Here is a 142596-nt window from a genome sequence, read left to right as displayed (position 1 = left end):
GTTCAATGCGAAGGTGATGTTCTCACCCTCGGGGCTGTCGAGTGAAGTATGATTGGCTCTAATGGAGAGAGGGTTGGTGGAGAGAAGCTGGAACAGATAACAAAATGTCATTACACACACATTAGAGATTCACATTAACAGGGGAGCAGTTCCTACCCTGTACTGAGGGCTGAAGGCTTGAATCTGTGCAACTACTTTGGTGTTGATTTCATTACAAGGTACTGCAAATAGCCTGGAAAAGAGAAATGAAACAAAGTTAATTTGAAATCATGTTTTTGACATCCAGACTAAAGCGATCTTGGCTTAACTCGCATTAGAATAAAAAGCAGCAATCCTAACTCACCACAGTGTTTTGCAGAAGGCATGGTAAGGAACAGGGATAGGGACGGCAGCCAGAGAGACGAGTCCTGCAAAGAGAGCAGAGGCCAGCAGCAGAGTCTTCATGTTGATACAGAGCAGGTTTCTTTCTCCTGGACAGCAGTGATTTGTCTGAGAGAGCTGGATGCTGACTGGTCCACTTGCCAGCTAATTTATACTAAAAATCAGGCTTGTCATGAGATGCGGAAAATTGTGCGCTGATAATGTCTATAATTCCTGTAATAAAATGCCTCTGATTTTAAATTCAAACACTCAAACACGTAACTTTTTTTATCACCCATAGTGCCTCTGAAATTACATATTAATAAGAACGCAGGATTCCAGTGGAGTGTGGGAAACAGACAAACAACTATGTAAAAGTGCGCTTACTTTCAGAAAAAGCACGAGGTCAGCTCAATTAAGATACAAAAAACACCATGTTTTTTTTTACTAATCAGCTATGTAGACATGTAAACAATGTTTATTTGTTTGCAGGTGGTTACATGTCTCATTCATACGGAGCCCCCTAGGGGACATGGAGAAGAAAAAAATAAAATAAAATGTTTTGCGACATCTCGCAAAACCCCTTTGCGAGATCTCGCAAAACCCCGTTGCAGTTTGTAGACGGTCCCTAAGCACTCCTCTCCCTCCTCCAGCTGCAGATTGTGACCAATTCTTGATGTTTAGCTCGGATGACAGCGCGTATCGAACTGTTCTGATAAAAACGACTCTGTAGCTCGTTGTCTACCTTGCTATGATTGTAAAGTCATGTTGTTTGTATTTTTACAACGTTATTTTCATGAGTTATTGATCCGCGAAATTCGAATCTGTCAATAACTCAGCTCAGAGGGACGTGTATGTCCCCTCGCTCTGAGTGTTCTCTTGAGGTGTCTTCACTTATGTGAAACCCTTTATATATACAGTCTATGTGTGAAACCCGTGCCTATTGCCAAGCACTGATGTTATATCTTTATATTTAAGGCCAAGCTCAAAGTAAAATCGATGAACCACTCCATTGTTGTGGTTTCTGTGTTGCCGTAGCAGCCGAACTGACCAGGAAGTACTAAATGAAAAGTATTGCGATATCTCGCAAAGGTTTTGCGAGATCTAGCAAAACATCTTTTTTTTTTCTTTTTTCAAATTATTATTATTTTTCTTCTCCATGTCCCCTAGGGGGCTCCGTACATTCACTCATACATTCAACTCGTAGATCTATTCCTGGTAAAACTAACAATTTAAGTTCATCTCATCTTTTACATTTTGCAACCTGTTAACCGGGGTACTGCCGTAACATCTTGTAGGAAACAGTGTCTGAGGTCATGTTCATTTAATAAACTATGAATGTTTTATATCCATGTAATGGGAAGAAACTCATCTAACTGATCCTTTTTTTTCTCTTTTTTTTTTAAACCCCACAATGCTAACGCTGAGCCTCTGAATTAGCAACGAGCGAAAAATGCTAACAGATGACTGCACCGAAATGCACTCACAAAACCTTATTATTTATATTTGCACATCCAACAAGATTGTTTCACATCGTGAGGAGACACAGAATCGAGGGGTACCCTTCATTATCACTCAATTATACGAACTTGCGGAGATAATAACAAGAACAGACATCAAAACATATGCGCTAGGTAGCTAAAACCGCTAACATGGCTCACCTGTGTCGTAGTCTTGTCAAAAGTCGTCTTCAATGGCATTAAAACGATACAAACGCTGCTGAAATTAATCCATAGGTTAATCCAATGTGTCTGTGTCCCCTTGACATGATTTCTGATAATCCATGAGCAATAAACCTGCTTTTCGGTTTCCAGATGTCAGAGCTAGAGCTCCATAGCTAGCTTCACTCTCATGCAAAACTGCGTCCGCGAAGCCCCCACCTTTTTGTTTTACCATGTGTGTGAGTGGGAAGATTCCCCTTCGATTATATTGCCTCTAACGGTCAGAAAGAGATGTCAATCACCAAAATCGACCAATGGGTTCCAGAGAAACGGTAAAACCCCCATTTCCACCCAAATCACCTCAGAGGTGGAGTTTTTTTTGCTAAACCTCTCTAAAAAGGTCAAATGTCACTTGTTTTGCATCAATCTTGATACAGGGTACTTATTATATGTTGTACTTTGGATTCCTAAAGCTTTTAGTCTACCTTACCATCATCCAAGGGTAGTTTTCACTATAAGTAAAAAAAGAATTGTTGGACGGACACTATAATTTACAGTTTTTTACTATGTTCAATCTGAATTTTCTTTAAAATAAAAAACATTTATATTGATTCTGACTTTTATACATCCAACTCACAGGTTTATCATTACTTTGAGAAAAAAGATTATTAATTTAACCCTTTTAGAAGGGAAGATATGGTCATTTGTTCTGGGAATGTCATTTTCGACCCTGAGACCTGAAAAACAGGCTTAGGGCAGACATTTCAACTGAAACACCTCTGTCCAAAAACTGGGCCTTTTGTTGTGGACAATCCAGATTACGCTGTTCACAATTTTCATCTGTTTGTTAGAAAATAAATCCAAAATAAATGGTAAATGGACTGTAATTATATAGCGCTTTATCCAGTCTTTACGACCCATTCATACAGAGCAGTGTAGCTGGAACTAACATTCATACACATTCACACACCGTTGGCCATGCCATCGGGAGCAATTTAGGGTTAAGTATCTTGCCCAAGGATACATCGAGATGTTGGCTGCATGGGATCGAACCCACATCGAACAACCCTCTGGTTGAAAGACGACCGCACTTCCTCGCAGCCACAGTCTCCATAATCTGGTCCAAAGAGTAAAGCAAGATACTGTGTTCACGGAAAGAAATATGGCTTTGACATTTTTGAGTGTCAATGCTTTTTTCCTTTGAGCACAACTTATAAATACCTGTTTGGCTTGATATCACTAGAGGTAAAGGTGACGTTTAAAAAAATGTGATTTCCTGTCTCCTGTTTTATAAATGACTATCAGACATGCTATAATATTAAGTAATAAAGATAATTTATGTATTTATAATTTATAATTACTTCATGCACATCATGTTATTCATGTGGTCGCTGTGACCAAAACGTATACAAAAGTCTTCTGATCTGTGAATCACTATGATGACATTGTGTGCATACTGCATCCATTTTATAGAACAATCTTGTGATCTAAAGGGTGAAATAAGTGATGCAGTTAATCCAATTTAAAATATAAAAATAGTTACAGGGATGGTGCACAATGTTCTGCAATTAACAACATCTTGATAAATAGAAGGGTCTAACATTTTCACATCTGCTACACCAACAACAGTTAAAAAAATGTTACAGAGTAGCTGAATTTAATTTAGTCCTATACTTAATTTGAACAATGCTAACATGCACACACTATCAGTATTAGTATACTGTATTTTAGAGGAAGTTCTCTTGCTCACTACTTCAGCTTTACTGCTGCAGCTGCTGCCGGCTGCCGACTCAGAAATAGACCCATCAATATGCAGAGCAATATGGTCAAGTATTATAAAGATATTTAGTTGCCTTTAATGTTGTTTTAGTAATATAAAAGAGAGAGTTGCAATATCTGTTCTGAACCGTTCAATGCTGTGGTGAGCCAGGTTAAAACTTGGAGCAAAAAGAAGTGTGATGACAGCCAAGAGAAGTGCATGTATGAGGTGGGAACAATTTGGCTTTTCTCTGTGACCAGCTAAAATTATATATGATTCATTTTACATACATAATGTTGGGATCGGGCAGGCCTGGTTAATAACAAGTATTTGTGATAACTAATATATTTGATTGAGTATTCATGAAATCATAAATAGGGGTTGATAATAATGTGGTGCTTATTTCGTGCAGTAGCTCAAAAGGCATTAAAATGTAAATCTGAAAAACTGTGTTTTTTTAAGATAATTATTGGTTAAGGTATTCTCAGAAAATAAACCATACTATCAATTTGGAACTCTGATTAATAATTGAAATAATAAACATAACCCATTTAAATATTAAGTGAATACTGATTACTGTCACGATTCTTATGTCATGTCACGGTTTTAGTTTTGTGTCTGGTAATGGGTTTTGTTTTGCTGTGTTTTCCTCCCTGTCGTTAGTTTTCCTAATGTGTCTGTTTGTCGTTGACTGTATTCACGAGGTAGTGTTCTGTGTATTCCTGAAATCCTTGAAATAAAGGTATTTTTCTGTTTATTCTGCATTTGGGTCCTGCCTGCTTCACTCACCCTGACAGAATGAACCGACCAGTAATGGACTCAGCAGTTTCTTTTTCGTTGGCTCAACAGGCGGATAACCTCAAGTACGCCCTAGAGTACATTTTTTATACTTGGTTGGCAGCTTCATCCAGACAGGATAAAGAGGCTGCTTTGAAGGAGGCACACCAGGAGGTTGCTCGCAAGCCCTGGCTCAGGAGCTCGTTGCCTGAGTGGCTTAAAACGTTTACAAGCAGCCCTGAAAGCTTGTCTCGAGCCTCTGACCCTTTCTTGGGGTCTGGCCTGGTGTTTGGAGGTCCACGGAGCCTCCAAAGGACCTGTAAAAAACGCAAGGTCATGAAGCCAGCTCGTACTCCAGTACCGGCCCACACAGCCATGGATCCATGCACCAGTACCGGCCCACACAGCCATGTTTCCGTGCTCCATTATCTGGCTCACACAGCCATGGTACCGTGCTCCAGTACCATCCCACACAGCCATGGTCCCGGCTCCAGTGCCGGCCCCAGCAGCCATGGTCCCTGCTCCAGAACCGGACCTTACAGCCATGTTTCCGGCTCCAGAACCGGCCCCTGTAGCCATGGTCCTGACTCTAGTTTCGGCTCCAGTACTGGCTCTCCGGCCGACGCCAGCTCCCCGTGTCCTGTCGGCGTACCGGCCGACTCCAGCCCCTCGTCTCCTGTTGGCTATCCGGCCGACGCCAGCTCCCCGTGTCCTGACGGCGTACCGGTCGACGCCAGCTCCCCGTGTCCTGTCGACGTACCGGCCGACTCCAGCACCTCGTCTCCTGTCGGCGTTCCGGCCGACTCCAGCCCCCCGTGTTCTGTCGGCGTACCGACCGTCTCGAGTCCTCTCTCGAGTTTCCTCTCGAGTCCCCTCTCAAGTCACCTCTCCAGTCCACTCTCGAGTCCCCTCTCGAGTCCCCTCTCGAGTTCCTTCTCAGGTCCCCTCTCGAGTCTCTTCTTGAGTTACCTCTCAAGTTTCCTCTCGAGTCCCCTCTCAAGTTTCCTCTCAAGTCCCCTCTCGAGTCACCTCTCAAGTCCCCTCTCAAGTCACCTCTCAAGTTCCCTCTCGAGTTTCTTCTCAAGTTCCCTCTCGAGTTCCTTCTCTGGTCCCCTCTCGAGTCACCTCTCAAGTCCCCTCTCAAGTCACCTCTCAAGTCCCCTCTCAAGTTCCTTCTCAAGTTCCCTCTCAAGTTCCTTCTCAAGTTCCCTCTCGAGTCTCTTCTCGAGTCCCCTCTCGAGTCTCTTCTCGAGTCCCCTCTCGAGTCCCCTCTCGAGTCTCCTCTCGAGTCCCCTCTCAAGTCCCCTCTCAAGTTCCTTCTCAGGTCCCCTCTCGAGTCTCCTCTCGAGTTCCCTCTCAAGTTCCCTCTGGAATCATCTCTCGAGTTCCCTCTCAAGTCACCTCTCAAGTCTCCCCTCGAGTTCCCTCTCGAGTCTCCTCTCGAGTTCCCTCTCAAGTCCCCTTTCAAGTCACCTCTCGAGTCCCCTCTCAAGTCCCTACCCAATGTCCTGGTCCGTTGGAGGTTCCGCTGGGGGTCCTGCCAACTCCGTGTCCTGTGCCGTTGGAGGCCCCGCCGACTACTCTTCTGCCGGGGGTCCTGCCAACCCTATGTCCTGTGCCGTTGGAGGCCCCGCCGACTACTCTTCTGCCGGGGGTCCTGCCAACCCTATGTCAAGTGCCGTTGGAGGCCCCGCCGATTACTCTTCTGCCGGGGGTCCTGCCAACCCTATGTCCTGTGCCGTTGGAGGCCCCGCCGACTACTCTTCTGCCGGGGGTCCTGCCAACCCTATGTCCTGTGCCGTTGGAGGCCCCGCCGACTACTCTTCTGCCGGGGGTCCTGCCAACCCTATGTCAAGTGCCGTTGGAGGCCCCGCCGACTACTCTTCTGCCGGGGGTCCTGCCAACCCTATGTCCGGTGCCGATGGAGGTTCCACTGGGGGTCCTGCCGGCTCCATGTCCTGTCCCGTTGGGGGTCCCGCCTACTACTCTTCTGCCGGGGGTCCTGCCAACCCTATGTCCTGTGCCGTTGGAGGCCCCGCCGACTACTCTCCTGCCGGGGGTCCTGCCAACCCTATGTCTTGTGCCGTTGGAGGTCCCACCGACTACTCTTCTGCCGGGGGTCCTGCCAACCCTATGTCCTGTGCCGTTGGAGGCCCCGCCGACTACTCTTCTGCCGGGGGTCCTGCCAACTCCATGTCCTGTCCCGTTGGGGGTCCCGCCGACTACTCTTCTGCCGGGGGTCCTGCCAACCCTATGTCCTGTGCCGTTGGGGATCCCGCCGACACCTGCTCAGCCGGGTTTCCTGCCAACACCATGCCCTGTCCTGTTGGGGGTCCCGCCGACACCTGCTCCGCCGGGTTTTCTGCCAACACCATGTCCTGTCCTGTTTCGGGTCCCATCGACACCAGCCCTTGCTCCATCGTGGGTCCCACTGACACAAGCCCATGTTCCGTCCAGGGTCCCGTCTACGCCTGACCCGCCAGGGGTTCCACCAGCTCCTGCCCGTCCTTGTGCCCGGCATGCCCGGTCCCCTGAGTTCGCCCGCAGTGGCCTTCGCCCCTTTATGAACTCTGCCTTGCCCCCGGGCCGTCCGCCCGAGACCCGTCCTCCGCACCCCCTCCACCCACCCTTTTCGAAGTTTGGACTTTGTTTGTGTGTTTAGGGACGTCTAGAATCCGTCCCTTGAGGGGGGGTTCTGTCACGATTCTTATGTCATGTCACGGTTTTAGTTTTGTGTCTGGTAATGGGTTTTGTTTTGCTGTTCTTTTCTCCCTGTGTTTTCCTCCCTGTCGTTAGTTTCCCTGGTGTGTCTGTTTGTCGTTGACTGTGTTCACGAGGTAGTGTTCTGTTTATTCCTGAAATCCTTGAAATAAAGGTATTTTTCTGTTTATTCTGCATTTGGGTCCTGCCTGCTTCACTCACCTTAACAGATTACCACCTACATTATAAGGGATATTCAGGGAAAAATAACTGTTAAGCTAATTAAATTGAATAAAAGCAGAAGTTATTTTATTGATGTACCATAACTACTAACAGCACTGTTTCAGACAGAATTATGTCATGTTGCCTTATGGGTGTTCAAAACTATTTTCTGTCTGTTTTTACTCGAAAAAGGAGGTGGAATGACTCAATCACCAGGCCACAGGGAGCTCTGCAAAGAGGCGATGTGCCCCTCGAAGCAATCACAAGCATGCAACAAATGAATGATGGCTCCTGCAACAACATCAGGAATTCATCTACGGTTTCCCTCGGATAAAAGCTTCAGCATCATGGATGTGATGTCAAAAAATGAATGTCAGGAGTTGAAAAGAGATTAACAACATCTTCCAATCACCTTTGTTTTGATAATTTGGCTGATACCTTGGAACAAATGTGTAAATACATTTGTAAGTTAATCAAATTATCTGCATTGGTAAATACATTTAGAGGTATTTTTTACTTTGTTTCCTATTTTACCTTTGTAATTTGGTTAAACCAACCCTTTAATAGATATTTTCTGCTTTTATCTAACAAACACATGCACATTTTTGTGAGAGCATGATACAAGGAGACACTCTTTATGCACTTGTTTTATTTACAACACACAGCATTTTCTTTATCCATGTAATGAATGACTTTAAAAACAAAATCCTCCCAAGCAGACAATATACACTCTTTATGTACATATTATGCAATGTTTACTTCTCATACACTATGCGGTATACAGTATATACTTCATGTAGACAAGATTGTGACGGCAATGATTGCAAAATGTCCCCTGTCTCGTCCGTACCCTTGTCTCTCTGATGTATCGACTGCTGTCTAATCAGTCTCATCTACTTCCTTTAACAACACTTTAAATTAGTTGAATGCTATGCAGTGTGTCAAGGCAGACAAAAAAAAATTGGAGGCGTCTGAAGATAAACAGGGACAGGTCAGAGCATTGACACTTCCACCTTGCACTTAATTCACATCTAAAATGTCAAGTTATTCAAGTGATTCAGGTGTTAAAAAGAGCATTTCGTATATGTAACCTTTTCAAGTTTGTGATTTACCTTTCAAAGATTGGAAAAACCTACGCTGCAGATCATTTGTTGCTTAGGCAGTAACAGAAGGTGGACAATTACATGGGAGTGGTAGAAAAAAACGTGTCATTTCAAACCCACTTTATTGACAGCTTCTTGTCCTCAGTACAATGCAATGCAAGATCTGTGGTGCTGAGCACAGAGGAATAAATACGGAAATAAATACAGTACCGACTCGCATCGGTGGCCGTCTTTAATTCACTCTCGCTGGAGCCATCAGAGCCTCACCACAAACACACAAAACTGATAAGACATCACACACAACACTGAGCCGAGGGTTTTTCTTCCGCCTTAAATTACCGTGGGTCGTAGATCAACATGGTGTGATTCGTGCTGCAATTCAGCACTGCTTTAGGAAAGATGTTCCTGCCTGCGTACATTTTCTTTCATCAGTTTGACAATCGACTGAAGATTGGAACAGGGAGGACCGGTTGGAAGCTAGTAATTTCACATTTTGTTTTTTATAAAAGATGACAGTTTGGATGTGTCAACGCATCCAACAGAAACCTGCAGTGCTGCTCAGTCACAATGGGAGAGACTGAACAGAAGAAGAGTGTCTGAATGATCCATGAAAGAATGACATCTTAGTTTTACAACGGCATGCATTGCCCATAGGTTTTAAAGTTTTTATCCCTTACCAACGATGACAAGATAAAACCACATCTAATAAAGGTTCAACCCATCAATCAAGATCCAACCCCTTAACCCTTCTTTAGATAATTCATTGATTATAGACATGTTAAAATCTCTTAATTTCTTCTGAGATATGGCATTAAAATAGCTTTGCCTTGATATTAAAGATGATGTCAGATATCCTGTACAGTTGATGTTGATGACCATTTCAAGTAAAAGAGTAACAAAGCACGAATATTTATAGGAAAACAAAATCACATCATGGATGCTCACTGACATCCGGCAAACTCTGAGAAACGCTACACCACACAACCACATCGTTACATGTATGGCAACAATCAAAGGCAATTGCAGGACAATGTATTTCATTAGGATCCAGGCTGTGTATTGCATTCATCATACAATACATGGGGACGGGGAAAAATCCTTTGCTCCAACTCACGTCAAAGAGAGTCTGCTTTTTAATGTTATATTATTGGTTCTCATAATCAGCTGATTAAACAGTTTGAAACATATGTCATTTAAAGGCATATTCATAGATCACGATATATATGTAACATATTTGTCATCAGACTTAGTTTTGCTAGTTCTGTTTTTGTTAATTCCAATGTTAGAGTAGTTCTATAAGCATTTATTAGTAATTTGTTAATAGTTATAATAGTAAATGTGTTTACAGTGCATTGAACAACCTGATTCTATTATTGAACTCGACAATCGAGACAATAATTTGCCTAAGTGTCTTTATTTATGCAGATTATATCCTGTTATTGTTTTAGATGTGTGTTTCCTTCTTAATGTTTTGTTTACTTTGCATTTTCACAGAAACTATTCGCAATAACTTAGTGAGAAGATGGAGCAATCTGGGCAAAAGCACTGACCATAGATGCAGTGATTAATGAAACGTACTGTGTGTATACGTTCTCTTTCCTCCACTAACTCTCTGCGTGCTCTGTGAAATATAATGTAAACCTTGTACAAAAGTTGAAAAGAAAAGCTCTTTAAAATGCATGGCCTAACACCGTATGGAGTATTAGTGTCCAAACTTGCCAGGAAAAAGGGAAGCAGGATGGTAACTCTACAGTACATTTATAGTGTGGGTACTGTCTGTTTCACACTCACACAACTAGCCTTCGCTTTCTCTCTCATACCCTCAGGTGGGGCAGTAAATGAAAGCTGATGGCCTGCTAGCCATCAGGTATTTAGCACTGCTTAGCACATTTTCAAGAGTAATGAACCCGGTGTGGATCGAAACTGTCCTATACTACTAGTTTTGCAGTTGCATTATGGGCAGCAATGAATGCCTTTATACACTGTTTGTGTTCCTACTGTGTCACTTATTATTCAGCTTCCACACCAGAGAAACAGAGAGAAAGGGAAGGGAGTTTAAGCATTCTGTGATTAAGGCAGTCTCATAAATATTGCAGAGAGGTTTTCGGCCCCCGTTTGGAGATACACTGCCACAACAGTCTTGAGTTCCAAGCTCTTACTAACTGCTGCTTCCCATCGACACAGATTACAGAGCAGACGAGTGGATGTGAATGCCGATGGCTAAAAGAAAATCTGAGTATGATGCAACAATGTTCGATCCATGGAGGAAAAAACATCCCATCAAAAACAACATCGAGCAGTAATCCTCTTTGGAAGAAAAGGTCATATTTGGTTTGTGTATCAGTCCTCCACACAATGAATAATATTTTATGGGGACGGTAAATGAAAGAAAAAAAAAAGCACAGCTCAGAGCGCTTTAATTAAGATTTGAAAGTAAAGTAGAAGCCATATTTCTAATTTGTCCACTGAAGTTAGTGCTAGGGGCTTTTTAAGCGGCGTGCAGAGACGAGGATAGACAAAGGTCCCACTTACAGTAGCTTAACTCTGTCTCACTTAATTTAGTTCATTCCAAGATACAGAAAAAAAGTCAAAGCAGATACATACATATTAGTTGGAAACAGGAGATGAGGCTCCTTTAATGTCTTCAGTTGAGTTCTGCTGATCGCTTTACTTCCTTGCAGCTTGTTATGAGTTCAAGCTGCTTTCAAATCTGCCAACATGGCAATCCTTAAGAACTGTACCCTTTACAGTGCTTCCAATTACTGTACTTAGGGCTTCAAGTAATAGCTAGACCTCTATCAGAGCTTCACACGCCCTCTCTATACAGAGTGATAACAGCCCCTCAGACCCACTCCTGCATAGAGCGCTTGCAGTACAGTATGTGGCGCTGTGTGCTCTTCCTCCTGAACTGGAAAACGGTGTAGAGGAGGACCATCATGCACAGCGCCAGGACACAGGGGATGGCGATGGCCACGGCTTTCTCCGTGCCCCCAGCGCTGTCCAATTTGATGACAACGTCCACGTCACCGTTGTCGTAGTGGCGTTCCTCGGCCACCGGGGGGTTCCAGTCCCAGTCGGGGTCTGCAGGTAGCCCGTCGCAGCCCATAAAGTCCCTCAGGATGGACCTCGGGTAGCCGGGCTCCACACGAAGCAGCTGGTTGTTGAACTTCCAGTAGTCCTTGCCCTTGTAAAAGTAGGTAAAACCTGCAGGGAGGTATTGTGGGACAAAACAAATTCACTTTTATACATATACTGTGCAATTGCATGTACCACTTTGTCATGCAATAGAGAAGCCAAATCAGTGACTATGTGTTATTGTCCTTTTTTTTTTTTAGCTGAATTTCTATATAGATAGCAACAATGAACAACATGGAGTCAAATTCACAGTACTCATACCTGGCCAATTAAGCTGATTCTTATTCTGATGTCTCTCAACAGAATCTTTATGTGAAAGAAAGAGATGAATTACTCGCTGCATGCTTTAGGTTGCTTAAAAATAAGGCTAATCATTTTGGGTTTCTACAGAGTTGTATTGAAAGTAATGAAAAGTACAGTAACATTGTATTTGTAACAAACAAGATTGGAGAAAAAATTGAGAAGAGTCAAAGTTCCTAAAGGAGAAATACTTGGATATGCTGATCTGAATTGCCTGAACTTTTTATTTATGTTCTTTCATTACTATTAACCGTATAGTCTATGAGATAACAAAACAATATAAAAATGACTATCATCCATTACGAAAGCAAGCAGCAAATCATCATGTAGAACCTCATCAAGTAAACCATTGATACATTGATATTGAAAATGCATTTTCTATGGATCCACTATTTGTTGCGACTGGTGTTGTGCAGTTGCAGTGTCTGCATTGTGTTCCTTTTTGTTTATCACTCCCTTATGAAAAGTTTATATGTGCAGATTCTCCCAATTCTGATAAGTGTTTTAAAGCAGAGATTTTACACCGGTTTAAATATATTCACGGAAAATGTATTCAGAAAAAAGACGCTGTTCAGTCAACTTCCTGTTTTCCTTCTGTCATGTTGTTGCATTCAGGACTAAAACGATAAAAGCAAATACCAGACAAACTGGATCTTTGTACAAAAGTTAAGTGTTGCTCTTCATGTTTGATAAATGTCACTCTGTCTTAGAAACAACAGTGCTGCACTGCCAGTGTGTAAATACTCTCAATCCAATCTCACTGACTAGTACACGGTCATTAAAGCTGACATACCATTGCCCCTATCCACAAAGGCCCCCTGTGGAGAGTCGGGAATGCCCTTCCAGATGGTGATGGGTTTGGGATAACCTGGATCCATGGTCCTCATGTCCTCATTGTACCTCCAGTACCTACAAAAGGACAGACAGAAATAGCGTCAGTGAGTGACATGGGCCTGTTAAACACCTGACCCCCTGATCTGGGTCGTTCGGAGAAAATTACACATTCTTGTAACTATGCACAAATCCACACACTGAAACACAAATCAGCTCAGTGATGAGAGTTTAATTAATCCGACAGCTGGACACAGTTGCTAAATTCATCAACGCTAAGCAGACACGGCTATTTGTAAATCTCTGGAGTATACAAATATAAGTACTTATTATTATTATTATAATATACTAACTTCCTCAGTCTATTCCTGTCCACTATCAAATCATGCCAAGACCCTTGCACAGGAACTCAAACAAGGGCTGAGTTGCCAAAACAGACATGTCAAGCAAATGAGAAAGGCTTTTGGTCTCCCAAATGTAGGCTTTTCAGGTGTCTACGCAGTGAAGAAAAAACAGTCACATTTCATAGAAGAAATATACATAACAAAAGAGTAGAAGAAGCTGATTGGATGCACAAATAATCTATTTGTTAAATAAGAGTAGATGGCTTTGTTACTCCAACGATTTAATTATGCTATTACACAAAATCAAAACTAAATATCAATTATTGATGCTCCAATGCTTGTTATGATTTTCTGTGATTATACCGGTGCTTTTAACAGTACATACCCTTTGAGTACGGATTTTTAGCAAGTTGGTTATAAAATCCAGGTGAGGGCAGTTATTTTTCATATTGCTCAGATAGAAAAGCCTTCTAAGTTAAGAAGATGTTATTCTCGAACTATATACAGCTTTAAGAAACGGAAGAATACCAATATCAAGGTTGTACCATGGCACTGAACATCTGCACACTGTGTTCACAGCCATATTGTATCTGTAGCTTGCAGCGAGATTTAAAAAAGAACCTAATCTGAACATTTAAAAGATCTGCAACTGGCTTGATTCACATGACCAGAGAAAGTGGTCAATCCATCATCCACACTGTGTTTATCTGCCTGGCAAATGTGTTTCAGGGGTTGTTTTGATTGATCTGCTTCGCATACACTGATGCTCACACACATAAATCTTGCTACGCAGTGACATTTATTTGAATTAGAACAAACAGCACCCTGTCGCAGAGGGAGGGAGAGAGAGGCACTCGTGTTTGAGACGATGGACAAAACCTCCTGTTTGTCATGATGTGCAGCAGCAGGTTGAGGGATGACAGTATCATGACAAAGCATTTTGACAGCTTTCACCATACATCCACTGACCTCCTAGGATATGATTTATCATGACAGCTGAACAAACATGTGAGTCACACTGCCATCTCTCAAAAGTTAACATCATTGCCACGCACACGGGTAAACAACACATCCTCTGCTGTTTCGGGGAAAACTCTCAGTAAAAAAACTCTCAAGTATTGCAATCCCCATCACATGTGTTGCTCTTACATTGGGTCTTATTGGGTTGAATGCCAATTAGCAGCATTTTTTTAGCTGTTAAATAGGCAATCAGCATTTTCAGAGCAAAATGTGACAGCTTGCATTGCTTCAAAGATGACAGCTACGGTATCTATGCCAACGTGCACCGGATTAAAAACCTGCTAAATAATTAAATATTCCATGGGAAACTGTCCCCAAAATCTTTAAATGTACCAAACACTGACACAATGTGTTTATAAGGAGCCAAAAAGGGCTGACAAATAAAACACATCTGTAATATCTACTCCTTAACTTACTGTTTGTATACAATTTGGTCACACAGAATCAGTTTATCGGCTTAATCAAAAAGATTTTAATCAAGATTTCCGCCTTGATTGATCCTCACAGCACTTTGTCTGCTCTCAGAGACTCCAGAGAGCAAAACATCTTAACTTCACATCAGTGCTGATAACCGTTCGTCACAGACCTGTCTCCTTTGAAGAAGTAGGTCTTGGCGACGTCCTCCCACCAGACGGCTGTCTCGATGCTCTGAGTGGGCATGCCGCTCCCGAACAGCGAGATGTCCTGAGGGTACGAAGGCTGGAGAGTCGTGTCCTTGAAGACCCAGAAACGGTTTCCTAAAATAAACACAACGAATTATGATGCTCTGGGACGAAGACATTATGATGAAGATGACATGACACACAAAACACTCTCAGCTCAGTCAAGTGTGTGTTCCTGTTCACAAGATTTTAAAGGTCAGATGTAACACCTCGTTGACAAAATATCTGCTCAACACAACATGTATGCGGTTTTATCCATAATACAATAAACAGGAGGATGATGCTATGAACGCCACGCTGCAGAGACTTGTTGTTTTGAGTTTTATTGAAGCTATTGTTGCTTTTAATTGATACAATAATAAATGCATCAGGCAGGGTGAGGAGAGCTGCTGGGGCGGTGAGCTTGCAGTAAGTAGCTCGACACTCACATACACACACATGCAGTTAAGTCCCCTTGAGAGAATTAATAAAGCATGAGGCACTCTGATCCCACTGGGTGACAGATGTCATGTTAATCTGCTGATGGTCCGATGGCTGTAATGGACCTGCAAACATTGTGTTTACCGTACAGAATGCAAAGCAACGTCAAAGTCACCCGCTCAGACGCTTTATGATAAAAGATGACTGGATGTTTGAAGAGCAAAAATATCCACATGGACTTGTAGAGGGGGAAACAACAGTGTTCTTGTTTGTCAAACAACATGTTTTAAAATATCATGGATATTTATTTGTAACTAAGGATAAAGGGTTCTTTGTGTAATGTGTTTTTATTTATTTTGTCAGAACCCTTTTCCTATTTGTGAGGATTACCTTGATTATTTTTATTTTTGTATTTATTTTATGAATGTAAATGAAATCTGGGAAGAAAACGAATAAAGGTGCCAATTTTATTGTACACAGACAAATAATATGTAAACAAAATCAGTGGTTTCAACAAGTCATTGTGTGTCTGATATATAAATCGATAGGGACTTGGCTTGGCAACTGGAAGGTCACCAGTTCAAGTCCCGGCAAGACCAAGTGCTACCGAGGTGTCCTAACACTAGGATGGGTCAAATGCAGAGAAACGATTTCCCCACGAGGGATTAATAAAAGTCCATCTTAATCTTAATCTTAATATATGTCTTCCACGTATAAAAGCGGTTTGAACATTTTTAAATAATCCTGTTTTGTTACCATCCATGTTTGCTTGCTTGCTTTGTAGCAAGCAGTTAGCATCTTCCTTGCCTTTCTTGTATTGGCACTAGTTAGCACTAGTTGAACCTTGTGACAGAAACGCACATCACGTCCCTCTTGTGCTCTCACGTGTTCATGTGCATTTTAGTGCATTTGCACAATACTGAAAATAGGGTCCCACTTGTAAAAACTTTGCTCCATAGCACTACTTGTTCCCAAAAAACTGTATTACCTTTGAAGAAGACGAATTTCCCTTCGCTATTTTCATACACGGCATCAATTTTGGGAGGCAAGCCTTTCCAGAAGTAGTTGATCTGCATGGGGTAACCAGGGACCACCGAGTTGTCCCGTACCCTCCAAAACCACTGGTCCTGTAGAAACACATAAGGTATAATCATCATCATCATCATCATCTTCATTGTTGTAGCCATGTTTACTCAGGCTGATGATCTCCTCTACCTTGAACACAAAGAGCTCCTGCCGCAGGATGGCCAGGGTGTTGAAGCCTCCGTCACAGATGTTGGGTTTGGAGTTGGGGTTAGAGGGCTTGGCCCCCTGTGGAGGGCGATGGGGTCTGGCATGGCGTTCATTCTTACGGGGGTCTGAAGGAGGGTGGAAGCGAGGAGGAGGGACTGTGGGCGGGGGTCTGGTGGGCTGCGGGGCTCTATCTGGTGGACCTAAAACGATAAAAAAAGGTCTATACACTTTTTTGTGTAAGGTTGATACATTAAGATGCTAAATATGTTTACTTTCTTTTTTTTACCAATGCACCTTTAATGTTGGCACAGATGATGCGTTTGTTGACTCATGTTGGCTGTCCTCTTTAACAGCTGACAAATGTTGCTTACTGGCAAATTACCCAAAATGACTGAATGTTTCAGCAGCTTCTGTAATAGTGACTAAGTCAGTGCAGGGCCTCTGTTTTTATATTATATATATATTTTGTGATATGGCTTCAGGAAAGTAAATGTAACATTGCTCTTAATCTGCTGTCAAACTATTAGAATTTAAAGAAAAAGAAAATAATTCTGTAAGAAATGTAGCAGAGGGTTACCATAGATTTTCTGGATGCCCTGTAGGTCATCGTGAGGTAGTTTGAAGTTCTCTGTGTCCATGTACTGGTAGAAAGGAGCCATGATAGCGGTCGGGTCATTCGAATGTTCCAGACCGAGGGCGTGGCCCAGCTCGTGCACCGCAACCAAGAACAGGTCGTTACCTGGAGGGGAAAAGAGGGGAAATTATGTTAATGCCAAAAAAAACTCAATCATATACAGACAGTACTTATATGAGGTGGAGACAAATGCATGTGACTATGTTTGCTGTGATGAAACAGTAGAAAACATGCAGAGACACACTTAATTAACACAAGAGATAGGTGGTGATAAGCACAGAAAAACATAATTAATAATAATGTGGACCTTTACGTTTCATCACCTGTATCTTCCTTGAGATAAATTGACTACCTTAGGGTTTTGGATTATTGGTTGGACACAACTGAGCAATTATTTTACTTATTATAGGAAACCCATTAAACACATAATTGACAAATAACAGGTTGATTAATCAACAATGAATGTAATCATTATTTCCAGTGCTCTGATGCACACCGACTTCCATTGAGCTAATGCGGTGCAATGTAGTGCAGGTAAAGATTTTTGTAGGTAAATTGATTTTTTTGTTGTTGCTCTAGATATAAATATGCCCCATGTGAGCAGAGGGACACACTTATGTTATGTTCAAGTTACCAGAAAACAGTGTAAATACAAACATTCATGCAATGCACCTGAACACATTGGCATAGCACAAGGAAAGATTATACACCTATTCCATATCACATTAAAACACACACAGACAAATGAAAGAACAAAAATGCCATGGTCAGTGTCTCTGGTCAGTGCTCAGCTCATGGTGTCAACTTGATTTAGAAAGAACAACACCATTTACGTACAGCTTCCGACTGAAGCTGTCCCCAGGAGATGGTTGCCCTTTAAAACATGATATCCACTCCTGCCAGCAGCGCTGCACAGACCCACCACTGACCCTCAGCCAGCAGCTAAAAGGTTACACCTCCCCTTCCCCCATTTATCTTACACAAGCAGCCTCTTCCACCAAACCAAAAAAGACCATAAAGACTTAAGAGACAGGTCAGAGCTACCATTAGCACACATGTCAACATGCAACATTCACAATTACATCGCTGTGAAAGCCCATTAAAGGTTGCACAGCTTCCCAGACCCATAAGCAGAGAAAGGAGCTTCAGCACTCCACATGGATAACCATGGGACACTGCGCAAGGGTGAACATGAATTTGACTTGGGAGTCTGAGACAATTACCATTGGAGAAGGAGAACAAAAGAGAGGGAGACAAGGAGAGGAGCTGATGGGTGTGAACACAGTGTGAATTGTTACCCTCCTCTTCCACTAATGGAAGGATAAAATGTAAGTGTACAGCACGAGGGTATTAGCAGGAGCAGCAGCCTGGTGGTGCTCTGACAAGCCTGGCGCCCCGTAGGTAGGGTAATTAAAGCCTGTGTGGATACACGGCTGAGGAAGGCCTCTTCTCTCCTGCACCCTGCCAGCATCCACACAGGCAGGGTGGCTTTCATTACAGGATATGTGGGCCACTGTTACAGTATATCTTAATTTTTAATTTGAGCATAATCAATAATAACCTATCCTAACTTGATCCATCATAACATTATCCAAAACACCATGACATAACAAGATAACAAAGTTAAACCAAACATTACACATAACATAACAATATAAGCCATGCTAACTAATCAATCCATAGTAGCATACCATAGCAAATAATGATTACATCATTAGCACAACATAATGTAACATCACATCACATGAGATAAGATAATGTCAGAACTTAAAATAACCAAACCTAATCTAACTTGTATATTAACATTTTACACTGTAACATAAAATAACATAATAATTTAACCAACAATACCCTAATTTTACTTATAACACCATATAACCCATTATAATCTAACCTCAGTTAATATACCAATAATCACATAATGTTATATAGCATAACACAGCACAACACAGTATAAAATCACATACGATTAAGCAATATGACATAATCTTACATGATAACCTAATTTATATACCTATAATATCCATAGCTCAACATAACTTATAATTACTTATTACACGGCTAGGTCAATTTGGACATTTCAGAGGTTGTTAATACTCGTTAACACACCACTGCTAATACAATATACCGATAATAACATAATGGTGTATAACATAACAAAGTAAAGCACAACATGATTGAACCTAATTATAAACTCACCTAACTTTACCTGATATTCCCATTATAGAATAACACAACATAACATCACAATATTTTTTGACAGATTGTAATGGTATTCATTTATATATCTCTATTTCTTTATATCACTCTCTTCAAGCACACCACTGAGCAAATTCACTAAAAACAGAATGGCCATAATCATTTACCAGCAAGCAATGTCTTAAAATAGCCGAGCTTTCTATCCTGTCATCTAAAGAGCTTATTATGCAGGGGAAAAAACATCAAAATCCTGACAGATGGGGTGATGCATCTTAACAGAGCACAGCCGATCAAAGACATCTCTGCATTCTTTGTTTTTGGTTAAGCATCCCTCATACCGTGCCCTGTGATACCATCTCTGTTATTTTGCGCTCTCTCAAGCCATCTGCATTTTCATCTTTTGCTTCCCATCAGCCCTTATCTGTGTCTCCTGATGACTCTCCTTTCTTCTTTTTCTCAATGTTCCTCACATCTTCAAAACCACTTTACCTGTTTACATACCTGCCAACAATGCATTTAAAAAACCTTACTTACTTCCTTTCCTATGCTTGCTAATACTCTCCAATGAACTTCTCTGCTGTAGTTTCTCCTTACTTTTTCTTTTTCAATCCCTTATTTGTGTATTCTTGCGAAACCCCCTGACCATCACCACTTAATCTGTCTCTAAAGGTTTAAACACACCTTTTCTTTCACTTACCATCATGGTTTGGGTTCCCTAGGGTCCATGGCTCATCTGAATCAAAGTGTGTGTCCCCTCCTATGCCTGGGCCCGGAAAATAGGCGTGGGCGAGAAATCCCCCTTCCCCATCGAAGGGAGAGCTGTCACCATGAAAACCCGAAGCGAAGATGATGGTGATGTCCACGTCACGCCTGCCAGTCTCCAGAGCGCTGTACGGAACGGCCTCAAAGCGTAGGGGAGTCACACCCTGCCACACGTCAAATGCTCGCCGGATGGCATCGTGAGTCTCCCTGGCGCCCACCTTAGGTGTGACATTTTTTATGCTGTGGGAAGAAAGAAAGCAAACTAAATAAAGTATCTGCAACAAGGGAGATGATACAAAGCTGACAAATATAAAAGCTTTTTGGCATCGTTATTACATTGCCAATGTTAATTAAGTTTGATTGAAAATGAGAATAAACCTCAGTAAATTGCATTCCACATGGAAAATGTTGAGCAGGTTTATATGGTGCATTCACAGTGAAAGACATAGATGTACAGGAATCGTACAGTATTATGGCGACTATGGGGAACAAAGCAATCAGCAAAAGCCAAAATAAAGTATAAACTGCATCAACCCTGCGCCTTGTTATTCCCTTCAATTCAAAGGAAAATGTTTTACTGTTATATGGGGAGAAAAGTTGCACTTGACACAAGTATTTCAAGCCCGGCAGCTTTTACTGAACTTTTAACACTGCAGTCGTTATCAGTCCCTAGCAGGCAGGGAGGAATGGGAAATCTTCTCCCTCTCTCTCCTCTCATTTTGGTGAATAAAGTGCAGTCAGCAGCAGCGTTGGCTCAGCACTGATTGACATTCCATTAGGAGAGGGGGCTCATCAATTCAAATGTGTGCAGGAAGGAAGGATTTGAATAAATTGACAGTGTTATCGTCCATTACTGCTGTAACCTGTCAATTTGCAGTTGTGCCAGAGAACTGTTTATCAGGACCACTCAGAACCTATTAAAAAGCTGCAGCTTATTTAGGCGAGATAAGATGAGAGTTTTAATATTTCCGCTGAGTTTACGTCCAATTTACACTCAGGATTTTAAACAGTTTTTCTATGAGGGAGAGGAAAGCCTCAATCTTCATGCTCCTCACCTACAACTGTTTTGTTTTGTTAAAAGAATACATAGAGAAGGATTAAAAAAAACCCTGCCTGATTTCATTTTGCATTTTGCCAGCAAGCTATATATAAACCGGAAAGTAAACATAATCATAGCACACAAGGGCGCATCTATTTGTGAATCTGAACGTGTGATGATATATTGGTGTGTGTGTGTCTGCCACCAGCATGTGTGACGTATTTGCACTGTCTCTATGACAACTCAGAGCGTGAGATCCCAGGTGGTTAAAGAAGAGGAAGTGAGAGACAGAGAAAAATTAACACTGGCAAATCTGAAACCTGCATGACAGGCTAAGCTCAATGGTCACCATGACAACTGTCTGTACTATCTCTCACCTGTAGGTGATGTGTGTACGCTGCCACTTCTGTCCTGTCAGTGCGTATCTCCGCTTCCGTGACCTCGCAGCAATCTTAAACTTGTCCGGTACTCCACAGCGAGGCTTTTGCATCCAACTTAGAGAAGAGAAGAGAGGCGAAGAGAAGGTGATATAAGTTTGCAAAATATAAATTAGGAGGCATCACAAGAAAAATAAAAGTGTACTTAGCAGTTCTCTTGGTGAACATTGAAACAGCAACAAAACATAAAGGAAGTGGTGTGCAAAATATATCACTAAAACTACTGCAAACTACAGTCATCAATACAAGTGCAGGATTTCATTCTCAATGAGTGCTGAGAGGAAATCAACTGTCATGTTTTCTCATTCATAACACATGAGATTATCACAAGTACAGAACACACATACTTTGACACATAGGCAAAACATTAATTCTCACCTCAGTGTGATATCACTGCATCATCATGCAAAATGAGAAGAAGGAAAAGTGTTAAAACCTTCGCCTGGGGTTGTGATGGAGGGTGAAATGATCAGCTCTATTTCTGGCCTTCACTAATTCATTAAAATATTGATTCCTTTTGCATGTTTAAATGAATGAGTGGAGCATTTGCATCAATGTGTCATCAATGGCCTGCCCCTCACAGTTTGAACAAGCACGTGTGCATACTCACTCCTTGGTTTTCTCATCCAGTGTCCCTGTGACATTGAGACCATAGACGCGCTGCATGGCAGCGATGGCTGAGTGCAAGGTTTGGGCCGAGCGCAGGACAGACATTCCCGGTTCTGTGCGGGGCAGGTAGCCATACCTCTGTAGCCATCCCTGCAAAAGGTGAGAAGTCAAAAATATTTGGGTCTTCATGTAATGCTTATTTCAAGACTTACTTTATACCCTTTATAAGATATCTTGGATACAGCAGGAATAATGACATGAACATAGAGTAGTATGTGATAAGCAATAAAATGTGTATTATAAAATAGCATCCTGGATATTATGCATTTGTGTTTTGCAAGTTTATTCAGATAATTAATTAGTTATCAACTACAATGTACATGTATCAACAGAGCTGTCAAAAGTGAAAGGATATCAAATAAGCTGCAGCAACTTTGAGTCCCAGATGTAACTTCTTCAATATATGCTCTTTTTCAGAATTCATATTTCACTTGACACTCGAAGGCATTCTGGTTCAAATACAAACCACATATATTCATTGGGGTAGCTAACTCGAGGGCACAGTAGCTGTTTAATGAGGGCAAAGTACTATTTGTTTAGTTACCCTACAGAGTATTTCCCAGTAAGAGGCCAGTCCCATAATAGAAATCAATAAGAAAATAACTGCAGGGCAATTATTCTACATTTCACAAATGGCTGTGAGAGGACTAACCATTAGTACTTTATTATCGCAAGAAAGCCAACTGCAGTGAGAAGGAGCTTCTGTGGTTAGACTTAATGTCACAGAAGCTTCAACAAGGTGCTTCATATAATTGGCAGGTTCATAATCTATTGTATGTCTTTCCAGCCATGGTTTTAATGTGTCTGTGTATACTTGCTCAGAGGCTCCTTGCACATCATTGCAACTGTTTGCATTTGAATCTCTTTTAGTGACCTCAGTGTTTCTGTCCTGAGGCTGCTCTCTTTTGCCCTGTACTTGATACAGAGAGTTGGAGCCCGGGCGTCATGCAGGGGTCATTTCTAGATTCAATCCTGATGCTGGGAGGCCACGAGGTGGCCACGCCATGCACAGCTGTCCGCACGCCACCCAGCTGCCTCCACATCACTACAGCGATGAGATATGCTCCAGCTGGCTAATCTGACTAGCTGTCTCCTCTGTCCATCCCTCCCCCTTCTGCCTCTATCCCTCTTTCTGCTGAGCTAAACGCCTTGTTTATCCTTTTTTCCCTCTCTCCTGTGGGCGTGTTTCCTGTGTGTGTTGTGTTTGTTCCAAAGGCACAGATCTCAAATAGATATTGGGCAGATTTCAGTCATCCATACAATTGAATAATGATGTGTTTGTGTGACTGTTAGCCTCAGCATTTTTTTTTCAGAGTAGTGAAAGGGAGTCAGAGGTGAGGAGGAAAATTACATCAATTAATTAGGTACAACAAATCCTATTATGCAGCTTGTGTGTACATATTTGAATACCCTTTTAGCACTGTGATGCTGCTAAAGAATGTCTGACTGAAAGCTGGCCTATACCAATATCCAGCAGTGAAAGCATCACCTCTATTAAAATAGACTCTTCTCTGGGTGACACATTTAGGATCAGTGGGCTGAATCAGCTCAGCTCACGGACCGCAGTGTAATAAAATGAGCATCCTTCTGTTTCATTGCACTCTACAAATGAGGAATGCGCGCTATGTTCGCCGTTCAGTGCGTGAGCTGTGCTGATAGGCTTACAATGTATCCATGTTATGCATTATGGTAATTGTTCCCACGGATAGCATTGGGAGTCGATGCATAAACACATATATGTTTTTCCCGCTGAGGCACATTATGTGGAGGAGAGAGCACGGTCATTTATGATAACCGGGGAGGGAAGGCCATTCATCTTACCTCAACGCTGAACTGATGATGATCCTCCTCTCCGGACACAGCACACGAAATCCAAAGCAAAAAATGCAAGCAGAATGCTGCCGCGTAAAAGCAATCCGATGGTTTTCTTTTACTGGAGGATACTAAGGTCATAATGACCTGTTTTTCCCGAGTGTCTATTAGAAGAAGCCGCCCGTCTGCTTTGGCTCCTGTGTCAAATAAAAGGCATCAGGCGAGCTGTCAAGGCAGATTCACATGAAAACGAGAAAAGGCCCCAGCGTTTTGTAAAATCCCGATGGTGGCTTCAAATGTTCCGATGTCAAGCAGAGATAACGAGACATATTATGTCCGCTGCCCTCGCCATTCCTATTTACATCAGGGCTACATCTATCCAGCAGCATCAATGGCCATGTACAGTACCCAGTCTGCGCAAGATAGGCTCCCTCCCGACTCCACGCCTGCGCTTTGATTTCTCACACAGCGCAGCGCCGCTTGGCAGCATCATGAGAGCTGCCCTACAGAGTGCAGGAGATGAATTGCATTCCTCAGAACTGCCTGTACGTTTGACTTGCTCATTGCCACGACCATGTCTCTGTGCACTTTGAAGCACACATGTGCAGTCAGATGGTTTTATTTTAAATTCCTGATAGTAAACAAAGGGCCGCTGCATCCAGATTATGGACTGATTCATATGCTTGTGTCAGTGCACAAAACGATTATTTAGCGGTTTAAAAAAGTATATTTCTGTGCACTGAGAGATGTAGGTAGCAAGTCTATAATTAACAACATGTTGTATGCACCTTGCCTGTAATTGATAATAATCAATTATCTGATTTTAGTCAGCAGCTTGTATGTGCAAATTTTCGACATCAATATAGAAGCTCATTTATCTTGAAACATCTGCCCTACCCCTGTGTTGCGCTCTGGCCTGCAGACACAGAACAGACAACCTAACAGCTTCCTAAGACATTTATAGCTCCTACATCTCTTTATAGCCCAGATATACAACAACGTGCCGGAAGCAAACGAACCACGAGATGGCGATGTTTCCTTGATGAATATGGCCGTCAGCTGTTGAGGGCACACACCACAACCTGAATGAACCCCACATGAACCAATGAGCCGAGAATTTGACATTGATTTGATGTGATTTACGGTGGAAAGGAGTGAAGAACAAACTATAGACATAATTACACAACAAGTACGTTTTTAACTTACAATAATAACATCCTTCCAAAAACAAGAAGCTGTCATGAGCGATGACTTTAAATCTGGAGTTGCCATAGAAAGAGGTTGTCTACCTGCAGATAAATCAACATTTCACCTGATTACATCCATGATCTCATTCCATCAATCACTTGTACAACAGAGTGTTGGAATGAACATCATCTGCCAAGCGGACACATTTGTGGTTTGGCAGGTTTCTTTTGTGTCAAATGCAAATTTGCACTTCTGAAGCCAGTCTGCTACCGGACAATCTTTGTGACTCAGAGTTTCCTGTAGCTATGGACACTTTCTCAACTCAGACTTGAATGGGTTTAAAGGACTGTCTGTGCCAACCTTTACCGGAAAAGTATGGCATCAATCCACACACCCTAAACCAGAATGTGCACCAGACCGCTTCAGTGGATTGTAGTCAGGGCCGCCCCTGGCCAACTTGGGGCCCCAAGCAACATTGTGAGATGAGGCCCCCCCCCCCCCCCAACCGACAGGAGCGAAACAATTTTTTTGGAAACAAAGTAGGCTACTTTGCAAATATAATTCCTGTTTATTATTATTATCAACACAGTTACTTTTTTAAGCAGTGAGGTAAATGGTAAATGTGCATGTATGTCGTTCAGTATGCGTTTACAGGTGAATACGTCTGCATTTCCTGTCAAATACTAGCCTCAAAAAGATTAAAATATAATTAATGCAAATAAACTACTTCTACTAATAATAATAATCATAATCATACTCAATTCAATAATATAAATACTATATTATTTCATTATAATATAGTTGTAATCAAGACAAAACTTGCTTATGACATGCTCAAAAACTGATATTTCTTAAATCTGTATTCAAATGTAGTTCCCTCTGTCAGCAATGTATCAACAACTACACACACATTTCTATCAGTGTTTCTCTGTGTTGTGGTTGACATGATGATGACTGTTAGGAGTTAAGGGGAGAGGCTGAGCATCACCATGAAATGTGAAAATTGACATAAAAATGAATAAAAGGGGAAAAAATGCTCCATGTTTTTTAGGCTGTAAACTTTAACTGTTATGTAAGCCAACTAGACAGACAGTTTATCACTCTTCCTCCTGTACATTAGCAGATAAAAGGCATAACATACTTGAATGAATGTTAAATAAAGAATGCTGGAAATAACTGCATCTCCATTAGCCTATATGCTATGCAGAGACTGCCTTCTTCATGTCGTGAATTGCAGCTGATGTTTTAATATGGCAATTGGCAATTTGACTTATACAACATTCGCAAGTTGTACATTTGACTCATACAATAACCCACCTTCGAGTGATGCTCTAGTTTCTTCATGTTTTATTTTTTTTCCCTCTTGCTTGCGCCGGACTGAAACTGTCTATTCACCGACATCTCTTCACCTGCACTAGTGGCCGTATCAAAGCCGTGATTGGTCAGATGTCGACTCGATTCATTGCAACGGTGTCGGGTTACTGACGTGCTCCCCTTGTCACCTCTCACTCTCGCGTGTCAGCGGGGGGTGCGCGGAGAACTGCGCACAGCAGCTGAGGCCCTCTGGACGGGGCCCCCTGCGCAAGGCGGGGCCCCATGCAGCCTGCGTGATTAGCCTGTAGCTGTAGGGAGGGGCGGCCCTGATTCTAGTCATTCAAGGCCTATCAACCATTGCTCGTAGCCTGCATTCATTCATTCCTCATTGTGCGCCACTGGACGGTTGCAGACTTGCAGATTTTCACGCAGATCTATTTATTACGCCATTTTTGCTTCGTTTTACTTTTACGAATTATATTCATGCTGCATGAGTTGAGTAAAGTTGGAACGATATTGGCAGATTTCCTGTGCGCACACGATTCACAAAGGTTGGCCCTTGACGTAATTTGCGTCACCATGACCTAGCACCGGACATAATTAATAAAGTGGCAAAGTCCTTCAAGTTCCGGGGGAGCTCCATGGGACCTTATTTCGGAAAAATTATGTATTGAAGTCAATGGAGAGAGAAAGATTATCTTTCGATCCCGTTTGAATTGTGCCACGAATTACACATATGATGTTTGTCAATTTACAAGATAATTTTGCAAGTCAAACAAATAAAAATGTGTCGTAAAACTGTGAAGTAACACATTTCTTTGTGTGAAACGCTTAATGAACTACATCTCTGGTCTCGCAGACTCTCACAACAACACACGTCACCAAGATGGCCGTCACTATTGTCTTGTCAAAAAAGTGATTGACTAGTACTACCCTCACTATCAACACGCAGTGGCGCCTCCAGAAATGTATCATAGGGGTGGCCAAATGGGGCTACTGAAAATCTTGGGGTGGCCCACCAAAACCAAGAATTTAATTGTTGTAAAAGTATAGACTAGATGAAAGAGAGATCACCTACTGATATACTTTGGTTTCTTATTTTACATTTTCTGATATTATTCATCTGAAGTGAATATAATACGGATAGTTAACATTTTACTTCAAACAACATTTAAAAGAACTTTGTTTTGTGTTATGTATACATGTGTTGGTGATTTATTGTTTTGTTTTTTTATATGCTTGTTGTTCTTTCCTTTTAAAAAGACAAATACAGCTTAATTGAAATAAGTTCCTTTATTGTAAGGCACACAATGTTCAGCATTCTCAACACATACAATACACAACAGCAACACAACATGTTCTTCAGTTATATTATGTCTCTAGGTTATAAATTGTTTTAGACTGAACAAAGCTGTTTGTGTCACACTGGGATCAAAGATGATTGACATGACTTTATTAAATCAAGTTTTAAAACATGACTATTTTATTTCAACAGGACCCAAAAACACAAGGGGTATAAAATGGTAAATACATACTGTGATTGAACACAAAAACACCATCTATTGTTGACCTTTATAGCAAATTCAAAACATTATAAATGATACAAAACACCACCTTTTAGTATTAGACAGAAAATTCTATTTTTTTTAGATTAGTTCACTGTGGTGAGAGTAATAGCCTACATATAGCTTGCTTGTATTCCATTTGTTTTGAAAATGTATATTTATACTTTATAAACAAACTGGTTACCCTTTTTTAAATTAGCATAGGCCTACAGAACATTATGAAAACAAACTTGACTAATGGTCGGCTCATAACCTCAGAACACAGAAGAGGAAAAACTGCATAGATTCTCGTTTCATTTTGAAGGAGCTACAGACCTAAAGTGTGTAGAAGACTTAAATGATTAAAAAGGTCACAATCACATTAATAAAACTGTATTTAGGTTTTAGTTTCACTTTTACAAAACAGAGTTCCACATGTACTTTCTAGCATGTATGGCCATCTCCTCACTAGCCCTATGCTGCTGCTCCCCTGCCAGCTCTGTATCTCCTTTACTCATCTTATTCTTAAAATAAGAAGAGATGTCTGTTGACTTTCTCTTCATTTTCTGCAAATTGACATTACACACAGCAGTGATTAATAGTAGAGTACGCTACGCATTACACCAGCCCAGCATACCGACATCAGCTAACGTTAGCTTCGCAAGCTAAACTAACGCTAACTAGGATAGCCGCCAAATTGTGTTTACAGACGAATTATACCTGAAGTCAAGCCAGCCTTTACTGAGCCCCAAGCCTGTTTTCCAGGTCTTGCTGCGTTTTTTTCGTTTTAATGCCATTGAACACACATTTTGATCAGAATAACAGCTAAACTAAGGTAAGCATATCTCCGTTTTTTGCTACCTAAAGCTAACACACTAAAGCCTAAAGTGTTGTGGGGCTGAGCTAACACACTAAAGCCTAAAGTGTTGTGGGGCTTATCAAAGCTGTCACTGTTGTCCTGCAAACATATCATTTAAAAAAGGACATTTATAACTGTATATGACTGTTATAATGATTGGTGCATACATTGGTACGTCCTATTGTTTATTTTGGTTGGATTTTGTAAACATGTTAAAGGGTGTTTAATCTTTATTTTTAGACATGGCATGCCACCAAAATGCCTTTTATATAAATATTGCTGAAAGATCTTTGAAACATAAACACACAAACCTTCAGGGAATCATTCACATTACTCATAACTGAACAAGGTGTTCAATGTTATGAAACAGTATGTGACTGGTTGAAAAGTTGAGAAAGGGATTCCTATTGGATTAAAACAGGTTCAGTCATTTACTCTGAGGTGTTTACTGTGTAACCCAATGGGCTGTCATGGAGACCACATGCTCTGGCAAGTGGAGATGGCTCTGAGCCAGAGACCAGGGGCCTTCGCAGGAAACGGTGAAACAGAGCAAAAATATATGCACATGTTTTATCGTTCTTACAAGGAAGATAGATCAAAGTGTACACTTGCTCACTATCACATAACAACAATCCACTCATCCATTTATATATTTACCTTCACTATAAGTTTAGATGAAAGAGCATTTCCTTTAGGGGTGCAGATGGTGGGATACTCTTACTGGCTCCTCTAATTAAACCTAATTAATTGGTACTGGACAGTTTGTTCTAATCCCCTCAGGGTTTTCTGCAATATTGGTAAAACACAATACAGAAAGCTATTATTAAAGCTTTCATGGACTCAGTCACATCTAATCCACATTTTACCTCACATGTCAGAGATTAAGCAGCCATGATACCTTTTTCCATTTCATTTCATTATATTTGGCAGCAGTATCACTCATCTTAACCTACAGTTTGGTAGATTTGCATTAATGGTCTGTCGTTTTTCCAGGTGTTTTTACATTTTGTATTATTTGGGCAATAATTAAACACTTTTTTAAATGCAATGCATAAACAAAACAAACAGATACAAAAATAAAGCACAATCTTTATATTAACATGAGGTATTTGTAGTCTGGTTCATTTTATTACAAAGTTATATTATAGTTTTCTCCTGTGCTTTCTCCTTTGTCTTGTTTCGTCCGGACTGTAAAACATTTATGATCAATTGTTGCGGGAAAAGAGCCGTATAAATATAGATTGTATTGTTAAAACATTTAGTAGAAAAAAACACAAAAAGTATCCACACGGCTTTTAGCTCACAACCATGTTCCTTTTAAAAAACAAATATCTAACAATGTCCAAGCGTATTGTCTTGTCTGACATTAATTTTGCATATTTTATAATTATCTCCTGAAACCCATCTATAGTGTGATGTCTGCTTGGGTTGATGCAGCAGATGGTATGCCTCTGAGTGACGGTAAATCCTATATGATCCCATATGTTTCCAGCTTTTGCAGCTCATCTTTACTGTACAAGACAATCATAAATGAGCATGTTGTTAGTGGGGGTTGGTGCTTCTCCGTGAATGTTTTCCCCAAAAATGTACTTAGATGTTGCTGGTCCATCTGGGCCCTTTCATGCAGATCAGACTTTAGACCTTTAGGACAAGGAGTTGCCCCCCCCACATCACAGTCCCATAACCTTTCTGCCTCACCGCACCACTTAATAAGACTCCTCGTGTAAACATTATCCTCCTATTGTTAAGCATTACCTGTACCTCAAATATGAACTGCATTGATTCACATGTATTTAAAATGTCCCTTCAGGTACATAATACCAGTATATTATGCACATAAGAGATGAAAAATGTGAAGATATTGCAAGGTGGGACATGTATTTACTTTGCCAGCCAGTAGCTGCATCTCTCCTCTCGTTCTTTCACACACTTTCTTCTTCTCTCACTTCTGTTCATCTTACTCTCTCTCTTTTGAATCCCCAGCGATCTGGCTATTATTCTGTGTTTGTTTAGTGTTTCTGCAAGGATGACAGACATCTGTGGTGTAAGGCTCTGGATGGATGGTGACATGAAACATCGGATGTCTTTCTTTATAAGTGTGGAACATTTCATAATTGAGACGTTGAACAGCGGTGTAGAAATCCACCGTTATAGAGAAGCCACGGTGATTTCTTAACCTTTTTTTTTCCGTTTAACAAGTCTCCATTGTGGCTCAGTACGAGGTGAACCTTGGCTCCAAAACATTTAAAACCAACCCATTTATTAGATTCAAATATATGAATCTAAAGTAAAGCACACATTTGATTTTCAATAACAGTAAAATTGCAATATTTGACCTCTTTTGATCCTCTTTATGAGACTTGGAAAAAGCATAACCCTGTGAAGGGAATAACTTTGTAATTCTATGGAGCTCCTTCAGTTATCATTTCCCCCTGACTTACCAAAATGACAAAGGCCATGGATTTATTTTTCTGTTTTCCAATGACAGTGCTTGGACCATTTAAACTAGCAGTTGCATCACATCCACATCTCACTGAAAATAGCTTTATGCACCGTCTCCTGTGAAACGTTAGCCTCACATTAAGTAATTTCTCCTCGAGGAAAATGGTCATAATTTCACCCAACACAATAACCCCTTCCTCCAACAGTACAACCAAAGACGATTTACTGAGCCATTAGGCCGCGGTAATGAAATAAACACCAGTGTGAGAAATGATTTCTATCACTCCTGTCCCCATAGAGTCTGATCTGTGTACAACAACAAACACATTTAAGCAGCTTCACATCCAATTAGACTCGACTCTCATCAGACGGACACTCTGTCAACGGTCTAGACATTTGGTCCATTCAACTCCATGACATTAATACTGAGGGCTGTCTTTCATATATGCACATTAACAAATAAAGAAACGTTAAAGGGTTATTTTTAGCGTCTTGAGCTTTGCCTTTATGGGTCAGATTTAATGAAACATCCAGAAGTCAGCTTTGACGTCCAAGATGAGTCATCCTTTTTTAAAATAACTTTCTATAATAAGGTTTTCACCTAAAATAGATCGATTAACACTTACATTAGATTCATTTGTGTATGTACAAATCCAACAAATAGTAAATATGTGTCTGCAAAATGTACTTACATCTCCAGGTCTGTGGATACACTCTTTGATAACACTCAGCATCTGTGTCATTCCTAGTGCTTCATCTCACATCCTTAGTGGTAATTTTAGATGTGTTGTTGTTTCTTCAGGCCTTATGGTACATAGACTCGACCATCTTTCATTGTTTGAGAAAGATCAAATAGGTATGCTATGTGATATGTCAACATCACATAGCAGGAAAAGTGGAATTACAATATTAAAAATGACTCCACTCTATTTGCTTCTTCCAGTATCCTGATATTGTACATTCCCACTCACAGGCTTAATGACTTTCTGGGACACTTACTGAGCCACCATTAATGTTATTAGTTAAACTCGTGCTTTTCCTGTTATAACAAATCAAATTGTCTGCTGCGAAGGAGGCCTACTGAATTTGTAGTTAGTGCAACATTTCATACATATATGTATGAAATGTTGCACTATTTGTCATAATTCGACATATGCTAAAGAGGCCAAGTCGAATTAAAATATGATTCCCTAAACAAATTGCATGATAGCCTATAGGGCATTTTCTTGTTCTTAAAGCTAGTATTCACTGACTCTGGGTACAATAAGTAGTGTCAAAGTCATAGTACTGTTCAATATGTAAGTATATATGGACGGATAAGTAATAGGAAGTTCCTAACACAGAAATATGATCTCTCCATACATGGTTTGTCCGCTAGAGAGATTTTTTATAATTATCATGCATTTATTTAATTTTAATCGCTCAGTACTTGTCTTGGTCATAATTGTAATGTTTGTGTTTTTATATAAAATAATATATTAAAATCTGATAATCAGAATTGAAAAAAGAACATAAACAGTGAGAGGTCAGAACAAAAAAATATATAGGTGTATGGTTTTTCTTTGGGCTAAAAAGTTGGATAAAGTGTGTTTTTTTTACTGTATGTAAGTTGAATATTTTCAAGGAAGCAGACCATTGTATTCACTATACACTCCACAGAATTTGGAAATGACAGCATAATGATACCTGTAATTTTTGGCATGTTTGGTCCTCACTTTACCTTTTAATTATGTGTACTTTTATGTACAGCAGACTATTCACGAAAGTAGTGATTACACCATATCAGTGTTCACATTTCTAGTTTCTGAAATCATCCACTGTGCCTCTACCTGAGGCGCATCTATCCTCCCTCTTGCTGACGTCAGAGCTGCCAGTAGTTTGTCCTCGCTGCACGAGCCCGGACTGCTGGAGATAATCTGCGAGGAGGAGGAGCTGTCAAAGTTTCCCAGGGAAGGAAAAGTCTTTAATTTAAGGATAAAAAACACCTAAAGATTTTTCAGTTTTGATAAAGCGGAATATCGCCTGCTGTTGGCATGGAATGACACCTTGTGACCGGGAGCTTCAGAAACACGATGGCAAGCCGTTTGGTGAAGTGGATCATTCTCACCTCTGTCTGCTTAGGCTGCTGTGCTCTGGCGGAAAGGAAAGGTATGTCGGGGAGCTGTTACAACATTTACGTGGCTGGGTTGTAACGCTAAGCTTTCGTTTTTGTCTTAGCTTTCCATAAATCTCAGCGAAGTCTGCTCCAAAAGCCGCAGACAAACTTGATCCAGCGTGGTAGGAAAAGTTTCTGACCGTCTCGCTGTTCAGCCTGTGACCTGGTAAAAGTTACATGGAGACTCTAAAAAGTGTTCAGTGTCAACGTGGGATGGTTGTTATTGATAAGGAATCAGTCATAGTGGTTTCCAGGAAAGTTGTGTTTTTGTTGGCGAATTAGTGCAAAAGTGCGCAAATACGCATCCCGTGTGAAATGAAGAGATCCAAGTGCGCAAATGTTCACCACAACCATGATGATGATGCTCCAGGGAGGGGATGTGCAATGTAAAATATACTGGTGTACTTAATGTTCTAATCCCTTTGTTTCCTCTTTTTTTGTAATATCTTTGATATCACGGTGAGCAGTGGAGTGTGAGCACTTTATAATGACTTTGGCCTACTTACGGGCAAAAATAGAATACAAATAGAACAATTCTGTCACCTTGAAAAACACACTGATATAACTGATTCCTCCTTTATTACATACACAACATCCATATATGTTATATATATACATATCATATGCTTTCCCCTCTGTAGCCTCATTGGTTCTCAAATGTGTTTTTAATTCCTACATTTTGAGCATGCTCTTAATAAATAACAAATCAAACTGGGGCATGTGCCCAGTTTGCATCTGGTCCTAGAAGGAAATTAGATCAAAATGTGAAGACAGCCACTGTGTCCTAGTTGCAAAGATGATATAAAGCAGAGAGAGTCTGGGCAGTGTGGAGTGAGGCTGCTGAAAGTATGAAAACAAGTGCTGAAGTAGCAGGAACAGGTTCTTGCTACGCTTATATAAGTGCTCTATTTTGGCCTTGAAGTAAAGGTCATACAAATCTTATTATTTTGAATGACATGCCATTGTTTTGACTGCTACTCCAATGCTTTCTTCCTACATTGTCTTTTAGAGCTTACGTTTCAGTTGTGAAATGAACACCTCACTTTAGACCGTGGCGAGATTTGTCTGGAAAATTAGAAAAAGAATCCTGCATCTCTCAGTGGTCAAATGGAATGTTAAAGTGAGATTCACGACCTAATTTAAGTAAATATATGTATATTCCAGATGTAGTTTGAGCCACTCAGACCCCATGAAGGCCAGATGTCAGTGGAGAAAGTGAGCAGAAGTATCACTTTACCCCCTAATGACTCTAACTTCCTATTCTCATGAATCATCATTGTCCACACTCATTGCACCGTTCCTCCTCCTTATACGCAGATAAGCTCAGAGTGTTTGTTGCCAGCAGCACACATGCAAGTTGCATCTTTCCTGTCCGCTCCAACAAGTCACAGCCAGCGCTGGTTTTCAGACAACCATAACAAATCAAAAGTGTTTGTGAGCCAAAAAGACAGAGTCCCTAAATATTTCTGGGCCTCTAAACAAACTAAACGGAGCACATTTCACGCTGCAGCAAGTCTCTCACAGTAAATAAGGACTTAAAATCTTTGTTAGACCTGAGAAGATCAGAAATGAGCAGCTGTGGTGATAGTTATGGTATGCAGTACAATTTGGTTTAATTACTTTTCATTTTCATTTCCAGGAAAATGTGAGGTCCGCCATATGGTCTGACAGTTTTAGCTGTTGTTATTGTTGTTGGTTTTTGTTTTTGGCCACGGGCTAACACAGATGTTCTATGTGGCACACGGTGTATTCAGTGTCTATAATAGTCAAAACTTAATGGGAACAAGATGTCAAACTCCTTCTTACCTTATTTATGCCAAATGCTTTGATATGTGGAGTTTTTCACATCTTGATAAACACAAGTGACACATGTTTTAATATTTTTATTAATTAAAGAAAGAGCAGCTGGAGGCTTGCACAATGGGTTCATGTTGTTGTGCCTTCCAGTTTGCAGTTGGCTTAGCCGTTAACTCAAAATTAAACCCAGTATGTCAGAGTTTCTTTGTGAGAAAGTCTCTTTTCAAAGGATAGATATTTAGATATTAGCTTTTTTTTTACCAAATGTCAATTATATTTCGAAAGAGCTTTTCTTACAGAACCTGGAAATTCAGATTTAATTTAGTCTCTGTCCATTTAACTGGGGGGCTGACCATATCTGTTTGAGATTTGTATGCATATCTGTAAAAACACAGTAATATGTGTTAATGAATAACTACTCGATGTGAAGAAATGTTGCCCTAATGGAGATAAGGCAACTTATACTTTGAAAATCAGATATATTATGTTCCTGTCTGGGATTATAATAAAGGATTACTCATGCTGAATAAACCTGTCTGTGTGTCAGCTGTAAATCCACCTAGATTAAAAATATAAACAACATTTATTTTGTTTTCTTGAAATGTAAAGCAATTAAAATGGTACAGTACATGAGGTGCCATAATATACCATTGCCTTTCAGTCTCCAAAATGTCAAATCTTAAGAAAGAAAAACAGAATTGCTCAAAGCTAAGTGACTGAGATAATCTAAAGTGGTATGAAAGATTTTTTTACTAAGCCTTAAGAAGAAGGATACTTTTCTCAGCCCACAAAGGAGTATGTAATCCATCGACTTATCCTAAAATCACCAAACTGGGAGATACATGGTTTTCAGGGATGGACGACTGTTGTCCTGGATCTTTATTAGAAGAGTCTGCTTGACTTAAGAAGTGTTTGTGTTGCTAGGAAGCCAAGAACATCTGGTCAGCTGTTTACACCGAGAAATGGCAAAAGATTGTCAAGTCTAGAAAAACTCAAAATGGATCATGAGTAAAAAAACAAACCCTTGGTGCATTTTGTTCTGCAGATGTTCTCTTGTGTATCTTGAAATCTGTTGTTGTGTTATCATTGTAGACTGCATGTAAACAGTGTGAGGATGGAAAACTAGACAAGTGTCGCAAGAGTTAGGGGAGGTTTTTGCAGTAATTTATGACAGTTGACTAAGTATTAAAAAGCAGCTGTATCCAATGATATCACATATATCAAAGATGCCCAAAGGTATTGAATGATAGATGTAAACGATAAAAATGGACAGATTGACCTAACGCAAGGTCATTTAGCCCACCCCTTTTCTCAGTTGTGGGTTAGGGGAGGACATTAAGGCCTTTTGGAAATTGAATTAGAGACTTGCTAATGCACCTGACAGTTGTTCCCACAGGAAGCGCACCTGACCGCCCTCTGCTCAGCGAACCTGTCATGGCCTTGTGGCTTCTGTGGGAGTCAGATAGGACCTGCTGAATAAAAGAAAAGCTGCTCGTCCCGCGCTCAGTTTATTAACTGTCATCTGTGGGGAGGTTGTAAATAATGTCCACGGTTTCACCCTGCAGCCAACCACAAGCAATAACTGCGGTGATTTATTTCCTAGATGAAATGTTAAACGCTCTCGGAATCAATCAAACTCCCCCTGTTTGTGATTGTAGTTGTACTGAAGAGGGGATGATTACATTTTTTACCTCCAATCTACCTTTCAGTTTTGATTGTTTATTTTCTAAGCTGCCAAAGTAGAGCCACAGATATGAGGTAAACCTGCCGAGAGCCGCTCTAACTGGGCTATGAGTGAACCTGTGAAATATCAAACTAATCTCAGGGGCATGTTGACGGCTAAGTCCTTAATCCTTAGTGCGAGGCTCCCGGATCGCTTTGGGTACAGGATAAACCTGATTAAATATCAATATGCCTTTTTCTGAGTTAATGGGTTATTCAAGTTCTCCACAAAATGAGATTGAAAGATAATACATGTAGGAAACGTGAAGTCCAGCTCCATCAGTTCTGCATTTCAATGTGCTTGCACACCTGCAAAAGTGGAGCTGAATCATGATAAAATATCACTGCTGCAGTGCATTTCAGCATCCTCCTGAGTAAGTGCTTTTCCCTCTGTGTTGTGTAGGGATCTAACAAGCCAGCTTTTCTCATCAGTCATCATTTCTTTTCCATCACTTTCCAAAACACATACCTTTCCTTTTCATTACAGCCCACTCTCTGGGATTAGATGGATGTCGTGAAATATATGTTATGATCCTGTGTAATCCTAGAATCTCTACTCTGCGTTTTAGGGTCCTATTGCTGCTGCGTCTTTGTTATATTCGTCTGATGACCTTCCCAGACTTCCCTCTGCTGCTCCCATTGTTGGAAATATTGCTTTTTGGTGTCGACCATAGGAGCTGGAGGATCATTTTTTGTCTCCCTCACTCCTAGCTTTGATAAACTCCACCATGTCTGAGTAGTAGAGATTTAAGGGAACTTCTTAGTGAGGCGTAGTATTCTGGTTTCACTCTGGGACAATAGTGCCTCTGTACAGGCAGGTTATCTGGCAGAACTGATACTTTTGTAGAGCAGGTGAGATCTGTGGCTAGACATGCATGTCATTGAGAGGAAACAGAAGTGAAGCAGCTTTTGTTCTTCTTCTTACTTTTAACCGTAAAGACACATCTGAATACAGTGAATCTATTGTGTCTCATTAAAAACAAGCAGTTACTGCACCTGTGTAGGCATTAATTATGTGTCTGGTTTCACTTTTGTTCAGTCTAAAGTTTAACAAACCACAGACAGTACCGTTTTATGTTTTATTCTAATGTCTGCTACTGTATGAATGTTTAATAAGTTAGGAAATGCTGCCTGCTACATCACTGATTTTAATTATTGAAACATAAAAGTAAACAGGGGTTATTATGTTGTAGCTTTTAAAATCCATTCTGTAGTTTGTATACATCCACTGAGAACTAGCATGGAATAAGTAAGTGAATGTGGTTACTCATTGAACAGATTTTGCGTCCTTTGTTTGTACACGGCAACAAAGAGATCCGCTGCATTTATGGCCTTTCCATGATCCACTGGCTGTGCATGGAGTCGGCAGTGGAAAGAGACCCAGGAATTCACATTGGAAAAAAAGGCCTTCTGCTATCTTCCCATCTCATCTGATGAAGTGTCGTGTTAAAAGGAAAATGAGGCCACAGCTCCAAATGAGTTATTATGCCGGTCTATGTATGTCTGAGTGCTACAGGTTTTATAAGTTAGGTGGTGTTGACGAGTATTGAAAGTTCTGTATGATTTCATTATTTTGGAAAGCAAGGAGCGTCTCTAAATGTTACTGTCAAATCGGAAAATAATGAAACAACATAAGCTCACAGTGAATTGATAACCACCGAAACATAGTGTTGGAACAAATGCATACATGGCTTTTCGCGCAATATAGTTTAAATGTATGTATATAATGTATTTCTGTTTGGTAGATGTTTATTTATGTTGTAAATTACTTTATTTTCATGTGTTTGACAAGGCAGTTTTTAAATGTGTCCTGTCAGGCTGCAGCTGCTGAACTAGTGGAGGTAAAGATGGAAAGTGGGCACCAAACATGTTTCCATCCCAGATCCTTTCAGCTTGAATGAAAACCTTCGCTTTAACTTGCTCATGAGAAATGTGCAGCTCAGTGCAGTTTAGACTGTGAACAGGCCCTTTTCCATTAAAGATAAATAAGGCTTTTAACAGTATTCATATTCAGCACTGAGCTCTATGGGCCTTTGTGTCACAATGCAAATGTGAGAGATGTCAATGAGATGGACAGGGGTGGTGCACAGATTAAAGGAAGAATCACAGCGAGGGGAGAAACAACAGGAAATTCGAGGATACACAAACAAACACCAGAAGGACGGGGTGATATCTTTGACTTTTATATTCGTGCCCTCCCTAAATCACTCATCAAACAGGCCTCAGTCTGGTCTTTCTAGTCGGTGTTGCTTCGCTTTAGCAGTTAAATCGGAGATCAGAGTCTCTCAACATTATCCCAAAGAGCTTCTGTAGGTGTGGCATCTTCTCTAATGACCTGAGGGCCATTCTGGGGAGCAGTGTTTCAAACAGTGCGCGCCTAAAAGAGGAATCCCCTACAGGGAAAGGAACAATAGCTTCACAAACAAATCTCCATCGCAGAATATTTCAGAAGAAAGCATTGGTTTAAGGGTGGGGGCTGAACTCTGAAACGTGCTTCCCTTTAGTATTTAGCCTCTTCCTGTGTGGTCCATTAGCTTAGTAAAGTAAATGGAGCATTTTAAACTGTGACTCACTGTTTGTGGCTTGGACTTCTGGCACATTATGGTTAATTTATGCCTTTTTTTTGTAAATGAATACCTGCGTTTTTTAAAAGCTTTTGGGATGGAGATACAGGATGTTTAATTTGTAATCCCTTTTGCAGTGTAAAGAGAGAGGGGGGCTTCCTGCCTCACATCCTGGATGTTGGAGGTCTTTAACTTGAGGGATTATTTTCCATTAGTTTGTATTGGCTGTGGTCTAGTATATTGCTTTAAGGTTTACCTTTTTTTCACACTCATACCTGTAAAGAATGGAAAACACAGGACTGATTTAAAGATGTTCTGCTTCACTTGACTTTGACTGAGCATTTAGCTCAGGGTTAAGGGTAATTATGTTAAAATAAATGAATTTATAGAATACATATTTATGTATGCCTTTCGGTAACCCTAATTAGTCTTCTCTGACAGTTTTCATAGCTCGACTAAAAGTATGTTTTCTTTGCCAATGTTATTAAAGGCATTACATGCTTCATTACAAAAGTGTGGTTGAATGTGAATCAAGACGTACAGTATGTGCATTTCCTGTACTGAAAATATATTATTTGTGGTCCTCATATGCTTTATCCTCTGCAAGTAATATAAAAAACGACCTCAGGAATTCTCTAACTTTGTATCTTGCTTCTATCTTGCTTAATGCTAGCCCTTAGATGCTTAGCTTCCGGATTTGATTTGCACACAAATCACAGAAAATACTTTCTCACAAGCAAAGTAAACATCTACAGACATGTTGAATCACTTGTTACCTGATTCCTGTGTTGCCTCCAGGTTTCTTCCAGTCTAGACCCTCTGTCACATTTTTGAATGGGCCTGGTATTGACAAGTTGCAGAGTGAAAAGCTAATACTCAACTTACAGTTTGCCTATTGTCGTATATCTTCCCTAGTTTTCCCAACAAGAGTGTCTTATACAGAATAAAAGTTAATAAAGTTAAACTTAGACAAAGTGCATGGTGGGTAGGTGGCCAAATTGGTTGAAAAGACAACAGGCATGACTGACAAACTGAACAACTTTTCCTAAAGAAAAAGGAAAGTGAGTGAGACTAATTAATTCTCATACAGCTCCTGTGGCTCACATTTAGACCAAACTTGAATGGATGTCTCTTTCTTAGCAAAAACCCAAAGTCTATGGACAAAAGGTTCTTTATTCGGGTCTTTGTTGTCTCCTTTGACAGAGGCTTATCTGTCTTCCATGACCTTAACTTGCCGTGTAGACATGACTTTACAGCCCTGTGTCAACAATGAGGAGAAAGGCATCCCTGTATGCTAAGCAATATGAAGGCTGCTAGCGTAGGATAATCTGTTTAGCTGTTTAGGAGCGTTACATTGGATCAAGGCATATAATCCTAGACACAAAAAAACAAACATTGAAATGATATTATGACTAAGACATCTGCAGCCATGCGTATGGCTGCACTTAGACAACCTAATTCTTTAAAATAAAAACATCAACAATCTCGATGATAATACCAACATGCTAGCAGGAATAATGTTTACCATGCTAATCTTAGTTTAGCATTTTAGCACATACACATTTGATTATAGACACAACACACATACAGCTGAGGCTGATGGGACTTTTGTTATTTTGTAGGCATTTGGTCACAAAAAGTATTTGACATATGGCCTGAATTTAAAACATATAGATTCCCAAAGGTATTACAAGTCATCATTCAGGGAAACATGAATATCACCATAACATGTAATAGTTTTTGAGAAATTTCAGTCGGGATCAACATTTTGGACAAACTGACCAAATGACATTACCATCTTCACAGCTATGCTCCTCTAAAAAGGCTTAATCAGGTATTTTGATATGCCCACATGTTTGTCTCAAAGCTACAAGAAGTCATTAACAAAGGGGACTCAAACAAGTTATCACATAGACCAGTTGAGTACACCAACAAGCAAATACCAGACGTCCCTCCTTGTGACATAGCTGTCTGTATTACGACGATGATGATGATAGGGCTGCTGGCAGACATTGTGGTGGGGTGTGTTAGAAAAACAAAAGAAGATGTCAGCCCTTCTCTCACCATGGTTCCAGCATTTTACAAGCCGACATCACCTCTCAGGGATTTCATCAGCATTTCATCTTAGCCATTTAACGATGAGATGATAGGGTAATACTTTAGTGGTGGCAAGGCTCAGCTACAGAGTCGAAGTGATGTGTTTAACTCCCGGAGCTCTAAAACATAATATGCTTTAGTCACAACACAGCATCTTCTGTACCACCTTTTCTAATTGCCTACGTTTCAACAACACCAACTTCATTGAGCTCAGAATTCATTTCCTGATGGGACTTTGAGCGGAACATCTTCATTACCACATGTTTTCATAATTGAAGCCAGAGGCCTGTAAAAAGGAGGAACTCGGCTTGCTTCACTTGCAATGTTTCCCTCCATAAAAAAAGGTGGAACTGACCTTGTTATTGCAAGATTAACCACTAAACAATTATTGAAGGCCATATATTATAAGTATATTCCCATGCACTGCATCATATTTCAGCCCCATGACACTTAAAGCACCGCTGATAAATGATCAATATCTGCTACTCTTCTTTCATTTACATAACAAACCACTTCAGCCTGATAGCCGTGTAGCATGGTGGAGAATGGGTTCCCTGGTAGAAATACCCTGGAGTGTATAGTTGGACTCATGCCAGGCAATAAGGATTAGCCCCCGCCCCCCCTCAGCCCTGCAGTGTGTCCACTACATCAACAACCTCTTCCTGAGCTGATTAGAAAGCTGTCTGAGATATTTTTAAAATGAATGCACTTGTTTAGATTTGATCCGACTATTATTTTGATAATCAGGCACCCATATGATTTACAAGAGATTAAAAATACTCAAAATGTAATTGGGTTTTTGGATCAAAGGCCATGTAAACAACCCAATGAACTGGATTGTGTTAAGCAGTCAAGAAGGCAGTATTTGAAATATGCACGTTTGACTGGCAGGTGATATTCTCTATTTTATTCTGAACAGTATTCTGGCTTGGTAAATGAGCATTTTGTATACTTTTTGTGTTCTGATATCTTGTGCTTCCCAGTAATAAAGTCATCTGAACTGCCCGAGATTTATTCTAGGTTATAAATACTTGGCACCTGATGGTGAAAACCATCAGAAATGAAATCCGGGATTTGTGACTGGAAACACCGTTACATCTGTTTAGCTCTTTGTACGTGATAAAAAAAACATCCCAGCACATGGTCCATTTAGGAGCTTTTCTGGAGCGTTTGATCGTCTTCCTCAGCACAAATAGTTTTCCCAGTTAACATGGAATACATCCTTAAAGTTCCCAGGAAAAGGGAAATGTAAACCCATATCCCTTTTGCTGGGAACTTTGGGACTTTTTTGTTGATGTTGGCTTTAGAGTAGAGATGGAGATTTCAATCGTATAACATAACCTCTTTAGGCGATGGAGTGTGCCAAATGGCAGTTAGAAGACTCAGGACTTTTAGCTTAAAAGTTTTGAAAGTATATTTTTGACATTGGAAACTGTAGTTGACAAAGCAATCTTACAGCAGTGATAGGGAGATTGTGTGAAATGATCTGAAGTGCCAGAACAGCTCAATGGATCTTGTGATGGCATTTTTGCCAACATAATTGTTTAGGTTGCACATGTGTATACAAACAGGTTTCACCAAATATAGGATATATATCGCATTAAAGAAGGAAGTATTTGATGATACTATTTACTTGGAAGCTGACCGATTCTCAAATCCTTCTCTAGGTTGGACATTGGATCACTGTAATGCTGGAAAGGTTTTGTATCTTGGCCCAAACACTGATTGTCCACTCTCTGGAGTAGCCATTAGAGTTCAAACACAGTGATTCTGGGCCAGGGTTCTTGTGTTTAACAGTGTAGCTGATAGCGAGAAAAGAGTCTGCCAAGTCTGATGCCTTTGATGACTGATGCAAAGCAGTCAGGCCTTACATTGTGCAAAAGACCCTCTGTGTCTCTGCAGTGAGGGGGCGGCCTTGAAACAACCGCCCTCCTCAGTCATAATCATCTTAAACAAGCTAACGCATTGTTTCTGGGCTTTGTTAACCCTGTGCGATGTGCTATTTTTTTGTCAGGAACAGGATAACGCCCCGCACGTTGACAATGGATGAAATGTGAGCCGTGGGCTTGTGGGAGAGGTGTTTGATGAAAAGCTGCGACCGTTTTCTGTCAGTTGTTGCTGCTCACACTATTTCAGTGAAGATTTTGGAAATGCTGTGAAGATTTTATCGGAGCACTGTTGGGCCCCAAGCACTTGGCAGAAGCACCACATTGCATTTCAAGCATTGTAGTTTGATGTGTCACCAGGAATATGCAGCTTAATTCTTAGGAGCTTTCCTGGGCAAATTCAATTGGTCATGCTTTTGGCGAGTACAACGCAACATGTAACAAAATACCCTTTCAGAGTGTTGAAAATCATGAGCGCTCCTCTGCTGTCCAAAGCAATTCCCCAAGCTCTGTTTGTCCCTGACTCTTGCCCTCTGAGGAATAAACTACTCATCAGTGGATTTAGGGGCCTGCTGATGTGTAAACCAGAGGTTGAAATGGTGAGTAAGGCCTGAGCAACAGAGTTACGCTTACTAATGCAAACCCCAGGGCTTTTGTAGAATATTCCTTTTATGGCTTCTCTCTCTGTGAACACTCCAGCGGGGCAGAGTTGCTGGAGACGTGACTAAGGCAGTAACAGAGTTGTTGGCAGGCAACGCTGCGAAACAGCGGTTAGATCCACACAGAAATGAGCCTGTCAGCAATGGGGCTAAAATAAGAAACCCTTAAGAAGAAAGGGTGTTTCAAGGAGTCTCTATCTCTTTCTGTTTAGACGGATGAGGAGACCAGTGAGTGAGAGTTATCTGTCCACTCTGTCGATGAGCTCCAATGCAGATCTGCTGCTATGAACTGGGGATGATTAAACTAACAGGGGATTCCCGAATCACAGCTGCTTTCTCCTGCTGGAATGATGTGTGAAATGTGTGGGTTCTTTAGCTTGTGGTTGTTGTTTTTCTTTCTCTCATCCTGCGCTCTTCTTTTCCAGGCATGGCTTAGTGCCGGTCGGTCGTCGGGGAGGGGGAGGGGGGGGGGCATTGAGCAGTGAGTTAGCAGCAGTGTGCTGGACGCCCACTCCTTCTCCAGTCTTCCTCCCGTGCTTCCTGTGGGATTGAAGAGGAGTATGGTTTTAACAGGGAAGGAGAAAGAGGAAAGAAATGTGTGGAGGGGGGTTGTCTTGGCTAGAATGGGTTTCAATAGGGAGAATGTCTGGATTTTAAAAGAGGAAGTGGGTTGAATGTTGGAGCATTTCAGGAGAATGGTGGGTTCATTATTGGAATTTAAATGGGGCTAGGAGAGGTTGTGTGAGTTTCGGGTAACAGGAGTGGGCTTGTTTGGTGCCTTTATGGAGACTAATGGACTTTCCAACAGGGCATGTGGGAGAATTGCCTTACTAATGATTTGTATTGCTTAATTATTTGGGCCATCATATTGGGCCCCTCCTCTGTCTGTAACAGCTGGGGAGTAAAAGGAATGCAGCTGTGTATAACTAACTCCAATAAATCAACTTGGTGCCCAGTAGTTTATGCCCTTTTCAATGCATCTAAGATCATTTAAGGTTTATGTATCTCTTCGGTCATGGATATGACTAATGGGTAGTGAATGCATCAGCTCTTGAGATGAATGTGCTGCGTGTTGATTATTCACAGCATAGCTCAAATGATCACCAGCATGAATACAAGGAAATACCGTCTGGTAAATCAGTTACTTCTTAATAAATGAATGTTTTTCTAAATTAAAGGGTTGGCTCATTGAAATGACAAAAACATGTCCCTGCTGGTGTGTAGCCATGCAAGCAGTGTTGCTTTTAGGTTTTCAGATATTTGTTTCTGAGATCTGATCTGCCTTCAACCAAATACAATTTAAGGTGAATGGAATAATAGTGTGAGGCTGCCAATTTAAAAAAGAAAAGCTGCAAACACGAAATTGATATATAATTATCATATTATTTATTACATCAATTTTTATATGACGTTGTGTTTCAGGAAAACTGTCTCTTTTCAACTGTTTATTATTACCTTTATGTGTTGTGGGAAGCTACTAAATGCTATTTCCACTATTTCCACCAGCTATAGCTGTAAGCTTTTTCTGTCTTTGTTAGCGTATATGCAGGTAGCATAATTGGTTTGTCAGAGCTTCTATGCTAAAAACAACTGCCTCCTGCAGGTAGAAAAAACCCAGATGAGCATTGATAGTGACCCAAAGCAGAAAACGTGTTGGCCAGAAAACCAACATAGTGGGCTGAAAGACACAAAAGGGCTTTGAAACAATCTGAAAGATAGTAAAAAGTGCTATAAATTACCCTAAGAGGACTGTTTTGTGTTTTTTCTATGTTGGTGTGTAACCTCAAACTACCTTTTCTCCTTACGCATACGCATCTGACTTTAATTTTTGTAATTCTTTTCTTTTTTTCTTTTTACGGAATACTTTTTTCCAATGAAATGGTTTGCCTTTAACAGAAAGGTCTGTTTATTTTTCAAAGTAACAGGGACACACATTCAAAAACACGGTTTAGTTGTCCTTTTAATGCTGTAAGCAGCACACACTCTATATTATCAGCCTCCTTTGTACTGGGGCTGCACTTATTATTTGAGTGACCTGTGGACTTTTAATCCCATGTCGACCATGCTCTATATTAATATAAAACTAAGAATTTAAGAGAAAAACTGATATAAAAGTAAACACTGGATCTGGCTCTTAAAAGAGGCATTATAATGGACTGATTTGTGTTCCTTATGGTCTAAGAAATGCTGATCGCAGTTTGCAGGAGTGTGAGTATACATGGATGTATTCCTGTGTTTGTGCAGAACCTAAATCCACAGTTTCCTCATGCTGAGGCGGAGTAAACATTGTGATGGGCCCAGCCACAGGTATCTGGAGTGTCTCACTGACTGTCGGAAAGTGCTCTTCAGGAGCAGAGAGTAAACGTTAGCCTTTTTGGTCTTTATTTGGTCACTTTGTTGAGGTTTTAACAGACCTAACTTCAGTGACTGTGCTCAGACTCAGGCAGGCCCAGTGAGCATCGTCGCAGAAGCTGAACTGTTTACAGGACATGTGGCATATTCTCTGGGATGCTTCGTTTGCTTGTGTTCTACAGCTGGCCGCCCCGGTGTTTTGTCCCCTTTGTGAGGGAAAAGGTCAGTGACGTTCATACATCAAGTGTGAAGCTTTAACACCCCCCTTACCACAGTTTGACCAACAGACGGACCCTGTGTCCCACATCTACATCTCATTTAGTAAAACCACAAACCACTCCATACTCTCCTTTTCCCTTTCCTCCTAACACTTCCTTTTTATCAGTTATTCTTCTTAAATTGTACATGAAGTTGGATTTAGACTGTCCTCCTCCCGTGGAGACGACAATCAGCTGCCATCTGGTTCAGCATCGCGGGGTAGCCGTCTGAAACTGACCCTTTGCAAAGACCAACTTCCTGTGAGGTCAAAGGGACTTGTGTTGATGCATTCACTGAGGATAGGGAGGGAAATGGGGAGGGGGGGTATCCTCTGTTTCTTACTGGCCCCTTTTTTCTTTTTTCTGAGGCCCCAAGATGTTTTCTCTAAGGGATTGATGCATCTCCCACGCAAAGGAAGATAGCGTTTCCCTTGTACAGAGAGCAGGATATCAGGGAATTTGATGTCAAACTACAAAGTGTGTTTATAAGAATATAAGTACATACCAGCAAATACTGCACATACTATCTACTCCTGCTGCTGGTTTTCCCTTTATATGACATTTGATTCCTCATCTCCTCCTGAGCCGTTGCCAGAAAATCTAAGAGTTCGAGCTGAATGCACAGCAAGAATCCAGGGAGTGGATTTTGTTCCCTCTTCATTCCCAGATAGTGAGCTTTGAGAGATGTATGCCTCCCTGAAATCTGGAGTTCTGGAAATTTGAGCAACCCCAAGAGCACCCCAAATTCAAACTGAGGCCAATAACAGCAGAATTTGTATACCCCCCCTCTTATCAGCACCCTCTAACCATAAATACAGAGAGGATATGAGGGGGTTAACCATAAATTACCTTCTAAATAAGGGAATTAATCTTGGCATCAATTTGTTATCAGCGGAGGAACACTGCAGATTGAGTTACATAAGAGACTTTGCCGTAATGCTGTTGGCTTGGAGAGAGAAAGAAACAAGTCATGTCAGTTAGCATTGTAACTTCCCTTTAATTATGTATACGTTTCCAGATAATGTAATTATCAGACTCTGGACACAGCGTAACTGAATTGCAGGTAGTAAATGAGAGGAAGCGAACGCGGCAGAACCATCTCTGCTGTCTGTAAAAGGTTATAAAGCATGATGGTTTACAAGTATAGTCTCAGTGTACGAAAGGAAACCATTAGATGTGTTAGAGAAGTTTTTGCCGTATCCCTAGAAAGTTTGGTTTGCATTTGTGGCCGATCAGTATTTCCAGAAAACTACAAAGCATCATCCAAACATGTATGAGACTCCACATTTTGTATTAATATTTATATTACCATAGGTTGGTTTTCGTATTGATATCGTACATCTGATCTTACCATATTTAGTTAACGTGTCTCAAATATTTACTTTTGACGTCTGTTGTGACTTTGGTTTATTACCTTGCTTCACTTGCTTTCCCCTTTTCTCTGTCTTATATGTTTTTTATAGCATCAAAGTCGAAAGACAATATGTTTTTACATTTAAAGATTGGTGCCAACATTGCCTACATGATTAATACAATGGTTATAATAATACTGTTACTATTATGTTCAACAAAAGTAAAGGTTAACAGCATTAAAAATTATTTTGTAAGATTCGAGTAGGATAATTACTCCTTAGCTTCCAGCTCCTGGAAAAAAAAACTGATTTTACTTGCAATCAGTAGCATGTGAATTCTCAATTTCAGTGTGGTATTTGAGTGTAAACCTAAATAATTAGCACATTTTCTCACATTAATGGCTTAGCAAGTCTCTTTTTCTGTAGTTGTGCAGATCATATAGCCTCAAGAAACAAATATCTACCCACACACCCTTGACTTCCAACACTAGTCCCCATGTAAACATGAAAATAGTGATATGCAATCGCACATTTCAACAAGCTTAGATGACTAATCATCTGGTTTATCGAGTCTTTTGTTTAGCTCTGACTGGTGGCTGATCAGCGCAGTGTAATCCAGAGAATATTTTGTTCTCCTCAGAGAGTTGCACACATGCCTTTATACACAATCATGCCTACAGCACTAAAGAAGAGATATAACAGACCTGCCACTCCTTGCTCCTATAGTAACCTCCTGGACATTTTGTGGCGAAAATACAGCTGGAGGAAGTGAAGCAATCCCTAATTAGTCTTTGTCACAGTATCAGTTACGTCACTGCAGGCCCTACCCTTTGCATTTAAGCACATTAGCAACAGTAAGCTCAGCTGTGTTTCTGTAAATTTCATGAGTCAACATTGAATCAGGTGTTATGGAAAAAACATTTACAGTAACTTCCATTCAGCACATCATTTTAATCACAGGTGTCTCTTTGCGAAAGGTGCTTTGCAAGTTATGCAACCTTTTATGACACATATATCTCCGATACTGTATATGAGAGTCGATTAAAGGAAGTGTTATTAAAAGAAAATTAAAGTCCATCTAGAACCATGAAGCCATCTTTAGGTAATAACTTCCATGTAGCTTCTCCCTGACCTTGTTTCGTTCTCATGGGTTTGCAGTAGGGCTGCTCGATTATGGCAAAAATCATAATCTCGATTATTTGGGTCAATAATTGATATCACGATTATTAAAAACGATTATCCATTTACTTTGAAAACATCCATTTATTGTAAGAAAACAATTTGAACAGTATATTTTATTTAGATTATGTTGTTTTCATAATCATTGCAAGCCAAAATCGTAATTGCGATTTAAAATACGATTAATTGAGCAGCCCTAGTTTGCAGCCTGATGAGGAAGTAAGTTTGTGGTCATTTACCACCTGCAACCAAGTCATGAAATCAGAGTGGACAGAGGCGAATGTTTACTGTGGCTTTATACTGCGCCTTGCATGAGCAATCAACTGTTCTTTTTTCTTCCTTGTGCACCACACAAGTCTGAACCTCTGCTGGAGGAAGTTTGTTGAACCTTTACTCACCTGCAGCTTTTATGGCTGTTCATAAATATTAACAGAACAGACAGGAAGCAGCTTGGAAGATGTCCATAGATACTGATATGTACATGTACAGTATATGGTGATACAACGCACTTATTTACCATTATCAGCATCCCTATTAGCAGACTGTCATTCAGAATGTCCAAATCAGGTTGATTCATATTCACAGCTTCACACTCATGACAACCTTTTTGTTTATTACAGTATGTTTTCTCGGTCTGTGTAATAATTAGGGTGCTAATTACATTCCACATTGCTCCTCTAATTAAAACGGTCAGCTTGCCTTTGCTAGTATGCCTCGGTTGCCGTGGCATTCGGCTGCTGGACTGCAGAGTTCCTGCCAGGGAGATCCCTCAGGGACAAGCTAATGAGGAGGAGGAAGAAGAGGCAGGGCGGGAGACAGATGTTTGTTTTTTCATTTTCACTGATTAAGTGCAACATTGATGTTGTTTTGTGTGAATTCAAAACAACAACATGAGAAAAATGCACCTTGGAAGAGGAGAAGCCAAGAAATAGTCTTCAGATACTAGTTTGACTGAGCTAAAAGATGATGTTATGTAGTTTTTTTTCAATTGGCAAATCAGAAAACACATCTAAGCTAACTGTTATGTACAGTTTGGTAAGGTGCGTTTCACAGTTTGGAGCACATGTTTACCTTTCTTTGCAGTCAAGAGCAGACACGTTGTGGAATGTGACCCGAGAGAAATTACTCCAGCACCACTATTTCTAATAAACAGAAGGACAAATATTTTCCTATTTCCCACCTATTGCTTAACCCATAATACTTAAAAAATAAAAAAAGCAATTATATGCCTATTATTTGTGTGTTTGCATGTATGAGTGCATGTGTTTATGGAAGGGGCGTCACCCAGCTGACTCTTTGTTTTACACCAGTCAGAACCTGTCTGACCAGCTCAGACTACTGAACAGAGGAAGACGAGTTTCTGTCTTAATACATGCATTTATCATTCTAAAGACTGCATGAGGAAAAGAAGCCTCTTGTGTGTGTCCTGCACTTATCAGATATACTGTCTTCCTTATCCAAATACTTTATTGCATAAGGCCAGATAGGCCGCATTATCAGCCTACAATTATTGTAGTCCTGTGAATATCTGTATGGCTTTGTTGTTATTGGCACTGAAAGTTTAAGAAGGTGCATGGATCTGCCTTTGTTTTAAGCCTTAAATTGTTATAGAGTCATGTATGGGACTTGCCCTAAAATCAGATGTGCAAAAAACACGGCTGAAGTTATAGAGGCCGTTATCAATTATAGGATTTAGAGAGCTAGAATTCCCCCAACTCACATCTCATGGAATCTGTGACACACCAAATAATTTCTCCGAAATGACACAATAGGCCTGGAGATGCTGGTCGCAGTGGTTGTTTTAACTAGCCACATAGAAGTGGAAATATCCCGTCCTTTGCCAGTATAAATACAGCCAACTCACTTTGACTCATGAGCCAGAACTGGCTTTGTTAGTGAGATTTGATTCCTATTGTAGATGAAACCCAGAACGGTTATTTTCACATGAAAGTTGGCCAAGTTCTGACTGTGCAGACCAAACACACAAACAGAGACACACGAGACAGTCATACATTGAGCCAGGTTGTTACATAAGCAGTGAATGTTACCGACACTGTGGGCTTTGTGGATGATTTACAACCATTTTGTATCTGTTTCAAGAATAATTTGAATAAATCTAACAAATTCCCACTTGTTTTTGTCTTTTCCTGCAGTATGCCAAGGCATCACAAATCGTTTAAACCTCCTGGGTTCCAAAGAGGACCACTACCTGAACATGGTGAAGACTTACAGCAACTGCACTGTCGTCTTGGAAAACCTGGAGGTCACCCACATGGAGGGTCACCGTAACCTGTCCTTTCTCACGGTAAAGCCTGTACTCTGTTAGCAGTGGAGGCCAAACAGGCACATAACAGATGGGAGAAGTTTCCTATCATCTCTTTGGTGGTCTTAATCCAGTTTGCCAGACAATTTATCCTGTATCTTTGCAGGCTGCTCACTGCTCTCATCGCTTCAGTACAGATAATTAAAATCAGTGGAGAGTAAGTCCGCAGTGACAGATGATTCAGTTTGTTCATGACGCTGTGAACACTGTACCGGCAAGGGACAAGCATACTCACATGCAAGCTTACACACACAAAGCTTACAGTCAACAGATATCATGCAGTAGTCCCAATGGTCCCTAGTAGGGAAGGGGCTTCCTGCTCACTTTTTAAAATCCTATTTTTGTCCACCCAATTTTGTTTTTGATACATTTCTCAGATCAGAGAAGCTTTGAATCAATAAAATGCTGATTTGCTGATAGTCACATCAATTTCCTTTACACTCACTGCAATAAGTGTTAGTAAAATGGACTTATTTCCTGGCACTCTTTACCCTAGGTTTTGACTATTAAGCTACATACTGCTCTAAACTGCACATCGATTCAATACAACTAAATGTAGTTGCATGCGTACACTTGTAATAAATAATCAGAAATTGACATGCATTTCAACATGTATTTCTCCATTATTTTTGGATGACCAATTGTTCCATATTCTTTTGTAAGGTTGATAAGAATACAGGAAATAGCATTCACCAAGGTTCAGTTTTTTACTTTTATTTTCATTCTATGCTTGGGGAATCCTTGACTTTGCAATTGAGCTACTTCAGTTTTCAACAAGGTTCCCATTTGTATTTCTCCACAGTCAATTGAAGAAGTGGGCGGCTATGTGCTGATAGCCCTCAACACAGCGGAGGAGATTCCTCTGCAGAATCTGCGCATCATTCGAGGTCATTCGCTCTTCGACGGATCGTTTGGCCTCGCTGTTCTGTCCAATTATGACAAGAAAACCGGTAATGCCACCCAGACACTTCTTCTCACCAGCCTCACAGGTCAGTACACCTCTCCATTGCTTTAATAATAATAATAATTCCTTACATTTATTATAGCGCTTTTCCAGATGCTCAAAGCGCTTTTACAAATACACATTACACATATCATACATGCAATGGTCACCACTGTGGACAATACCCACAGGGACGGGTGGCGCAGTGGTCTGTGCATCTGATCATCAGATCAAGGGGGGTGCTGGGGAACTCCAGTTCGAAACCCGCTCCTTCCGCCACTGCGTCAGGCCGTTGTGTCCTTGGGCAAGACACTTCACCCGGATTTGCTCCTGTGGGTAATGTCCACAGTACATGTATGATACTAATGTGTACTTGTAAAAGCGCCTCGATGATTTCGAGGCGTGAAGATGGACGGTGTTCACCCCATCATCAGATCAAGGGGTGGAACCCTTTAGTCCTCTTAAACAGAATTACTGTAAAAATATCAATCAAATCAATTCTGTATTTTTATCAAATTAACGTGGCATTTTCTTTTGCAGAAATTCTTAAAGGAGGTGTAACGTTTGTGAATAACCAGCCCTGCAATGTGGAAACGATACAGTGGTATGACATTGTCAACGGTGATAACAAACCCAAAATGGTGCTGCCATCGGACATCAGCCCTTCGCATTGTAGTAAGTAAAACATTAACAGCGCAGGGCAAAAGACTGCACAGATGTTATATAAAATGATTTGTATATTGTTAAACAAGTTGAAGGATGTGAGGTTCACATTTTAAACACTTTCTTGTGGTTTGCTTTTATAAAGGCAAAAAAAGATGCGACTCAAGCTGCTTTAACGGCTCATGCTGGGCACCCGGTGATCAAAACTGTCAGACGTGTGAGTATCATTTTGTGATTTATTTACCCTGGAAAAACATGTTTGGTGAAGTGAAACACTACAAACTGTTTTGCATGTCTACTTTTGAGAAACACTGAGTCTTAATGATTTATATTACTTGGTCATTTATTAAACTGTTTCCTGCAAACCAACAACACCAAGTAAGAACAAGTTAGCTAACATTCTCTATTGTTTTAGCCATAACTTGTACATGCAGAATGTCAACATCAAACATAAATAGAAGAACACTTGCTACAGGTCATTCCAATGACTGTGTCCTGTTTTATTTCCAGTCACAAAGCTGCACTGTGCAGAGCAGTGCTCTAAGAGATGCAAAGGCCCTTCCCCCGGAGACTGCTGTAATGAGCATTGTGCTGCGGGCTGCACAGGACCGCGGCCCAACGACTGTCTGGTGAGAGAAAGACACCTTCACATGGGGCACAAGCGTAATGATATCATAAAGGACATTGGGAAGATACAAACTTAAACAACAAAATAGTGTCTTTAATACCTCTGCAATTAATCTGGAAGAGAGACGTTCAACCAAACAAAGCCCTCACTCATCTGTTTTTATGATCACACATATTGTTATTGGTTCCAATAACAATGAGACACATAACTGCTGAATAAATCTTTCATTTGGCAGTGCCTCGAGTCTGCTCTCTCTCTGTGTGCAGCCCTGAGGATTAAGCTGTGGCTGTGGAGGAATGCAGTGTTATCATTAGAGAGAGGCTCTGTTATGGTCCCTGTGTACTGGATGACTCTTGTTTGTGCTGCAGGCCTGTCGGGACTTCCAGGACGATGGGGTGTGTAAAGACTCCTGCCCAGGCCTCATGCGCTACGACCCCAACCTGCACCAGCTGGTACCCAACCCACATGGGAAGTACAACTTTGGGGCCACCTGCGTCAAGAGCTGCCCACGTAAGATTGGATAAACAGAGAAAATGCATTACATCAATGCACAACAACAATATTTTGTATTACTGCCGATTTTTATTCCATATTTTATTCCTTCTTCATAGGGTTCATAGAGAGAAAAATGTATAAAACGAGGCCACGTTTTATTAATTTGTGCGCACGAGATATACTTTCTTATAGTAAAACACATCGAACTGCGTGTGTGTGTGTGTGTGTGTGTGTGTGTGTGTGTGTGTGTGTGTGTGTGTGTGTGTGTGTGTGTGTGTGTGTGTGTGTGTGTGTGTGTGTGTGTGTGTGTGTGTGTGTGTGTGTGTGTGTGTGTTGTGTGTGTGTGTGTGTGTCGTTCATTTGTTCGGGTGCACTCCGGCAGGACTATAGCACTACATCGAGATGAAGATTAAACTAATTTCTTTCACTTGGGAATACACATATAACGATGGAGAACCAGATGTGTGTAAATTACTGTTCATGGTCATTTGAAAACAAATGCCGGTGTCGAACAAACACACAAAACACACACACACAGAGCGGAGCTGAGCACAAACACACACACATCATGCGCCCTGGTGACTGGACATCTCCTTCATAAAACGAGTAATAGGGGGAATAATCGGGCAGTTCGATGTGTGTGTGGTTAAACGTAGCAGCCTCGATCTCTATTCAGTGGTTCTAATGAAGGGAAACGCTGTCAAGTAAACAGTAAAAGGCACAGCTCTTTGCAGCTGGTGCTGCTCTTCTCAGATTCTGCTGAGTTACACGTTACTGCCTCCAGTGCCCTGTATGACAAAACCAGTTCAACAGACCCTGGATATGTTTGAGTTACCCGGCTTAACTAACCCTAACAAACGCGAGGTCGCTAAGCGGTCCTACGAAGCTGGTTATCAACTCAGTAAATCAACCAGGGTTTCTCTGTCCGGCTGAGAGCGCGTTCATGTGAAAGGGACGGGGTTAGCAACATTTGACCAATCACAAACATGGAGAAGCGTGCTGACAGCGCAGCGTCATACTTCATGAATGAATAGTAAATAGCAAATCCTGCTTCGTAGTACAGGCCACTGGTGCCGCAGATATTTCATAAAGTGAAGGAGGTTTTCCTTCTATAAAACAGCTGTGGGCAGCAGATACTGTGAGAGTCACGGACATGAATTCATAGATCAAAGCAGACTGGTTTACAGACTTTTCTGTTTTGCTAATCCGGTGCTTAAACAAATAGCTCTAAACCCCTGGCCAAAATGTCCCTAAATGAAGTCCGAGTTTGAAATATATCTCAAATAATGTATGCACTGCCATTTCTCCACATAAACATAACAGTCTGCAATGAAACGGTTGTCTCCTCTGTGCTCCACTTCCTACTTGGTGCATCGGTAACAAAATACTTTCTCGTGCGCACAAGATACTTTTTTTTCTCTCCATGAACCTTTTGGGGCTCTGTATGATTATGAAACTTATTATTTTTGTTTTTTATTTTTAGCCACGATTGCTAATACATTACTTAAACATACTATACAGTGATATAACATCATTGCTATAGATGTTTGCTTGACAGTCATTCAATCCAAGTAAAACTAGTAGACTTCACTAGGCAGTATGAAACACATCATGCATGATTATGAGCTCTTCCACATTGAGGTATGCTGAACAAGGGCCCAGGTTGTCCTTCAGGGTTACACTTTGTCCAAGTTTAATTATAAACTTTAGAAACACGAAAAAGAAAATGATTAAGTTGCAGGGCGTGTTAATGCAACAACTGTTCTTTCTCAGTTTAACTTACACAGGTCTGTTCTAGTGTTACTCAGTGTTTACTGTAAGGCCCAGCATTATTATGTACCTATAGTTGTGCTTTTGATACAAACTTGTGCGAGAGAGGATTGGTTTTGATGTCATTCATACTATAAACATTAAACATAAAATGATTATGAAGTCAACAGCTTGTGTTTTGGAATGATTCCAGATAACTATGTTGTAACGGATCATGGATCGTGTGTCCGGACGTGCAGTGCTAACACATACGAGGTGGACGAGGGAGGAATCAGGAGTTGCGCCAAATGTGTTGGACTGTGCCCAAAAGGTGGGGCCTCAAACTATCACTCTGCAACCTGGGGACATTTTTGAGGCACCAACTACAATATGATAATGAAACTTTCATATTACTGAAACACTAGCTATGATCCAATACATACTTATATAAACACACTGCTGCTATAATGAATGGACTTTTAGTTGTTATACTTTACAATTTGCTTTCAATAATTGGTACTTTTACTTTATAATATCATTATATTGATTCTTGTAGTGAAGTTAAGGTTCTGAAATCTACTAGTTTTTCCAACACAGTTTGTCTAAAATGCCATGCTCAGTTTGGTTTAACCTAATACCAAAATGAGAGTAAAGTCAAGAACTCTTAAAAAGTTTCTTAACTGATGTTGTTTTGTTATTGTTTACAGTGTGTAATGGACTTGGAATAGGAGACCTGACTCACATCATTTCTATCAATGCCACCAACATTGACTCATTTAAAAACTGCACGAAAATCAATGGCAACATTGCTATCATCCACACATCAATTCATGGGTAAGTTAAGGACAGTAAACAGTGTTACAGCCTGTATGCCTGTGTATGCCAACTATATCAACTGCAATAAATTACCTTTTACCTTTAACAATGATGTAAAACATTTACATTATCATTATTTGTAGGGATCCATTTACCAAAACACCAAAGATGGAGCATTCCCAGCTTGAAGTGTTTAAGACGGTTAAGGAAATAACTGGTAAGACTACATAAGGAATGAGTAATGCATCACAACTTAAATACACATGAAACAGTTTAACAATTAACGATCCATGTGTTGCTTCAGGATACTTGTTGATCCAAACGTGGCCAGATAGCATGAGCTCACTCAGTCCTTTTGAGAATTTGGAGATCGTTCGAGGAAGAACTAAACGGTATGTTCCTTGTAAAGATCCCCCATGTAGATTCACATCCTTTAGATCACCAGAAATGAATCAAGCGTTGAGGATTATTCAAGGCTGTCATAAAATCTTTCCTTTTTTTCCCTCCTCTTCCTGCTCCACTATTTTATCCTTGGTAGTGGTAGCCGTAGTTTGATGATAGCTCAGCTCACTATCAACCACTTGGGCCTTCGTTCCCTAAAAGAAATCAGCGATGGAGACGTGGTCATCTTTAAGAACAAAAACCTGTGCTACACCAACAAAAGCCACTGGAAGAGGCTCTTCAAATCAGAAAGCCAGACTGCCACCATAGAGGAAGATGCTGATGCTGCCACATGTGGTACATTGAAATTGGTTTCCCACAACAAATTCAGCCAGATCCTCTTCGTTGATGTGTAACTTCTGATTACGCAATGCACCAACCAGATTCAATTAATGAAGTCTAATCACAAAATTGGGTAATCATACGGGAAAGATCCTTGAGATTGTTTGTTTGTTTTCAGCCCTGTTAAACAACACTTGCGACAGGAAGTGTACCGCGGACGGCTGCTGGGGTCCCGGCCCTGACATGTGTTTTGCCTGTCGAGATTACAACCGAGCTGGGCGCTGTGTTGACTCCTGCAACATCCTGGAGGGGTAAGGGAGTTTAATGCCTTTTAAGCTCTGAAATGCAGAGTTTCTTACGTTAGATAAACAAACCGTCTGAACATCAGATCCGTGCACTTTACAGTTAACTCCTTCAAAGTCCATTTTCATACCACAAGCATTTCCAGACTAGACACTGGGGATTTGTTATTGAATCAATTTCAAAGAGCAAATACGATCCAAGGTATTTTAAATTAAACCTCCAGAAGACAGAAGACAAACACTGTAGCTGAAATGGCACATTTACTCAAATCTGTTGATTTTTGCAGATCTCTGTCAAACATTTAATCTTGACATGCTTACAATTGAACTAGTGCCCTCAAAAAAGGGATTACATGTAACTTAAAACTAGGCGTGCCAGTGGTGAGAGTGTGTCAGCTTTGTTTTTGTTTTTGCAGAGAGCTGCGAGAGACTGCGGTGAATACAACCTGCATCGAGTGTCACCCTGAGTGTCATCCCATGAATGGGAGCGCGACCTGCAGTACTCCGGTACGTTTGACACAACTGAACACAAACATTATGCAGAAACTTTACTGTAGAAAAGTTTGGTGAACATTATCTATTCATCTCAAATGTCCTCAGTAAATGTCAGTCGTCCAGATTCAAAGAGAACCACAAATGAACAATTACGTAGCATGAATTCCATGGCTGGATGTTTCTCCATCAACAGCAGCTTTATTAGACCTTATTACATGGCTTAGTTGAATACTCGATTCTGATTGGTCAATTCAGAACACGTGACACGTTGTTAATACCGAACAGACAGACCGCTGTCAAGGACTTATTGACCGTTGTTAAGGACGCTCACATCTTCAGAAAGAAGTCCGGTCGATTTAACTGTATACCGTTGGGCCATGAAAAACAGCGCAGAAGTAACGGGCAGAAACCCTCCTTTTTACGCAGCGGTCCAGACATAGACATCAAACGGCAACACATATTCAGTGTGCAGTTACTTTGGCATTAGGGCAGGGATATCTAGATACTTTCCAAGGTTTGACATAATTAATTGTGCTACTTTTAAAGCAAGCAGCGATGTTTTCAAATCTGTAATCAAAAAGCTCCTCAAAAACGCAAGCAGTTCCTGCCGTTGGCTTTTCAAACTGACAAGAGACGCTCTAACTGTTTTTCAAATGTAACAGTTTGAAAAGCAAGCTGTCTGATTGTCTTTAGTTTTCCGCTGTCGTGTGATAGCAACATGGAGGATTTTAACATTAATTTTAATATATTTGGAGAGCACAGTAATTTGGAGTAATGGTTAGTGGCTGATGAGTCCCCAGTGAAGAAAAGAAAAAGACAAGAGGGACAAGAAAACAGCGGAGAAGTAACGGGCAGAAACCCTCCTTTTTACGCAGCGGTCCAGACATAGACATCAAACGGCGACACATATTCAGTGTGCAGTTCCTTTGGCATTAGGGCAGAGATATCTAGATATTTTCCAAGGTTTGACATCATGAATTGTGCTACTTTTAAAGCAAGCAGCGATGTTTTCAAATCTGTAATCAAAAAGCTCCTCAAAAACGCTATCGAAACAGTTCCTGCCGTTGCTACGTTAGTTCAAACGGTAACAACGGACTATTTTTCTTAGCGGATGCATGTCAATTTAAATCAATACAACTATTTTTTAAATCAATAAAATAATTTTCTAAATCCATAAAAGCATTTCAATTAATATTGGGATTCATAATGTTACTTTGTTGAGAATGTGGCCATGTAATAAGCGGGATAATGTGCAGCAACTTGGTCATTATGGGGAAAAGAACACATTCATGCCGATCTAGATCCCTCCGCTTCGCGTCGGGCTCCTGATCAGCCTGTCGGTGTTCTTTTCCCCATAATGACCGCGTTGCTGCACATTATCCCTTACATAATGCAGTGCAGCCACAAGACGTGTTGTGTTTGGGATGAGGGGTGTGGCTGTTTGATCTAGCTGGAGCACAGTCTACTTCTGAATGCCCATAATCTCTTCTTTGAATGAAAACAAGTTCCAACCCCTTTTTGGGTTGGTTGAAAATAACTGTAGGGAATGTAGGGTTTTATTATTGACAAGAGAAGTAGACCGTTTGAAAGAAAAGTATTGCTTTGTTGCAACAATGTTGTGCTTGCATAAAGTAAGTCCACAAATTCTGGGTGGGTTTTTATTGTCAAACATTTGCATTTTTATGAGGAAGATGTGCGCATCTAGCTTTGAGAAATTATTATTATGAGACAGGGCAGTTTACATAATATTTACTCCTCTCCTCAAGGGAGTTGTAAACATCTCAAGGTTTCTCTTTGTCTTTCAGGGATCTGGAAACTGTACTAAGTGTGCCAACTACCAGGATGGCCTGTTCTGTGTTCCTCGGTGTCCACAAGGCGTGCCAGGGGAGGACGACATGCTGGTGTGGAAATACGCAGACGAGATGAAAGTGTGCAAGCTCTGCCACAAAAACTGCACTCAGGGGTAACGACTTCCTGCAGCCCAGATGAGAACTGGCACTGCATTTATCTGTGTTGCAAACATTTGTCTGTCGTAATGTTGATGCAGTAACTTAATCCGATCCAGAAGGGTCAGCTGTGGTGCTGCTGGCACAAATTGTAGAGAAATTGGCTCCTAATATCAAGACATTTTTGCTGAGATTAGTGATGAAATTGACAATTTAGGAGGGGAAGTTAATGAAGCTTATAGTACATTTTCTAGTTTTCCCATTTACTTAACATTTTACACATCATTACATGTATTACTTAAGCTCTTTTTCTAAAGCATATCATAATTGTATAGCTTTCTAGATGCTCGTTGGTTTCCATTTGTTTGCAATGGATAGAGGTCTGCACTGCATCATATAACCGAACAAAACTAACTTTTACAGAACTGAAAGCAGATGTTATGTTCACTGACTATCAACTTTCAGCCATGGTGGTGTGTGGTTAATGGTTATCTTGGATATTGTTTCAACCAAACCTGTGTTGATTGGCTTATGTAACCATATTGTACAACCTTTTATCAAGTAAAATATGACGAAGATTTCCACAACTTGTGTTTTGACTAGTGTAGTGTTTTATAAATACAAAATTGCACTACATGTAACTCTTAGATGCACGAGTGACTGGACCCTACTAGGGTTGCAAAGGGGCGAAACATTTCCGGTACATTTCCGGAAAGTTTCCATGGGAAGTTAAGCTGGGGAATTTTGGAGATATTCGATGCAAAATTAAACAAAAAACATGACATTTCAACAGATTATTATTTATTTTTTAAAAGTAGAACAGAAGAAGTTTTAATTATTTGATTGAGCAATTATTTGTTTCATTGAAGAACGAAGACAGGAATGTTGAGTTAAATATTACTCATCCCCCCCAACCCCACTCATTAAAAAATTAACAAAAATGCACCCCCCATCCAAAAATCCCCACAAAGTCCCATTCAAAATGTTAAATGAAAAGAGCCCTCTCCCTCCACAAAGTTCCATAAAACAAAAGCAAATCTTCCTTCAAGCGATCCTCTGCATTTTGGCTAAACCCTTTCAGTCAACGGGCTCTTCCTGGGCCTCATCAACATCACACTCTGAGTCTTCCTCTGCAGTGTCACTGTCCAGCCTTGTTGAGAAAATTCCCATAAATTCCCGTTTATTCCCGTTAATTCCCGTGGAAAGTTTCCATCTTTTAAAATTCCCGGAATTTTGCAACCCTACACTCTTCCATAAGTGGGTCTAAAAGGACCCGTATTAGAATAATATGTGTTTTTATGCCATTTTTGTCATTTTGGTTAAGAGAAATGACTTGTATAATATTTAGTATTATATTTTGGTTCACATTAGAAATATCTTATATTACATTTTTCACAATTTATAATTTTAGACATTTTTTTACATTTTCAAAAAAACGTTTTGAACATATTGTCCCAAAGATCTCCACTATTCTGAGACCCTCACAGTATTCTGACAGGTATCAGATCTTGCTGTGTAAAATAATCTTCCTGAGAGGTGTCACTTGTGATGTAGTCTGTGTGGTCTACAGTGAATGTATTCCTGACATACACAGGTGATAAGAATCAAAGGTTCCCATAGGATTCCATAGAAAATGCATTTTTGACCCACTTATGGAAGCTTGGGGTAGTAATACAAAAACTACAATTTCTTAAAATGTACATTTAAAATGTGAATGGCATGATATCCAAAACATGTTTTTTGAGGAATAGCTGGAATATGAAATGATAACATTTTTTAATTACAAAGATACTTCAAGAAAACCACCTCACCCCTAAGGGTTGGGAACTGACCTCAATGGACCCCAGTTATTGATGCATTCTTGGTATTTAGTCTTGTAGGAAATTGCAGAGAGCTTGGAGGCTTTTCCTGGCAGAAGTCGTCTTTTTTGCACACAATCGATTAAATGTGTTAGGAACAGTGTTGGGTGTAACGCGTTACAAAAGTAAGGGAGTTACAGTAATATATTACTTTTTGCTGTAACGAAGTAATGTAACGCATTACTAATGAAATTTGGGCAATATATTACCCGTTACAATGCTCAGTAACGCAGTTACAACACATTTTAACCCGAAATTAAATGGTGTTTTGTTTTTTAAGAATGTACTAACATAGCGAGACATTCCGACACCAGAGACAAATTGTGTGGGTAGATTAGTAAACCTGGTGTGTTTACCCTTCAGGCTTCGCATCGGGATATTCGGGGGTGCATTGGCATGCATTGCACCCCCAGTTAAATGTTATGCACCCTCTATTCAAAAAACAGAGCGGAGCGAAAAATACAAACAACAAATTGTGTCAGGTGCGCGTGACCTGCTCCGCTGCGTGTGCATCATTTCCAAAGTGCTTCCACAGCAATGACACACATCTGTGGATAATTATTTATACGAAAATGGTTAAAGCAACCATCACTAAACGCCAGCAACACTGCATCTACTGCAGACAGTAGAAACAGGTCGGATGGGGACATCACGTTACCCTCCGTTGTGGACACTAGCTTACTCCCGCCTGACTCGCCCCCGGAGCAGCAGTCTTCGTCGCCCGAAACTACGCCGCCCCTCTGCGGCCCGCAGGTGCCAGGAGACCACGAGACCACGGCAAAACAGAGCCTGCCCAGGTATATCTAAACAAGTACCCGCCTGTACAGTGGGGTAAGGCGGTCATTTTGCAGCTCGTGGTATAAAAATAGACAATGGCTAGAATATTCATGTGAACATAGAGCCATATTCTGCCATGCCTGTAGAAATGTTGGGTCAAAAATAATGCATACAATAGCACAGATGCCTTCACCACGAATGGCTACAAAAAGATCTCATATCCCAAGCTTATCAACGAGCTAATGTTGCAGCTGAAATGTTCTCCAGGTCACAAAGTCAACCTCACATGATGATGTGATGCCAGTTTTCAAGCACAGTAAATATTCTCTTCCCAGAGTATATGATGGGACCAAGGTGATGATTTAGTACATGGTTTTAATAATACTTTTGCTTTTCAATGTTTGCCATTTCAAACCATGAGCTGGTTCAAATAATATTTGCCTTGCTTTACAATATGTTCTCATTTGTTTTATCAGCACAGTTTTTAAGCTTTTGTGCTTTTCCTTGCCACAGTCCAAATATTTCAGGATTGCACTTTTACCACACTTGAAATGTTCTGACTTGCTTGGTTTTAAAACATAACAAATGCCATAATCTGTTCATTGGGGACCATAACCTCAATGCTATTTTTCATTGCTGTTGCCGGCCACTATTGCTCATGTAAACCTACTACTGCTCTGCACCCCCTGTAATCTCAGAGGCACCCTGAGTCATTTTGTTCTGGAACCGGGCCTGTACACGGCCATATACTAAACAAACTACAGAGCCCATTCCGTGTCCTGTTATTGTTTACTTCCTGTCTGCCTTCTTCTGGTGATTTATCTGACGTCCAGCGCTCCGTCTTTTAACCTCTTTTCCTTTCTCTTTCTTGATCCTCCTTAGCAACCTTCATTATAGTTTATAGTCCTTGACAGTGGTCTGTACGACTGTATTAACAACATGTCACATGTTAAGAATTTACCATCAGAATCGAGTATTCAACTAAGCTGTGTAATACAAGTTGTTAGTAGCCTTAATGGCCTACACAGTGGTTATGCTATACCACATTGCCCTTCACTGGATGTATAATGAGCTGCACTTAACTACATTTCAGCATTTAAAATACCTAGCCATTCTTTTGCGGTTATTTTGGTGAAAGTAACTCAAAAGTAATATAAAAGTAGTGTAACTCATTACATTTCAGAGACAGTAATATAATGTAACGTATTACTTTCAAAAGACAGTAATAAGTAATATGTAATCTATTACATTTTGGAAGTAACTTGCCCAACACTGGTTAAGAAAAATAATTTGGCTGGCAGGGATACAAAAAAACGTGTGGAGACTGATTGCAAAGCCTTTCAAGGATTGTTTTAGCATCATATCGTAAACAATGGACTCATAATGACCCGGTGATTCTGCAGTGTGAAATAGAAATGATAGTATATATTCAAACTTTTTTGCATTGATTTCTTTACAGTTGCAGTGGGCCTGGTCTTCAAGGCTGCCAGAATAAAAGGTGAGTAAATATAGTAACACTGATGCTGAAGGATAAACTAAGTTAGGCATTCTCATCTCTCATCTCTCCTTCTCTCCTTGTTTATTGAATTTGTAAATGTGCTCTGTTTTCCCTGCGTTGTTAAATGAGCTCCCACCTGTCTCTCGGCAGCTCTGGCCTCTCCATGATCGCGGCTGGTGTTGTCGGTGGGCTGCTGGCTGTTCTTATTGCAGGCCTGTCTGTGTTTGTGTTGATGCGCCGACGCCACATCAAGAGGAAGAGAACGATGCGCAGACTTCTGCAAGAGAGAGAGGTGAGATGAGGGGACTGAGTCACCACTCTTGTAGAGACATCAAGCTGTCGAGAGGAGCAGCTTTGATCATTTACAGTCAAACAAGCCTGATTTATGCTGAGACGGTTATTTTTACCCATCGTCCTTTGCTTGTAAGGGCAAGTGCAGGCATCTGTTTCAAATGATATATACAGTATGGGACTTTTCTCAATGTTTAATTTTTGTTTAAAGACTCCCTATTGCTGTTTGTGAGACTGTATATCCTTCCTTTCCAGTTGGTTGAACCCCTAACTCCTAGTGGAGAAGCACCAAACCAGGCTCTGTTGCGAATCCTGAAGGAACCCGAATTCAAGAAACTCAAAGTGCTGGGCTCAGGAGCCTTTGGTACAGTTTACAAGGTAATAACACTTTTCATGCTGGTTTTTGTCTCCAATCACCTTTTTGTCAAAATTCGGCACCAGCGTCAAGCTTTATTAGAGCTGGAGCCGAGCAGTTCTGCATGTGCCAAGTTTACATAACCAACACCCGTCACTGTTTTCGCTCATCTACATCTGTTGTCAATTTTTTAATTAAAAGACACATTTCTAACTTGCCAGATCATGCATGAGTGACTCCACTCAGTGTACATATACTTATTAATCTCATCAGGATATGTGTTTACACAGTGACATTGTGGGGACTAACTTGTCACACAGAGACAAAAGATTGATCTCTACTAAGTTTTCTTTTAGGGTTGATTTAAGGTTAATCTTTGGGTAAATCTGCAGAGGGAACATTGAAATAAACCCAATATTCAGTACAAAAACAAGTGAGTGCGTGAGCTTTTTAATGATTAAGAGCCATTTCAGTTTTAGACCTTGAGGGACAATTTGTAAAGTAAGGACATTCAAATGGCTATTTGAGTGTTAAGATTTGGTTATAGGAAAAAGGTTGGAATAAGGACTAGGCATTTAGTTAAAGATAGTCAGTGTTGGAAGAAGTCAAACTACCAATTTCGCACTCTTTTAATTTGAATTCATAGTTCTGCATTCATTCATTTTCTTAAGTAGAATATCATAAAAGATAGCATGATAATGTAGTTTGAGGTTTTAAAAGTAATTAAGCCATTTGGGGCGAGTCGCTGTTGAATATTACGTATGATTGTATTACTTTATTTAGGTCAACTACATGAAGTGGAGTCAAAAGTATTATAGTACACTGAAATGAAAGATGAAAGTAGCATAAATAGATGTACCTTAAAGTAAAGCTCAGTTATTGAGTAAATGTGCTTTTCCCACTCCTGGCAGGGTTTAATTTGAGCAATACATGAGCGTCACTGTTTGTACATTTTACTGTACATTTGCATGTTTGCACTTGAGTTCAGTTGATGATTCAAGTGTAATAAAGCCTGAAAAATAACAAAATGTGTCCATACAGGGCCTGTGGGTTCCAGAGGGAGAGGATGTGAAGATCCCTGTGGCCATCAAGGTTTTGAGAGAGGCTACTTCACCAAAGGCAAACAAAGAGATCTTGGACGTAGGTGTACTGATTCATGTGGTACATTTTGTAACTCTACGCTTACTGTAATACTGAGTCAGAACCAAAACAGCCATTCATTTAAAAATACATTTCCAAGAATACTACAGTGTGTGCTACTGGTAGGAGAAGAAATGTTAAGTCAAAAAGTCTGTGCACATTATCACAATATAATAAAATATAATGCTCAGAAGTCGGAAGTAGTTGATTAATATGAGAATAATTGCTTCCAGATGTCAAATGAATAGAAGGGCCTCCTGTAATACATAGCACATGCAACTTTAATTTAAATGTAAGACTTCCTATTTTCTTTGTATTAGAGAACGTGTCAAGTTTCTACAAAGTGACCTGTTACTGGCCTGTAAGGAAATGAGATGAATTCATTGGAGGACTGTGGTGGGCGTTGCTTTGTAACCCAAGGCAGAGGTGTTCTGGAAAGGAATGTAGATCTGTAGCCGCACTGAGAGAGCAGCCGGCATTATGATAACTGATGAATGTGCATCTTAAATACTGTGATTTTGGCTCATGTTTCTCAGTCACTGTACATCTGGAAGTTGAAACAGACAAACGCGTCCTCTGAACCTTTTGCCTTGGGGGCAGAGGCGTGTTTTTTAAATTACAGGGCTCCTAATAATAAAGTGGCTATGTACTGAACAATGTTCGTACTGTAAGAGTCCTGTGGATAATGTTTGGGGTACATTTAATGTACTCAAGGCAGGAGTTCTCCTTAATAAAGCTAAGTTTAAGTGCTGTTTGCATGGTTTGGAGGAAGCCTGTTGATGGTGGCCTGCGAGGATTATCCCCATGGTTCTTTCTTTAATTCGCTTTTCTGTTATGGTGACTGAGAGTTTCCACTTGCAGCTGAGCCACATAAAATATGCTTGGCTGGTTATGACTGCTGCTAAGACACTTATCACCAAACACTGGACATTTAAACAAATGTCATGTTTCTTATGCTATCAGTTTTTTCATTGAAGATGGAAACGGCTGTGCGAAGTATTTCTGAAACAGACAATTTATTCGTAGCTATTTTTAAAATAATATGAATTGTTTCCTTTTTAGATCTAGATAAGGGGGTTGTTTTTTTTGTTAGTTTCACCTGACTGCTTCCAATTTATATAATGCATTCAATGAAAAAATATCTCACTGTGCCCCACAGGAGGCTTATGTGATGGCCAGTGTGGAGCACCCCCACGTGTGTCGTCTGCTCGGCATCTGCCTGACCTCCACAGTGCAGCTCGTCACTCAGCTGATGCCGTACGGCTGCCTGCTGGACTATGTCAAAGAGAACAAGGACAATATTGGCTCCCAGTACCTGCTCAACTGGTGTGTGCAGATAGCCAAGGTGAGAGAAAAGCTTGTAAAGGCATCAACTTACATAGGGGGTGGGGGGGGTCTGTTAAAAAGTTACATTGAGCTTTACTTGCAAACACAAAACAGTTTATCCCGTCTCTATGTCTACCATATATGATAAAAACGAAATAAGTGGTTTTTGTTGCAGGGCAAGTTTTGTTTTGGCAACTGCTAGAAAGAAATACTGTTGACTGCTATGATGTATTTGTTTATGATGACAGGTTAATCAAGAGAGCCCTTTTATATCTTGGATCACGTCTGATCAAGCAATGTTTACATGCCATATCAGACAGCTTTTGAAAAAGAGAACTGCGCTTATGTAACAACTTGTACTCTATCGTTTGTTTGACTAAAGGGTATGAACTACCTGGAGGAGCGCCGCTTAGTACACCGTGACTTGGCAGCGAGAAATGTTTTGGTGAAAACTCCTCAACATGTCAAGATCACCGACTTTGGTCTGGCCAAACTCCTCAACGCAGACGAGAAAGAGTACCATGCAGATGGGGGAAAGGTCGGTGTCTGTCTGCCATAATAATTTCCAAAAAAATGTAATGCATCCACAAAAAGGAGTGCTGTGAAAAATTGTATATTACACATTTGTAGTTTTGCTCTAGATTGTAGCTATTGTAAAAGCTCTGTCACAGAGAAGAGACATGACAACAGAAATGTTCCTTCTCTTAAAGATGTTTCTTTGTGAGACTGAAAGCAATATTTTCCACAAAGAAAATATGTAGTGTGTGTTAGTTTGTAAATACAGCGGTACCTACATTATAGACATTCTGTAGCGTCAATAATGTAATGGTTTCACAATATTATCATACATCCCAAATATTTGTATTATTTTGCTGTATTTTGTGACACAAACTAATCAAATCCATTGCTACAATTGAAATCTATTATGTCCAGATAAAAAGGGGATTTTTGTATGTTAGACTTTCTGTCCCCAGAGTCAGAACTAAACATGGTAAAGCAGCGTTCAGTTATTATGCTCCAAATATCTGGAACAAACTCCCAGAAACCTGCAGGTCCGCTGCAACTCTGACTACTTTTAAATCCAGGCTGAAGACTTTTCTTTTTGTCGCTGCTTTTAATTGAACTATTCATATCTTAGACTGCACTGTAACTTTTATCCATGTACTTTTTTCTTTTAATGTTTATGTTATTAGCTTTTCTTTTTAATGACTGATTTTAAATGCCATTTTCTTAATCTCTTTCATTTTTTGTAAAGCACTTTGAATTGCCTTGTGTTGAAAAGTGCTATATAAATAAACTTGCCTTGCCTTGCCTTGCCTTGCAATTCACCACCACTAGGTGACAGTGTAGTTACTTGTAGTATGTGTTATAGACAGTGATTGATTTCAGTTCAACAACAATTCCTTCTACTAATGAATTGATGGCATTAATCTTGCCAGCAAAAATAATCTGATGCAGCACCGTGCTGTATTCATAACAGCATTTTTTTTAATGTTAATGATCTAGTGAAGTCTATTGTCCAAATGTAATCAAAGGCACATTAGGGGGGCATTTTTATATTATTATAGCCTTTTTGGAAGGTGGCAGATGAAAAATATAACGTCACTTTGTTTTGTTCTGCAGGTACCAATAAAATGGATGGCTCTTGAATCTATCCAGAACCGAACATACACACACCAGAGTGACGTATGGAGTTATGGTGAGTCTTTACGTGGAGAACACATGCTCTGCCTCTAACCCAGTGAGGCATTAACACTGCTTGTGATGCAGACGGAGCTCGGGTCGTTGTGAAACTTCAGATATATAAAACAGCTGTGCTTCTATACTCCTGAGTTTTGGTGACAGTCTCACTGGAGAAATATTTATTCATTGCCAAATAAAGAGCTTAAACAGCAAAGGCAGTATTGAAGCTAGGATGTTGTTTTTGGATCTGTCAACATTTCAAAACAGAAATTGAGAACATCTTGATAGCATCTGTGAGTTTTAGGACGCAGGTAACACACCTACACAGCAGCAGTCTCAAATGGACAATAACAGAACAGAAGGGATTGTTGCCACAACCCACGTTAGTATTTCTTCCAGCACCAGCAGCACAGGTGCCAACACACTGAACAGCTTTGGAGTCAGCCTCCAAATCTTCTTTCCCCGAGGGTTTTGATGATGCCTTCCGCTCAATATGGCGAAAGCATCAACAGATCCTGGCAGAAGTGACAAGCTTCCTTTCCTCCTTTTCCCCCTTCCTCAGTTCCTCCAACACAGATATGCATCCTGCTAACTCCCACTCCTGCAAGCAGAGCCAATTTGTCAACATAGTTATTTTGATTCTGTGTGATATTTGGGAAGCTTGCATCCTGTCATTCTCATTTTCTCTCTTTTATCGGGTGCCATACAAAGTGAATGACATCTCAACACACTGACATATACCAACTGTCCTCCTCTCTGTAGGCGTAACAGTTTGGGAGCTGATGACATTTGGGAGCAAACCGTATGATGGGATTCCAGCCAATGAAATAGCCGGGGTCCTGGAGAAAGGCGAGCGACTACCTCAACCTCCAATCTGTACCATCGACGTCTACATGATCATGGTGAAATGTAAGTGTAATGGGCTATGTTTAAAACCATTGTTTAAGGCAAGGCAAGGCAAGGCAAGTTTATTTATATAGCACTTTTCAACACAAGGCAATTCAAAGTGCTTTACAAAAAATGAAAGAGATTAAGAAAATGGCATTTAAAATCAGTCATTAAAAAGAAAAGCTAATAAAATAAACATTAAAAGAAAAAAATACATGGCAGTCAATTAAACATTAAAAGAAAAAAGTACATGGATAAAAGTTACAGTGCAGTCTAAGATATGAATAGTTCAATTAAAAGCAGCGACAAAAAGAAAAGTCTTCAGCCTGGATTTAAAAGTAGTCAGAGTTGCAGCGGACCTGCAGGTTTCTGGGAGTTTGTTCCAGATATTTGGAGCATAATAACTGAATGCTGCTTTACCATGTTTAGTTCTGACTCTGGGGACAGAAAGCTGACCAGTCCCTGAAGACCTGAGAGATCTGGATGGTTCATAATTTAGCAGGAGGTCAGAAATGTATTTTGGGCCTAAACCATTCAGTGCTTTATAAACCAGCAGCAGTATTTAGAAATCTATTCTTTGACACACAGGAAGCCAGTGTAAAGACTTCAGAACAGGAGTGATGTGATCCACTTTCTTAGTGTTAGTGAGGACTCGAGCAGCAGCGTTCTGAATCAGCTGCAGCTTCCTAATAGATTTTTTAGTGAGACCTGTGAAGACACCATTGCAGTAGTCGAGTCTACTGAAGATAAAAGCATGGACAAGTTTTTCCAAATCCTGCTGTGACATTAGTCTTTTAATCTTAGATATATTCTTTAGGTGATAGTAGGCTCATTTAGTAACTGTTTTAATGTGACTGTTGAAACTCACTTTTAATAGTGTATTCACATGATATATACCTTTTTGAATCAGATTCTACAGGTCAAATGTCAGTTTTATATTATTTCCTTGTCTAATGAGGATATTTGCTGATGCGTGTGTACAGGTTGGATGATTGATGCGGACAGCCGACCACGTTTCCGGGAACTTATAGCTGAGTTTACAAAAATGGCACGGGATCCTTCTCGATATCTGGTCATTCAGGTAGGATTTCACATCACATCTTTAGTCACAGTTTATTTGTCTTTGGATAAAACCATTGTACACCAAGCTAACTAGCTACATGTTATTTTCTATCCCAGGGCGATGATCGCATGCATCTACCGAGTCCTTCAGAAAATAAATTGTACCGCAGCCTGATCAGCGGAGATGGCATGGAGGACGCTGTGGATGCTGACGAGTACTTGGTGCCACAACATGGCTTCTTCAGCAGCCCGAGCACCTCCATCACCCCGCTGCTTCACTCCACAGTAAGCTACTTCCTATTAAAAAGTCCCAATCAAAGGTTGTGGAAAAGGTGTATCTATGTGTATCTATCTCTCAGGCTCAGGTGTCATCAGGTGTCAGGTGTCAGGTGTCAATAGCTGAGAAAATTATGCATCCTGGCACAAACAAAACTAAAATGGGATTTAGTCAATGCCACTGCTGATATATCAGAAAAATCTTTCAGAGATGAATCCTTTCTGCTTTGTGGTCGGGTATTTTAAATGCAAAACTAATGGTATAATGTAGACATTTCTCACTTTATAAAGCCTCTAAAAACCTTACAAATCTAAAGCTGCTGAAACCACTGGTCCAATTCAAAAATGTTAATGCATTTCAGGCCAGAAGAGTGATTTTTTTTGTTGGTAAAAGTATTTTAGGCAAACAACCATGTACTGGCCAGAAAAATAGTTATTTCGCAAATGGCCTCTGAGTCACTCATGGTGAAGACTGACTACTGCATGTGTATGTGAAAGGTGGAGTAGTTTCACTGAAATGCATACACATACATTGTGAAAATACACAGATTTGAAAATACTAAGCTACAATTAGTTGCATTAAGCTATTATATATGTTACCTGATCCACCACATTTACTTCTATTCATATAATGGTTTTACATATATTTGAGATCCAGAATATTATCACAATATTGTCCTGAGTACGTTTTCAGTCAATACAGAGTTAACTGTAAATGTAATGATACGCAGATACCTTTACATACACACACAACGAGTCACTCACATTGACCTTTTATCCTATCGAAACAGTGCAAGAAGAGTAGCTTACCAGATGCTACGGGGGAATGATTACATTTCTTAGAAAAACAGCAGCAATAATTCTTGATTAAGAAATTGCACCACTTGCACCAGCAGTGCACATTTTACCGACATGCAGTCAACTGTTTGACATTTTAATTGTGCTACTTTAGCAGTGTTTTGGGAAATGGGGTTTCTGCATAAATCATTACCCTGAGAGACGGAGTGGAAATAAACTCAGTAAATTTGTCAGCTTGTTGGAAGTAATTAGCTTTCACATGAAACAGACCACTGACAGTTAAACTGAATCCAGGGGATCGAACAGCAACAGTCAAACTGATTGACCTTAAGTTAAATTCAAGCAGGTAGTTGAACCCTGCTCATATTCTGTTTAACTGTGACCAGAGGGACCATTTCTCCACTTCCTGACCCCTACCCACTCATCCTCATCATCTTCCCCTCTCCCACATTTCGTCCCTGCTGCCCTTTGATTGATGAGAACTGAAAAGGAGAACTCTTCTACCTCAGGTTCAGTGAAGGCCATGCGTAGGTCTGGCTCTCATACCTGGGAACATTGCCCGCACTGACAGCCTGGTTAGCCGATACAAACTTTAAAGTGTGATTACCTTTGCAGGCACCTTTTAAAAATCTGCGTCCAATAAAAGCTCAGCCGAGGCCTGCTTTTGTAATATCACATGGTCCACTGTGGTCAAGTTTTTTTTACAGATGGTTGCTCCTTCGGCGTGTTTAATTTCCTTTTCTTGTTGAAAGTAATTGCATCGCCACAGCTGTCACTTTGTTCTCTGTATTCGCCCGGTTACCATGGTTTTAACACCATTCACAGTCCTTTCACTGGAGGATATGACAGACACAACAAAGCTGGTGAGATTGCCTGAATGAATATGAATCGGCTTGGCGGACGTTTATTTCGATCCTCATCAGCTTGTACAGCGATGACAGCTGTGGTTTCTCTGGTACCATAAAAACACATTATTATCACTTTTCAAAGGGAAGTAAACGTCCCCTGGGAGGCTTTAAAATAAACCACAGTGACCGAAAGTAAATATTTGCATAATTTAAAATGAGCACTATCTTTGGAGTATGCATTGCAGCTGATAATGCCTGTCCATTTAAATGGTAAAACTTTCTTCACTTAAAGTCTACTTTATGGTGCACAGAGGCTTATTAAAATGTGTGATGGATGTATTAAAAAAAAATCTTGCTCTGCATTTAAAGTGGTGTCATCATGAGATATTAATCAATGTCTATGTTCATTTACAGAGCCTCAACAGTAGCATTGGAACGTGCCACGGCAGAAATGGCATATTGGTAAGACGAAATCAATCATTTTGAACTTAGAGCAAATTGATTTCCTCTTTGTATTATTTCCTTTTTGAGTTTTATGCACCACAGCCCTAAAAATGTCCTTCATTTGTTGTAGAATGGATTCCCGAGCAGAGATGGCAGCATGGTCCTCCGATATATTCCTGACCCCACAGACAAACTTTTAGATGACGCCTTCCTACCATCTCCAGGCAAGTATCCTCTAACTTCAAAACGCTTCAGTGGCACCACTATTTTATGTATGTAAAGTGAATCTCAGTGAGAAAGTGGGCCATCTAGTGGACAAGGTGCTGTACTTATTGCACCGCAAACTTCTTTAGTACCGGTGGATGCAGTTGAGGGATGAAATTAATAGTGGCAGAATTAAGGCTGTACTCTTGACCACAACAACATATATTATCATCTATGTATTAGCAACAGTACCACCTTATTTATATTTTTCTAAATTCCATACAGGTTGTTTTTTTGACTCGTTGAGAGCACTAGCACTAGTCGGCAACCTTTTAGTACACACAAGCTTTGCAATTCTCATTGTTCTTTTGATGTCATAAGAATGTACTTCTTAGATAAACATAGCTCATAAATGCAATGCTTTTCGAGAGCTCTAAACTTCCTTGAGTGAACCATTAGGGAGACCTTTCAGAACCTATGCTCCTCAAAAATGTATTGACCCCTGATATAAGTAAAGCAAATGTACTTCTCACTGTGATAAGCTGGTTGCCTATAGCATGTTTAAAGTATTTTGTAAACCTGGTACTCAAATGTTTTTAGTATTGCCCTTCAATTGCAAGAGCCATATTTCTAAGAGATTGTTCAAAATCAATGCAGACAAGAGGCATAGACATCCCTATTTAATAGTTATAGCCCTTGTAATAATGAAGCTTCACAATCACTTGATGCTGCATTTCCCATAACGTGTCTTAATAGGCATTCACTTGTTTTAAAAGTCATGCCCATATATTACACAGAATACATTATATAAATGTTTTGACAGTTTCTGTCTGAAAGTTTGGAAATCAATCTGCAAACGTTTTGGTTTGACAATGATCCGCAGTGATTTAATGACTTGCAGTTAATGGTCTGAAACATACCACCATTACAGTATGTTCTGCACATTTAATAAATGACCTGCTATTTTCTAAGCTGTGTGTACACTTAATGAGAACCTATCAAGTGTTGTTGCTAATGTCACTGACTTTCTTACAGAATACATGAACCAGAACGGAGTCTCTGATGTGATGAATCCCATCTACCAGCACCCGGGTCCTCCTCGCACCATGCTGCCCACCATCTCCTCAGACGACACAGAGTCAGAGTACCTGAACTGCTTTAAAAACGAGGCGACTGGACCCGAGTATCTGAACGAAATCCCGCTCCAAGCCACCCGCCCACTCCACTCGAATGGAACGGTCCACAGCGTTCAGAAATACCAGCCACAGAATAGCATGGACAACCCGGATTATCAATACGATTTCACTCCCGCCTTCAAGACCCACGCCAACGGACACATCCCAGCGGCGGAGAACGCAGAGTATCTGGGCCCAGACTGAAGTCTTATTGGATACAGACAATACGTTTCCTGTTCCATTAAGGAAAGGCATTGATGTCTTGGATGGGAAAACATAGCTAAGTGGTACCATCAATTATCATTTATGTTAAGTGACACTTGGCTGAGCTTTCCGTGTTGTTTGCATGCAGCCACACAAAGCCCCTCTCGTTCCAAAGAGTTGTTCTTACTACAAATGACTTTTTCTTGATGAAAATGGCACTCGTACAGGACTCAGTTAACCTGAGAGTTGCTGGAAGAAAAGCGCTTCGTTCATCTGTTGTAACCCCTGTCAGAAAGTAAAAATCACGTTTGAATGTTATGCACCAAATGCTGCAAGTGATCCTAATGTGTCAGTGGAGGCAGAAGCTCTACTGCAAACAACAGCAACTGGCAGCTCAACCCCAACAAAAACCTAAGGTACATGTGTTGCAGAAACATTGGTTATATACGCAAGGGACACAGTGGTGCGCTCACTTGACACTGAAGTGAAGGCTTAGAGCGTTTCTCTGGGGCGACGGTAAGACGATTAAAGGGTTTTAAGAGTAAAATGCTGGCTGGACTGTTGGGGACCTCGGAGGCCTGACGACACTCATCCTGAGGGATGTGCAAAGAGGAAAACAAAATGTTGCAATGTACAGAATGTATAGTCAGTTTAAATGGGAAACTGGTGAAAAGTTTAAATATGTTACTTTTATGGTCTAAGACAGTTCTGTATGAACTTAAAATGGGTTGCTTCCTCATTTAGATGGAAACAAAAGAGTGTGATATCGCACAAACTATAAAAATAATGTAACGGTAAATAGCAATTGCTATTGTTGTATTTACACATCTGTGTTTACAGTAGCTGTTGGAAACTAGCAGGACCTCTGTGGCATGGGCCATATTTATGTGAACCCAAAAAGTGAAAATCTGAGCTTTTTATCAGTATCGCACTTTAGTGTGTGTGCTTGTAAAATGTTTTACTTGGGAAGCTACAGTAAAAAGTAAAGGGAATAAAACCACCTCTGTTCAAATGCATATCAATAGTTGTACTTTGTGTATGTTATATTTGTCCACTGCTATATTTGTCCAAATGCTGTTAGAACTGTCTTAGGTCATGTCAGTAATGTGTTTAAATTTTAGATTAGAAGTGTTTCCCTGTAAACGTGAGTTGTTTTACAGACTATGAATAGTTTCATGTCTGGTCAGAAACAAATATTTGTTCTGATGTATCTATTTTATTACCTGGAGACTTGTCTTTGTTTGAATTTCTTTTTTAACAAAAGTGTATACAGTTGTTTCACGCCGGGTGTTGACACCATATCTATGAATTTGCTCTTAGCTTTTAAGTCTTGTAGTCTTGCAAGAGCATTACATTTGCAAATATTCTTCCTAGTTTTAAAGGAAAATATTATTGTAGCAACATGAAAGCCTACTTTTGCAGATTTTACACAGGTACATGTACAGAAAACAGAGATTATACTGTAATATACCCCAAAATAGTCACCTATAATTTATACACAGGGTTGTCACATCATACGTGAATATGCACTTATTCCTGAATTGTGATCATATCATTCAAAGGTGAACATGAATAAATCTTTTTTCTATGGAAATACCATTTGTCTGTTTTCTTTTCCCATAGCTTTAAAAAGTATATGGCGTGACACAGGAAGAAGGACTTGTGATCCCAGTGATTTACTTCTACTCAGTCTTTTTTTAGTAGCAATTTGATGAAACACTCTTAGCAGATAATAAGCATCTTTTTCCAATAAACAGATCGAAGGTGGTGTTTGCATTGATGTTGTTTAATCTCCTAAAATATGGTAATGCCTGCAGTGTTTAAGACTTAAGAAACTACAATAAATTAAAATGTTGACCTGAGTGGGAATTAGTAGATGAATCACTTTGATTCATCTATTATAATGAGTTAAGAGCTCAGGATTTCTGAAACATGTTTTAACTGTAGAGTCAAAGATGATAAAATCGAGTACGGGGTTAGAAATTGGCTTTTTAAGTTTATATTTTAGTTTCGCAAGTTTTAGAGATGTTTGAGTTGGTTTCTAATCCTGCGTATTTCTTAACAACATCTATTGTGTTTGATTAAATAAGCACACATCAAAGTGAGGGGGGAAATGATTCATAGTTAATCATTAATTAGCCTTATTGAATCCAACAAAAATAAATGTCTAAATGTTTTTAAATGCAATTGACCTGCTTCATCAGGACTGATGGCTGTGCTTTGATCAGATTTGACAATTTCCACCACACTTTAAGCAGACAAACAGAAACAAGGAAGGTGTGTTCACAGTAAAAAGAGCGCATATCAAACTTGTTGTTTTATGTATTTTTTGATTTCATATTAAGATTTGGATATAATGGTTTTTTTTGCATTATTATTATCAGTAATTTAATTAACAATGATAATAATTTGTCTTTCTTTCTTAAGCAAAAACTGATTTTTCTTACTTTTATTTTTACATGGAAGTGCTCTGTAATGTTCATTCATGCAGTGACATAAACTGCCTTATTTAATTAAGGAGAAGTCTATCATGCAATACTACTTCAGGATGAAGATCCCTAATTGACTCATTTGTTTTAATTTTTGTACATTTTGCATGTAAACATTGTCTTCAACAATTGTTCGTTCAATGACAAAGTATGATTTTAATGTATCTCAAAATGTAAACTTTAATATCAATTGTACACTTCTAATAATCTTTTTATTACTAATTGGTCTTGACATTTTGAGAATTATGTAATTTGTATTTATTTATATTTGTTCTGATTCGAAATACTTTAGATATCCAATTGGCTATCTTCATAAACCATGTCCATACTTTGTGGTTTCTCCATGTGTTCAAACATGTTGTACTTGTTATATACTACACCCAAGTAAATGATAATACAATAAAATACAATCTTGTGAAATAAAATAAAATAAAATTGAATAAAATAAATGTGTAATAACAATTGAAATACATTAAATTAAATACAAATAAATGAACAGTTGTAGTGCGTACCAGGCATCGCTAGGTGGCAGCACTGAGGCAACAGTTTGTCTCCGCCCCGAACAAATAATCCGACGTAGAAGAAACATCAACAAGAAATGCGAAACTTCATGCGGACTGTCACTTCGAATCGGTCGTCTCAGTAAGAGGGATGGGAGTCCTACCAGGGAGAAGCCTTCTATCTTTACTTTTCTTCATTATTCTCTTGTTGGAGGGACATTTTCGATGGGTAAGTGAAACCTAACGCCCGATTTCTTGTGACTAAAAACATGACTCAGCTCGGTCGTTGCTACGCTGTTGTTTATCTGAGGCGGCTAACGAAACTAGGACGTTTAGCTATTTAAGATTTCTACTCTTGTTTTTATCCCAGGGCAAAAATAGCGTTAGTCACTCATTGGCTTAACAGTAAACAAAACATAATGGCTACCAACATTGCTAGTTGCAAACTGCACAGCACGACAAAATGATCACATAACATGTTAGCTTTGACATGTCTCACAGAAGGGTACAGGTTGTATCTTTGACTGAGCCGGTGTCGAAATAAGTTTCCTGCTCACCATCATGCCTTAACAGATTTAAAATACCCCCTAATTTGCATAACTATTCAAACAAAGCTTAGCTTAGTGTGTTCATGACGGTTAATGTTGTAATTACCCAAAGATGTTAATGTTAATACCTCACAAAACAAGTCATTCAGCATGTAGACCTTAGGTGGCTTGAATGCTAGGTGCAGCTAGCTACATTCATTTAAATATCCATGTTTGGATATGTAATATCTTTGTTATGCAATAAATAGGAGTTCAGATAATGCAATCATAGTGACAAGACTTAGGAAACTTGAGTGTGTGTTTGTTTGAGCAGCAGTGTTCAAGGGTAATATGAATTACTAAGAGAGTAAGAATACATACAAGGCTAAATGAGCAAGTAGTACATGGACATTACAAAAGGAAAGACGGCAAACATTTAAAACAGATTATTGATATAAAGGTGTAATAAACAAAGTCCACTGTTCCAGATGCCCTGCTGTAGTTTAATGATGAGTACTCTTTTTTTTACACTGACACCATCAATTATATATCGAGTCGATTTAGTGTATTTTTGGATAAGATGTTATTTCACAACAAACGAGACAGAAACGGATCTATTCCTCTGATTTGATTGAATCAGATGTAGATACTCACTCATCAGTAGTGTCTCGCTTGCATTGTTAACATTTCTATTCATGTGGTAATTTGGTCAGCCCACTACAAAGCATAACCACTTCGAAACTGTGCTAAAACAATACATCAGAATCTGATTTATCATTGCTGTTTCAGTGTACATGTCTGCATCCTCCTGGTTAAAGAAGTAGGATGTGGTATGACTATTAAACTATTAAAAACTATTGTAAAACTATTGACTGTTGGGAGACTGCAGATAAGCAGAAAGGGATATATTTAAAAGGTGTGTGTGCTAGTTCCTTTAGTTGGGTTGGGTTGGGTTGGGTGGTACATAATATTTCTGTTGTGTATACCAACCACTTTAAACCAATATTGCAGTTTCTGATCCTTGCCCAATACATCCACCTTTCTTACAATTAGTTCTAAGCAAGTTGACTTTGGACAACATTTTATTATTGTACTGGCTTAGTCTGCATCTTTTTGAAACACTAGCTGAAGCAATAATGACACACGAAAGCTGTCCTTGAACTATTCTCACAAGAAGCAGTAGGACGGTGGGTAAGACTGTGCTTACTCATAAAAAAGTTTGTAGAGTAAGTGAATTAACTTCCCCTCCCAACAAAGAACACGTGAGAGCCCTCATGCTGACTAAACACACAACGGACAACTTTGACTGCAAAAGCTATATTGCTTTATACATTTACTTGTAATTCTATGTTATTGTATTTTTTCTACCATATATTCAAAGAAAATGTTTCAAGTGCTCATATTGAACTTTTTGTTGTAGACAGCGGCTGTTATGTTGCAGTTATCTTTATATGCTTGAAACATTTTTGCAGAAGTGAAATTACTATTTTCAGACATTCAAAGCACGAGATATTAGAAACAAAGGAAATGAGACATGCCTAGAGGTTTGCTGTGGTTATATATATATATATATAAAACCTCAAAGTAAATAGGTAGAGCTTTAACATGAGATCAGAGTTGTCTTTTTTAGCATCCAAAACCATGTCACATGTCACATGGCCTTTTGTGGCATTTTAGAGGAACTATTGGTCTGTTTGGACTCTCTGTTTTCATTTGTTGGCATGACCTTGTACTTGTCCTTAATAGATACGAATAGAAACAGGCTCCGATCAGTAAAAACGACATCATATTTAACACTCTGGAAAAAAAAGAAGAATATTGATTGGACTAATAGACTAATATGTTTTTGCTCTAACACTTCACAAATCATCACTGTTTCTTTTGTTGTCTTTCTGTCAGGTTGAGGCCCAGCACTGTGTGTGGTATGGCGAGTGTGGGGAGTCCGAAACGGTGCCCGGAAAGAAATACAACTGCAACGACACTGGTCCTCCCAAACCACTGGAGCACGAGGGTTACGAACTTCTCACGGTAAATACAGTGTCATGCTGTTATTGATCACAATTGATGTTCAAAGTGCTCTTGTGTGACATTATTTTTCACTGTGTAAAAACTATGCTAAAGTGCATCAAAGTGACTTCATTTCTTTTTGTGTTTACTTACAGGAGCTTTGTCCTGGATATGACTATGACAACCGAAGCCTCTGCTGTGATATGAACCAGTTGAACACTCTCAAAGGAAGTCTCCAGCTGCCCCTTCAGTTCCTGTCTCGGTATGTGCTGCGCTTATAACATTAACTAACGATGCACATGACATTCTTGGAAGGGCAGTATCATTCCCTTCCTGAAAACATAGAGTAGGAGCATCTGCTCTTTTGACAGCATGTGCAGCTTAAATGTCATATACTGTTATTCGAACATGCAAGCCTTTGCTTTCCATGTTTCAAATAATGGGTTTAAGACAGATTGGCTCCCAGACCAAATGAATATGATTTGACTAGGTTGGCATACTTATCTTTGTAAGCTTTAATTACTTCACTGCATACTGTATTGCCTTGTTTTTGCCATGAAACTATTTTATTATTCTTAATGTCCTGCACATACTCCTTTTCTTCATTTGGTTCCCTTCTTCCTTTCACACTCACTTTGTCTTTGTGCAGTTGTCCCGCCTGTTTCTTCAACCTGATGAACCTCTTCTGTGAGCTGACATGCAGCCCTCACCAGAGTCAGTTCATGAACGCCACCAAGATCGACAAAGGCAACGTGGTGGAAGTGCAGTACTACATTGGACAGACATTTGCTAATTGTGAGTTCACAGCCAAATGTTGATGTAGATATGAAAAGCAGCTTCACCTTCATTATTTCCATGGCATGTCACATCTGCTGAGTGTACTTTTTACAGTTCCCTACTTAAACATACAGTCATGGTAATGTAATACAGTGGGTGACTAACCGTCGTAATGAGTCTATTTGGTCAAATAAAATAGGGAATGAACCATTTAACCTTTGGAAAATCTTGAGCCTCGCCCTAAAATGATCAAATTGAACTTTTTCAGCCATGTACAATGCCTGTAAGGACGTCCAGGCACCATCCAGCAACGTGAAGGCCTTATCACTGCTGTGTGGGAAGGACGCAAAGGACTGCAATGCTACCAACTGGATCCAGTATATGTTTGATATCAACAATGGACAGACTCCCTTTCCTATCCTCCCAATATTCACAGGTAAGTCATTAATGTGTGTTATTTTTACAGTGCTTTTATAGTTCATGATCCCGCTGTAGAAAAATACACCTACTGTTTCTTTTCAGCAAGTTAAAAAGATGTTTACCTGATGCTTTTTCTACGATTGTTTTTTGCTCTAGACGCCCCTGTGTCTGGTTATACTCCCATGACCAACAAGACGTTCGCCTGCACAGAGGGCCTGGATGACGGGTCGAGCCCCTGCTCCTGTCAGGACTGCACAAACGCTTGCGGGCCCAGACCTGTTCCTCCCCCCCTCCCCCCTCCCTGGCTGATCCTTGGTATGGACGCTATGACCGTCATCATGTGGATCTCATACATGGCCTTCCTGCTCATCTTTATTGGAGCTGTAATAGGAGCCTGGTGTTACCGGTAAAGGACATTGTTTTGTTTTGGCTTTCAGATTCATGTGTCATACCTGCAAACCCTTATCCACTGTGAAAAGAACATATGTTTTGTATGCTTGCTTTCGAAGCTTGTATCAAATTGGCTTATGTTTTTTTTTTTTCATGCAGGAAAAGGACTGTCCTTTCTGAATATGGCCCCATATTGGACAGCAATAACCCTTTGTCTCTCAACGGGGACAATCCTGAACAAGGTATTGTAATGCTTCAAACAAGTGAACAGTTTTGTATTCTTTCTGATTATTGTGCCACTAAAGTTCCCCTTATTGTATTCCTCTTTAGTTGTAATGCATGTAATCACATTGTTAAAGGGGCTCTATTATGCTCATTTTCAGGTTCATATTTGTTTTTTATTCCTCAACTCTGCTTTAATATTCAAACTGGTCTTTATTTTTCTCATACTGCCTGTGCCACAGCACCTCTTTTTACCCTCTGTCTGAAACCAGAGCCAAGTCTGCTCTGATTAGTTAACTGGCTGGCTCTGTTGTGATTGATCAACTGCTTAGAGATGACCCGCCCCTTAACCTATCATGTACAATGTGTTGGACTGCTAGCCAATAGAAGGGCAAGTGTTACATAGTGATCTATGTTACAGAAGTACACAAAGGAGTCCAATGGAGGCATTTCAGACAGGGGGGGGGTGTGTGTGGGAGAAAATCCCTCTGGGGGGAACTTTAGGATTTTAGCCTTTTCAGAACATTTACATACACAACAAAACCTGTATAACTCACTACAGCGAAGGGAAAACCCTAACAAGCAAAGTAGGGCCTCTTTAAATAACACATTGCTCTGTCTCCTCTCCTCTTAGTAAATGCATCATGCTGTGAAACCTTGGGTGAACGCTTCGAGAACTCTCTGCGGACCCTCTTCACCTCCTGGGGCTCCTTCTGCGTGCGGTACCCCTCTGTGGTCATTCTGGGGACCCTGATACTAGTGGTGGCCTCCTCTGGGGGCCTGATCTACATGCGCATCACCACAGACCCTGTGGAGCTGTGGTCGTCTCCGAGCAGCCAGGCCCGGCAGGAGAAGGACTACTTTGACAGCCACTTCGGACCCTTTTTCAGAACAGCGCAGCTCATCATAACCACTCCAATCGAGGACCCTTTTCTCTACTCTCCATACTTTGGAGGATCTGATGTCCCATTCGGAGCCATCCTGCGTAAAGACATCCTGCACCAGGTGTGTTTGTGTGAGAAATTATTTAAAAAGAGGAAATTAGCAATATTTGGTTATTGAAGCCGCTGTGTTTTTGTATAAAGAAGCATTGTTCCTGTCACCAGGTTATAGTTACTTTGCATGAGAAGAGCAGCTGCACTTCTGAAACTGCGGTTCATTTAATTCTCTTTTTTTGACTTCTTTATTTTTTCCAGGTGCTGGATCTGCAGCTCCAGATAGAAGACATCGTAGCCACATACGAGGGCCAAGACGTCACTTTAAAGGACATCTGCTTGGCTCCGCTGGCTCCGTACAATAACAACTGCACCATCTTGACTGTCCTCAACTACTTCCAGAACAGCCATGATGTGCTGGACCACCTCAAAGGAGACGACTTCTTTGTCTATGCTGACTTTCACAGCCACTTCCTCTACTGTGTCAGGTGATTTATTTTTGCTGGTTCACTTTTTCTTTTTTAATATTTTCCAGATAAGCTGGCACTTGTCTTAAATGAGTCATATTTTCCAGCAGAAATCTGTAGAAGTTAAGGAAACGTTGATCTCATAGAAAGGTTATTTTGAACCTCTTTGTTGAAGCTGAACACCTGCAGCTCACAAACCAATGTTCCACTCTTGCATCTGCATTTTCTAAGAACTGTCGTGTGTGTTTTCTTGAAATAGTCCAATCAGACTTCCTCATTCTTTGTCACACTGCTGTTCCTTATCTGTCTTAAATGCACAGAAATAAGACGAGGTAACGGCACATGTTCCAGTCGATTAACTCTGTTCCTCTTTTCCTCCTCAGTGCACCAGCATCCCTCAACGACACCACTCTCCTCCACGACCCGTGTTTAGGAACCTACGGTGGGCCCATCTTCCCTTGGCTGGCCCTTGGGGGTTACGATGGTGAGCTAGACTAACACTTTTAGTGGGCGGAAAAAGAAGAAAACGGAAGCCATTTTACAACTTCTCAGTAGATTGTTATATTGCACTAAGAAAAAATAAATCTGTGCACGTTGTGTCACTAACTTTCTTGGTGTGAATCCAAAATGTTATCCGTAACACTTGATATTGTGGTCTTTGCAAATGGTGCAGTGTTGCCATTGCCATTATTTGCAGCCAAAATGTTATTGCTGTTACCTTAGTATTTATAATAAGCCATACACAGTTAACTTAATACATTATAAGGAGTTTCTGCAGCAGACAGGTGACATGCAAGATGTTTGCAATAGTAGTATAAATGTAATCAAGAACAAATATAATTTCCACTTCCTCCAACTATCATGAGAGCTGCCAAAAACTTTTATTTGTTATTTCTATTTTATCTGGGCTATTGTTGTCTTGTTACCAAAAGGAATGCTTAACTTTAACTGCCAATTCAATACATTTTACACATTTGGTTGACAACTGAGGATTTTTAAAGTGACGTTACAATGAATGTCTTTTTTCCTGCTTAACAGAAACCAACTACAACAACGCCACTGCTCTCGTGATCACCTTCCCCCTCAACAACTACCTGAATGACACAGTGAGGATTGGCAAAGCTCGGGCATGGGAGAAAGAGTGAGACAACCACTTATAAAACTCATAAAAAAAACATTTCTTCCCATGTTAATGTTGTTCCTTGCAACGCATTTACTCAATGTAATTATTGTGTGTGTGCTTTTCAGGTTCATCAATCTCATGAAGAACTTTAAAAATCCCAACCTCACCATAGCCTTCAGTGCTGAGAGGAGTATTGAAGACGAGATAAACAGAGAGAGCAACAGTGACATCAGCACCATAGTAGTCAGCTATGCCATTATGTTCATCTACATCTCCCTGGCCCTGGGGCACATCCACAGCATTAGGAGAGTGATGGTAAGCGCCCAAACTCACACCTGACCTATTACAATGAATCATCGCACTAATAAAACATGTGTCATGCATTTGTGACGCAAGAACTTTGATTGAACAGAACTAGTCAAACACGCTTGACGACTTCCTGCTACTCTAGCCTAAAGGGGAACAGCTAGAGAGAGTAACATAACCTAATCCTCCATCGTTTCCCCTGCTCAGGTGGACTCTAAGATTTCCCTGGGTATCTCTGGGATCCTGATTGTGCTCAGCTCTGTGTCCTCCTCACTGGGGCTCTTCAGCTACTTTGGGATCCCCCTCACCCTCATTGTGATCGAGGTCATTCCTTTCCTGGTGCTGGCTGTTGGAGTGGACAACATCTTTATTATAGTGCAGACATATCAGGTAACCACCTCCCACCCAAATCCAGTAAAATTACACAATGACCCTGTGACCGAGAGTGTTGCTTATGCTCATCTTATGCAAGTCATCCCTTAAAGGTCACCTATTATGCAAAATCCACTTGTTCATGTCTTTCATACATAAACATGTGTCCCCTCTGTGTGAAGAGAGTCTGAAAGTTTCAGGAAAAAAGATTCGCTCACTTTTTGTCCTGATCCATTTATAATAAAACCTGTCTGAAAAAATGAGCTATTTTTCTTTTTGTATTTACTTTTTAATATTTACTTACTATATTTTTCTGTATTATTGTGTTGCACTGTTGGAGAAGCCTGTGACCTAAGATTTTCATCAACATAACTACTCTGTAGCTATGTTCGTATGGCAAATAAAGAACCTTGAGCTGATCAGATCTTGGCCACTTTATGATGTCATAACGATTTGTTTGGCTTGTGTAACCAGTAGCCAATCACCAACCAAGGTAACCCCCCCCCCCCCCCACCTTATCACCTGAATCTCCTCCTAGAGCACCATTGTGTTCTTTTTAACCAAATATCTTGCAGAAGGGGCGTGGGGAGTGGCTCCTTATTTTCATCTAAAGTAACAGACAGAGAATCAGCACTTTTGAAACAGGGCTGAAACAGAGGGGTTTATGGGATGCTACAATGCATGATCTGTTTGGTATTTCGAGCCAAACACTTCAGAGACATGTTTGAATATATCTGAGACCTATAATATGTTGATGAAAAACAATATAATAGGGGACCTTTAAAAATATATATATATTTAAATGACCCTCTGTTGAACCTTCTAAAAGTGATTTGTATTTCTAAACAGAGGGATGAGCGGATGCCTCATGAGGAACTCCACCAGCAGATCGGTCGTATCCTTGGAGACGTAGCCCCCAGCATGCTCCTCTCCTCTTTCTCAGAGACAGTGGCCTTTTTCTTGGGTAAAATATACTTTTAAATACACTCTATAGTACACAGACAATTTTTATCAAAAGCATTCTAAATGATAATGTGCAACAGGAAATCTAAAGAAAATAGTGACGCAGTACTGTAAGTGTAATATGCGCCACAGTTTCCTGTTGAGTCACATGCTGATTAAACTGTTGACTTTCTTCTTCTGCAGGCGCCCTGTCCAACATGCCTGCAGTGAGGACTTTCTCCATGTTTGCTGGCTTGGCTGTTTTTATTGATTTCCTGTTGCAGATCAGCTGCTTCGTCAGCTTGCTGGGCCTGGACGCCAGGAGACAGGAGGTGAGTCTGGAGGAAGTGGTTCTAGAGGAGGGGTCACACATGCAGAGTGGAAAGTTTACCAGAGAGGGGTTTCCTGCTGATTAATAGCTCTTATTTAATATACAATGCTAATGCTAATAATGCTAATGCCAGCAAATACAATGGCGGCCCGAGTTTTACGGGGCGTGGTTTGCAATTCGCCCAGCCAATCAGAAATTGGAACTTTTTTCCCCCCAGGAAAGTACCACCTCTCTAGCAGGCACTAAAAAGGGGGTAAAAGTTCTCATGAACTAAGTTCTCTTTTTGGTGTGAACGCAAAATCCCAGGAACTATCGGAACTAAACGGTAAATGTACTCCGGTGTAAAAGCGCCTAATGTATGACTACGTTTTCATCAGTGGTGGAAATTAATAGTACATTTACTAAAGTATTTTATTACAATTTTGAGGTACTTTATTTGAGTTTTATGCTACTTTACACTTCTACGTCACTGCATTTTAGTAGCCAATATTGCACTTTTTACTCCACTATAATTATTTGAAAATGTTACTCGTTAGTTTATATATTCAGATTATTAGCTAATACAAAATAAAAATCAAGTAATACAAAAAAAACGGACATGTATTTATAGCTAATAAAATATCATATCATTATAGGTTAAGTTATATAATAACCAGCGGCAGTATACAAAGTAATTAAGATTAGCTAAATCTTAAAAAGCTGTGATGAGCACACATCAATAACATAACAACATGTCATAGATATATTTCTGCACATAGGCCCTTACGCATAACAGGTATTTTTTACTTTTGGTACTCATACGTTTATTTTGATGCCAATAAAAGTGTACTTTTACTTAAAGGTGGGGTAGGTAAGTTTGAGAAACCGGCTCGAGATACACTTTTTGTTATATTCCATGGAATGCTCTTAACATCCCGATAGCAATGAATATCTGAAGTGCTTTGACAAAAAATCCATACAAAAAATTCATCTGTGGAAGCCGTAGTACTGTAAAAAGCACGACCAATCATCTGAGCCGGCCCGGCTAAAATAACTGGATGGCCTACCTGCCTGTCAGCCTTCCATCTGTGCTCAAACTTATCTCGTGCCCTCATTGGTCATGTGCCGTTCGTGTGTGTTGGAGGAGGGGCTCTGTGAGGAAGTGGCAGATCTTTTCCGGCTGTGTATTTTCAAATTCTAGCGCACTCGAGCTGGTTTCTCCAAAATGACCTAGCCTTTGGAGCTATTTCAGGGTCATAAGTTTTGATCATTAAAAAAAAATACAATTTATTTGAAAGTTCAAGTTTTTATCCTGAACTTTGAAAAATACAATGATGTATTCAAAATAAAAATAAGTATTTGAAATCATTTTCAGGTTGAATATTATTTTGATTCAGTTCAGCAAATTTTTTGAATAAAATATTTCTTTTTCAGATTTCACTTTTAACATATTTTGATATTTGAATCCTTATTTTTTTCAGTTCCAGATTTTTCGTTTTCAGATTCAAAACAATTATTTTTTTAGTTTCAAATCTTGTTTTTTCAGGTTTCGCATTGCTTTCCACTTTCAGATCGTTTTTCACTTTCAGATTGTTTTTTTTCGCTTTCAGATCTTTTTTTTCGCTTTCAGACTTTTGGCCCTGATGTTGCTTGGGGGGGCGGGGCTTAGCAAAGAGTAGTTTGGCTTCCTGAGTGACAGGCCTCCCTCTGTCATGTTGCTTTCATGGATGTTAGGTAGCGCGAGAAATATAACTCAATACTTTCTGTTAGAGCCAGTATTTTGATTTGATAAGAAAGGCCACCTAATTGTGACGTCTGTAGTCAACGCACTATAAAGGACTACAATTCCCACAGCGCCTGTGCTAACGCCACAGTGATGGGCAACCTGTTGAGAGACGCCGTCGAGGAACAGTTTTTAACCGTACTCGTAACCGTACTCGTACATACAAACCGTACAAGTACCCTTTAAGTTGTGAAGTTATAAGCATTATCAAGAAAGAAAGAATACTTAACTTGTGTTGTTTTATTTGAGTTTTGCCTATTTCTTTTGAATATTGTAAAGGCCTATTTTTCTTTGTTGCATGTGCAAAAGTTTGTTATTTTATTTTGAGCAAACACATCGCAACATCTTCTAAACCATCGGAGGCCAAGCAACACTTCAAACTGTGAGTAATTTAAGGAAATAAACGAGTTAGAACTGTCCGTTTAAGGCGTCTAGTGGCTTGGTGGAAAAACAAGGAAGGAAGCCACGACATTGTTAAGAACTCTCGTGATGGACAAATCCGTGTGGAATTAAATGGTTGCCACCATATTATTATAATGAATGAAATACTCTTGGAAATGAATGGATACGAGCGGATGTGAATCGTGAGTTTACAAATCACGGACTTCATAGTGAACAAGGAAGGACCGCATTGACTTTCTGGATTGTGACAACGTGGATTTCTGTGGAAAAAGGCTTGTGCCGCATGTTGTGGATGTTGCAATACAGTATAGTCTAATGCTGGAAGTGGAATAAATTCGCTTATGAATAAAGTGTGGAACGTAACTCAAGGAGCGCATATTGAAAAGCGCTTTAATAAGTTTGTCTATCTGGCTTACTGCTGCGGATCCAAGCCGCACAATAACAAAGCGCAACATTAAAATAAGGACAGCTGTTTACAAGTGGATGTTTAATGACAATAAAGCATAACAATGGCTGAAAAGGAAAATGTGGAAATGAATGAAAGTCCTATGGACCCAAACGGGAATGAACGTGAAGTGCCCGTGGAAAATGCTGACGTCAGACCAAAAAGAACAATAAGACCTACAGAAAAGGCTTTAAAAGATAAGCTGGCGCAGTTAATTTAAAAAAAGGAGAACGAAATTGGGTCAAGTCTCAAGGAAAAAAAATTAGATTGATTCACTCATGATTGATTATGGGAATATCATTTAGATGCAAGGTTGTCGTGGGGTTTTTCAAATACTCTCCAAAGAGTTTTCAAACTCACTCAGTGCAAGAAATGCTGTCGGAGCAAGAACAAGAAAGTGATCATGTTGACTGGTATCTCCCAAAAATTGCATATTTCAATGAGTTTCAAGATGTGATGAAGAAATGGTTAGCTAGAGCTGCCTCCTTTGAGCATGTGCCTCCTTCTGACCATAACTCATATACTTCACATATGTCAAGTCCACATAAAGCAATATCAGTAGGCATGATAAGCAAAAAAGATAAAAGTTCTAGTGGCAGCAATAAATCTTCAACAGCTTCATCAGTAAGAAGAAGGCAGAAAGGCAGAGGCAGAAAGAGCTGCGCTCAGATCACGCGCTGCTGCCTTATCACAGAAACACTCACTTGAAAAACAAGAAGCTGACCTGGAAGCAATGAAAGCCAATATCAGAGCTAAAATGGAAAAGCTTGAGCTTCAAACTGATATTGATGCTGCAACAGCCAAAATTAAAACATTGGAAGCTTCTGAGGATGATGACTCTGATCCTGACGCTTGTGTGGGAGAGGAGCAGCATGACACGGGTCAGCCAGATGAAAATGATTATTTCCAGGATGAAGAGAACCAAGGAAAACCTGTGGAGAAGGACAATAAAAAGAGTTTCATATACTCAAATTCAATGAACTCAAATCATGCAGCCCATAGTGGTCATGTCCAAGTATTACAACCAGGGCCCACAACAAGGACAGCAGCATCAGCACAGCAGCATCACTCCATCCAAGTCAGACAAAGCTCTCGTACAGAAAGCAATGACTTTATTCAAGTAATGCAGCGGCAAAACGAAATCACTGAAATGCTAATGAAGGAGCAACGCTTAACATTACTCCCATCCAGAGAAATACCCATCTTTAAAGGAGATCCATTACAGTACCTTTCATTCATCAGAATGTTTGAACATACAATAGAAGATAAAACTGACAATTACAAAGACAGGCTGTTCTTTCTAGAGAAGTATACAGAAGGCCAAGCTAAAGACTTGGTCAAAAGTTGCCAATACATGGATTCTAAAAAGGGCTTTTTGGAAGCCAAAAGACAGCTCCAAGAGAACTATGGACATCAACTCTTAATCGCAGCAGCTTGTTTGGACAAAATGTTGAACTGGAATGCCATCAAGAGTGAAGATAGAAAAGCACTGCATTCTTATGCTATCTTTCTTCGTGGATGTTGCAACACAATGGAAGATGTTGAGTTTTTGGATGAAATGAATAGCACAGCAAACATGAGAAATGTGATCATGAAACTCCCATTTAAACTTAGGGAAAAGTGGAGAACAACTGCATATGCATATTATGAACACAATAAGACAAGAGCAAAGTTTCCAATATTGGTCGACTTCATTGAAAAGCATGCACGCATTGTATCAGACCCCATGTTTGGAGACATACAGGATGTCATGCCAAATAGGGATATTAAAGTGTACAAATCACCCAGCAATAAGCCTGCTCATGGTTATAAGGGAAGTAGTTTTGTTACTGTGACAAGCCCAGGAGTCAATGAAGAGCAAAAACCTTTCCAAAACATCAAATCAGACCATAAAGGCATTACTGTTCAGACGCGCTGTGTATTTTGTGCAGGAGAACACACCTCTGAAACATGTAAGATGAACAAAACATCTCACAATGAAAAGATCGACTGCTTAAAAGCACAAGGAATTTGCTTTGGCTGTCTAACGAAAGGACATCTAAGCAAAGACTGTCAGAAAAGAATGAAATGTGAAGTTTGTTCAATGAAACATCCAACAATATTGCACATCTACAAGAAAAGGATTGAACAAAAGGAGAACTCTGATAAATACACCCAAGCAGCTTCTGTAAGCAGTGCATTAGTCTCTTTAAATGGCAGAAACCACACTGCCAGTTCAAATAAAGTTGTCAAACTCGAACCAGACTGTGCAGACTTATACATTTATGAATCAGGGAAGCACTGCAAGTTTTTGTACTGAAGCCCTTCAACAAGATTTGCATGCCAAAGCCAAGAGAACAAAAATCCTCTTTAAAAACAATGGGTCAGGAGAAAGTGATTGACACTTCCTTTGTCAAAGGTCTTGAAGTGAGTTGCATCGAAGGCAATGATTTTGGTCAGCTGCCTAAAGTCTACACACAAGAGGAAATTCCTGCTGGAAAAGAGCACATTCCCACTCAAGAGACCATAAATAAATGGAAATATCTAAGAGAAATTAAGTTGCCCGAACTGGATTGTGAAATCGGGTTGCTTATAGGAACAAATGCACCAAAGCTAATGGAGCCGTGGAAAATAATAAAGAGTCAAAATGGAGGACCCTTTGCTGTTAAGACAGTCCTAGGTTGGGTTGTGAATGGACTGAATCAGGAAACCACTGAATCTGAGAATACTTCATGTGCTGTTGTTAATCGGATATCAGTGACAGATTTAGGTGAGCTGCTGTTGCAGCAATACAATCATGACTTTCCAGAGAAAGGTTGTGATGAGAAGAAAGAGATGTCAGTTGAAGACAAACAATTTTTAAAGATCATGTCAGATTCAGCTCAAATCAAAGATGGACATTATCAGCTTGAACTTCCATTTAAACAGAAGAATATCATGATGCCAAACAATCGCAAACTTGCAGAGCAGAGAGCAGAATCATTCAAAAGGAAATTCAAAAGGAACAAAGTTTTCCATGATGAATATAAAACATTCTTGGAGGCTGTGATAGCAAAAGGTCGCACTCAGCTACTGCCCCAAGAGCAGCTCAAACCTGAGAGTGGAAAGGTGTGGTACATACCACATCATGGGGTTCATCACCCAAAGAAGGGCAAGATTCGTGTACTGTTCGATTGTTCCGCATCTTATCAAGGATATTCATTAAATGACAAGCTTATTCAGGGTCCCAATCTTACCAACACGCTACTTGGTGTGCTCATTCGATTCAGACAAGAACAGATAGCTTTCATGGCTGATGTCGAGGGGATGTACCATCAGGCCAAGGTGGCTCCTGCCAATCAAGATTATCTTCGCTTTCTTTGGTGGCCAGGAGGAGATGTCAGTTTACCTCTCGCTGAGTACAGGATGACAGCACATCTATTTGGTGCCACTTCATCAGCAAGTTGTGCAACCTATGCTCTCACTAAAACCGCTGAAGACAACAAAGATGATTTCTCTGCAGAAGCTGTTGACACTGTCGGAAGACATTTCTATGTTGATGACTGCTTAAAATCTGTCGCTTCTGCTGATCAAGCTGTGAAGTTATGTGAAGAACTCAAGGATCTTTGTGCAAAGGGAGGTTTTAATCTGACAAGCAACAGTGAACCTGTGCTGGCCTCCATCCTAAAGAGTGAAAAACCCAAAGAGGTAAAAAACCTGGACTTAGAGACCCAAGGCAGTCTTCCAATCGAAAGAGTCCTAGGGATACAGTGGCATGTGGAGGAAGATGTTTTCAAATGTCAAGTCTGCTTAAAATCTCAACCAGCCGCAAGGAGAGGCATCCTTTCAACAGTCTGCTCTGTGTATGACCCACTTGGATTTCTTTCACCATTTATCTTCACTGCAAAGCATGTCCTACAAGAGTTGTGTAAACTCAATTGTGGGTGGGACGAATAAATCCCGGAGGCTCTCAAGAAACAGTGGCAAAGATGGCTCATGGGATTTAAAGCAGATAGAAAGCTTCAAGATTGATCGATGTATCAAACCAAAGAATTATGGAGAAATTAAATCTGCACCATTTCAGTGATGCAAGCGAGATTGGATACGGTGTTGTCACCTACCTTAAGATGACAAATGAAGATGACGACGTTCACATATCCTTCATGTCAGGAAAGTCACTGTCCCAAGAATGGAGCTCACAGCAGCAGTACTGGCAGTACGCATGGACAAGATGATCAGAACCGAGCTGCAAATCCCATTATGCAAATCTGTCTTCTGGACTGACAGTACATCTGTTTTGAGATACATCATGAATGAAACGCTAAGGTTTCAGACATTTGTAGCCAACAGAATAAGTCTGATCAGAGAAGCAACATCACAGTGGAAATACATCAACACTAAACTGAATCCAGCAGATAATGCATCTCGGGGATTGGCAGCAGAATCGTTCTTGAAATGTGAGACTTGGATAAATGGTCCATTGTTTCTGAAAAAACCTGAGGACAAATGGCCTGAGTTTCCGGACGCACTTAAAATGGTCAATGACAGCTATCCTGATGATCCAGAGGTGAAGTAGGAAAAATTCAACGTGAACCCAACCATTGCAACTGACCTAAATGCCACAAAAAATAATATTCAACCTGAAAAATGATTTCAAATCTGTGTTGTTGTATTTGCTGTAAAGTGTCTCTACTGTAGGCTAATTTTATTTTATGTACAGCACTTTGGCTCGACCAAAAATCGTTTATAAATGTGCTATATAAATAAAACTTGATTTGATTTGATTTGAAATACTTATTTTTATTTTGAATACATCATTGTATTTTTCAAAGTTCAGGATAAAAACTTGAACTTTCAAATAAATTGTATTTTTTTGAATGATCAAAACTTATGACCCTGAAATAGCTCCATACTAGCCCACCTTTAAGTCAGGTTTTTATAATGATTAAAATGCAGTTATTTTACAATTTAAGTATTGCTACTTTTACTTAACTAAAAGATGTATGTATTTCTTCCTTCATACCTCTCTCCGCAGTAGCTAACTTATCTGATGACTCTTCTTATCTGTAGCATTGTCATTAATCAGTGAAACATCCAAACTGATTCAACACACTATTGAACCTTTAAATTAGTTAGAGTTAGTGGCACTTATTAAACGCTGTGCTGTCTTTTTTTTAAAGGCGAATCGACTCGACATCTTTTGCTGCGTGAAGCTGCCGGAGGGACAGCAAGCAAAGACGGACAGCTACCTCTTCAGATTCTTCAAGAAAATCTTTGCCCCATTCATCCTCAAAGAGTGGGTGCGCCCGATCATAGTAAGTGACACTTTGTAATATTCTAACATGTAACTGTTGTTTAGTTTGAGTCATTATCTATTTGTTGATTTTATGTTGCTAATAACATGTGTTTCTTTGTTTTAGGTGGCAGTGTTTGTGGGAATGCTCTCCTTCAGTATTGCTGTGGTGAATAAAGTAGAGCTCGGACTGGACCAGAAGCTCTCCATGCCTGACGTAAGTGTGACAGAAATATGTTCAGTGATTGCTCGGGCACATTACTTGAATTATTTTTTCTTTATAGATGTCGTGGATAAAGTAGAATGGTTTTACTTTGAAGTGTATAAACTGTTTCCTGTCCTGTCAGTCATCCACAAAGCTAGAGTAGCAACACATTGTTACCACAGTCTTCCCCATACAACATGAATACAAGTCTTGGTTTGCAGTCCTGTACTTGTGGAGGTTTATTCTCATTATCTATCTCTCCATATAGGACTCTTATGTGATGGACTACTTCAAGAACCTCAGCATGTATCTGCACACGGGAGCTCCGGTTTACTTCGTGGTAGAGGACGGTCTCAACTACAGCAGTCGAGAGGGGCAGAACGCCGTGTGTGGGGGGGTCGGCTGCAGAAACGACTCTCTCGTCCAGCAGGTCTACTCCGCCTCGCTCATCAGCAACTAGTAAGTCCGAGCTATTACATCAAAGACACGAGACGCAAAGGATATTTAAGATAACATGAGGAAATGTTGGAGAACCTGTTTCACAAGATTTAATCACATTAAATGTCTTCAAGGCACCAGAACCTAAACACCTGTGAGTTCAGATGAGGTGAAGGTCATGAAAGGACTACAGTCAGTCTGTGATTATAAGCTCTATTCAGTTTCAATTTTCCTTTTGCTTCCAGCACAACCATTGCCTTCACTCCGTCCTCTTGGCTCGATGATTACTTCGACTGGGTGAAGCCGCAGTCCACCTGCTGTCGATTCTACAACTCCAGCGGGGATTTTTGCAATGCCTCTGGTACATTTGTATTCAATGCCATCATGCCTAACAACTCTCTCGTGATGTGTCGTTTTGATACAAGTTAAACGTTTTTTATCCATAACATGCAGCAAAATTAATATTTTTTAGGATAATGCATTAAGCAGAAACACATGCTGTATTGTTAAAACTCTACGTGTAACTTTACATGTAATTCAAAGTAAAATATGGATATAGATTAAAATGCAGTAAATACTCGTAAGTAACAACAGCTATAGTTTTTCAGCATTCAACCTGACATCTATAACCTATAATTCCCATTTACTGCTGATTCTTAGACTCAGTATTCAAAGTGGTTTTTGTTTATTTTTTGTCAAACCTTAACATGCAACTGTAGTTTACTACTTTGTTTTCAGTTCATGCCTTTGTCTCAACACACATTTATACATTCTCCATTCTTGTTGGTTAGATGTATAAATATATTCCTGCTTGTTGTGTTCCAGTGGTTAACCCCTCGTGTGTTCACTGCCGGCCCATGACTCCCGACGGAAAGCAGAGGCCAGAAGGACAGGACTTCATGCAGTTTCTACCCATGTTTCTGTCAGACAATCCAAACATCAAGTGTGGAAAAGGGTAATTTCATAGCTCAGCTGGATTCATTTCTTGGAATTGTTTTATTGAAAACACATGTCATTGGATACTTTCAAATGAACTTTGGTTTCCACACAGTATAACAGTTTCAGTGTGGTTGCTAATGTTCCCCTCTTCTATCTCTCACAATGTGTCAATGCTCGTCCAGAGGCCATGCAGCCTACGCCTCAGCAGTGGACCTGTACCCCGACCACACCGGGGTGGGGGCCAATTACTTCATGACGTACCACACCATCCTGAAGGAATCCCCAGACTACATAGAAGCTTTAAAAATGGCCCGAATACTGGCTGCTAACATCAGTCAAGCCATGGACCACAAAGTGTTTGCCTACAGGTAAATCGTGTTGTACTAGATGTAGTGCTCTCACCTTTACTGTTAAATAATAGCATTAATTATATAATAATACTTTTTTTTTTTCTGACCAATATAGTTTTTTTTCAGTTTGAGCCACTGTTCTATGGTTTTATGTTTAAGTTTTCTATGATGAAATACTTGTAGCTGCACGTTTGCTTGTTTTGAAGTCAATGTTCAAGGGTAATTGAGTGGGGTGGGGGGCAGTTGTTAGGTAGGTCATAGATAAGCAAACAGCAAGAAAACATAATAAATGGCCATATAGCTCAATGTTTACCTTGAATTTATCTTCCTTCTGAACTTCGGATATGGAGTTTGAACCGATATTCCAAGAAACTAGTTTATTGTTTTGTTGTCTATCAAATTGTTAAAATTAGTTGGCTTTAAAGTCTCTTTTGCAATGAATGCCAGGAAAATTGATTCAATGAACATAACAATAAGAATAGAAATAGATTCCAATAGCTATTACAGACTTGCCACATGCTGTTTTTTCAAAAGGCAACAGTTGTCAGTGTTCTTTAAGGGTCTGAACACTAAGATAATATTTTCTTCTTTTGCAGCGTCTTCTACGTGTTTTACGAGCAGTACCTCACCATTGCGTATGACACCGCTCTGAACCTGAGCGCGTCGCTGGCGTCCATCTTTGTGGTGAGCACGGTGTTGCTGGGCTTTGAGCTGTGGTCGGCGGTGATCGTCTGCATCACTATCGCCATGATCCTGGTCAACATGTTCGGGGTCATGTGGCTGTGGGGCATCAGCCTCAACGCAATATCCCTGGTGAACCTGGTCATGGTGAGAAGCAACAGGAAACTCTTCACATTTACACTTATACAACACCTGAATAATATCAATAACAACACAATACAACATTTGTTTTGAATGAAGCAAGAACTACTACAACTTATACATTGAAACAGAATTACTTTTTGTAGTTTTATCCATTATTTCTGTCAGGTATAACACCATTTTACTTGTCAATGTACGTGTTTGTTCTGGTACATGGCAGCATCACTAACATATTTTAGCATGCTACCAAAACCAATTATTGAAATGTGAAAAAAAAGGTTAATGTTACCGTTATGTTCATTATATTTGGCTAATAAACTTAAATTAGCTGTATTATTATAGTCTTGTATGCACTTTATTAGACAATTTCTGTTTTATTAAAACATATTTCATTAAAATAAGTTAATTATGAAATCTGTAAAGGCAAAATGAATCTGTTTGAATAACTACAAAGTTTATTAAGCAATAGATATTTAAAGATTGTAGCTTTCTTAACTCCCCATAATTAAAAGGTAACTGCTTTTTCACAATCATGACTGATATATAAACCACCAATCACCACGCTTGGCATATTGTTATATCTGTGTATTAGAAGACTAGCTGATCAGTGTAAGAGTGACAGCTGGTGCATGGCTGTGTTTTGAATGGTGGTCATCACAGACTGCTCCTTTAAACTGCTGACGATCTGTCTGCTCCTCTGACCCCTCGGTTCACCCTGAGGGAACTTGTTCTAGTAATGTCCCTGCGTCCCTAGATATCACCACTTATGTTGGCAAATGAAATGCTGTCATCATAACATCAGAAGGCTTTTTTCTCTCTTACTGTTAACCCATTCATACACTTAAGAATATTCATTTCTTGCTGTTTTTCATTGCTGAGTTGTTTCCTGTTCTCTGTTGCAGTGCTGTGGGATCTCGGTGGAGTTCTGCAGTCATATCGTGCGAGCGTTCTCCATCAGTGTGAAGAAGAACAGAGTGGAGCGGGCCGAGGAGGCGCTGGCTCACATGGGCAGCTCGGTAAGTCTCACTTTGACTCTTAAAACCCATGAGACGAAACTTTTTCAACATTTAATAAGAGTGAATGTGGATGTAAAAGGATTTCTGCTCGCTAGTAGAGCGGATATCCTCCATGTGTTCTGAGGAAAACCTTATTTATAGACAGCAAATTTAATTTTCGTCAATTTTTTTTACATAAGTTCAGCTGAAAATAATGTTGGATCTCTGTATTATTACTGATTTCGGTCATCATCAAATGGTGTGACATTAAATGATATGTTTCCTTTTTGCAGGTCTTCAGTGGGATCACATTAACAAAGTTTGGAGGAATCCTAATCCTGGCTCTTTCAAAGTCGCAGATCTTCCAGGTCTTCTACTTCAGAATGTACTTGGCCATCGTGTTGCTAGGGGCGACGCACGGCCTAATCTTCCTCCCTGTACTGCTCAGTTATATCGGTCAGTAATCCACACATTGAAATTTAAAAAAAGGGTATAAAAATAAGACTTAATTTTGAATTAAATGTTGTGATTTGTTTCCACAGGTCCTTCAGTGAACAAAGCCAAGGTGTTAGCTGCTAACAGCCGCTACGCTGGAACAGAAAGGGAGCGCCTCCTCAACTACTAACAGGCCGTTTGGGACAATGAACAATGAACTGTTTGACTGTGTGGGTGTGAGCGCGAGGCGTTTCTGAGATAACTGACACACTCATCATCGTTGCCACTACTATGCACGGACTGAACTCAGGAATATTCTTGGGGATAGGAATGCCAGAGGCCTCGTCCAAATGTATTGATTTTCCTCAGAAGACTTTGGACCCCCCCCCCATTCCCTCTCCTCACACTACAGGACAAGCCCGGCTTCAGCATTTGAAGCACGAGCGACATACCACTGAGCGAAGAAAACCTCACTTTGACAACGTGGACGTAGGAGACCCCCCCCCCCCCCAACATCAGTTATAGACCAACCCTCATTCACCCCCATATGCTATGAGCTTCATTTGGAAATAAGCTCTAAAGGGTGAAACTGGACAGTTTTTAAAAATGTTTTTAACCAGAAATTTGTGTTTTTAGGATATCATTTTTAAAACTTTACTTATGGGGAACTATTTAATGCTAGGAACCATACACTGAATCGATCCATGCACACAGTGGAGCCAACAAATAAGAATAGTTATATCACAGGCCCTTATAATACCTGCATTTACATCATATACTGTGTCTACATACTGTATTATAAAGTAGGCCAGCTTGTTTTAACATTTCATCTAGCAATAATCCGGTTCATTTATACCAAAACACTGGGTTTAAAAGGAAATCTGAAGTTAAAGAGCTGACTTTTAGCTGAAAGGACTTTTGGGGGTGTTTACATCCCTGTTGGGAGGGCAGTGAAGGAATTGTAGCCCCCTCTTACCTTTGGGAGGATATAAAACATATAAAAAGGCTAAAGCTCAACATGGATGTGGACGCTAACACCTTCAAAATTAAAACCTCAAAGTAGTTGTTTCATTTTAAGTCAGTGTCAAGATCCTGGTATGCAGAGCCAACACGAATCAGTCCAAGTATGTGTTGCTCTCCAAACTGCATCCTGCCTGTACTTTTAATTCCACATTAGAAGGTATTTACATGCAACATTTCATTTTAAAAGTGTTTGCATGACTAGAAGACCCTTTTTAGGTGCTTTTACAGAAACCCCTGTGTGACATCAGTCATAATTCATGTTGATGCTAGCTAACAAGGGCAATTCATGGTTTTACATTTACATTTAAAATACTCATTTTGAAGTTACTGAACAAACATGTGTTTCATTAAAAGTTAAACTGTAAATATCTTACACAGGACTAATTCAAAGGCATTCATTGTCATCTCGTTAATACAGAATGAAGTAGAACAACTGGATAATGGTACAGTCCTGACTTTTTCATTCCAACATATAAGTTATTATTTTATTTTGTTAACTTTTAATTTGTTGTTACCATGCAAAGTTGTCTTGTACCCCTTCCACGGACCTTTGACCTCTTTGTTTTTAAGGAAAAGAAAACTATAACATCCCAGAACCAGAATCTGAGATTTAGCTCGTCGAGATTAACCCTCTTCATGGAGAATAGGGTTGTAAACATTTGGAAGAGGATTATAGAATTTTATATAGAAGGTGTAAAAGATGTGCGGGGATTTTAAAGGAACAGCATCATTCCTTGTTTTAATTTTTTTTCCGCCGTTTGTTTTATATGATGCAGTGTTTTTTGGAATGTAAGCAAATGGATTCAATTTGTGAGCAACCGACTGAGAACGTTTTAACATGAATAACGAATAATTATGCTTGTTAACAGTGCTGTGCATTGAAAAATCATTTTTTGGAATACTTTAGTTTTTAACAGTTTTAACACATAATAAATAGTTCTCAGAAAAGCGTGTGGTGGAGTCTTTAAAACTATTGTACGTTTAATGATATATGTTATGAAACATGTCATGGAAAAAATCATGGTGTAGTATGTTAGGAAAAACGTTTTTAAAAAAGCTGTTCGGTTAAATAATTTGATGGAAAAACTATTGTATAGTACAGGGGTGGCCAACCAGTCAGAGGTTAAGAGCCACATTTTTTCTATGTTACTGCAAAGAGCCACATCAAACACACAGTCACTGATACCGCTTGTTTCAGTTTTTTGTTTTCTGGAGACAAGATTTCAACCACGTCACTGATGCATTTTTGTGGCATTGGGATATTTTTTTTAAAAATCCTCTGGAGCAGAGAGGAGCTGTGGATTATTGTTATTGATTAATGCATCAGTGTTTCTTAGGGTCAAAAACACTAAACTCACAACTTCAAATGAAAGCGTTTAGTTTATTTAATAAAAGAGCACATGTTCAATGTGAAAAGTGACAGTAGTTATAGATTATTTGCAATTTAGTGCGATATATATATATTTTTTTAAATTATATATTTTTTTTAAACATCTTGAATTTCAGGGGGGGGGGCGCGGGGCTCCGTTGGCGGGGTGCAGCGCCCTTCCAAGACAATGGTAGGGGAAACACTGGATAGTAGTGTTTAATCAACGATAGGTTTTCCCCCCCTCAAAAAGTGATTGGTTCACTGCATCGCAGGTATTATTGTGATTGGCTCTTGGGCCACATCAAAATTAGACGCGCTGTCATCCTCTCATACTGACACCTGACACCACACATACACACGTAGGGAGAGCCGGGACGAAAGTAACACGGGACGAAAGTAACACGGAACGAAAGTAACGGAGCAATTTTATCCGAGCCCAAACAACTTTGACCGGCCAAATTACGTCAGAATTATCAGCATTCAATACTTAACAGACCTACTAAATATCAGGTTTAACTGTCGTGTTGTCACGATACCAACATTTTGGTTTCGATACCAAGTCAAGAATTGTGATTCCGATTATTTTTCGATACTTTTCTTAAAAAAAGGGAAACAGTCTTAAATGTAATTATTGTGCTTTATTTCAGACCAGAACCAGAACCATAACACAACCTTTAAACAATGAGAACAATAAATACAATAAATGACAAGAATTCGTATTAAATAAAATTAATACATTTCTTACAGACAGGCCTCGTGGTGTCCGTAGGCTTGCCCTCACTGTCAGAGATATCGCTAAAATACTTCCACATTTCGCTTCTGGCGTCTTTTTTGTCAACAAGCCGAGGGGCAGCGGCAGTTGCACTCCCACTTGCAGCCATGCTTCTCGTTTTCTCACATGCTCTGGCAGATAGCGCGTGCACGAGTGCGGGGAGGCACTTGAGCGTGCTTTAGAGGGGCGGGACTGCAGGCACGGCTGCAGAGCAGGGAGTGGAAGCAGAGCGCTGAACACACACGGCTCTTATTAAAACGGCGCTTTCTCACCGGAGTACTTTCCGCCGTCATTCTTAAACGGAGGAATCGTAATGTTTTTAACGGCAGGGTATCGCGGTATACCTTTCAAGTATCGGTACACCGTGCACCACTAGTCAGGAGTCAGTGTCTCTCCCCCGAACTCACACATATAAAATTCAATATGAACTGAAGAGCCGCATGAAACTAGGGAAAGAGCCGCATGCGGCTCGAGAGCCGCAGGTTGGCCACCCCTGGTATAGTACGTCTGTTTAACTATTTAATTAATTTAGTATATTATGACAACATTATCAGAAAATAAATTCTAATCATAGTATGTCATATTTTAAAGTTGTAGTACATTAAGCCATTTAAATCATATGCCAGAACAATTTCAAAAATAACACTAGAGTAAAATGTAATTCAAGAAAGTGACAGTTCAGTATGTCAGAAACAAACCAAAGCTATAGTTTGCATGAAAAGAGTTGGTGTATAGTTTAGTTCATAGTGTATATCTTGGGTAAATCGCGGGGAGATTCCCAGTCGATCGCGAGATGTGTCTAAAAATAGAACAACAATATTCTGTTTTATCGTTAATGTCTTATAAAATAATCTTCCTGTGCCAGAATAATGCACTTGAACGCATCAAAGCGTTGTGATTGGCGTGATCCCATGTTTCGGGGCGTGGCTGGTGGGCACTGCACACTAGTTAGCTGACATTGTCCGTGGCAAATTGTGACAGTCTGCACACACACAAGACCAAAATTATGGCAGAAGCAAAAAAGCCCAAAATATATAATTTTCACTCTGAGTGGGAGGATGATTATTTGTTCATCTATTCCAATTCAAAGTCCATCTGTCGCAATGCGAGCGTGGCTTTATCGAAGAAGGGTAATTTAGGAGCGGCATTTCAAAACAGTGCACAAACATTACGAGACGTTACGTTCCCTCCTAATTCTGCGCTCCCAAATGGGGAGGGACCTGAAAGGACAGCTAAATGCACAGCAGTCCATTTTCACCAAGCCCAACAACAAGAGCAAGGCTGCTACCATAGCATCTATTATATTATTATTGTGTCAGTCACGTTCTTGCGAAACACATGAAATCTTTCAAAGACGGCGAAGTTGTGAAAGAAGCATTCCTGGAGGCTTCCGCCGCGCTTTTTGGGGACAGTAAAAATAACAGTAGCATTTCAACAGGTTTTTGATATAATAACAACTCAAGTTAGATACCGTTATTAATCAGCTGTAAGTTTTAGTTTGTTTGAACTTATTCATTATAATTATTGTACAAAATGGTATAAGAATGCAAACAAAATGTCTGTTTAAATTGATTATAGTCTATTATCAATTCAGGTTAAGAAACTAGTGTTTCTTGCATCCTATTCTAAAGGCATTTCTTTTTATACTCTACTAAAATGCAACAAAAACAAGGGTTTGATTTTATTAATTTTGTTTTTTTATCTAATGCCCTAAAGTGCATTTTTTTTATTTTACAGCAGATTCCTGTGTAGATTCAGATCTGAGTTGTCTTATTAGTAAGCCTAATGTATACTTTTGTAGCAACACTATTTTTATATAATGGCAAAAAAAGGGGTCCGAGTCTTTTCTTTTTTTCCTGTGTCATATGTGGCAGCACTGTTCAATGTTTCTTGAAAACATTGACCACTGTGACGTTTGAAGAATACACCCCAACTCTGTATCAACAACACTGTTGTGTAACTTCAGCTAAATACTTGTATGTGTGTAGATTAGAAAGAGGTAAGATAAAGGATCTGCAGTATTTTATGAAGTATTAATCGTACAAAGGTCAGTTGTATACAAGTAGAAGTGTGTATTTACCTGGTAGTAGGCTGGCAGTAATGGCAACGCCTCTCTATTTGGACTGGTAGATCTCGACAGACTAGCAACTTTAAAAGTAGCTCTCGGTTCAAAAAAGGTTGGGCACCGCACAACATCAGACAAATAAAGTGTATAGGCCTACTATGCCATAAAAAGTCATAGTATGATGTAGAAAGAAAGTCTGTAAAATACCATGTCATAAAAAGTAACAAGTAATGTAGTAGTAAATAAAGTTGTATAGCAGGTCACACAAATTTGATAAAGTAATGCAATAGTATATTTTTGAAAGCAATCTGTATATTGCCATTAAAGCGTCATTCTTTAAGAAAAAGAATCATAGTAGGCCTACCTACATCATGAAAAGTATTCGGAAAATAAATACTCTTAAACAATATATGTAATACCCAAATTAGAGTTAAGTACTAGTTCATCTTTAAAAGCCACTTAAAGTGGTCCTCCTTAGTCGGTTGTTATTTGTTCAGCTTCTGCTTAACAACCTCTTAAGCCCCACGGACCCGGTTCTGGGGCCGAAATCGCGTCATTTGCAGGAAACAACGTCTAAGGAACCTTAATATTTAATAAACTATGAATATTTGATATCCATATAACGGGAAAAAACTCATTTAACTGATCTTTTTCATTTTTTTCCCAAAAGAAACACACAATGCTAACAGTGAGCCTCCGAGCGAAAAATGCTAACCAATTACTGCACCGAAAATCACTCCTAGCTCCCTTATTACTTATCCTAGCTGCACATCCAACACATCCAGGGCCGCCCCTCCCTACAGACCAATCACGCAGGCTGCATGGGGCCCCGCCTTGCGCAGGGGGCCCCGCCCAGAGGGCCTCAGCTGCTGTGCACAGTTCTCCGCGCACCCCCCGCTGACACACGAGAGTGAGAGGTGACAAAGGGAGCACGTCTGTAACCCGACACCATTGCAATGAATCGACATCTGACCAATCACGGCTTTGATACGGCCACTAGTGCAGGTGAAGACCTGTCGGTGAAAAGACAGTTTCAGTCTGGTGCAAGCAAGAGGGAAAAAAAAAAAAACATGAAGAAACTAGAGCATCACTCGAAGGTGGATTATTGTATGAGTCAAATGTACAACTTGCGAATGTTGTATAAATCAAATTGCCAATTGCCATATTCAAACATCAGCTGCAATTCACGACATGAAGAAGGCAGTCTCTGCATAGCATATAGGCTAATGGAGATGCAGTTATTTCCAGCATTCTTTATATACCGTTCATTCAAGTATGTGATGCCTTTTATCTGCTAATGTACAGGAGGAAGAGTGATACACTGTCTGTCTAGTTGGCTTACATAACAGTTAAAGTTTACAGCCTAAAAAACATGGAGCATTGTTTCCCCTTTTATTCATTTTTATGTCAATTTGCACATTTCATGGTGATGCTCAGCCTCTCCCCTTAACTCCTAACAGTCGTCATCATCATGTCAACCACAACACAGAGAAATACTGATAGAAATGTGTGTGTAGTTGTTGATACATTGCTGACAGAGGGAACTACATTTGAATACAGATTTAAGAAATATCAGTTTTTGAGCATGTCATAAGCATGTTTTGTCTTGACTATTACAACTATATTATAATAAAATAATATACTATTTATATTATTGAATTTAATTGAACTGTGTTGATAATAATAATAAACAGGAATTATATTTGCAAAGTAGCCTACTTTGTTTCCAAAACAATAGTTTCACTCCTGTCGATTGGGGGGGGGGGGGGGCCTCATCTCACAATGTCGCTTGGGGCCCCAAGTTGGCCAGGGGCGGCCCTGAACACATCGTTTATGATCGTAAAGACACAGAATATAATGGTGCCCACCTCAACACTGAAAGATACAAACTCGCGACGTTATCAACAAAAACGTACATCAAAACATGTGGCGCTAGGTAGCCTACAACGCTAACATGGCTTACCTTGGTTTTGTCTGGTCAAAACTGGTCTTCAATGGCATTAAAACGATAACAACGATGCTGTAGTTCAGGGGTGGCCAACCAGTCAGAGGTTAAGAGCCACATTTTTTCTATGTTACTGCAAAGAGCCACATCAAACACACAGTCACTGATACCGCTTGTTTCAGTTTTTTGTTTACTGGAGACAAGATTTCAACCACGTCACTGATGCATTTTTGTGGCATTGGGATATATATTTTTTAAATCCTCTGGAGCAGAGAGAGGAGCTGTGGATTATTGATTAATGCATCAGAGTTTCTTAGGGTCAAAAACACTAAACTCACAACTTAAAATGAAAGCGTTTAGTTTATTTAATAAAAGAGCACATGTTCAATGTGAAAAGTGACAGTAGTTATAGATTATTTGCAATTTGGTGCTATATATATATATTTTTTTTAAATTATATATATATATTTTTTAAATTATATATATATATTTTTTAAACACCTTGAATTTCAGGGGGGCGCGGGGCTCCGTTGGCGGGGCGCAGCGCCCCTCCAAGACAATGGTAGGGGAAACACTGGATAATGTTTAATCAACGATAGGTTTTCCCCCCCTCAAAAGGTGATTGTTTCACTGCATCGCAGGTATTATTGTGATTGGCTCTTGGGCCACATAAAAATTATACGCGCTGTCATCCTCTCATACTGACACCACACATACACCACATACATAACACGGGACAAAAGTAACGGAGCGATTTTATCCGAGCCCAAACAACTTTGACCGGCCAAATTACGTCAGAATTATCAGCATTCAATACTTAGCAGACCTACTAAATATCAGGTTTAACTGTCAGGAGTAGCTAGCTAGTGTTGTCACGATACCAACATTTTGGTTTCGATACCAAGTCAAGAATTGCGATTCCGATTCTTTTTCGATATTTTCTTTAAAAAAGGGAAACGGTCTTAAATGTAATTATTGTGCTTTATTTCACACCAGAACCATAACCATAACACACACTTTTAAACAATGAGAACAATAAATACAATAAATGACAAGAATTCGTATTAAATAAAATTAATAAATGTCTTACAGACGGGCCTCGTGGTGTCCGTAGGTTTGCCCTCACTGTCAGAGATATAGCTAAAATACTTCCAAATTTCGCTTCTGGCGTCTTTTTTGTCAACAAGCCGAGGCGCAGCGGCAGCTGCACTCCCACTTGCAGCCATGCTTCTCGTTTTCTCACATGCTCTGGCAGCTAGCGCGTGCACGAGAGAGGGGAGGCACTTAGAGCGTGCTTGAGAGGGGAGGGACTTAGAGCGTGCTTGAGAGGGGAGGGACTGCAGGCACGGCTGCAGTGCAGGGAGTGGAAGCAGAGCGCTGAACACACACGGCTCTTATTAAAACGGCGCTTTCTCACCGGAGTACTTTTCCCCGTCATTCTTAAAGTACCGATACTAATGAAACGGAGGAATCGTAACGTTTTTAACGGCAGGGTATCGCGGTACCTTTCAAGTATCGTTACACCGTGCAACACTAGTCAGGAGTCAGTGTCTCTCCTCTAAACTCACACATATACAATTCGATATGAACTGAAGAGCCGCATGAAACTAGGCAAAGAGCCGCATGCGGCTCGAGAGCCGCGGGTTGGCCACCCCTGCTGTAGTTAATCCATAGATTAATATCCAATGTGTCTGTGTCCCCTTTGAAATGTTCTGATAATCTATAAGCAATAAAACTGCAATTCCGTTTTAAAATATCAGAGCAGGCCATTCCTACGCTCTGTAGCAAGATTGAATGTACAAAGACGCTACCTTTTTTTAACATGAGTGTGTGCGGGACGATTGCCCTTCGATTCTATTGGCTCTAACGGTCAGAAAGAGATGTCCATCCATCCATCCATCTTCTCCCGCTTATCCGTGGTCGGGTCGCGGGGGTAGCAGTTCCAGCAGAGAGCCCCAAACTGTATTTTCCCTGGCGACATCAACCAGCTCTGACTGGGGGATTCCAAGGCGCTCCTAGGCCAGCGAAGAGATATAATCCCTCCACCTGGTCCTAGGTATACCCCTTGGTCTCTTCCCAGCTGGACGTACCTGGAACACCTCCCTAGGGAGGCGCCCAGGTGGCATCCTAACTAGGTGCCCGAACCACCTCAACTGGCTCCTTTCGACGCGAAGGAGGAGCGGCTCAACTCCGAGTCCCTCCCTGATGACCGAACTTCTCACCTTATCCCTAAGGGAGACACCAGCCACCCTGTGGAGAAAACCCATCTCGGCCGCTTGTATCCGCGATCTCGTTCTTCCGGTCATGACCCATCCTTCATGACCATAGGTGAGGGTATGAACGAAAATGGCCCGGTAGACAGAGAGCTTTGCCTTCTGGCTCAGCTCCCTTTTCGTCACAACGGTGCGGTAAAGCGACTGCAGTACCGCTCCCGCTGCTCCGATTCTCCGGCCCATCTCACGCTCCATTGTTCCCTCACTCGAGAACAAGACCCCGAGATACTTGAACTCCTTCACTTGCAGGGGCGGCGCCAGGGGGGAGCTAGGGGGTGCTGAAGCACCCCCCAGGATTGCCAAAGCACCCCCTAAGCACCCCCAAGAAATATGTGTTTTTTTATTTATTTTTTTATTATTATTTTTATTAAATTAAATTAGAAATATTATTGATTACATCAATGCATATGTGAAACAAACACATTTTTGACCAAAAACATAAAGCCAACACAGGTGATATGATTAGGCCAATGGCCAGCACCCATTCGATTTTTGACCTACCCATAGGCTAAATTACTTTGTGACACTTGAGTTAGCTAGAGCGCCAAATGATTTGCTAACAGCAAAGTGAAAAATTGATTGATCGTTTGTTAGTCCTTAAACGTCCACGTGTGGACACTCAATCAAAACCAACTGAAAGCGAGAGGGATTCTGCACATAATAGGCCTCGTGAGTACAAGTAGCTTACTTCTGGGTCTCTGTGTTTCATTCAAGCCCTGCTCTGTGTGTGTGTGTGTGTGTGTGTGTGTGTGTGTGTGTGTGTGGCACGAGCCATTTTGTGTGCGTGCGTGCGGGAGCGAGCGAGAGAGCTCGCCTCGCGCACCAGTGGGTATCTACCGGAGATCGTTGTGGTTAGCATCTGGTGCTAGCTAGCCAAGCTAATGGATATAAGGAGCTTTTTCAACAACAAGGTGGAGAGAGAACTCTCTCCTGTCAGACGGAGAGTCTCAGGTAACCTCAACTCAGGTGAAGTAAAGGACTCTCTCAGTGTTTAGATAGTTAACTTTAGTCTAGTTATCTCAGTGGGTCTCAAACGGTTTGTTTTAAAAGGAGAGTGATTTGTAAAATGTCTATAAAGAAATAGAAAATCTGTTTACAGTTCTGTTTCATATGGGTGATGGGAGATGTATCCATAGATCTCTTAATGTTGCTCTCAAAGTGCACCAGATTGATGCTTTTAACTTCAATATTTAACAAAAAATCTTCCCGGGGGAGCTAGCCCCCGGACCCCCCTAGAGGAGGTGAGGACCCTCCTAGAGGAGGTGAGGTCCGCTCCCCACTTGTAAAAATAGCACTTTACCCCTGCATATATGCCGTGAGCTGATTATCGAGCCTTCATTGTAACAGTCGCAGGTGCACTGTGTGTGTGTGTGCGTGGGGAGTGTTGCAGTAGAAAATTCAACTGTAGCGCTGGTGCATTAATGGGAAACCCTAAATGTTTAAGCACCCTCTATGAAACGTCAAGCTACCCCACAGCACCCCCTAGAGAAAATCTCTGGCGCCGCCACTGTTCACTTGGGGTAAGGACTCATTCCCTACTTGGAGTGGACAGTCCATCGGTTTCCTGCTGAGAACCATGGCCTCAGATTTGGAGGTGCTGAGAAAGAGATGTCACATGTCAAAATCGAAGAAGGGGGGCCAGAGATAAGGAAAATCCACCCAAATGGCCCCAGAAGAGGTTTTTTTTGCTAAATCTGTCTAAAAAGGTCAAATATAACTTGTTTTGCATAAATCTTGATACACGGTACTTATTATATGTTGTACTTTGGATTCCTAAAGCTTTTCGTCTACTAACCCATCATCCAAGGTTAGTACAACATATTTTTTGGACGGACACTATAATTTACAATTTTTTACCATGTTCAATCTGAATTTTCTTTAAAATAAAAAACATCTATATTGATTCTGACTTTTCTACATCCAACTCACAGGTTTATCATTACTTTGAGAAAAAATATTATTAATTTAACCCTTTTAGAAGGGAAGATATGGTCATTTGTTCTGGGAATGTCATTTTCGAGCCTGAAACCTGAAAAACAGGCTTTTTTGAAAAACGACGATCATTTTAGGGTTGACTGCAGATGCTTCTGTATAAATAAAGCACAAACAGTGGTAGTTGCCCACACTGACCACTGTGCGGCGCCTAAATCAGTCCATGAGCTGGGACTGCATCATGCTCTCAGCTATGTAGTGGGAGTGACCCAATTTTTATGTCAGCAGTCTGCCATGTTTTTACATCCTCAGTGAATTACATTTCTGCAGGGTGCAAGAAAACAAAAGCCTAGTCTGCAGAGCCATTCAGCTAATGCATCTGAATGGAGCTGCTTATTGAGCATCCACAGCTTTTGGATATTAACACAGAACTTTACAGCCATTTTTAAGTGGCTCCCAATCCCCCGAGCTGTACTTCCTCCCAGCATGTGTTTTTGTGTCTGTCTGTCCGCCCTGGTGTCACACAAACCTGCAGCTCATGACTTATTTATCCTCTGCCCTCTAAGAGCGGGGACTGTTCTTTGAATCTGGCTGAGAGATTAAAATATTAATTTCCTCTGCAGGTCTGCTGTGCTGTCTGCAGGGGGGGGGGGCACTATTATGTAATATATGCAAGGCTCGTCTCTCACCAGAATCTGACCCGTCCCCCTCTTTCACACAGGAACAAAGAGCACAAAATAAACCTACATCGAAATTGCAGTTTTTGCTGACAAATGAAATTGATTCAATTAAGCTCGCATAGCCCTGCTTATTTGAGTATAGTGCAAGATTTCCAAATATGTGATAGGAATATTTAGCTAAGATTTTGATACCTTGATGTTGCTCAGTTTACTGTGGCATCCAGCTTTTGCATCACCACATATCTACACTATGTATGAAGTAATCTCCAGCATAAAAACACTGGTTGATTTATTATGGAATAACTCCCACTGAATGAAAGAGAACTTGGACTTTAAATCCCTCGAATAGACAATTTTTTCTTAGATAAAAGGATTAATAGAAAATAATCTGATAACTGTTAAAGCTCAGGAGTTCTAATTACAGCAATACGTTTCTTCAATTTAAAGTTATTTGTGAGAAAAATTAGTTTTTTAGATCTATTCATAAAAGTAGTTATTCAAGTGTAATCCCTCCCCAACTGACTATACTGTTAACTGTTATATAAAGGTGCAGGAGGAATCACAAAGTGACACATTATTTAGTCCCATTTTTAGAATGAACTTCTTAAATTATTGACAGTTTTTCACTCTTCTTTTGGAAAAGAGAAGGTCATTTTAAAGTAAAATTCAGCAGCATACTCATTGCCCTTTTCTAGGCAGGTCTCCCATTCACATACATACAATCATACACTCATGCTCGTTCGCTCGTTCGCTCGCTCGCACGCAAACGGCAGTGTCCAAATCTACTGCTATCAATGTGCAACAGCCCTTCCCTGTGCTCTCCTAAAGTTGTCCTTGAACTCACATTGAGGCCTCTTCACATGTACCTAAACCTATAAAGTTGATCTGTATGTTTTTTGAAGATCCATCAATAAGTTAGTGTATGAAGCGTTTCAGGTCCTGCTCTGCGTCACTGGTTTTCTGTTACAGTGGGTTCAGCTGTCTCTGAAATAGACTCTTGGGGTGGAACAAAAGAGATTAGGTAGCCTTGTTAAACACGGACAGAGGATCAGATTTTCAGGTCCACCTGCAGTGCTTTCCCCTCCTGACCATGAACCAGTGGAAAGATAACAGTAGGAAGCAAACGAAAAAAAGATTGTGGATGACCCCATAAAGACTGGCCTGTTTTAAGCCTGTACTTTATGTCAAGAAAATGAAGATATGTACAACCGGACTGAACATGAATGATATCAAACACAGTGTCATCCCACCATTTGAGTATTCACTATTCCTCTGTGTTCACTACTTTCTTGTTTGCAAACTACTGTACATGCTGGAAAAGCCCTGAGTCACAGTGTTATGACAGGAAGGGGGCAAAATGCAGTTTCAGCCAAATGTTGTTATTTTAAAGGGAAGAGCAATAGACGGCAGCTTGCCCCAAACGATGGTACATATATTTTCACAATGAGGGTCACTTGTGTGTGAACAGGGCTCAGGAAGGGCTGTCAATAGACCCCTTTATGAGGCAGTGCGGGGGGGGACTTAGGTCATCAATGGTGAGGATTAAGCCACATATGCCGTGTATCCAAACTCAGCTCTGGCCTGTTTGTTTTGATGGCAGCGAGAGACTGGCGTGACTGCGGCCTTGTGTACGTTGGATGAGAGTGAAGCAGGAGAGTTCCCACTGGATGAGAAACTGACCTCTCGGATTGCATCAGAGCCAGAGGTGCATCCAGTCAAAACCTCCTGAGTCACACCTCATTCACTGTTTTCAAATAAAGAGTCATGACAGTTTGAAAATCGGAGTTATGCATATGACACATGTTTGTCTTAGCATGGCTAAAAGAAACAGGGCTTATTGTGCAAAGCCTGTCTCAAAAAGTCACTTTAAGAACTGCTTCTTCATATATATTTCTTGATGTATGTTTTTTTTTAATAGTGACATTAAACAAATGATAAATGCTAATTACATGCCTACAGCAATGAGTAAACGTTAATTATTAGCTTTGTTATAATTGCAGGGCATCCAAAAGGTGTTTTGAAAATGTGCACGCACACTTTAGACGTAAAAAAAAAAGAAGGCATGAGCTCATATTTAAAGAATGCCATCAGTGCAGCCCATGTCAAAATGTGATAAATGTAACATGTATGCAATTTGACTTCGACATGCTCTGTAAAATGGGCTCAAGTTCACAGAGAAAACTTCAGGGAGGCACTCGAGAGTCTCAGTCTGGCAGATTTATTGTAACGATGGTTCAGCCGCAAGGGAAGCTGCAAAACGCTTAAAAACTAGCCTGAACAGGCGAGTCTGGGAGGAAATGTTCCCACAGTAACCAAGGATATAATTATGTAACCAACCTTTGTGAAAATAAGCCCAATTATCTTAGGTAAGTCTGTCTTCACTGTAAATCTTATCAGCCCACACGTTCATTGCACAATGGATTTTGGAAATATATTAGAAGGTCCTCCAACATTTCTTTCTCAATCAGGCCCTTTCTATGGGTGTTGGTTTCACAACAATAACTTCTCTGCCAAAAAAGTGTTACTTCACGAGAATTTTCTATATCTAGGATTTTGGCTGAGGATCTTTTCAAAGAAGTGAAGTGGGCGGGCCTTGACTGTAAAGTATTACATCACATATTGGTTGCACCAATCAGAGTTTAGAAACATTATATTCAAAATCGGATGACAATTGCAAGACTTATGTCACAACGACCTCGAAGAAACAAAACCACACCCACAGGTGAACTCCAGGACCTCTGACATGTTGGGGGTGGTCACAGGTACAACAAACCACATTTTTAATAATGCAGCAAAACATGCTTTTTACCATTAAAGAGAAACAAGATTCAAAGTAGGGTTTCCACAGGCTTTAACGGTGAATTTAAGGGGCTGTATAAAGAGTTAAAGGAACTAGACCTGGGGAGGGGGCAATGACGCAAAAAGTGCAATTTCTGTTCAAGTAAAAACATGCCAGAGTCTTTTTTTGATTGAACAAGCAAAGCAATTTATTTACAAACATACACAGGAAATAAGAGTTGCCCACCAGTCTTTCCTCACAGAGTCTTCAGTGTGCATCTCATAGCGAACTCTTTGGGCTTGCAAACAGAAATAAGCTCAGCATTTGTTTACCTTTAATCACCATGCTTTTCTCATTACAATTTGTTTTGATATTGTGATCATTTTAACTCATATCGTCAATACTTGGCGCAGCATGAAATACCTTTTTCCTCAATACTCTGTGGTATTTTGTTAAACAATTTTAAGGTAATATAAAGAAGCTGAAATCAACTTGAGATACATGCCGAATGAATGTAACTATACTATAATTAGTTAGATTATTTGTTGTTTCTAAAACGTTATTTCCAAATCAACAAACTCTGATTCGAGTGATATGAAAATGTTGGATCCCTCATTGATTCCAGTCAGGATCTTATTAAGATTTCCCTCCGCCTCAGAGATCAGGAATCAGGACAAATAAAGTGTCCTTGAAGCCTGAAGTACACTTCAGCAGGACGGAGGATTACTTGCACAGGGTTTCAGTCCAGGTAAAGTAATTTACTCTCAATACCAGAGCACCATGTGGCCAATCTGCTGCTAATCCTGATCACTGTTTAATGGCATTTTTGCACTCATGAACACCTCTTCAAACCTGCCTTCCTGACCCCGTTATAGCACTGTAAATGTGCTAGCAATATACTCTAACATAGAGCACAGGAAACTCAACACTGATAAAAGTGGGTCTTGTCTCATTAAGTCCAATTTGATATAAAATGAATGGAATGGTAGAAAATGAAAGGAATGGTAGAAAATGAAAGGAATGGTAGAAAATCAATGGAATACTTCAGTGAAAATAGGAAGTCCCATCTTGTCTGCAAGGACCTGTATGCAAACAATCAATACTTTTCGTGCAGATAGAAAATGGTGAACAATCCATAAGAGATAAATAATCCAAAACATTATTTCAAATGACTTGTGAGTGGTGTTTATGAACACAGCTTATTTTCCAGGGTTAGTTCAAGCTCATTAAAACTGTCTCTCTTCCCTCTATGTCTCGCAATATTAAAAAAGTGCACTTGATGATGATGATTACTTGCGAAAAACACGAGTCACTCGGAGGAAGTCCAGCCAAAACCAGCCGCTTAAAAAGGCTTTTGTTTAGATTTTATGCAAGTCAAGAGGCAACCAATCATACCGGAGTTTACATGGAGAAGATTAATGAAAAGAGATGATCAAATGTTACAATCATTGGTTGCTTTAACTGTCAAAAATGTCCCCATCAGATTCAAACAAAAAAGGCTCTCTTAATCAACAAGAGAGCTTTGAAATATACTAAGTGAATATGAAGACGTTAAAACATGCAAACAACCTGTTTGCAGACGGTTGAACCATTTCTGTCAGAAGTCTGTGTGGTGAAGATGAATAAAGTCAAACAAGGGAGGAACGTTTTAGAAAATGTGTCCCTTTGGCTGATTTCAGATCTCCTGAGAGGGAGGAGAGTTGTCGGCTGCAGGTGAGTGACAGCCGGCTGAACCTCGGAGCCGTTAGACGTGGCAAAGAGAGAGGATGGAGGATGGGGGATGGATACCGTGGGAAGCAGAGGATCAGAAGGAGCTGGGCGTCCTCCTGATGGTTCACTAATGCTAGGAGGTCTGCAGCAGGCGTCTGTAGTGAGGCATGATCTCGTTTTCTGGCAGCTGCAGGTTGAACTCCAACGCCACCAGCACCGGGAACTCGAAGGCTATCAGCTCTCTGCGGTTCACTCTGAACCTCTCTTCCAGTTTCTGCCAGAGAAAAAGAGAGTTAAATAATAGATATACAATGCTGCATTTCTAATAGCGTCTATATACTACACCCACAGCATTCCATGACTACAGTTGACTACAGTTTCAGACTACAGTTTAAATAAATAGACAATATAAGCTGGTTGTGTTGGCCATTGTAAAGCACTGACTTAAAGGGGAACACATCTGCCACTATAAAAGCTTTCTTCCAAATAAGGGATTTTACAGATGAAACACTGTTTACAATTCATAAGAAGTACTACTCAGCCTGTGGGGAAAACACTATTTTTCATGTCTTTTGATGTTATGAAAGGAGCTTTCTAGATTCAAAATAACTCCGTGTTTCAAGGTTAGCTCAGGTGCTCCCTGAGACTTGAGAAAAACTGTGATTTAAACTAGAGGTAGCCTAAAGGGAATTTCAGTTTTAACTTTTTTAAGATTAGAGACACTTCTGTTTTTTCTTAGATGCAGGCCTGCTGTGGATTCTGGTTCACTGATTGGTTCAGCTACATTTCTGAGTAGATTCTCCGTTAAAGATAGGGATAGGGATCTTTTTAGAGAGGATGACGGTAGAGCAATAACAGAACAAAGGTTTCAGATCCAGCGAGTCTCGAGACAAAAAAGGCAGCCCTCCAATTATGGGATTTGAAAGACACCCTATTAGCAACATCAGAACAAGCGTTTACGTAAAAACATGACCAAACTCTGAAGGTCAGCTTTGATGGTATTAAAAGGTTATGTCAACACTTAATCCTCTTATTTCTGACTGAGACTGCAATACTTATTTTCGCCTGACTGTCAATTTGTTCTCATCATTTTAATGCATTATGGCTTAACTTTGTCCCATCTACTTGTCCTATCAACAAATAAAAAACCATGTGACCTCTATAACAGTTTTTTGTGATCTGGAAGCAATTTCTTCAGTCTTATATTTGAGTGTTGAAACCTGACAATTAAAAAGTCAGTCTCCGGTAACCTTCACATATCCCTTGTGGTATCTAGTCCATGTTTTTGATTAATCAGCTGTTGAAACGTCTGCCACCAGTGGAAAAATCAATTTCCACTGCAGACAATTTTCACCCTTTTTGACCTGTGATTTTGAAAATGAGAATTTGAGTGATGTGAATATTAAACCTGGTGCAACATAAGGAAAAATTGAAAATTAAAAAAATGATGAGTTAGCAAAGGAACTTACGTCTATCAGGTGCTTGACCTCGTGTTTCTTGAGATCGCCGCCAATCTTGGCCGCCAGTAGGACACAAGCTCCAGCACACAGTTTACGATTCTGCTTGTTCAGTTTGCCGTGAAGCACCAGTTTCTCAAAGTAGACAAAAGCCATGGCCACCGTTGGTTCCTCATAACCACATTCATCCTGGGCCAACTTTTTTATCTCCCTTTTCAAGCTGCAGGGAGGAGATAAAAGGTGGAGATGGAGAAAAAAAGAGAAGCCAATCAATAAGTTGATACAGAAAGCGTAATTAGACAGTGTGAAGTTGACTTTTGATTGTGTTCTGGTTTTATGTTTCAGTATTTGTAAGCAACTGTGACTGAAAGAATATTGCTTTTATTTAACTTTTTTATGGTTATTTCTTTCTTTTTTTTTTAAAGAAGGGGCAGGTAAAATAAGATGTTTTTCTCCCTGCTCCTTTCCACCATGCACTATAAATAATGTTTAAAAAACAGTATAAGTGTACATGTTTTTGCTGTAGGTGCCATAATGCTACTTAGCCCAAATTCATTATTTGTATTATTATTATTTGTTTACGTCACTTTTATTTGTTTGTTGAGCACTTCCAGTAATTGTCACATGGCTGTGGTTTGTCTATATAAGTCACCTGTTTCATGTCGAGTGCGGATGACAGAGGGTGAGCTTGTGCTGTCCTTTTTACTGTTGACCGTTTTGTCCATAGTTACTGTGTTTTGATTTTGTTTATTAAATATCCTAAAACTAACTTGCTTCAGTAAGGACTTTCTCTTCGAAAACGCGTCACAGTTTATAGCCAAGCTTAGCCTCTCGGCGACTCAAACTGAACTGGAAATTGAGCCGCCACAACTGCCATGTGTGGAATAAACAAATAAATAAAAAATAAATATAAAAGGAAAGGAAAAATAACAGGGCATTGTAGAGTTAAACACTTAATATGACACATGTTATGCATTTCTGTAGGTTTTTACCTCCTAATCTTGCTGAGGGTAAGCCTTATGTGGGGGAACTTCTCCTTGAAGGTTTCGTTCATGTCCTTCTTGAGGTCAGAGGGTTTGACGTATTCAATGACCGTAGTCTGAAAAGAAAAACCAGAGGTGGTGTCACGATGACCACGCGTTCAGCACTGAGTGACTGGATCCTCACACACTAGTGTTGGATTCCACAATAAGAGCTGGTGTTACCCGTGTCACTTTAAAGATACGTCTGCTGATACTCTATATCTTTCTTCACAAATCCAGTGAAAAGACCAGAGCCAACAACGAACCGATCCCACTAACACACATCCCACTGTGTGAATCCAAAGCCTGATGTATCACGTCTTCTTCTGTGACATAGAGCGCCATTGTTGTCCAAACACACCAATAAACCACACTGTTGCCGTGGGTGACATAATCCTTCACTACAATGAACATGGGCACTGTGGTGGATTTACCGTAAATACTACATGCGGTATCATGCTGCTGTAAACACTCATTAGCACACCAAATATGTATCAATCCGCCGTTGAAAACAGTCCTCAGCTAAATAATAATTTACTTCAGTGTCTCGGTGTTTAAGCAAATAACAGAGCTTTATGTGCGTCAAACTGAATGACGCACACAGTGAAGCGTTGAAGAATATTGAGATTGGCTGAAATATATTGTTGGTTTGGATCTTTTCAAAGGATTTGCAGAGGATAAGAATAACACAGATTATCGCCTGCCTCTTCCTGTGGGCACAAGACATGCTTGATTGCTGACCAAAGCTTTCCATGCCTTCATCAGATTTCCAATAAACAAGCTTTGGTGCATGTTATAACATGAGTAGAAGGAGGGTGAGTCACATTTAAAGGAGTAGTTTGGATATTTTAAGTGGATCTTAAGTGGTACAGTACTACAGTATATTCCCTACAGTAGATAGCGGGTGGTAGGGCCACAGTGAGCGTATCAGAAAACTTATTTTGGCTAAAAAAGACAACCTAAACAAATCAATCACTTGAAGTGTACGCTTTATTTAGAATTGTTTCACCACTTTACCTTTGAGACAACTCTTTTAGACACTGAATTATATATGCACTCTTTTCATAGCCACCAGACTACATTGAAATGGTAATTTTACATCGAAAGAACACTGGATTCGCTGGTAGAGATAGTTTGTAACATCCAAATGATCCCCTTAAGACAGTAAAATGAGGGGCTGAGAGTTTATCTGCAACTTAAATTAAAGATGTTCTAGAGGGGGAAAAAAGCAAGAAGCCTAACTGCTAGATGTGCAGGATAATGCTGATTGATTATGACATGGGTCTTATTTCTGTCAACTAGGCCATCAATCCTCTTGGTAATAACAACAATCACCAATTTCATTCCTAAGATCTAGGAACATTATCTAAACCACTTCATTTGGCTTGTTTTATTTATTTATTTATTTACTTACCCTCACACATACATGCATACTGAAAGCCATTTTTTCACATGCCATCACAAGTATTACTGCAATAACATTTAACTGTATTGCACTTATGTTTTGTAGATTTATATCATCTTTAAAACTCAAGTTTAAAAACTAAATATTGGATTGTTCGGTAAGTGTTTCTTTAATAGCCAAACTTTGCTGTAGCAATGTCACTGAGTTTCCAGACTGAATACATTATCTTGTTGTAAAGCTAAAATGACTAGAAGTAAACTGTTTTGGTACCAGCTTAAAAAAATGTAAGACATTGCTTGCTTTCCTTGTCACATATACAAAGGTGCTAATAACATAACGATGACACTGTAGGCACCATATGAAGTGTGAAGAATCCACCCTGAACACCACGCTACTGATCATGAACCGTGATGGAGAACAAATGCCGATCGATGTTTGAAGCCGCGAGAAATGAAGCAAAGCTAAACACTGACTTTGCGTGACAGAAATAGTCCACTATGACCATGTTTTACACTTATGTCAACACATATAATTATTCCATGTTTTTACCCTGAGGATACTTTTACACTACACATATTACAAAGCGACAACAATGTTTTAAACACATTTCAAATGACTTAAGTGAGGCTTTCCTTGCTTTCTAATAATATTCCAGGTGATACACATTTCCTGAATTGAACACAGAGCCTAAAAACTATTGTTATGCATAGTTTGAAAGTGCAGTTAGAGAGTCGTGCTCTTTAAGTAGCCTGTGCTCAACCAGCAGAATACTGATGTAATGGTTCGGTTCCTTTAGTAAACACAAAAGCCATTGTTTGAGACGCTTGGTTTTGTAGTTGGAGGAAAAGGAGAAGAAAAAAACACATAGCCTGGCCTTGACTTAACATTTCAACTGTGTCAGTCCCTGTTGTGTACTCTGCCAGTCTGCGTAACAAAAACAGAGCCGAGGAAAGAATGAGGTGGGAGTCTAGTCAGGTTTTTTTCCCTGTTTCCCATCCACAATAAAACATCCGTTCTTTTCCGGAAAAGAGCGAGAGTGATTAGGGCTCAGATACAATCGCTACACTCACTGTTGCTCCGGTGGCTACTTAATATCTGCTGCTCACTATAGTAGAGGATAAAGCATTTCCATTCATTCAGGACCCTGGAGGTGGGAGAGAGTTTGGCCCAGTGACCTTGCTGATTAAAACTGAAACGTTCTCCTGGCTTCTTCTCAAAAACAGCTGATATAATTGAGTTTTTTTGAGAAACTGTTGAGGCAGACACATATTTCCGGTGTGTTATCTTTCCTGTTAGTGGTGGGAAAACTGAGCACAAACTGTCCTTAAGGACACAAATAACCATTGAAAAAAAACATTAACTTTGGGGTGTCCCGGGACATTTCACCAAAAACAGAGGTGGGTCTATTACAGGGAATTATGTCCTGAACAAAAATAACCTTTCCATTCTGGTCTCAAGAGGAAACTTTGCTGTAGTATTTGTTGTTCCTGGTGGTGGTAATGTGTTCTTAGACACAGTGAAGAGTGTTTTCTCACCATGTATGAGGGGAAGATGAGGACCCTCTTATGTTTTCCACAAGGCCACTGCGGGTCATCTAGCAGGTTGGGATCGTACTCACGAAATTCCCCCAAATCATTCCCTGATACAGGCACAAACACAACAACAAAGGTAGAGGCAGATGTCAGTCAAATAAACACTGGATAATGGAGAAAAAAACAATAGAGTGTGAGTCATACGCCACATTCATAATGGATGAGTCGAGTACTTGATGGACTGACCTGTGTCTACGCTGCTCTGGTTGCTGTTGGCTCGGCCCAAACTGAGGCTTCTATGGCTGGCGTTACGAGACGCAGAGAAGGACGAGGTGGAGTCGATGGTGTTTCTACGACCACCCAGCGCATTAGTGGGATACAGGAACTGGGTGTAGGACACAGTCTGCAGACACAGGGGAAGTTATTATTTCCAAAGGCCTAAACATTATATGCCCTTATTGTCCTCTTTTAATCTGAGGTGTTTTTCACAGCAGCATTTTGTCAAAGCAGGAGAAGCACAGGTTGTAAAAATAATATTAAAGGTTGGCTGGACTGGAACACACTAGGGCAGGGGTGTCAAACTCAAATACACAGTGGGCCAAAATTTAAAAAATCGGTACTAGTCGAGGGTTCAATGTTTATTGAATGAACTTATTGCACATATTAAACCTGGAACTAACTAAGCTTAAATTATTGCCTATAAAAACAACATTAAACATTAAATAATCAGTTGCATTCATTTCTTATGGCTCTATCTGCAGCTTTTCCGGAGTCATTTCTTATGATTGCATTTTTCCAACAGCTTCAAAAAAAATATTTCCCTCAAAGAAAAAACCAAACATGTCCTGTTGTCGCAAGAAACAAAGTGCAGAAGGAAACATCCATTGAAACTCAGTTTGCTGCTCTGTGATGCTAGTTTACTCTCATCTTGAGTGCAAGTTCATCAATGTTCGGGGTCAGGCTCTGAGCGGAGGAAATCCTCAGCATTGAGTGAAGGTGTGCGTGCAATATACCGGCGGGCCAGATCTAACAGTCATTAGAAATTATCCTACGGGCCGAAATTAAATCTACCAAGGGCCTGATTTGGCCCCCGGGCCTTGAGTTTGACACATGTGCACTAGGGGATTCAGGCTAAGAAATGTCCAAATGCTGCTTGAAAAAAAGCCTAGTTCAAGAATGCTAAGAACTGTGTTGAGGTCCTTTTAATATGAATCACAAATAAATATTCTTGGTTTGAAAGGCAATACTTGAAACAAACAGCTGTGTATTAAAAATGCAAATAATGTAGCTGAATACATTGCCTAGTATCATTCTAGGCTATATTTATAATTGGCCCTTTTTGATGTTTGTATTCCTTATGTGGATGTGCACAATATTCTCCTTTTAATAACATGTAGTGATTAATGATCATGTGTTTTCCATAAAGGAGCTAAAAAGCTATTTAGCTTTTCCATCACCTCTCAGTGCTGGCTCAGTTTAACTTTGTTTTTATCTAAAAAACTGAATGTGAGTACATCAAAACTGATGCTACTAATTATACTCTGAATTAAATGCAATTGTACTTGCAGTAGAACATTAAACACCTTAAAAATATGTTTTTTTACGGTGTGAATCAGATTTTCCTAAATGGTTACAGTAAGTTTAGCATATTTCAGCTCACCTTTCCATCGGCTCCTAGCTCCACTCCCTCCAGTCCGATCAGCATCTCCTTGGTGCCTCCTGATGGGTGCCGCTGACGCCCTCCTCCTTCCAGCTTCACATCCCTAATGAGCACAAGACCTTTAGATCTTTCACTGAACAAATAAACCTCACAGCTTCGTTTAACTCTCTTTCTCCACTTTCCTTAACCTTCTTACTGATGCCTGTTCTAGCCTACCTCCACATCTGTACCTGTTTCTAGCAGGCCAATGTCTTCAGAGTCAGCTGCTGCCTCATTAATGCTTAATATGCAGTACTGCTGTAAGAACTCTGCAGGAGGTCAAAGGCTCTGCTGGAGTAGAAAGCTGCTGGAGAATAAAGTGTGTCAGTGGAGCAAACAGTGGAGAGCCCACAACTGCACACATTTTATATGAGCTGAATATTTATTTGCATTTAATGTCTGCTGCTGAGACTGGGGTGAACTTGCAAAATTAAAACCATGGGGAAATAATAGTAAAATATACTAATTAAAGTAGACATTGGTTATCGACATGATTTAACATGCTATGTTATAACTTCACTTGATGATCACTTAAATTGTTTTCAAACTATATGGGCCAAAAAAGTCTCTTGGACTTGCTTTCACGTCAAAGCGAAAAGACAAGTGCGGACAAATATTACCTTGCATTTCTGTAATATTAACTTAAGCCTTTTTATAACCTAATATTCTTACATGACATTTCAAAATGTGAGCAGACAGCAGATATTAAATCGTAACAGTCTTGTTTTTCTACTCCTCCCTTATCTTCCCTAGCTCAGTCATGCTGTCGGTTAAAATTGTGTGCCCAGATAAATAGAAGAAATGACAGAGAGGGACTTCACATGACTCCCCCAGTGTTTTGATGACATGCGGAGCAAATCTGTTATAAATGAAAACAGTGTTATTTGGCAGACATGCACGTCAGGACACAATGTTGACAGATGCATCATAGACACAAAGATCCCCAGGCAGCAGACGTCCGACAGAAGAGTGGAGATTAAATAAAAAGGGGGAAACATACGAGACAGAAAGCTTTCTAGGAGAAGAGCTTTTCTAAGAGGCGATCCAGAAAATAATTTGTTTGTGCTTTAGTCTGCTGAAAGTAAGAAGAAATTAAAAGGAAATTACAAGAAAAGCCGACATTCATGGATAGGAATCACTGGCAAATACCTGAATGTTAGTAGTGTTATAATATATGCAAATTGTTCATAATGCCCTACAAAATTATTCTAAATCTAGGATAAAGCTAATTAAGCATTAATATTAACAATACTGAAAGTATCTTGACCCTTGCTGGCCACTTTACTACTGAATGCTTTACAACTCAAATAAACAGTTTAAAATTGGCTTGTAATAATATTCCACGGCAGTCCAAGTTTCACACATAACACTACTTTAAATGAGCATCAGTAGGTTATATTTTATTAATCCCTGTGAGGAATTTAGTCCTCTGCCTTTGACCCATCTAACTTTTTACCCAGTAAGCCAACTTTTCTACAATTCAATGCCAGGAGCATTACCTAACATGCATGTATTTTAGGGTCAGAAACTGATATGAGGAAGCCCATGCCAGCACTGGGGGAACATGCAGAGTCAGAAAAGCCACTTTGGACTCTAGTGGGGTTTGAATCCAGAACCTTATGGGTGTCAGGAGACAGTAACGCCCCATAAACAGACGACCAATCAACCAGTCTTAGTCTGCTACATTTCATGTTTTTATTTCTTTAATGGAATAGTTTGAGATCTTGGAAAAGCATACCTATTTGCTTTCTTACTGACAATTGGATTAAAAGATGAATACTCACAAATCTCATAGCCATAGCATGTTAGATGCTAATATCTGTTAGCATATTTCAGCATTAAGACTTAAAACAGGGGGAAAACAGCTAGCCTGGCTTTTTTTGTTAAGAGCAGTAACTTAACTTAATCATTGTGAAAGAAGTCACTTCGACCGTCCATAATAATCCCCCATTTACTTCCTCAAACAAAACCAAAGCTAAGCTAGTTATTGCCCCCTGCTTCCAGTATGCATGTTAAACTCAGCAAGCCATATCCTGGCAGTAGTCTCATATTTAACAGACAGATACAGGAATGTTAATCTTTTCATCTAACCTTTGGCAAGAAAGCAAATGAGGGTTTCCCGAAATGTCATTCCTCTGTATTCAATTATTTAATGTTGGAACTGTAGGATAATTGTCTCCATGTTACATCCCCAAAAGTAGGGCTGAACTGCAAAATTGGCAATGTTGTACATGAGGCAGAAGTTAAAGACAGAGAGACAGAAGGAAACAACTACATGCGATCAGCAATTTTGGGCCCAGTCGTCTCATAAAATGTTGTTTTGCAGTTACAACACTTTAACTGAGGCAGCAAAAGCCTAACTGTTAACTGTCGATTAACAGCAATGAGCAGCCAGATGTGTATATTTGATAGCCCTGGAGGTTAATTAACCCCCGACCTGGCACTGATTGGCTGGCTTTAGGTAGATAGAGCTTTCTGTGCTCTTCACTTAGCACCGGTGTGGAGCTTTCCTTTCTGTGCATTGTTTTCACTGGTGTTTATATCTCCGATGTCACTTTCACTTCCTCCCAAACACACCGTTTCATGTGAACTGGAGGTCTAGGAGCCAAGGTCATACCAGAGCTATCCCCATGCAAGCCAGCCATAAAACACCTACAGTTAAGCGTATACGTTTTCTGGGTCAGCACTAATAAATGTAAACTCTTAAACAAGGCAAAATGTGTTAATTAAAAATCAAGCAGCGCTGGCAGCAGCAACTGCATCTGCCAGCCAAACGGTAATAAGACCAACGAACACATGAAAAACGTTTAAGAGCTATAGTTTCTAAATATAAGAAGAACAGTAACCTGCAAAAGGTGAGTCTAAAGAGCAAAGCCAGCAGCTGTTTTAACAGACAAAAATGGGTTGATTGAACAAAAAGGGAAGAATGGCTTAACGCCACCAGAGCCATTATGGGAAAAAGCAATACAAGCATTAAGCACAGGGCAACAACATAGTCTAGATATAAAGGAAATTACGCCTTTGAAGCCCATTTCAGCCCACTGTTTATTTATTTATCAGACATTAATGGCAAAATGCATCCACCAAAACCAACCCTTAGCCATGTATGCACCATTCAGAGGAGAGTACATCCACAGAAAAAGCGATGGGAGAAAAAAAAAAGGGAAAGAGGCGGCACAGGCCGGAGGAGGTTACAAAGTTCGGCATGCTGTAGGATACATACCCTGCTTGGCTACAATCTCGATATGGCAGGACAGAAAAAACACTATAGAAGGATCTTCTGCCACTGATTAGGACTATCCTATAAAAACAAAAATGTTAAAAAAAAGCTGATCAATATCTATCTGACAAGATCCACAGATTAAAGTTGGAGCGAGTGTGCAGTAAAAATTAGAATGAAGAGAAAGAGCTGCAAACTTCAGAGTGAGTGTGTGTTGGTTTGTAGAAATGTGGGACATGTAGCATGTAGTCAGTGGTTGAGGCAATCATGATGCATTTTTGTGTAAGATACCTTTAGTTAGCATATGCTATCTTTATATTAAACTGTGTTCTACTAGTGGAAACATTTATAAAGTCGAGACAGATAATTTCAAGTAAGATAATGTAAATTATTTGTTTTAATATCTGCAACTCACAGACACTATATGAATCTTACAACTGGATATAAATAACATGCGTGTTCTATATCTCAGTTAATAAACGAATAAGTTCTTCTTAAAAGTTTGGAAAATACTGCACAAAATTACTCTACATCCGATCATTGAAACGGGAGGAACTTAGAAATATACACTGTTTTCTAAACAAGAGATACTGTTGTTAAAACTATCTACACTACAAAAAAACAACAACGCGCTAGAACTACACTCACAAAACACCCTGGAAAAAAAGCTAACCGAATTAGATTTAAAATCCAAAGAATGTGACAATGATGACATTGACCACAGCTGTAAACACTTTCCGTGTCTCCTGACCTTGATTAAACAACAATTTGTCCTTGGGTTACTATAAGCAAACCCAGTAACACACCTATGCCATTTAATTTAGATTCAGAGATGTGCTGCAAGCTAATGTAACCTGCTGTGACACAATGATATGTGATTTATCTTGTGATTTCACAATCTTAACAGTGAATAAATGAAGTTTAAAATCTGAATATACTGTGTGAATGGACAGGTTCCTCAATCGACTGCCTTTTATTTATGAGTCAGAATGACATGAAGTGAATGGAGATGGCCTGCTTGCCTACGATGTGGCTGTAATGTGAGAAACATCCAAACTGCAGTTCATTGACTGGGGCAGCCTGCCATTATCCACTGAGGACTTGTATTGACTAAACGGATAGCGTTGTTTGCCTTCATACCTTCCATTGCGCATATCATGTTGCCTCATGTTCTTTATGAAGTGGATCTTCTTAAAGCTCTTTGGTCGGGGTGAACCCGATAGGGTCCGGCATCTAAAATGTTAAACAAACACAAAACATCAGGACCTCAAAACACAGAGACACTGTGCCAGTGACTGGGATATATTACAGTGAGCAGCAGTGGACAAGGTAATGGTATTTCTGTGCAGTGTATTACCTGCGAAGAGGAGCGTTCTCCTCAATGTCCTCTAGCGTTTCAAGCGAAGAGCGTTGAGAGATGAGTCTTCGTCTGGAAACAGACAGACAAAGGGAAGGTTTAAAGTCAGGGGGATATGAAGAAACATCATCACACCAAACACTGGACCAATTGTTCTAATGCAAAAAAACAGCTTTTAGAAAAAAATACATTTGGCAAAGATAATGTTGATAAAACCTTATTGTGATCTTTTTTGACAGGCAAATGGACACTTGGCCCATTGGAAAGCAATTGCATTAGAAGGCACAACACTTAATCAAATTATTTTCCACAGCAAAGCAATAACAAAAAATGCAAGAATAGATCTCGAAAATCAATTCAATTTTTCTTACACAATAAATTCAGCCTAGCTTTTAGAATAAAACAGGGTATTAGCAGACACAAACACTCTAGGGAGCTTAAACCCAAATCTCCTTTTTACCTTTTTGTGTAAAGCAATGGAAAGTGAAAAAAGCCATCGTCCAGCACATTACACAACTAGTGAAAATGTGATATGATGCACTTTGTGAGTTAAAAGGTTACAGCCACATTTCGGTTAGCATTCAATCATTGTTGAGGTTCTTCACAAGGACATGGAAAACTAAATATGTGTGGTCACTGAGGGCCTTTGAGCAAAAGGTCAAACAAAGTAGTTCAATTATGATATGCCTCCGTCTGTTCTGTTATTATTTTACAAAAGCCAGTCTTGGACGGTTTAGTTGGGACCATCCATCGACAGCACTGTGTGCCTGTGTGGTCAATCATCACTCCTCAATCTTACGTTCATCACAGAGGTTTTTCCAGTGTCAGAGCTGCTAAGAGGATAAGGCTCGGCCAGCACTTTGTGTAACACATGTTGTCACACATGGCCTTTATTTCACACTAGTTTCATGACTCAACAGGCTTATTTTGCAGAAACACTTTTATATGATCTGCTGCCAAAAACAAACCCACATGTGACAGCTAAGTATGCCTGAGCTGTCCCAAAATTAGGTTGTAATTCTATATTCAGCCCCAGAATAACAACATAATCCAACCCATTAATCAGCTTACAAAGTGGCCACATTTAAAGGCAATAGAAATTAACAAATTAGTGGTCAAATAACTAAATCGTGACATCTTCCCAACGGGAGATCTGTCAATAATAAATACATTTGCAGCAGGGTTGGAAAAGCCAAGTAAGAGTCTAAACATATGTCTGTTCACAACATGCATTGCATACTGGAGATCATCTTGGTGTGTGCAATCCTTTTCATAATTTACAAGTGGTGTAATGCTATGGCCATGAACGATAACAGAAGCTGATGACCCTTCCCTTCCTCTTTAAACAGCATCTCAGCCAAAGGAGGAGAAAGACAGCGGAGTGTTAAGCAGAGTGGCTGGTTAATAAACAACAGATCATGAGGACAGATTAACAAAAGATGACTCCAGCCTTGAGGATCTCCCAGGGTTTAAACCAACACAAGCTAAGTGAACAGTGTATGCTGGAGGAGAGGGGCTGAGATAAGTGTTTACATGACGAAACACACCGAGCAGACGAGTAGCCGGGAGCCATTATACTGGCTAACCTTCTGCACTGTATATTATGACCCCTATAATCATAAACTGGAAGGGGGAACATTAAGCTCTGATAAAAGGCATGGACAGTCCACTTGAATATAATGAAGGGGTTGTGACCTTTGCTTAAAAGTCAGATAAGTGCTTTCATGTGATTTATGGTCTTAGATCTCCCTTCTGATGGAGCAGATAGCTTGGCTGGATAAAGATCTGACGACACAGATAGTCTAATGGCGCATTTCCACTACAGGGCCTCGCTCGGCCTCGCTCGGCATGGCTAGGCCTCGTTAGGACTGGCTCACTTTATGCTGCGTTTCCATTACAGTTTAGTAGCTGGGGCAGTAACTATAGTAACACAGTGTAGGCGGAGCCGTGACGTCATCTTCAATGAGAACCACAGAAAAACAACATCAGCTGTTAGCTGTTAGCACTCAAGCTCACAGCTCCTCATATCTGTTCAGAAACTAGACAAAAGTTAAACAAGTACAAACCACAGACTGTCTGTGTCATGGTGAATACAGTCGCTGGTTTATTTATGTCTGTATAGGCCGTTGTTGTGAGTGTGGACGGTCGGAGCATATACAACGTTAGCTTAGCAGATCTCCATTTAGAAAACACGCATTTTAAAAGGGTTTTTCGCCCGCCGTCTGTCTGCAGACTTGTCAAAGCATTAATTCATGGTTTTTACTAACCGGTATCAGTATGTTGTTACTTCTGCATCATTTTGAAACGTGTATTACAATTAAATCACGGTCAAATATGTTCATCTTGTTGTAGTTGTAGCCCCCTTGCCAGCAATTCTCTCTCTAGTTTAGCATACTCAGCCCGACTCAGCCTGGTTGTTGGCCCGGAAAGAACCTCAATTTAATGGGGTCAGAAAAACTGTGAAATAGTACCCGCTAGCCGGAACTACGCCAAGTGGAAACGCAACCAAAAACGGGCCGGGCGCCGCGCTGTAGTGGAAATGCGCCATAAGAGGACTTGACTTCTAGGTTCCTCGTGACGGCGTGACACTTCAACCCTGAAACTTCTGGAATAATTCAAGTCATAGGAAAATAGTTATGTCATGTTTCTGTATATTGATATGTTTAAAACCAAAACCTTGGGGTGAAACATGATACTTTTAATATCTTACTCATACACTTACTCAAAAAATAGTTTTGTAACCTGTAATCATTCCTTTTGTTCATACCTTCCATACAAGCCTTAAAGCGATCACTCCTAAGTGTGAATAGAGAATAGGACATAAACTACAGCTCTTGTTCTGCATCTTAAATAACGCTGTTGGCAGTATAAGACATTAGAGGTCTGATTTAGACAAATTAAGTTAGTTATGGCCTTTCATAGTGCTTTGAAAAAGTGCTCAATGTCTCTAACTTTGACTGCTGAAGCCACACACAACTTAGCAAAGAAGGAATGTACACTGGATTTCTCCCATCTCTTACGGTGATAACTTAACAGCTTGTCAATCCTAAAGAAATTACTAAAGCGGCTAATATCTCTGAACCTTCATACAGGCATGAGTATTGCATTAAGATTGACAGAAACAGAAAAATCCAAACCTGTCATTTAACTCGGCAAAGAGTGTTACACTGTGTGCCCAAGAATAAATGACCTCTTATTGAAGCCATCTGTTTCCATTCTGTGTGACGTTTTGTAATTTCTTTCCAAGCCAATTTTTTGTGAATTGTTACTGATCTTCAAAAAAATCATTCATCAGTTAGCCAAGGGGCATGTTTCCAGTTCAGGAGGACACAGCTGAACCATGAGGAGTTTGATCCAGGCATCCACTGTGGCTCAACAGCAGCATTGGGATGTGTTTTTCATGCTAAATATGTTTTCCAGGCCTCTACAAATCCTAGAAACAATAACACTGGCCAGGCCACTCATTCACCTCAGATCCAACTCCTACAAACTATGGTTAGAACAGCCTGTTTCTACCCAGTTTGACATTAACGAGGCCTGGTCAGAAGCTTCAAAGAAACCTCAGTATAAATCAGTAGCAAAGGAGCAGCAAGCACACCATAGCATCTCAAACAATCCCTGCTATTGAAGCCTCAAGCGATTAAACTTAAGCATGTTTCATAAATGCAATCAATGCACTCCAACACAATGAAATCCTCCTGCAATGAGAGTGCTTCAAAAAGCCATTGATAATCCTACCCAGCAGTGCCATGCAATGAGCTATACAACTCAAGTGGACTATTTAGATGTGGAGATTAAACAGTTTTACACGTACGCCCTGTTGGCAGCGTGCCACAGGATATAGTCTTCCATTTGCCGGAGAGTCGCTGAGTGGAATTAAATGTAATGTTCTGGCCTTCTTCACACAAATACTGCCCGGGCGGGCAAACGGAAATGTGATTATTCTGATAAAGAAAAGCACAGCCGTTCAGCCTGTCTGACCTGCAAACACACCAGGAGTAGAAAAAAATGCATGGGCTAAAAGGAAGTTAAAGAAATGGGAACACAGGGTGAGAAACAAGCAATATTATGGACATCTTTCCTCAGGGGTTTTACTTTAAACTGCAAGACGAAAACATATGCTTGTTACTCAAGCATGTGTTACACTTCAAGTGGGTTTTTCAGTCAAGACATAAGGGGTTGTCTGAGTATTTGTTGACAGCACACACCAGAAAATTAAGCATTCTTTTATAATCCTGCCAACCATGACCTCAGCGAACAACAATCAACCTCCTAACCAAAAGTATGTGACCCAGTGGCACAAAACTCCACAGGACCATTATAATGGGTTACACTGCTTGTTTTCCAGCCACAGTCTCTGGAGTCTCATGAAAAAATAATCTCGGCACTACCTAACGGTTAACTAAAAGAGGCATGAGAAGACCTGGATGTGTCTTAAGGGGGAAAGAATGAAATGAGAATTGCTTAACACCTAAGGCAGACAAGACCAGATGGTAATAGAATGCTATATTTAAAATCTGCAGCTCTAAGCGTGTTAATTCATGATGGATGAAGGCTGAGGAGTGGAAGGAAAGCTGAATATGAAATCATCCATCATTTGCATGCGTTAGATTTTGATGAGGATATGGGCAAAAGCACTTTTGGCCTCAGAAAGTCTATTTTGGCAGCACATCAAAGGCTCTTCGACGTCCTGAATGGGAGCAGGACTGAGGGCTAAACGTCTGAGGGGAGAGTGTGTTTCTGAAGCCCCTGGGAGAGGAAGTAGAGGACAGAAAATACAGAGCGGAGAGCCAGGCTGCTTCTCAGAAAGCCTGGGCATCCTGCCTCTCCCAGCCAGGGACCTCTGGACACATTTCCACCAGCTGCCCTCAAAACAAAAAAACAGGCACTGTGCAGAGCGCTCGTCTGGTGGAATATGGCCACGTTCCATCAACAGGTTGCTTACATTGCAACATTAGAATACATTGTTTGTATATCCTCCAATTCATGTATTAACGGACTGAGCAATACAATGGCTGTGTAGAGACAATATGCAACACTTTGCTTAGGGCTAGGTGTTAAACCTAAATGCTCAGTTTGGTACCAACTGAAATGTGTCAGTAGCAGAAAATATTGAAAATGATGCAGTATTGTAGTACTGAAACTTTATAGGCATAGAATGTAAAAGGTTTATGAGTAAATCCATAATTGAGGCACAGCTGCTTGCGTTTAACATTTTTAAGTTTGGCTTCTTTTGTTGCACAAAACACTTTTTCAATTTAACATAAAACATAACTAAAAACTTTAAAGGCACTCGGACAATGCAGACGTCTGCTGAGGCCAAGAAGCCTTAAAAGGAAGGTAAATAAATATTATTCTGTGTGTCTGTCCTGTAATGTGGAGCCTCTCCAAAATTGAAAAGGCACTTCAATGTCCACCACGTTTCATTAAAAACAGGATGATAGTTCTTATGTGATTCTGCTTAGAATATATTTATAATGCTATTTGAAACCATTCATACCTATTTGAACCAAAAGTTAATTCTTTACCTTAGAAAACAGAACTTGACAGAGCAATCTCACAAAAAGGTCAATTTAGCATTTGTTCTGGAGCATTTTATCTTATCACATGATCTTTCTCAGCAGATAAAGTGTGCACAGCTGTCATAGAATTGTAGATCTTCACATTTCTATTGTTCTGAGCACTTGAGGATCTTTACTTTTACGCCAACGTTAACAGGAGGTCCTTTAAGAGCTCTGGAAAATGGAAATTCAAACATATTTATTTCCATGACAACTGGGCAAACACCATCTGCTGAGGAAGATGATCCAAAACAAAACAAAAACAGCAACTAAATTGTGGTGAAGCTACATAATGGATATATGGATATAACGGATTGTGCATTGGGAGGTATTTTTGCGGTCTCAGAAAAAAACTGCAAATGATTAATGGTGTCGTTAGTGTAATATAACCTAATTAGTGCACTTCTTTCAGTATGAAAAAGTACAAATTAATACATTCGGAAGCTGTTAGTTTGGCAGAGCAATTTCCATGAGGTCAGGAAGGAGAACTAAATGCTTGTTGAGTGTTTCACCACGAAAAAGATCTTCCTGAGAAAGTCTGCCAGCGACACCAGAGGAAGGAGAGGATTTGGGTAAGAGAGGTGCTCTGAATATTCTGACAGCGAGAGAACCATGAGACCAGTGAGTTACTGACAGCTGTCCTGCTGTGAGGTGAGACCCTCAAAAACTCTCCATGTGCCTACAGTGTTACAACAAATTAGATGGACAGGGCAAATAAAAGAAATCCACATGGAGCAGCAAGCCCTTGTTGTTTATGGAGATGAAGGGGTGTAGAATTACAGGATGTCAACATCACACTGAGGAGATGAAGGTAGCAGGTGTTTTATATGTTTTTGAAATTACATTCACTTATAATAATTTAAGGACTTTTAGAGCAGGTTTGCAATAGGAAAAAAAGAAACTGCTGAGTTCCCTCTCTTGGGAAACCAGGTTACTGCTCCACAGCTGTTGGACCTTTGATCACACTGCACATATCTGTCTTTATCCACACCTGCATGCAGTAAATAAACAAAGAGCTGGTCGTTGTATTACTGTATCCAGGCAGACTGCGTTGCTGAGAACCAACACTATCTTTCCAAAACCTAAAAGAAAAACAATTGCCCCAGTTCATTGATTCAGGGCCCTAGTAATGTGGTTGTGTGGAAACAAAACACAAACACTTACACTGGAAGTTCAAAATAAGTTGTGCATTATGTGTTTAATCTGAAGATCTACTAAAATGTAACATATATGAAACAAGAATAGTCTGTAGATGTAAACACAAAACTCCATTGGGTTTATCAGTGGTATCTTGTTGGAGCTAATAATCGACCTATGCAACATGATTGTGAAAACAAATGAAATGTGTCTGCACTGCAGGACTAAGTGAGTTCAACAATCGTGCATGGGGAGTGGGACTGATTGCTCCTATTCATTTATCATGATTCCTTTAGTGACATGGTTAGGTTTGTGTTTGCTTGCTATGATGACATCAATGCACAGCCTGACTGTGCAGATCCTGCAGACAAGCTCCCACCTTTGACATCCCTGTACTAAATGTTCTCAAACACCAGACATGGTTACCTTGATCTCTGCAGCTCTATCGCAGAGTTGGCTATCTGTCCGCCCTCCAGGTTGTAGTTCTGGGGGTTTTGCCTGGAGTATGGGGCAGGTAGGATTCCCTGAGTGTACGTCTGCAGCCTCCCTCTAGTCGACACTGGCACCGCGGAGAACGGCGAGCTGAAAGTGGAGGGCAGGAAAGCGTCACCCTCCGAGTCTGCACCCACCGGGTCAGCTGCGGGACCCGTCCCGAAACTACCCCGGCTGTTAGCTAACAGAGCCTGGTTTGCAAAAGCGAGCGCCTCGGCGGCCGTGGAGGCAGCCGCCGCAGCAGCCGCAGCCCCGTACGCCGTGCGCTCCGGAGAAACCAGGCTCTGACTAGTCCTAGCGTCAAGATAGTCCTCCTCCTCGTTCTGATTGTCTGCATCGTCTTGCACGGGTCGTCCATCCAGGGAAATGTTGCTGAGAAAGGACAACGCCGCTTGCCTCCTCCTCGGGTCTATGCGTTTCCGCGTATGCTCGATACTGGAGTGCTTGATCTGCAGCGTGGCTGTGGATGTGTTGCTGCTCGTGGCAGCCGCCATGGTCCGCTCCCTGTGGTCCGAGTCCCCGCAGCGAGCGATTTTACCAGGCCGACATTAATAAAGTGTTAATCGTGCTTGTGTTGGTGAATGGTAGTGGCCTGTCTTTTAAGTACATGCGCTTAACTGGGTGAAAACAGGGAGGTCACGTGTGTGCAGTATTGTGGCAGCACAGGAAAGATTTGGACCAATGGGCGATCAGGAATACATGTGTTTTTTTTCTCTACCTTTTCCTGACTGCTGAAAGCTCCACTGGCTCGTCTGACAGGGTATGCCAACATTACGCAAACATAAGTACGGTGTATGTAAGACCGGCGTCTGACCTGCATTATATTCATGCTTACTTTTCGCGTTTTTGATCAATTTGGAAAACCTCCTACTGTACAAAATAAACTTTCAAGCTTTTCTCATTTCAAATTTGACAGCATGCTGCATGGTGAATAACTTGCTTGTTGGTTTGTCAGTCCGCAGAACAAGGAGCAGTGGTTTGCACATTGATCACTGGGTGCTGACAGAACAGGGCCTGGCTGGCTCAGTTTGTTTTGGGAAAATAGATCATTTTCTGAACCGTACAAGTCAGCATCTCTGCAGCAATTGCGCCATCTTTCTGCTTGACATGCAATGCGTGTGCTGTTTTCCCCCAATAACCCCATTAAATATGCCATCTAGAGGTTTTTGGTTGACACAACCACAATAACTTATGCAAGGGCGCATTTAACTGGTTCGTACAACGTCCTGTGAACGTTGAGACCCCTCAGCCAAACCTGAAGTGCAAGACACCACAGCATTTCACTACAACATTTCACAAAACACAACAGCATTTCACAAAAATGCCGCAGCATTTCAGAAAACGCCACAGCATTTCACAAAATGCTACAGCATTTCAGAAAACGCTACAGCATTTCACAAAACACTACAGCATTTCACAAAACACTACAGCATTTCACAAAACACTACAGCATTTCAGAAAACACTACAGCATTTCACAAAACACTACAGCATTTCAGAAAACACTACAACATTTCACAAAACACAACAGCATTTCACAAAAATGCCGCAGCATTTCACAAAACGTCATGGCATTTCAGAAACGCCACAGCGTTTCAGAAAACGCTACAGCGTTTCAGAAAACGCTACAGCATTTCAGAAAACACCACAGCATTTCACATTGGACGGAAAGGGTATTGCTTTAGGCCCGCAGTGGTTTTCAAACTGTGGGGCGCGACCCCTGGTGGGTCGCGGAGGTACTGCAGGGGGTCGCGGGAAGATTTGTTTATTTGTTTATTTTCTCCTTTTAGCTTTGTGAAGCACCTTGAGATGACGTTGTTTTTAAAGTGCACCTATATACATCAAATGTATTGTTATTATTATTATTATTCAATTGTAAACAAACACTGCTCGAAAATATCTCATTGGTCAGAGAGCTGTGGGCTAATGCTGCCTTTTGCAACATCCTACTTGTGTGAGGCTTTTTCTGCTGTTGCTGCCTACCCATCAAAACGAAATACAGATCAAAGCTGAACATTGAGAATGAACTGAGTGGCAGTCTCAAAACAACAGCCCTGGTTTGAGAAGATCTTCAAGGGAAAGCAAGCACACACAAGTAATTGATAAGCTAGTGTGGAATAGGAATGGTAAAGTGATGTGATCGTTTGCAACCTGCAGTAGAAATAGTAGTTAATTAATATATTTTCCTTAAATAAATTTGAATTAAAAAATTTACTACTCAGGGAAGAAGGCCAACCAGTTTTAATTAGGCCAAATTAATTCACAGTATCTATTACAAGCACTTTTGTGCATGTGTAATCCATAATAAAATATAAAAATGATAGTTGGATCTTTGTATCTTCTTATTATTAGCAGAGAAAATGTAATGTTTTGACAACAATATACAATTAATCCTACCAATATAGATGGGAACCGGGTTGGGGGGTCCCGAAAATATTTCCAATACCCAAGGGGGTCCCGACTGAAAAAGTTTGGGAACCACTCAGGGTCGGCGTCATGGGGGGTCATTTGCGGGCCAAGCCTTGCCACTTTGCCGTTTAAAAAAAAAAAACATATAAGTGAAAGCGTTTCCACTAAAGGTTTTTTGTGTGAAATACGTCAGAAATAAAGAATACAACATTTAAAACACAGCCTGAGCTGTGCTCACTGCTGCTCTCTGATTGGTGTGTTGCTTGACCAATGACCCCCGACCTTTGTTTTGTTATCATTACGTGGCTGTGTGTTTAGATGAAAGCCCGGTGGCGATCTGTTCATCTGTTACACTGATTATACAGTAAAGCCATCGAAAATAATACGATATACAGTATACTTCTGGGTCTCTGTGTTTCATTCAAGCTCGGCTCTGTGTGTGTGTGTGTGTGTGTGTGTGTGTGTGGCACGAGCGCATTTTGTGAGTGCGCAAGGGGTAACGTGGAATGTTGATGTTAGCATGATCTGGTTAGCTAGCTATGCTAACGGTTATAAAGAGCTGTTTCTACACCAAGGTGGAGGAGAGTCCTCTCCTGTCAGACTGAGAGGATCGTATAACCTCAGCTCAGTGAGGTAAGGACTCTCTCAGTGTTTAGATAGTTAACTTTAGTGTAGGTTATCTCAGTGGGTCTCAAACGGTTTGGTCACCATTTATGTAAACAAGTATTTACATATCATTATAGTTATTAAAGAATAAGAGAATAAATAAAAAACAGGTATGAAATACTATAGGACAGTAACACAAGAATACAGTTTAAAAGGGGAGTGATTAGTAAAATATCCATAAAGAAAAAGTAAATCTGTGTACAGTTCTGTTTCATATGGATGCTGAGAGATGTAGACTATCCATAGATCTCTTCATTTTGCTCTCAAAGTGCACCAGATTGATGCTTTTAACTTCAATATTTTTAAAATAATCTTCCCGGGGGAGCATGCCCCCAGACCATCCTAGAGGACGTTAGGTCCACCCCCACCTAAAACATGTTCACATGGATAGGATACTAAATACATTTACACACTTTTTGTATGGTGGCCTATGTCCATATGTTTCTGTTTTGGTGGTCGTGCCACAACCGTGCATGTATGCACAAGTCATAGGTGCGCTATACAATAGCACTACACCCCTGCAATGTGTGTGAAAAACAATATACTTTACAGCATGTTTTTTGAAGTTGCGTTGGTGTTTGTGTGTTGGTTGTTGACGGCAGTGTTGGTTGTTGACGGCAGTGTGTGCCCCCCCTTTGTAAATGATTGCCCCCCCCCATTCGATTTGTTCTAGAGCCGACCCTGGAACCACTGCTTTAGGGAGAACATGTGTTGTTTGTGATTGGACAGAGCCAGCCAGAGAAGCACTGCTGTGATTGGTTGTTTTTGCTGCCAGTCAAGAAATGACGCTGCGTGATTAGTCAGCACTCGACAGCGCAACATGTCCCAACCTATGGTCCCAACCATAGACTGTATATGGTCCCAACACATCAGCCGTTAGCTGTTAGCACACACTCAGAGCTCACAGCTCCTCATATCTGTTCAGAAACTGGACAGCGATTACCATCTTGATCAGCAAAACGCCTCACAAACTTACTAAGATTTAAAGCTATGGTGCATTTTGATTCAATGCTGAGTACAGCCTGAAGAACATATCGAGGATTAAAAAACTAATGTGACAACAGGACTTAGAAAAGCTTGTCCATGCTTTTATCTTTAGTAGACTCACTCAACTACTGCAATAGTGTATTCACAGGGCTGACAAAAAAAGTGCTATATAAATTAACTTGCCTTGCTTTGCCTTGCCTTGCAGCCAAACTTGACAGGCTCTTCTCTGTCATTGTAGACTGCAAATACCTCATTCCTTCCGTCTACTTGGATCCGAAATGCTTCTCGTTTTGCGCTGTCCCCCTGTTCAAATGAGATCGCCGCCAATCATATTTCCAGGCTCGCGCCAGGGCCGGGGGAGGGGTTACAAGCAGGTTACAAGCTATGGTTACAAGGCGCGTCTTGTGCTGCATTCAATTGCACTCGGACATTAGAGATTTTCTCTCATAAATGTCCGATGAGCCACAACTTTTCTTTCAAAACAAAGCTGCCAACTGGGGTGGCAGCTTTGCCAACTGGGGTGGCACCCCGTAGAACCGCCACTGGCTGACAGCCGCGGTGAAACTCCAGCGATTAGAGCGATGCGAATATTGGATAGTCTACCATAGTATTTACATGGAGATAAGCCTCTTAAAAACCATGAATTAATTAATTGACAAGTGTGCAGACAAGAAAGCAGGCGAAAAACCTTTTAAAATGCGTGTTTTCTGAATGGAGATCGGATCGATCAGGCTAAACTAACCTGTAGCTGCCCCGTCCACACTCACAACAACGTCATACAGACATAAATAAAGCAGTGACTGTATTCGCCATGACATAGACAGTCTGTGGTTTGTACATCTTTAACTTTTGTCAAGTTTCTGAACAGATATGAGGAGCTGTGAGTTCTGAGTGTGTGCTAACGGCTGATGTATTGGGACATGTTGTGCTGTCGGGTGCTGACCAATCACAAAGCGTAATTTCTTGACTGGCAGCAAAAACAACCAATCACAGCAGTGCTTCTCTGGCTGGCTCTGTCCAATCACAAACAAGAAGTGTTCTCCCTAAAGCAGAGTGGGCCCTGGGGGGCGCAGAGGCATGCCAGGGGGGGCGCGAGAGACCAGGAGGAAAAATGGATATATCAAAAAAATAAATAAATCATAATTTGAAAAATTATTGATTCGAAAATAATATGATGCAGTACTATTACGTCTGGGTCTCTGTGTTTCATTAAAGCTCGGCTGTGTGTGTGTGTGGAACGAGCCATTTTGTGTGCGCGAGAGAGAGAGAGAAAGAGAGAGCGCACCGGTACCGGAGATTGTTGTTGTTAGCTTCTGGTGCTAGCGAGCTACGCTAACGGATATAAGGAGTTTTTTCAACAACAAAGTGGAGGAGAGTCCTCTCCTGTCAGACTGAGAGACTCAGTGAACTAAAGGACTCTCTCAGTGTTATCTCAGTGGGTCTCAAACGTTTTGGTCACCATTAATGTAAACAATTATTTCCGAGGCACACATTTATATGATCATTATAGTTATAAAAAAATAAGAGAATAAATGAAAAACAGCTATGAAATACTATATGACAGTAAAACAAAAATAAAGTTTAAAAGGGTGATTTGTAAAATATCCATAAAGAAAAAGTAAATCTGTTTACAGTTCTGTTTCAAATGGGTGTTGAGAGATGTATCCATAGATCTCTTCATTTTGCTCTCAAAGTGCACCAGATTGATGCATTTAACTTCAATATTTAAAAATAAATCTTCCCGGGGGAGCTTGCCCCCGGACCCCCCTATGTGAGGTCCACACACCACCTATAAAAATAGCACTTGACCCCTGCTTACACCTATATGCCGTGAGCTGATTATTGAGCCTTCATTGTAACAGTTGCGGGTACATTGTGTATATGCGTGGGGATTGTTGCAGTAGAAAATGCAACTGTAGCGACCAGTACATTAATGGCAAACCCTAAATGTTTGAGCACCCTCTATGAAACGTCAAGCTACCCCACAGCACCCCCAAAATAAATCTCTGGCGCCGCCACTGAGCCTGACGGGGCCCGACTTTTTTTTTTCTCCAAAGGGGGGGCCTGACAGAAAAAGTTTGAGAACCACTGCCCTAAAGAAATACCCTTTCCGTCCAATGTGAAACGCTGTGGCATTTTGTGAAACGCTGCGGTGTTTTGTGAAATGCTGTAGTGTTTTGTGAAATGCTGTAGTGTTTTGTGAAATGCTGTAGTGTTTTGCACTTCAGGGCCACCGTACAAACCTTTACAAAAAACAACAGATAACCTTAGGGAATGTTTCTAGCAGGTTATACCATTTCAGATTTAAAAAGAAAAGTGAAATACTCCATGACTTGAACGGAGTCCTGGGGCGACAACAAATACTCCTGGGCCCCACTGACCTTTGAACCTGGTTGTATGCCCTGTTGCCCTGTTCCTGGCAGTACATGTAGCAGCAGAACACACATCAGCTTCTTAGTTAAGCCTAGAAAACAACCAGTGCTCCCAGTGTGTCAGTTTTGTTATTCTGAACTTTTGTTCTAGAATAACAGACCATGTGAGCTAAATATTAACTAAATGTATAAAAGTCCTATGACAAAACGTTATTTTCCCTGCCTCAAACCAATTGCACTGTGATAAACTAACATGGTTATAATCACAATCACACTCCTGGCCTTGACAAAGGGAAATAATATTTGCAGAAAGTCATTTAACTCAGTGTCTTTCAAAGCCATGCTCTACATGTGAGTCAGTGACATCAGCAGAGGATCTTATAAAAGGAAAACTCTTTATTTCTCTAAGGCAAACTCTGAGTATCTGAGAATACTATCAATTAGTAGTTTGATTAGCATTTATCAATACCTATAGTTGTAACAAATAAAGTTAATAACTCAAAATCTAATTTTGGAAATGTTCACTTAAAGGTGGGGTAGGCAATTTTGGAGAAACCAGCTCGAGTGCGCTAGAATTTGAAAATACACAGCCGGAAAAAATCTGCCACTTCCTTACAGAGCCCCTCCTCCAACACACACGAACGCGCACATGACCAATGAGGGCACGAGATAAGTTTGTGCACAGAATTTTTTTATGGATTTTTTGTCAAAGCACTTAAGATATTCATTGCTATCGGGATGTTAAGAGCATTCCATGGAATATAACAAAAAGTGTATCTCGAGCCGGTTTCTCAAACTTACCTACCCCACCTTTGAGCCATGTTTAACTGAAAATGTGTATGCAAATGTTCCTATATAGTTGGACACTTGCAGCCACTCCTAAATGTTGCAGATGTCATAAAGTTAAAACTTGTAATAGAGATCTATCTACCTTTTCCTCATCTGCAGATTAGGTCTTACAAAAATAGAGAAAACATGTTAAATAAGTCAAAAGTTTGAACTTGTTTTGGACACTGCCAAGAACATAGCATTTTCTTCACCAGAAGAGGTCCCTGTTGTACCTTAAATCTGCACAATGCTGCATGCCTCTTACATTCTGCATTAGAGAAAGGAGCACGTATAACTGATGTTTATAAAGCCCCTGGGTGAATGTACATCATAATATCAGTGTGTGTACTTCAAACCCCTGTGTTTTATTGATTGCTGAACTGCTGTGACTGACACAGGTTAGAGGCACTGTTGATATACACTCTTTATTGATTGTATTCACTCATCCTTTACAATTATGGGTAGGATATATACAGCACCACTGATGATTAATGTTTAGTTAACTTTTTGTTTTCTCTAAATACTTAAAGAAGTTGTAAGTCTTGACAATGGTTTTACAGGGATAGATTCCCCAACATTCATAACCAGAATGCTACACACAATACACATTTAACATTTACCCATACCCTGCAGATCTGTGTTCTGATGCCAATCTGTAGGCAGCCTGGGCAACAATAAAGTGTATGAACTGCAGGT

The 142596-nt window shown here is 40.3% G+C and overlaps 4 protein-coding genes across 6 annotated transcripts; 2 read left to right on the top strand and 2 right to left on the bottom strand.

Moving 5' to 3' along the window:
* Nucleotides 1-8113: 8113 nt before the first annotated feature.
* Nucleotides 8114-24574, bottom strand: mmp16b (matrix metallopeptidase 16b (membrane-inserted)). 2 transcript variants are annotated; one of them, XM_034234741.1, is made up of 12 exons: nucleotides 24089-24574; nucleotides 22209-22357; nucleotides 21977-21991; nucleotides 21539-21655; nucleotides 20058-20362; nucleotides 17105-17266; nucleotides 16510-16727; nucleotides 16283-16421; nucleotides 14799-14949; nucleotides 12811-12926; nucleotides 11979-12023; nucleotides 8114-11786 (listed from the first exon to the last, which is right to left on the bottom strand). In XM_034234741.1, the coding sequence occupies exons 1-12, from the start codon at nucleotides 24218-24220 to the stop codon at nucleotides 11425-11427; spliced, it is 1911 nt and encodes a 636-aa protein (XP_034090632.1). In that variant the 5' UTR covers nucleotides 24221-24574; the 3' UTR covers nucleotides 8114-11424. The 2 variants fall into 2 exon arrangements, with proteins under 2 accessions (XP_034090632.1, XP_034090633.1); XM_034234742.1 differs by lacking the exon at nucleotides 21977-21991.
* An 8731-nt stretch (nucleotides 24575-33305) lies between these two features.
* Nucleotides 33306-75357, top strand: egfra (epidermal growth factor receptor a (erythroblastic leukemia viral (v-erb-b) oncogene homolog, avian)). The gene is made up of 28 exons (XM_034234744.1): nucleotides 33306-33574; nucleotides 51600-51751; nucleotides 52572-52758; nucleotides 53253-53387; nucleotides 53521-53592; nucleotides 53886-54004; nucleotides 54372-54513; nucleotides 56462-56578; nucleotides 56955-57081; nucleotides 57207-57280; nucleotides 57368-57455; nucleotides 57602-57801; nucleotides 57965-58097; nucleotides 58505-58595; nucleotides 60389-60546; nucleotides 64625-64663; nucleotides 64814-64955; nucleotides 65210-65332; nucleotides 66351-66449; nucleotides 67609-67794; nucleotides 68158-68313; nucleotides 69399-69474; nucleotides 70221-70367; nucleotides 71330-71427; nucleotides 71526-71693; nucleotides 73745-73792; nucleotides 73905-73998; nucleotides 75014-75357. Exons 1-28 carry the CDS (start codon nucleotides 33499-33501, stop codon nucleotides 75355-75357), a joined length of 3591 nt encoding a protein of 1196 aa, XP_034090635.1. The 5' UTR covers nucleotides 33306-33498.
* Nucleotides 75358-78381: 3024 nt separating this feature from the next.
* On the top strand, nucleotides 78382-101180 carry npc1 (Niemann-Pick disease, type C1). Its single transcript, XM_034234743.1, has 25 exons — nucleotides 78382-78575; nucleotides 80773-80901; nucleotides 81036-81142; nucleotides 81530-81675; nucleotides 81926-82093; nucleotides 82234-82483; nucleotides 82627-82709; nucleotides 83324-83694; nucleotides 83886-84112; nucleotides 84475-84575; nucleotides 85130-85232; nucleotides 85340-85529; nucleotides 85728-85910; nucleotides 86742-86856; nucleotides 87039-87166; nucleotides 94913-95047; nucleotides 95153-95242; nucleotides 95499-95689; nucleotides 95914-96029; nucleotides 96494-96623; nucleotides 96790-96975; nucleotides 97554-97785; nucleotides 98682-98795; nucleotides 99068-99230; nucleotides 99317-101180. The coding sequence occupies exons 1-25, from the start codon at nucleotides 78498-78500 to the stop codon at nucleotides 99397-99399; spliced, it is 3819 nt and encodes a 1272-aa protein (XP_034090634.1). The 5' UTR covers nucleotides 78382-78497; the 3' UTR covers nucleotides 99400-101180.
* A 13048-nt stretch (nucleotides 101181-114228) lies between these two features.
* On the bottom strand, nucleotides 114229-135297 carry cables1 (Cdk5 and Abl enzyme substrate 1). Of its 2 annotated transcripts, XM_034234739.1 has the most exons (10): nucleotides 134574-135297; nucleotides 127450-127521; nucleotides 127233-127325; nucleotides 126096-126173; nucleotides 122834-122936; nucleotides 121420-121576; nucleotides 121177-121280; nucleotides 118207-118313; nucleotides 117227-117434; nucleotides 114229-116031 (listed from the first exon to the last, which is right to left on the bottom strand). In XM_034234739.1, the coding sequence occupies exons 1-10, from the start codon at nucleotides 135131-135133 to the stop codon at nucleotides 115891-115893; spliced, it is 1623 nt and encodes a 540-aa protein (XP_034090630.1). In that variant the 5' UTR covers nucleotides 135134-135297; the 3' UTR covers nucleotides 114229-115890. The 2 variants fall into 2 exon arrangements, with proteins under 2 accessions (XP_034090630.1, XP_034090631.1); XM_034234740.1 differs by lacking the exon at nucleotides 126096-126173 and having other exon boundaries at nucleotides 134574-135291.
* Nucleotides 135298-142596: the final 7299 nt, after the last annotated feature.

Source organism: Gymnodraco acuticeps, unplaced genomic scaffold (assembly GCF_902827175.1).
Source record: "Gymnodraco acuticeps unplaced genomic scaffold, fGymAcu1.1, whole genome shotgun sequence".
Classification (NCBI taxonomy): Eukaryota; Metazoa; Chordata; class Actinopteri; order Perciformes; family Bathydraconidae; genus Gymnodraco; species Gymnodraco acuticeps.
The sequence above is the reverse complement of the archived record's forward strand: the minus strand, read 5'-3'. Positions and strand labels throughout refer to the sequence as shown.

Excerpts from the sequence above, each read along its gene's own strand:
- mmp16b (XM_034234741.1), bottom strand. The coding sequence starts at position 24,220 with ATGACCTTAGTATCCTCCAGTAAAAGAAAACCATCGGATTGCTTTTAC. Across the intron at positions 22,358-24,088 it reads ATCATCAGTTCAGCGTTGAG|GGATGGCTACAGAGGTATGG; the intron begins GTAAGATGAATG and ends CACCTTTTGCAG. Across the intron at positions 17,267-20,057 it reads AGGGAACCCAAACCATGATG|GTAACGACCTGTTCTTGGTT; the intron begins GTAAGTGAAAGA and ends TTTCCCCTCCAG.
- egfra (XM_034234744.1), top strand. The coding sequence starts at position 33,499 with ATGGCAAGCCGTTTGGTGAAGTGGATCATTCTCACCTCTGTCTGCTTA. Across the intron at positions 58,596-60,388 it reads GCGCGACCTGCAGTACTCCG|GGATCTGGAAACTGTACTAA; the intron begins GTACGTTTGACA and ends TTTGTCTTTCAG. Across the intron at positions 73,999-75,013 it reads CGCCTTCCTACCATCTCCAG|AATACATGAACCAGAACGGA; the intron begins GCAAGTATCCTC and ends ACTTTCTTACAG.
- npc1 (XM_034234743.1), top strand. The coding sequence starts at position 78,498 with ATGGGAGTCCTACCAGGGAGAAGCCTTCTATCTTTACTTTTCTTCATT. Across the intron at positions 80,902-81,035 it reads AGGGTTACGAACTTCTCACG|GAGCTTTGTCCTGGATATGA; the intron begins GTAAATACAGTG and ends GTTTACTTACAG. Across the intron at positions 84,113-84,474 it reads CACTTCCTCTACTGTGTCAG|TGCACCAGCATCCCTCAACG; the intron begins GTGATTTATTTT and ends TTTCCTCCTCAG.
- cables1 (XM_034234739.1), bottom strand. The coding sequence starts at position 135,133 with ATGGCGGCTGCCACGAGCAGCAACACATCCACAGCCACGCTGCAGATC. Across the intron at positions 127,326-127,449 it reads GAGAACGCTCCTCTTCGCAG|ATGCCGGACCCTATCGGGTT; the intron begins GTAATACACTGC and ends TTAACATTTTAG. Across the intron at positions 121,577-122,833 it reads AGCTAGGAGCCGATGGAAAG|ACTGTGTCCTACACCCAGTT; the intron begins GTGAGCTGAAAT and ends CTGTGTCTGCAG.